The 138,144-nt window shown below is 57.5% G+C and overlaps 5 protein-coding genes and 1 long non-coding RNA gene across 14 annotated transcripts in view; 3 read left to right on the forward strand and 3 right to left on the reverse strand.

Moving 5' to 3' along the window:
* Window positions 1-12,863, reverse strand: part of CEP131 (centrosomal protein 131) — a 27,145-nt gene extending 14,282 nt beyond the window's left edge. For both annotated transcript variants that reach the window (XM_037810132.1, XM_037810131.1), the window contains exons 1-2: window positions 12,666-12,863; window positions 9,797-9,999 (exon numbers count right to left, since the gene is read on the reverse strand). In XM_037810132.1, coding sequence (XP_037666060.1) covers window positions 9,797-9,982 — 186 coding nt within the window. In that variant the 5' untranslated portion in view covers window positions 9,983-9,999; window positions 12,666-12,863. The remainder of the gene's footprint in view (window positions 1-9,796; window positions 10,000-12,665) is intronic.
* LOC119514842 (basic proline-rich protein-like) lies at window positions 10,059-12,850 on the forward strand. The gene is made up of 4 exons (XM_037810554.1): window positions 10,059-10,267; window positions 11,064-11,175; window positions 11,343-11,477; window positions 11,633-12,850. Exons 1-4 carry the CDS (start codon window positions 10,059-10,061, stop codon window positions 12,848-12,850), a joined length of 1,674 nt encoding a protein of 557 aa, XP_037666482.1.
* Window positions 12,864-13,496: 633 nt separating the features above from the next.
* On the forward strand, window positions 13,497-15,885 carry LOC119514258. Of its 2 annotated transcripts, none has more exons than XR_005212774.1 (5): window positions 13,497-13,766; window positions 14,108-14,221; window positions 14,464-14,551; window positions 14,718-15,226; window positions 15,416-15,885. It is a non-coding gene; the product is annotated as an uncharacterized LOC119514258 (long non-coding RNA). The 2 variants fall into 2 exon arrangements; XR_005212775.1 differs by having other exon boundaries at window positions 15,025-15,226.
* Window positions 15,886-36,710: 20,825 nt separating this feature from the next.
* TEPSIN (TEPSIN adaptor related protein complex 4 accessory protein) lies at window positions 36,711-46,324 on the reverse strand. 4 transcript variants are annotated; one of them, XM_037810376.1, is made up of 13 exons: window positions 46,255-46,324; window positions 45,399-45,471; window positions 44,969-45,060; window positions 44,741-44,834; window positions 41,747-41,796; window positions 41,436-41,514; window positions 41,285-41,356; window positions 40,288-40,491; window positions 39,357-39,516; window positions 38,856-38,969; window positions 38,689-38,767; window positions 38,430-38,564; window positions 36,711-37,564 (listed from the first exon to the last, which is right to left on the reverse strand). In XM_037810376.1, the coding sequence occupies exons 1-13, from the start codon at window positions 46,300-46,302 to the stop codon at window positions 36,968-36,970; spliced, it is 1,797 nt and encodes a 598-aa protein (XP_037666304.1). In that variant the 5' UTR covers window positions 46,303-46,324; the 3' UTR covers window positions 36,711-36,967. The 4 variants fall into 4 exon arrangements, with proteins under 4 accessions (XP_037666304.1, XP_037666303.1, XP_037666306.1 ...); XM_037810375.1 differs by having other exon boundaries at window positions 41,729-41,796; XM_037810378.1 differs by lacking the exons at window positions 36,711-37,564; window positions 38,430-38,564; window positions 38,689-38,767; window positions 38,856-38,969; window positions 39,357-39,516 and having other exon boundaries at window positions 40,482-41,356; window positions 44,133-44,834.
* Window positions 46,325-46,570: 246 nt separating this feature from the next.
* Window positions 46,571-49,072, forward strand: NDUFAF8 (NADH:ubiquinone oxidoreductase complex assembly factor 8). The gene is made up of 3 exons (XM_037810379.1): window positions 46,571-46,729; window positions 46,835-46,945; window positions 48,790-49,072. Exons 1-3 carry the CDS (start codon window positions 46,574-46,576, stop codon window positions 48,829-48,831), a joined length of 309 nt encoding a protein of 102 aa, XP_037666307.1. The 5' UTR covers window positions 46,571-46,573; the 3' UTR covers window positions 48,832-49,072.
* Window positions 49,073-50,945: 1,873 nt separating this feature from the next.
* SLC38A10 (solute carrier family 38 member 10) lies at window positions 50,946-93,242 on the reverse strand. 4 transcript variants are annotated; one of them, XM_037810372.1, is made up of 17 exons: window positions 92,808-93,242; window positions 90,494-90,611; window positions 85,829-85,874; window positions 84,875-84,968; window positions 83,264-83,407; window positions 81,301-81,425; window positions 78,317-78,419; window positions 77,881-78,063; window positions 74,938-75,049; window positions 73,860-73,966; window positions 63,266-63,428; window positions 57,354-57,524; window positions 56,616-57,071; window positions 55,900-56,016; window positions 54,582-54,605; window positions 52,709-52,885; window positions 50,946-52,468 (listed from the first exon to the last, which is right to left on the reverse strand). In XM_037810372.1, exons 1-17 carry the CDS (start codon window positions 92,904-92,906, stop codon window positions 51,435-51,437), a joined length of 3,273 nt encoding a protein of 1,090 aa, XP_037666300.1. In that variant the 5' UTR covers window positions 92,907-93,242; the 3' UTR covers window positions 50,946-51,434. The 4 variants fall into 4 exon arrangements, with proteins under 4 accessions (XP_037666300.1, XP_037666299.1, XP_037666302.1 ...); XM_037810371.1 differs by having other exon boundaries at window positions 63,266-63,431; XM_037810374.1 differs by lacking the exon at window positions 54,582-54,605.
* Window positions 93,243-138,144: the final 44,902 nt, after the last annotated feature.

A 138,144-nucleotide genomic window follows, 5' to 3' on the forward strand; every position in this document is an offset into this window, starting at 1 on the left:
ACAACCAGACAGAGGATCAGTAAGGATATTGAGAACCTGAACAATACGATAAGTGAATTAGAGTTAGCAGACATATATGTGAGAATTAGATTAAGTTTAGCTTTCACACAGGACAGGTGTGTCTAGCAGGGTGGGGCAGTTAAGGAATTGGTAGAAGGTTAAAAAGACAAACTGTAATCCACAGTCAGTCCCCCTGATTATCCGCCCACTATCTACTATCCTTGCAGGGTGGAGCCTCTGAAGAGAGGTTCTCAAAACAGCCTCATAACTTGTTACCAAACTAGCCCAGAGTGGCTCTAAAGAGGCCTGGGCATAACCATTATAGTCAGGGATGGAGATTTGTTCCAAGGGTTCCTAATGTTGCAAATTTGCGAGGGAAAGGTATTTCAAATGTTTCCAATTTGGGCGGGCTAGTTAGGCTTGTCGAATGTAAGCTCTGGAGTATCCAGCCAATGGAGAAACGGGAGGGACTTGCGGTGAGGTTTAGGGGAATAAATACTGCTGAATCTATTGTTCTGCGCGCCAACCCTCCACATTTGGCTGGGCGCCTGTTCTTGCAAGACCGTGAATAAATTCTTTTCTTCTCCACAATCCGGTGAGCGTTTGTTCCTTTTTAGGAACAGTGCTTGTTTCTCACATATATAGATTGCTACATCCCGAAGTACCAGGATATATATTCTTCTCTAGCACTCATGGAACATTCTGCAAGATAGATCAAACGCTGGTGCACAGAACAAGTCATAATAAATTTTAAAAGACTGAAATTATTCAAAGCACATTCTCTGACCATCATGGAATGCAACTAGAAATCAATAACCACCAAAGAACCAGATCTTTCACAAATATATGGAGATTAAACAACACACTCCTAAACAACCAGTGGGCCTAAGAAGAAATCGCAAGAGAAATAGGTAAATAACTAGAGACGAATGAAAATGAGAACACAACATATCAAAACCTATGGGATCCAGCGAAGGCAGTGCTGAGGGGGAAATTTATAGCTCTTAATGCATATATCAACAAGCAAGAAAGAAGAGGAACATTTTTTTCATGTGTTTTTTAGCCATTTGTATTTCCTCTTCAGAGAACTGTCTTTTCATATCTTTTGCCCATTTTATAATTGGGCTGTCTGTACTATTGTCGTTGAGTTGTAGGATTTCTTCATATATGCAAGAGATCAGTCTTTTGTCAGATACATGGTTTCCAAATATTTGTGCCCATTGAGTTGGCTGCCTCTTCACCTTTTTGACAAATTCGTTTGAGGTACAGAAGTTTTAAGTTTGAGGAGTTCCCATTTATTTTTAATTTTGTTGCTTGGGCTTTGGGAGTAAGGTCTAAGAAGTGACCTCCTAATACAAGGTCTTGAAGATGTTTCTCTACATTATCTTCTAGGAGTTTTACAATACTGTCTCTTATTTTGAAGTCTTTAATCCATATTAATTTTTGTGTAGGGTGGGAGGTAGGGGTCCTCTTTCATTCTTTTGGATATGGATATCCAGCTCTTCCAGCTCCACTTGTTGAATAGACTGTTATGTCCCAGTTCAGTGGATTTGGGGGCCTTATCAAAGATTAGTCAACCATAGATCTGGGGGTCTATTTCTGAATTCTCAATTCTATTCCATTGATCAATATGTCTATCTTTGTGCCAGTACTGTGCAGTTTGACTACTGTGCCTTTATAATAAGCTTCAAAGTCAGGAAGTGTAAGTCCTCCTGCTTCATTTTTCTTTTTTAGAATGTTTTTAGCAATTCAAGGCATTTTTCCCTTCCAAATAAATTTGATAACTAGCTTTTCCAAGTCTGCAAAGTAGGCTGTTTGAATTTTGATTGGAATTGTATTGAATCTGTAGATGATTTGGGGTAGAATTGACATCTTAATGACATTTAGCCTTCCTATCCATGAACACGGAATATTATTCCATCTTTTTAGGTCCCCTTCTATTTAGTAAAGTTATGTCATTTTCTGTATAAGTCTTTTACATCCTTGATTAAGTTTATTCCTAGGTAGTTGATTTTTTTTTAATTGCTACCGAGAATGGAATATTTTTATTGAGTGTCTCTTCAGTTAGATAATTTATGGTATAAAGGAAAATTACTGACTTATGTCGAGGCTGTCCTGGAGGTTATTCCTATGCAAGCTTCACCCAGATATGCCAAATGGCCATAGAATGATAAGCCCAAGTCAACAGTAGTCCTGAAAACCATAAAGAATACCGGGATCCTTATCTGAGACTCTATAAAAGTTTCACTTAATAAGTTTATTCTTCAGAAACTTAAATCCTCGAGAGCTCCTATGCCAGCTAAGTCCCCAAACCCAGAGGCAACAGCCTCTTCAAGAAGATCAACTAGATGTTTCCTCTTTGCTCATAAAGTTGACACCCCTTTTCAACAAACTAGAACACTACCTTTTTGCATATGCGTTATATCTCACAATAAGGAAATAACTGAAACTGTAACTGATAACATTCTTTGAAATTTGCTGCTTGTTAAATTGCACTTAGAAAGTTATCATTTCTATGTATATACGTTATATTCCACAATCAAAAAATGATTTAAAAAAAAAGGAAGGAGGCTCTGATGCACTCCACATCGTGGGTGAGCCCTAGGACACGATGCTGAGTGAAATAAGCCAGACACAAAAGGACCAGTGCTGTACGACTCCACTCACATGAAGCATCTACCATCCAAAAGCAGACTACAGAGGTTACCAAGGCTGGGGAGTTCCTGCGTTAACAGGGGCCACGTTTCTGTGGGAGAGGACAAAGTTTTGGGAATGGATACTGGTGATGGGAGCACCTCGTTGTAAATGTGACTAATGCCACCAAATGATGCACTTGGAAATGGTTAAAATGGCCTATTTTAGGTTATACATGTGTTTCCACACTTTAAAAAAATAATTAAATTGGGGAAAAAGAAGAGGCTAAAGCAAAAACCACCAAATGCAGCGTGTGAGCCTTGCTTGGATCCTGAGTTGAGGAAACTTGGGGGGCAGCTGGGAGAACGGCGATGCACCGTTAGCTCCTCCAGGGAAGGCTATAGGGGTGCTGGCAGGGCCCCGGTGCTCAGTAGCTGTTGCTGAGGGGTTGAGGGGTGAAGGAGCAGCACCTGCAGCTCACATTCTATGAATCCAGTGAAAAGGGGGTGAAAATGGAGAGAAGGAGCAAATGGGGCAAAACGTCAGTGACCAGAGAACCTGGGTGAAGGTTCTACCGTTCCGTAGGTTTGAGACCCTTCAAAACAAGAGGTGTGGAGGAGAGGCCCCCGTCTGGCAGGGGCCGGCCCTGGAAATGAGGACTCTGTCAGGCTGGGGGGGAGGTCCTCGGAGCGCCCCGTCAGCCCAGGGGCAGAGCCTCAGGTCCCACAAAGCTTACTAGGAAGGAGGACTTGCTGATGTATTTGTAAATCTGAATCCTTACGCTGAAAACAAACCACCCAACCCAAACAAGACAAACCTGGGGGTCAGCCGCCCTGGCGGAAGCTGGGGCTTTCCCGCTCATTCCCTGCTGGAAGCCCCCGGCCCACGTTTTAAATCTGCCTTCAGAGCGGGCGCCTGGAAGCTGTCCTCGGCCACGTGCAGCCCTCACCTGGGAGGCAGGTAGAGTGTAGGAATCCTTGGAATTCTCCATGGAAAGTTTCTCTCCTCCCTCATGTATTTATATCATTACGAACTGATGGATGTTTCCGGTTATATTCCAGTACCACTTTGTTTTGTTGCCCAAATTCTTCCAGCACTGGCCCCTGGGAGCTGTCAGTGGGCTCTGGATCTCTTGGGGACTGTCCTTTGGCTGAGGTTGGGTTATTCTGTTGGCTGTTCTGAGCACCTCCTCCCTTGCTGGCACTGTGAGGGGCTCCAGGCTCACCGTGTACACCTCTTGCCCCAGACAGGATCAGCCATTTTCCAAGGAGCCCTGGTTCCTTTTACTGGAGAACTGTCTGAGAAACCAGGACCCGGGCGCCGGCGTGCTGGGTGCTTCTGGCCCCCTCCGCTGAAGAGCAAGGAAGTCCGTGCCTGCACGCTCACGTCTCTGCAGATGCTCCTCCACGTCACCGTGTCTATTTCGAGCTGACGTGAGTGCGTACGGGTGTCTCCAGCTCTCAGCAGCACGCACGGCCCGCCGCAGCCACCCCTTGCGGCCACCCCCTGCTCGTCTGTAAATCCCCTCCCGCAGCGAGGACCTGGCCCCACTGTCTGTCCCTGCGTGGCTGGCTGTCCCACCCCAGCACATGCGTCCCAGGCGGGAAACACTCACCGAAGAGGACGGTGCTCACGCGGTTCCTTTTGGTCGGTCTTCTGGACTCTGCGCACCCATGCCTTGGCCAGCGCCTCCTCCATGCTTCTGCGTGGGCTTTTAACTTGTGATCTCTTGTGACTGCGGCTGAGCGTCTTTTCATATAGTAAGAGCCATTTATATTTTCTTTTCTATGAACCGTTCTTTCATTTGCCAATTTTTCTCCCTATTGATACGCTTCGTAGCGCAGACTGACCCTAACCTCCTCAGATGTTCTCCGACATGCTGTGGCGCTGTCCTGCAATTCTGTGACCCCTCCCCTTTCGGCCCCGCAGCGACCTTCCAGCCCTCTCCACCGGACCCCAGCCGTCGCTTGCTCTCCTGCACCTGCCGCTGTCGCTTTCCCCTTAACACAAACCTCCTCACCCTCCCGCCCACCCTGGGCTCCACCTGCTTCTTCGCTCTTCTCTGCAGCAAAGCCAAATCCTCAGAAGAGCAGCCTCTACCGGCTCCTCCTTGGAGCAAGCCCAGGGGTACTCCCTGTCACCCCTCTTCGGCTGGCCCCGACTTAAAGGTAGAGCCCGGGAAGGCAGCCTCCGCCAGGCTATTTGAAAGGCTATTTCAGTTCTCTGAAAAACAAAAGCCTCCCTTGAGCCCACTTTCCCCTCCAGCTCCGGCCCCTTTCTCAGCTCCCCTTTCACACCCAAGTTCTTGAAAGAGCTGTCCCAGGTAAGCCCCAAGCCCACTGTTCCTAGTTTGCTAATGCTGCCAGAATGCAAAACACCAGAGACAGACTGGCTGTTATAAAGGGGGTTTATTTGGTTACACAGTCACAGTCTTCAGGCCATAAAGTGTCCAAGGTAAGTCATCTACAATCAGGTACCTTCACGGGAGGATGGCCAGTGGTGTCCGGAAAACCTCTGTTAGCTGGGAAGGCACGTGGCTGGCGTCTGCTCCAAGTTCTGATTTCAAAATGGATTTCTCCCAGGACGTTCCTCTCTAGGCTTCAGCTTCTCTCCAAAATGTCACTCTCAGTTGCTCTTGGGGCATTTGTCCTCTCTTAGCTTCTCCAGAGCAAAAGTCTGCTTTCAAAGGCCGTCTCCAAAATGTCTCTGTAAGCTTCAGCTCGTCTCTCAGCTTCTGTGCATTCTTTAAAGTGTCCCTCTTGGCTGTAGCAAGCTCGCTCCTTCTGTCTGAGCTTATATAGTGCTCCAGTGAACTCATCAAGGCCCACACTGAATGGGCAGGGCCACACCTCCATGGAAATTCTCCAACGAAAGATCTTGCCCACAGTTGAGTGATCACATCTCCAAAGAAACATCCAATCAAAAGTCTCCAACCCAATCAACACCAATACATTTCCTGCCCACACAAGACTGCATCGAAGATAATGGCGTTTTGGGGGACATAATACATCCAAACCAGCACACCCACCTTCCCCAGAACCAGTCACACCCAGGCCACCAGAGCAGTCCAAGAGACCCAACACCTGAACGCCATGTGGGACCCTGGAAGGAACCTCGGAACAGGAGGAGGATGTTAGGCAGGGACTAAGGACAGCTAAGTAAAGAATAAACTTTGGTTGATATCAACATAGCAACATTGGTTCATTAATTGTGAGAAAGGTACCACAGAAATATAAGAAGTTAGTAATAGGGGAAATGGGTGTGGGGTATTTGGGAACTCTATGTCTTGTCTGCAGCTTTTCTGTAAACCTAAAACTATTCAAAATTTTAAAAATTATTTTTCAAAATAGTACAATCAAACAAGTGAAGACCAGAAGGTCTGTCGGCGTGCGGTGCTGGCGGGAGTGAGGGCTTGTTCACTCACGGGCTTAACTTGCAGGGAACCCGCCTCTGACCCGGGAACCCCACCTTAGGGCAACACCAGTGTGTTCACACACGTGGACAGCGACGCACCCAGGAGAATGCCTGCCGCGCAATGCAGGTTACAGCAAGTCCACACAATGAGCCGCTGCGCAGCTGCCAAAAAATAAAACTCGGTGCCGGACAATCACGTCAGCAGCCAACCACCATTCTCAGAATCAAAAGAACCTCTGCGCATTTACGTGTGTGCACACTCGGGGCACCTGTGGACGGGGTCAGGAGGAAGCAGCCGCCAGCTGCCCCAAGGACTGGAGGGCAGAGCGAGGGCAAGGTGTGGAGACACAGAAGGTTCCCTGGCTAGATAGATTATACAGCGGGGCCACTTCCCCAACTCTGGAAGCCTGAAGGCAGGCACCAGGCTGGGAAAAGGCCAAAGCATCTCGCGCCTGAAGGCAGGCTGCAATTTAGATACGGGCTCCTTGCCGGGCTCCTTCTGTGCTCCTGTCTCCTGCTCCTGCTGCCTCCCGTCTAGCCCCAAAGACATTGTCCCTTGAGATCAAAGACATGTAACCACACCTTATGGCTTTAGAAAAAATGTACCCTCCCTGAAATACCTGAAAACAGTCACGTAGGAAACTACCTTGTATGCTATAAAAACCTGTAGGAATGAGTAGAATAAAACCTTCTTTTGCAGGAACACAGAGACAGAGTCGGCTCCCTTCTTTCACAGCAAGGGGCCTGCCCCTCACACCCCCGGCACCTGCTGAAGTTTAAACAGGTGCATGTGGCCTGTTCAAAAGCAGATGCACAGCTTTCGACATGGTCAAGCACAGCGGAACCAGGAGTTGCATCAGGGTGATGGGACAAAGGGGCTTCATCTTTGCTCCAGTTTCCAAAGGACCTGTAACAAGGTCACGTTACTGTCACACTGAAAACGTGCTACAAGAAGCCTCGGCAGCACGTCCCCTAACTGTTCACTCTGTGGGGACGAAAGGTACTGACTTTTGTGGGTTGACGTTACCTTCTGTGACCTTCTCACTTGCCTGAGGGAGTCCACTGACCCCTGCATCGTGTCCTGCTGAGTCTCGCCCCTCTGATCCTGGCAGCCGATTCTCTTCCCTGACCACGCCGGCCGCCACCCCGGGCACCATGCGCAGACCGTGGAGACCCCAGCCACGTTCCTGCCTCAGCGGAAATGCTGTAAGCGCCCCCATTAGGTCCTATGGCTTTAGGACTAAGGGGTGCGTGTGTGCGTGCATGTGTGTGTGTGTACGTGCGTGCGTGCGTGCGTGTGTGTGTGTAATCATATTTTTTAAACTTTTCAAAAAAAAGAAAAGAGAGAAGCAGCAGCTCTGGCAAATGTGGAGCATGAGTTGACAAGGCTGGCGAGGAGGCTGTCACTTGGGAAATGAGGGGACGGCCGAGAGCTCCCTCAGGGAGGATCTGCAGGGCTGGTGAGCACCCACACACAGGAAGGAGGGAGACATGACTCACACCTGGGACACGACCCTTTAAAGCTATGAGGCCGTGGAGAACAGGCATCCCCGGGACAGACCATCGGGAAAGGAGGAGTTTTCCACTAAGTGACAGAGCCCAGGTGGAAAGGGGATGCTTGGGAGGTAAATAAAGTCACAAAAAACCTGAGAGAGGGATGGGGCACCATTGGCCCATGGAGGGGAATGGCCCAGAATGGCCCTCGTCACGTGCACACATCTGCTTCTGGTGGGCACCCAGCTGCAGCAAGGAAGGGGACCCCTGTGGTCTGGCATCAATGTTCTTTAAGCTGGAAGACAAGCGCAGCTGCCCGCAGCTCACGCCAGGTGGGGGTCTCAGGGCAGGGAGGCTCTGGACCGAGGGCGGTCCATGGGGACAAAGGGTGGAGTGGACAGACGAGGACGACCACCACCCGCTCAGCCCCCGAACAGTGGGGAAGCCCTGAAGTTGGGTGCTGGCAGGAGGGCAGCCAAGAGGAGGGGCACAGACAGAAAGAAAAACTTCCAGGCACACCGCTCTCTGGTTGATTCTCTCACCAAGTATCTCCTGAGCTCCCTCCACGTGTGGACCAGGCCCTACTCTCTTGGCGCTTTACCTACCCGTGGAGGAGGCAGGCAGCAAACGAGTAAATGCAGAAACAAATAAAGAAATTCCAGTTGGCAAGATGCTCCATGAAGACATAAAAGCAGGGAAACAGGCAGAGAACAGTATCAGACAAGCCGGTTGACTTAACCAGGTGACAGTGGATGGGGGGCCCTGCTGGCAGGGGCAGCACCCAGCGGACGGACAGTGGAGGAGCCGGGCAAGGACTAAGCTTCCTTGGGACTTGGAGCTGAGCACAAGCAGCTCTAGGTCTCCTCTGTGCAGGACGCAGGACAGTGGCTTCATGGAGACAGAGTCCCCACTGCCCCTGGGAGCCCCAGTGCTCACAGGTGCCTCTGGCTAAAACGGGGAACACAGGAGACCCTGCTTGGGGAAAATGAGCAACAAGGCCACAGAAAGGTTCCTTCTGCCTCCTTCTGGGGTAAAAGTCAGATTTACTTATTTGCTGGAAGGTGGCCGAGGAAAGCAGGGTCTGACATCATGAACGATGGCTGTCTCAGAGCTTACCTTGGATTTGGTAACATCTAGAATGTTCCTCCCGGTAGGAAGGGTTGAGATGGAAGGTAAGTGCCCAGGTCAGCCACAGACCAAGCCATCGACCCGCTGAACTTGTTTTCACAGTGGTGCCAGAAAACCCCTCTGTGCGGTGTTAGCTGCAGAGCACTGGCCGGGGGCTTCGGGGCCCACGGGGCGGGAGGGCAGGGGGCAGGATGCACAATGGCCGGTCGGATTTCCCTAATAAAACCACGTAGTGCATCTCTGGACACCAAGTGTGTCCGCCAATGACGGGTCAGGACACCCCACGTCCCCACCCTGTGGGTCTCAGAGCCTGGGAACACGTGTGGACACAGGGTCCTCCACTGGACGAACTTTCCTTGCTCTGTCGGCATCTGCCTGCCCCAGAACCCAGCCCCTTCCACCTTGCTAGCTCCACGGGGACACGGGGGTGGGCACAGAGTCTTCCTCAGGAGGCCTACCAGCCCTGGACCCCAAGTGGCTGCCGTTCGGCCCTGCCGTGAGTGGCGAAGGCGACACGCCCCACACCAGACTGGGGCAGAAGGCGAGTGTCCCCACCTGGGGCCGCATCCGAGACAAGCCCACCAGGCCTCACCCTGTTCTGGAAGCCCCCACCTCCTCCCTTCCCTTCAAGACAGGCCCCTGGCAAGGGGCAACCTCTCCCAGCCAGCCCAGCTCAGCGCCTCACCTTCCAGGCCCCCAGGCTCACACAGGGGGCAGGAAACGCAGCTCTGCTCCAGAGCGCCCACGGCTGCCCTGCCGCCCACCCACCCATCCATGTGTCCACAGGGGTTTCTCTGAGGCCACCAGGAGCCTGTCATCCTCCCCGCGGGCCAAGCCTGCTTCTGGAGGATTTAAACGAATCCCAGGGGTGGAGCAAGGGAACAGCAGCCTGGTACTGAGAGATACCAGGTTCTGCCTTAGATGGCTGACCCTGGGCCCTTGTCCTGAGATGGGTCACTGCTTGACCTGCAAGGCTGGAGGCATTCCTGCCCCTGGGACGGCTGCATGGCCCAGAGGAGACAGTGCGCATGCAATTCCTGCTTCCACATTGAGCTGGACCCGGAGTACATGCTGTCGGGACAGCAGCTCTCCAGCAGGGCCCAGGCACATCCACTCCAGCACTCACCAGCGCTTTCCTCCTGGGCTCGCTGCCTGTGGTCACGGAGACAGAGCGGGCGATGGGCTTGGCGGCCGAGGCACTGTTGGGGCGCCGGGACACAGGCGGAGGGAGGCCTGTCAGGCTCAGGTCCACACCTTCCGGGCTGCCCTCTGGAGGGCCGGAGATGCCGCTGACGGCCCGGGAGCCTTTCATTGCAGCCGAAGAGGGCCCTGATGGAGAACCAAGACAGGCAACGAGATGCCCCTGGGAACAGCAAGCCCCTGTGCTCATGCCCCCCAGGAACCTCAGCCCCCTGTGCCCACCAACCCTGGGAACCTCAGCCCCCTACGCCCAGCCCCCAACAACCTACAGCCCCCTGCACCCAACTGCCACCCCCAGGAACCTCGGGCCCTTGCACCCACCCCCAACAACCTACAGCCCCCTGTGCCCACCTCCCACCCCCCAGGAATCTCAGTTCCCTGCACCCACCACCTCCAGGTGAGAACACACTTGCTCTCTGCCGCCAGGCTTCAAGGGCCCAGGGCACCTGGCTCTGTGCCCCCACAGTCCCCAGAAACCTCACAGCTACCCACTAGCCTCCTGTCTGGGCAGTGGTCTCCTCATCAGGAAAAACCAGGGGCTGTCTGAACCAAATACCCAAGGTGCAGGTAGTACAGGCTCTGAACAGGCAGGCAAGGGCCCAGTGGGCACAGGGCAGCCCTCCCACCCAAGCATGGCCCAGACAGCAGGCCCTCGGGGTCTGTGCACCAGCTCTGTCTCTACCCGCCATGACCCTGATAAAAGTCCTCTACCTGCCGGAGCCTCGCAACCCCACCTATGAAACAAGGATCACAAAAGCTCTTCACAGTGCGACTCCTAGGCTCATTCCAAGCAGGATCTGGTCTAGGTTCTGCAGTCAAGACCGCTGAACTCTGCTCAGCCCAGGGTCCTGCTGCCCTCCTGCCCTGCGGTGCCCCCGGAGCCCCTCCGACCCCTCGGGCTGCCCTTGGCAGGGTCCCTCGCTGGCCCCTCCTTGTCCCAACCCCTAAGAGTCGGAGGGCTCCCTGGGACTCTGCCCTGGCCTCTCCTCCACCCGCAAGCTCACACGAGGGGACAGTCTCTGGCCTCCCGGCTTCGAACCCCATCTACCTGCTGACAGCTCCCTCAGGCACCTCCAGCCCAGATCCCAACTCGTCACCCTGTGCACATCTCACACCTTTGGCTTCCATCCCGGTTTTCCCAAAGACCCAGCTCACCCAGCAGTTTCTTCCTCGCTCCACCTCTGCTCTCGCAGTGAGCCCCACTGGTGCCACGTTGCACAGCCACTGACACCCACCTCCACAGCCCTGGCCCAAGCTCCCAGCTTCTCGCACCTGGACAGGCGCAACGGCCCCTCCCGCCTGCACGTAGCCCTGGGGGTGCCCCTCAGCAGCCAAAGCTGAGATTCCGTCTCTCAGACCAGGCTCCCCCCTCGCCGTGTCAGCCAAACCGGCCTCCGTGCGTTCCCGTCCCGCGAGCTCATTCCTACTGCCAGCCTGCCCCTGCCAGGCTGTGCCCTGAGCTCCTGCCCCAGGTCGTCCAAGGGCCCCTCCCTGCCAGCTCCTCCCACTCCTGTATCCTGCTTCCTGGCAACGCCAGACGATGGACGACTGGCCCCTTGAGAGGACGCGCAGGCCCGCACCCGGCGCAGAAGGCGCTCGGGTACCGCGTGCTGAGAGAGTGAGGTGCACGGGCTGGCATGGGGGGCACGGGGGTGCAAGATTTGACACAGACCGTGCTTCTCGCCATCAAGGACTCGAGATGGCTGATGGCACATGGCTGACGTAAAACCACACCGGCTCACTGGCCCCCCTTGGCCCGCAGGTGCCCCTGGCCCAGGTGCAGACACCCCAGTTCTCTAGGGTGGGCGGAGGCTGCCTCTGGCGTCAGACCTGTCCCGGGAGCTCCAGTTATGTGTGTCCAGCTCCTCCCATCCTCGGGGCACTTGCCGCACCTTGCCGGCCCCGGGGTACGAGGACCCTGCTGTCCCAGGGCCCACGGCACAGCCTCTCCATGGCAACCCCCAGGCCAGGCGGGGAGGCCCTAAAAGGCGGCCTCACCTCGCGCCAAAAGGTGTCCGGCTGGGACCCGAAGGGGCAGGGCAGGGCCCCTCCAGCACGGGGTCTAGACCCTGCGGTGGGCTGGCCCAGGACGCCGGGTATCTCCACCCGCTGGCTCCCCCTTCTCCCCACGTCCCCCCAGCCTTGGCCCAAGGAATCCGGACCTGAGACTCGAGGACCAGACTCCAGACCTCAGCCCCCTCACCTGCGCCGGCCCCGCAGGCCCCGAGCCCCCTCACCTGCGCGGACCCCGCAGGCCCCGAGCCCCCCCCACCTGCGCGGACCCCGCAGGCCCCGAGCCCCCCTCACCTGCGCCGGCCCCGCAGGCCCCGAGCCCCCCTCACCTGCGCCGGCCCCGCAGGCCCCGAGCCCCCCTCACCTGCGCGGACCCCGCAGGCCCCGAGCCCCCCTCACCTGCGCCGGCCCCGCAGGCCCCGAGCCCCCCTCACCTGCGCGGGCCCCGCAGGCCCCGAGCCCCCCTCACCTGCGCCGGCCCCGCAGGCCCCGAGCCCCCCTCACCTGCGCCGGCCCCGCAGGCCCCGAGCCCCCCCACCTGCGCCGGCCCCGCAGGCCCCGAGCCCCCCGCCCCTGCGCGGACCCCGCAGGCCCCGAGCCCCCCCCACCTGCGCCGGCCCCGCAGGCCCCGAGCCCCCCTCACCTGCGCCGGCCCCGCAGGCCCCGAGCCCCCCACACCAGCGCCGGCCCCGCAGGCCCCCAGCCCCCCCCACCTGTGCCGGCCCCGCAGGCCCCGAGCCCCCTCACCTGCGCCGGCCCCGCAGGCCCCGAGCCCCCCTCACCTGCGCGGGCCCCGGGGCGCCTCGGCGCAGCCGCGAGTGGGGCCTGGAACGTAGGGACGGCCGAGCTGGGAAGCGCCAGGCTCCTGCCTCAGGCCCACGGACCTCACGGACCTCGCGCCGCGGAACTGCCCCCGGCTCCGGGTGACAATACGGCTGCCCGGGCGAGCGGCGGCGGCGGCAGTTAGCAACCAGCCTGGCACCTCCCACCACGCCGTCACGGCGGCCCGCCTTTCCCCCCGCGCCACCTCTGGATTGGCCCTCAGGACGCCCGCTCAGAACGTCCCGGGACTTCATTGGGCCGCTCGGCCGTCATCTGGGCGGTTCCTGAGTGGGAGAAGACCCAAAGAGCTGTCGGCCACGGCGGTAGCGGGCTGCCGATTGGATGCGGCGGGAAGGAGGCGGGGCGTCCAGGGCGGGCCCTGGGCGGGGCGGACTGCTGTGGGTGGGGCCTCGAGGTGAGGCCTCGGGGCGGGGCCGGGCCGGGCCGAGGCCTGGGGGAAGGGCTCCGTGGGGCGCGGCCCGAGCGGGCGGGGCCTGAGGGAGGGCGGCTGTGGGGCGGGGCCTGGGCGGACCTACGGGACGGGGTCTCCGGAGGACTGCGGTGGGCGGGGCCTCGGGGGAAGCTCGGGGTGGGCGGGGCCTGGATGCTGTGGGCGGGGCTTGACAGGATCTGACCGGGACGGGGGCTCCGGAGGCCCGCGGTGGGCGTGGCCGGGGCGGGGCGACGGGGGCTTCGGCGGGGCACTGGGCGCTGGGGGGAAGCAGGGTCGGGGAAAGGCGGGAGGGCGGCGCCGGTCTCCATCCCGGGGCCCCTGCCAAGGCGGCGCCGCGCCCCCGGGACCGGGGAAGCCACCGCACGTGCGGGTGCGCTCGCGGCCGCTCTCCCGACACCTCAGGGCTACTTCTTGTCGTGTCTTCCTCCTTATCCTTTCTCCAGCCATGTTTTTTCTTTTTCCTCCTCCAGAGTTCTACTCCCCGTTCCCCTGGGAAGCATCTTCCTTGGGTCGTTTCCATTTGTGACTCCAGTTCCAGAGCCTCCTGAGACGCCCCTTCGCGCCCAGAAAGCCCCTAAACCGACCGCTCTCGGGAGATCCGGAGCAGGTGCCGTCTCCTCCGGGAAGCCCTCCCGGCCTCACCAACAGAAGTTTATTTCCCCGTGAAATAACGCAGCACACTGCTGGTCTTGCACCTCTCTTTAAAAAAAATGATGTTTTTCATTAACAGATTTAAAATTTACATGCAGTAAAATTCATAAGTTTGGAGTGCAGTTCCATGGGTTTTGACAGATGCATCGAGTCCTGTAACCATTAGGACAATCACCCTACAGAACACTCTCCCGCCCCCAAAATCTCCCGTGAGCTGTCTCTTCTAGTGAGACCTTCCCCCACCCTTATCCCTGGCACCCACTAATCTTCTGCATCAGCATTGTTTTCCTTTTCCAGATACTCACATAGATGGAATCCTACAGCTTTTTGAGTCCGGCTTCTTTCACTTAGCATTTTGAGATTCTTCCCCGCTGTCCCTCTGGATTGCTGACTAGATTCCACTGTATGAAGGTAAGGTATTTCTCGTATTCATCAATTGAAGGACATGTGGGTTGTTTCTGGTTTGGGGTAATTATTAACCAACATGCTATGAGCATTTGATTATAGCTTTTGTGTGAACATAAATTTTCATTTCTCTTGGGAAAATAGCTAGGAGCAGGACTTCTGGGTCATATCGTAAGTGTGTGTCTAACTCCATAAGAAACTGCCAAACTGTTTTCCAAAGAGCTTGTGCCGTCTTACACTTTCCCCAGCATTGTGCAGGAATTCCAGTGGCTTCCTGCCCTCCTCAGTACGTGGGATTGTCCACTGTTGGGTCTGGTTTGGAGGTCATTCGAACAGGTGAGCAGTGATAGTTCAGGTGGTTTTAATTTGCATTTCTCTAATGAATGGCGATGCTGAGAATTTAGTCATGTGCTCGTGTGCCATCCAGATGTCTTCTTTGGTGAAGTGTTCAAATATTTTGGCCGCTTTGAAATAAGGTTGTTTCCTTTCTTTCTTTTTCCAGATTTTTTTAATTGTGGTAACATATGTAATATAAGGTTTGCCATTTTAACCATTTTCAAGTGTATAATTCACTGGCATTAATTACTTCCGCAACATTGGGCTACCATCACCACCTTCCTTGCTAAAACTTTTTCATCACCCAAAACAGAAACTCTTTACCCATCAAGTCACCCTTTCCCCTCCCCCCAGCCCCTGGTGACCTCAAACCCCTCCCTCTATGAATTTGCTTATTCTAGATATTTCATATAACTGGAATCATACAGTGTTTGTGTTTGTGTGTCTGGCTTCATTTAGCCTAATGTCTGCAGGGTTCATCCAGGTTGTGGAGTGTATCAGCACCTCGTTCCCTTTCACTCAGTGTTCTGATGTGTGGATGCGCCACACTTTGTCTATCCATTCATCTGTTGATGGACATTTTGGTTGTTTCCACTTGGGGCTCTTGTGAATGGTGCTGCCATGAACAATACTGAGCAAGTGTCTGTTCGAATCCCTGCTCTTCAAAACTTTTGGGTATGAACCTACAAGTGGAACTTCAGTCAGATGATAATTCCATGTTCAATTTGTTTTTATCATTCAAATGAAGAAAATTTGGGGGGCAGTGGGAAAAACTTTGAGTGAAATATCACTATGTCATAAGCAAGAAATTATTAAACTTTCTACATTTAATTGTTTGAGAAACTGGCAAACTGTTTTCCACAGTGGCTGCACCATTCTATATTTTCACCAACAACGCATGAGAGTTCCAATTTCTCCACATCCTCGCCAACGGTTTTGTTATAACCTGTATTTTAAACAATAGCTATCGCAGTGGATGAGAAGTGGTATCTTGTGGTTTTGATTTGCATTTCCCTAATGGCTAATGTTGTTGAATATCTTTTCATATTGTGCTGGTTTGAAGCTGTATATATGCTAGAAAAACACGTTCCTAATTTAATCCATTCCTGTGGGTGTGAACCCATTGTAAGTAGGAACCTTTTGATGAGGCTGCTTCAGTTAAGGTGTGGCCCAGCCCAATCAGGATAAGTTTCAACCCTATTCCTGGAGGCCTGAGTAAGTGGAATGAATTCTGAAATGAGAGAAAGCCACAGGAAGTAAGAAGCTGAACTCAACAAAACCCAGCAGAGAAGGGAGAGACCAGGGCAGAGGAGCCAAGGATCGCCAGCAGCCAGCCCCAGAAATGCCAGTCTTCAGGAAGAAAGCATCACTTTGAGGACACCTTGATTTGGACTTTCTTTTAGCCTCAAAACCATAAACTAATAAATCCCCATTGTTTAAGCCAGCCCATTGTATGATATTTCCTTAAGCAGCCCAGGAAACTGAAACGATATGCTTATTGGCCATCTGTATGTATTTGTAGAAATTATTCATATCCTTTGCCCATTTTTAAATTGGGTTGTTTGCCTTTTGGTTGCTGAGTTATAGTAGTTCTTAATGCATTCTGATAATTAAAGCCTTATTGGAATATAACTTCCAAATATTTTCTCCCATTCTGTAGGTTGTCTTTTGACTCTCTTGATAATATCCTTTGATGTACAAACATTTTTAATTTTGATGAAGCCCAATTTACTTATTTTTTGTTTTGTTACTTATGGTTTTGTTGGCATGGCTAAGAATCCACAAATGCAAGGTCCTGAGAATATTCCTCTATGTTTTCTTTTTAAGAGTGCTGTGATTTTAGCTCGTATATTTAGGTGGTTGATCTGTTTTCAGTTCATTTTTTGGATGTGGTGTGAGGTAGGGGCCCAATTACATTGTTTTGTGTGTGGAGATCCAGTTTTCCCAGCACTATTTGTTGAAGAGACTATTCTTTCCTCATTGAGTGAATCTGGCACCCTTGTCAAATGTCAATTGGCCATACATGTGTGGATTTATTTCTGAATTCTCAATTCTATCCCATTGTTCGATTTTCCTGTCCCTATGCCACTACCACACTTTTTTTAATTTTTTAATTCAATTTTATTGAGCTATATCCACATACCATACAATCATCCAAAGTGTACAATCAGTTGTTCACAGTACCATCATATAATTGTGCATTCATCACCCCAATCTATTTTTTGAACATTTTCCTTGAACCAGAAAAAGTGCAAATAAGAATAAAAAATAAAAGTAAAGAACACCCAAAAATAACCCCCTCCTCCCACCCTATTTTTCATTTAGTTTTTTGTCCCCATTTTTCTACTCATCCATCCATACACTAAGTGTGATCCATAAGGCTTTCACAATCACACTGTCACCCCTTGTAAGCTACATTGTTATACAATCGTCTACAAGAGTCAAGTCCATTGGGTTGTACTTTGATAGTTTCCAGTATTTACTTCTAGCTATTCCAATGTATTAAAATAACCAGAGAGACCTCTCGACTCCATTTGGAATCTCTCAACCACTGAAACTTCATTTTGTTTAATTTCATATCCCCCTTTTGGTCAAGATATTCTCAATCCCATGATGTCAGGTCCAGATTCATCCCCAGGAGTCATATCCCATGTTGCCAGGGAGATTTACACCCCTGGGAGTCAGATCCCACGTGGTGGGGGGGGAGTAGGGCAGTGAGTTCACCAGCCTAATTGGCTTAGCTAGAGAGAGCGGGGGCCACATCCGAGCAACAAAGGGCAGTACCACACTGTTTTGATTACTGTGGCATTGTAGTGAGTTTTAAAATCAGTTAACGTGACACCACCAACTTTGTTCTTCATTTTTGAAATTGGTTTGGCTATTTGGGGTCCCTTGTAGTTCCATATGGATTTGAAGATCAGCTTTTCCATTTCTGAAAAACAACTGCTGGAATTTTGATAGGGATTGCACTGAATCTGTAGATCACTTTGGGTAACACTGACATCCTATACCAGTTTGGATGTATTATGTTCTCCAAAACACCATGTTCTTTGATACAATCTTGTGGGGCAAACGTATTAGTGTTGATTAGATTAGAATCCTTTGATTGTTTCCATGGAGATGTCACTCAAACACTGTGGGTGAAACGTTTTGATTGGATAATTTCCATGGAGGTGTTACCCTGCCCAATCAGGGTGGGTGTTAATTGGATCACTGGAGTCATACAAAGGAGCTCACAGACAGAAGGACCTCAGAGCAACTGAGAGTGACATTTTGGAGGAGCTGCTGCTTACGGAGACATTTTGAAGATGGCCGTTGAAAGCTGATACTGACATTTTGGAGACGCCATTTTGAAACACAACTTGGGGGCAAGCAGATGCCAGCCATGTGCTTTCCCAGTTAACAGAGGTTTTCCGGACACCAGTGGCCTTTTTCCAGTGAAGGTACCTGTTCTGGTTTGCTAATGATGCCAGAATGCAAAATACCAGAGATGGATTGGCTTTTATAAAGGGGGTTTATCTGGTTACACAGTTACAGTCTTAAGGCCATAAAGTGTCCAAGGTAATGCATCAACAATCGGGTACCTTCACTGGAGGGTGGCCAATGGTGTCTGGAAAACGTCTGTTAGCTGGGGAGGCATGTGCTGGTGTCTGCTCCAAAGTTCTGAATTCAAAATGGCTGTCTCCCAGGACGTTCCTCTCTAGACTGCAGTTCCTCAAAAATGTCACTCTTAGTTGCACTTGGGATATTTGTCCTCTCTCAGCTTCTCCGGAGCAAGAGTCTGCTTTCAATGGCCGTCTTCAAACTGTCTCTCATCTGCAGCTCCTGTGCTTTCTTCAAAGTGTCCCTCTAGGCTGTAGCTCCTCTTCAAAATGTCACTCTCAGCTGCACTGAGTTCCTTCTGTTTGTCAGCTCATTTATATGGCTCCACTGATCAAGGCCCACCCTGAATGGGTGGGGCCACGCCTCCATGGAAATATCTAATCAGAGTTATCACCAACAGTTGGGTGGGGCGCATTTCCATGCAAATCTAATCAGCACCAAAACGTCTGCCCCACAGGACTGCATAAAAGAATATGGCTTTTTCTGGGGGACATAATACATTCAAACCAGCACAGTACCCTATGGTTGATACCTTACCCTGGACACTTTATGGCCTTAAGACTGTAACTTTGTAACCAAACAAACCCCCTTTATAAAAGCCAATCCATTTTTTGCAAAAAGGCAGCATTAGCAAACTAGAACACATTTCAACAAAGTCTTCCAATCCATGAACAGGAGGAAATGTCTTTCCATGTATTTGGGTCCCTTTAAATTTCTTTCAGCAATGTTTTTTAGATTTCAGCATATGAATCTTTTACTCCTTGGCCTTTTTTTTTTTATGCTCAACAAATATTGATTGAATGAATATATGAATTAAAAAATTAAAAGAATGAGGGCAGGATTCTGGGAAGACGGCAGCATAGAAAGAAGTGGAAGACTTAGTCTCCCCCAGAACAATTCATAAATGAACAAAAAACCAGTAAATAACCTGGAATAACAGCGGGGAGACAAACGTGACAGTACACTCATCATCCACCAACCTGAATTGGGAGGAATGCCTGAGATCACAGCATAAAATCTGTAAGTAGAACTGCGGACCCCCGCTGAGAGCCGGGAACCTAGAGCCGAGAGCCCCTCCCTCACGGAAGCCGTGCTGTACACTCTCTCAGCCCAGCTCCAAGTGAGGTTTTAATATTAACTGCTCATAACAGACAGCGAATCCTCAACAAGCAGACAGAGGCTTTTGGTGACAACTGAACTTGGGAGAATCAGGGGACATACCTGTCTCAGGACAGAGAGCCCAGAGAATCGGGTGCTATATCTGGCTGATGGGTGGACCTGGGAGTTTTTCTGTCCCTCGCTCTCTCTCTGTGGAGAAAACCTCAGCTGCTCTCAGCCCACAAGGCGTTGCAGTAAAGACAGCCTCAGACATTCTGCATTCAGGAACGAGCTGAGAGCCCCGCGGCACAGCCCAGGGGCCCAGGGCTTCCCTTCAGGGACGGCGCACACTGGTGACGTAGCACGGCATTCCCTCAGCTGAGGGAGGATCGCGGCTGGGAGGGGGGACCTGCTCAGAGAACCCAGGGGCGTTACGCCAAGTCCGGTGATTTGTGGAGCAGTGAGAGAGAGGGTCTGGGGCTGAACCGAAATGAAGGCTTAGACTCTTGCGGTTGGCCTGGAACCTCCTGGAACCAGGGGGATTTGAACAGTAGAACTGCCCTTCCTCCCTGGCCACCCGGACACACGCCCCACATTCAGGGCAGATGGCTCCAGCAACACACCCAAACTGAGTTCTCCAGCTGAACCCCACAAGAATCATTTCCCCACACACTGCAGGAACAAGGTTGAGAACGGACTTGAGGGGTATAGATGACTCACAGACGCCATCTGCTGGTTAGTTAGAGAAAGTATAAGTCACCAAACTGTGTCTCTGAAAAATTAGATCGATATCCTTTTTTTTGATACAACTTGAAAGAACCTTATCAAGCAAAACAAATGCCAAGAGGCCAAAAACAACAGAAAATCTTAATGCATATGATAAAACCAGATGATATGGAGAATCCAGCTCCAAACACACAAATCAAGATTTCAGAAGAAACATTGTACCTCGCACAATTAATCAAAGAACTACAATCAAAGAACAAAAACATGGCAAAGGATTTAAAGGACATCAAGAGGACCATGGCCCAGGATATAAGTGCCATAAAGAAGACCCTAAAAGAGCATAAAGAAGACATTGCAAGAGTAAATAAAAAAAAATAGAAGACCTTATGGAAATAAAAGAAACTGTTGGCCAAATTAAAAAGACTCTGGATATTCACAATACAAGGCTAGAGGAAGCTGAACAACATCTCAGTGTCCGAGAAATCCACAGAACAGAAAATGAAAGAACAAAAGAAAGAATGGAGAAAAAAATCGAAAAAATAAAAACGGATCTCAGGGATACGACAGATAAAATAAAACGTCCAAACTTAAGACTCATTGGTGTCCCAGAAGGGGAAGAGAACGGTAAAGGTCTAGAAAGAGTATTCAAAGAAATTGTTGGGGAAAACTTCCCCAACCTTCTACACAATATAAACACACAAAGCATAAATGCCCAGAGAACTCCAAATAGAATAAATCCAAATAAACCCACCCCAAGACATATTCTGATCAGACTGTCAAATACTGAAGAGAAGGAGCAAGTTCTGAAAGCAGCAAGAGAAAAGCAATTTACCACATACAAAGGAAACAACGTAAGACTAAGTAGTGACTACTCAGCGGCCACTATGGAGGTGAGAAGGCAGTGGCATGACATATTTAAAATTCTGAGAGAGAAAAATTTCCAGCCAAGAATACTTTATGCAGCAAAACTCTCCTTCAAATTTGAGGGAGAGCTTAAATTTTTCACAGACAAACAAATGCTGAGAGACTTTGCCAATAAAAGACCGGCCCTACTTCAGATACTAAAGGGAGCCCTACCGACAGAGAAACAAAGAAAGGAGAAAGAGATATAGAGAATTTTAACAGACATATATAGTACCTTACATCCCAAATCACTAGGACACTCTTTTTCTCTAGTGATCACAGATCTTTCTCCAGAAGAGACCATAAACTGGGACATAAAACAAGCCTCAAGAAATTTAAAAAAAAAAAAAATTGAATATACTGAAAGAACGTTCTCCAAACACAATGGAATACAAATAGAAGTCAATAATTTTTGAACTATAACTCCACTATTTACTTCCTACATGATAAAAAATACACAAACTCTAAGGACAAATCAGTGGTTTTGAATTCAATGTAAAATATGTAATTTTAGACAACTATATAAAGGTGGGGGAATGAAGGAGTATAGGAACATAGTTTATGTGCCCTATTGAAGTGAAGGTGGTATGAAAGAAAAACAAGACTGATAGGGATTTAAGAGGTTAATTTTAAGCCCCACAGTAAACACAAAGAAATTATCAGAGAATATAACCATAGAGATGAAAAGTAGACTTTGGGTTAAGAGAAAAGGGGGAAGGGGCAATGGGGAGTTAAGAAAGGAGTGTAGGGTTGCTGTTTGAGGTGAAGGGAAATTTCTAGTAATGGATGGTGGGAAAGAGCATTACAACATTCTAAAGGGGATTAATCCCACAAATGGAAGGCTAGGGAGGGGATGGAAAGGGAAGATTTAGGCTGTATATGTTTCCACAATTGAAAAAAGGAAGAAAAAAAAAAAAGACAGTCTAACTAGATGACAATTGAATGCTAAGGATGAACTTGGATGGGATTGGAGGGTGGAGGACAGGTGGCCCGAAGGAACACAGTTGAGACCTAAGGAAAAGGAAATACAGAATGTAAGCATTATATCATTGTTGAATCTTTTATACTTCTTAGCTGTGCTTAATGGAATTACATGAAAGAATGTTCTTGTTCATGGAAAGTGTATACGTGAATTATAGTTAATGTTCAAGGATATGTGCTGCTAACTCATATGTTCAGAAGACAGAGCAATAAATGATGGATGATAGGGAGGGAGGGAGGGAAAGAAATAGTGATGTGACAGCAGGTTAAAGTTGGTGGATTGGGCTATCGGGGGAGGGGGATCAGGTATGATGGAATTCTGTGTATGGGGCTAGTATTGTTTTTGCAACTATTCATATAACTTTGAATTTATTTAAAAAAAAAAAAAAAAAAAGAATGAGGGCTCTAAAAGAAAAAAGTGCTCCAAAAACTGTTCCAAAGGCTTCACCATAAATTCTTAGTTATCTGGGGCAATAAAAGCAAGAGTTTTGAAATAGAGCTGTGTATCTTTTCTGGGACTTGTATTAGCTAATAGTTTCTATGTTTCTCCAAGAAAGGAACTGTTCTTTCTTTTCCATGTCCATGAACACAGAAATGGTTGACAGGGAGGCAGTGGTGGCATCAAGAAATCTTGAAGAACCTTGAATCTGCCTTTCCAAGAAGCAAGCAGCAGCTCTCTCATCCAGGTTGTGTAGTCCATATTTTGTTGGCAAGTACTATTATACCTGCATCCAACATTGTGGGATTGTCAGGGCGACCCATGAATCATTCTAGAATCTTCCTCTGCAAGATTCCAGAGGAGGCTAAGGAATCCTCTTCAAGTAAGATCCATATGCATGACAATGGATTGTGTCCTGAGCCTACAGGACAGGCTGAAAGACTCAGCAAACAGCAAAGTGAAGATCTAGGCGTCTATTTTCCTTGATCCTGCGTGGAACTGGCAAAACCTGCCACTGAGCTCCAGCCAAGAACCTGACAGTCTTGAAACAGGACTCCACTGTGTGTTCCTAGATGATTTTTGCTTTGACATTAGTTTGGCTTTGACATGTCAAAGGGGTTGCATAAACATATATTCTTCGTTTTGCTTTTCTCTTATAGCTCCTGTCTCCCTTGGTCTCCAGATACAGTCTCTCCTGGGCCGCTTACTTCCCAGAGTGCTCCTTCCTTCTCCGCATTCCTTTAAATGTCTCTGTCCCCCAGGCTCCTGCTCTTGCTCCTGTTGCCTTCTAACTCTACAAGCTCCCTACCCCTTGGCCTTTTACCCCCTTGGTTAAATTTATTCCTAGGCATTTTATTCTTTTACATGTTATTGTAAATAAAATTGCTTTCCTTATTTCCTTTTCAGATTGTTTATTACTGATGTCTAGGAACCCTGCTAACTTCTGTGCCTTTATCTTGTGGTTGTGTCCTCTGAACCAGCAGTAGGATCACCCTGAAAGAAGAAACAGGGGCCTGTTGAGAGTCCAAGGAAAGAGGCACTAAATGCCAGGGTGACCGGTCCTTAAGCACTGACCAGGGGAACTCAGAGAGCTATAGCTACCGCACGACAGACGGCGAGATGGCAAGAAGTTTCCTCAAGTATGCCCGCACTATGGCAACCACTCTTTAGGTTATTCAGGGCTTGGGGGCAAAGGTGGCTGAATGCCAGAGGCTTGTGTGCAAGCTTTGGGAAAACATCTGGGTGTGTGCTCTTTTCTCAAAACAAGACGCACCCAGGGCAGGTGGCTTTCAAGGTTACAGCGGTTCTGGGGAGGGATGTCTGAAAGGGAAAGGGGCGAGGTCAAGCCTCAGTCAGGTAGGAGATGCTGTGAGCATCACAGGCTTGTCTCCTAAAACTTTGCCAAATTCACTTAGTTCTAATGGCTTTCTTGAGGATTCTTTGGGATTGTCTCTATACAGGATCATGTCATCTGTGAAGAGTGTTTCACTTCTTCCTTTCCGTGGTGGGTTGAATTGTGGGGCCCAGTTTGGACATGTCCTTGCTCTTGGTTCACATTGTGGCGGGTGTGGACCCACTGTAAATAAGATCACTTCAAGATGTTACTTCTGTTAAGGTGTGGCCCCACTGCATCAGGTTGGGTGTAACTTGGGTAACTGGAGTCCTTTATAGAATGAATGAAAGCAGATGGAGAGAAGCCGGGAGAGAACACCATGTGCACTGCCACAGAAAAGTCAAGAACCAAGGATCACCAGTAGCCAGCCCCAGAATGCCAGTTTTCAGGAAGCAAGCATCGCCTTGCTGACTTCTTCATTTTTGGACTTCTCCTAGCCTCAATACTGTGAGCCAATAAATTCCTGTTGTTTAACTCAACCATTGTATGATACTTAGCAGCCAGGAAACTAAGTTTTCAATTGGAATATCTTTTCTTTTTCTTACCTAACTACTCTGTCTAGAACTTCCAGTACAATGTTGAACAGCAGAGGTGAAAGTTGGCATCCTTGTCTCGTTCCTGATCTTGGGAGGAAAGCGTCCAGTCCTCCACTGTTGAATATGTTAGCTGTTGTTTTTTTCATAAATGCTTTATCATATTGAGAAAGTTCCCTTGTATTTCTAGTTATTGAATGTTTTTATCATGAAAAGGGGTTGGATCTTGTCAAATGCTTTCTCTGCATCAACTGAAAAGAACATGAGGACTTTTTCCTCCATTCTCTTAATGTGGCATATTACATTCATTGGTGCACACAATCCTTCTAATATGCTGGTGAATTTTGTTTGCTAGTATTTTTATTGGGGATTTTTACATCTATTTTGGTCTGTAGTTTTCTTGTCTTGTAATGTCTTTGTCTGGCTTTCATATCGAATAATGCTGGTCTCGCAGAATGAACTAGGAAGTGTCCACTCAAATTTTTTGGAAGGCATTGAGAAGGACTGATGTTTCGTCTTCCTTTAGTGTTTTGGTAGAATTCAGCAGTGAAGACATGTAGTCCTGGGCTTCTCTTTGTTGGGAGGTTTTTGACTAATAAGTCAACCTCCTTAGTTGTTACAGGTATATCCAGACTTTATATATCTTCTCCCATCAGTTTAGGTAATTTGTGTGCTTCTGGGAATTTGGATTATCTAGTTTGTTGGCATGCACTTGTATTCTCTCTCTTTTTTTTTTTTAATCATCATTTTATTGAGATATATTCACATACCACGCAGTCATACAAAACAAATTGTACTTTCGATTGTTTACAGTACCATTACATAGTTGTACATTCATCACCTAAATCAATCCCTGACACCTTCATTAGCACACACACAAAAATAACAAGAATAATAATTAGAGTGAAAAAGAGCAATTGAAGTAAAAAAGAACACTGGGTACCTTTGTCTGTTTGTTTCCTTCCCCTACTTTTCTACACATCCATCCATAAACTAGACAAAGTGGAGTTTGGTCCTTATGGCTTTCCCAATCCCATTGTCACCCCTCATAAGCTACATTTTTATACAACTGTCTTCGAGATTCATGGGTTCTGGGTTGTAGTTTGATAGTTTCAGGTATCCACCACCAGCTACCCCAATTCTTTAGAACCTAAAAAGGGTTGTCTAAAGTGTGCGTAAGAGTGCCCACCAGAGTGATCTCTCGGCTCGTTTTGGAATCTCTCTGCCACTGAAGCTTATTTCATTTCCTTTCACATCCCCCTTTTGGTCAAGAAGATGTTCTCCGTCCCACGATGCCGGGTCTACATTCCTCCCCGGGAGTCATATTCCACATTGCCAGGGAGATTCACTCCCCTGGGTGTCTGATCCCACGTAGGGGGGAGGGCAGTGATTTCACCTTTCAAGTTGGCTTAGCCAGAGAGAGAGGGCCACATCTGAGCAACAAAGAGGCATTCAGGAGGAGACTCTTAGGCACAAATATAGGGAGGCCTAGCCTCTCCTTTGCAGCAACCGTCTTCCCAAGGGTAAAACTTATGGTAGAGGGCTCAACCCATCAAACCACCAGTCCCCTATGTCTGTGGTCATGTTAGCAACCATGGAGGTGGGGTAGGCGAATACCCCTGCATTCTCCACAGGCTCCTCAAGGGGGCACTACATCTTTTTTTTTTTTCCTTGTTTTTCTTTTCTTTTTTTTTTTTTTAACTTTCCCTTCTTTTTTAAATCAACTGTATGAAAAAAAAAGTTAAAAAGAAAACAAACATACAATAAAAGAACATTTCAAAGAGACCATAACAAGGGAGTAAGAAAAAGACAACTAACCTAAGATAACTGCTTAACTTCCAACATGTTCCTACTTTACCCCAAGAAAGTTACATAATATAGCAACATTTCTGTGAACTGGTTCCTACTATATCCATCAGAAATTAACAGACCATAGTCATTTCTGGGCATCCCCAGAACGTTAAATAGCTTATCTGTTCTTCTTGGATTATTGTTCCCCCTTCCTTAATTGCTCTCTACTGCTAGTTCCCCTACATTCTACATTATAAACCATTTGTTTTACATTTTTCAAAGTTCACATTAGTGGTAGCATATAATATTTCTCTTTTTGTGCCTGGCTTATTTCGCTCAGCATTATGTCTTCAAGGTTCATCCATGTTGTCATATGTTTCACGAGATCGTTCCTTCTTACTGCCGCGTAGTATTCCATCGTGTGTATATACCACATTTTATTTATCCACTCATCTGTTGAAGGACATTTGGGTTGTTTCCATCTCTTGGCAATTGTGAATAATGCTGCTATGAACATTGGCGTGCAGATATCTGTTCGTGTCACTGCTTTCCGATCTTCCGGGTATATACCGAGAAGTGCAATCGCTGGATCGAATGGTAGCTCTATATCTAGTTTTCTAAGGAACTGCCAGACTGACTTCCAGAGTGGCTGAACCATTATACAGTCCCACCAACAATGAATAAGAGTTCCAATTTCTCCACATCCCCTCCAGCATTTGTAGTTTCCTGTTTGTTTAATGGCAGCCATTCTAACCGGTGTTAGATGGTATCTCCTTGTGGTCTTAATTTGCATCTCTCTAATAGCTAGTGAAGCTGAACATTTTTTCATGTGTTTCTTGGCCATTTGTATTTCCTCTTCAGAGAACTGTCTTTTCATATCTTTTGCCCATTTTATAATTGGGCTGTCTGTACTATTGTCATTGAGTTGTAGGATTTCTTTGTATATGCAAGATATCAGTCTTTTGTCAGATACATGGTTTCCAAAAATTTTTTCCCATTGAGTTGGCTGCCTCTTTACCTTTTTGAGAAATTCCTTTGAGGTGCAGAAACTTCTAAGCTTGAGGAGTTCCCATTTATCTATTTTCTCTTTTGTTGCTTGTGCTTTGGGTGTAAAGTCTAGGAAGTGGCCGCCTAATACAAGGTCTTGAAGATGTTTTCCTACATTATCTTCTAGGAGTTTTATGGTACTTTCTTTTATATTGAGATCTTTGGTCCATTTTGAGTTAATTTTTGTGTAGGGGGTGAGGTAGGGGTCCTCTTTCATTCTTTTGGATATGGATATCCAACTCTCCCAGCCCCATTTGTTGAAAAGACCATTATGGCTCAGTTCAGTGACTTTGGGGGCCTTATCAAAGATCAGTCGGCCATAGATCTGAGGGTCTATCTCTGAATTCTCAATTCGATTCCATTGATCTATATGTCTATCTTTGTGCCAGTACCATGCTGTTTTGGCAACTGTGGCTTTATAATAAGCTTCAAAGTCAGGGAGTGTAAGTCCTCCCACTTCGTTTTTCTTTTTTAGAGTGTCTTTAGCAATTCGAGGCATCTTCCCTTTCCAAATAAATTTGATAACTAGCTTTTCCAAGTCTGCAAAGTAGGTTGTTGGAATTTTGATTGGGATTGCATTGAATCTGTAGATGAGTTTGGGTAGAATTGACATCTTAATGACATTTAGCCTTCCTATCCATGAACATGGAATATTTTTCCATCTTTTAAGGTCCCCTTCTATTTCTTTTAGTAGAGTTATGTAGTTTTCTTTGTATAGGTCTTTTACATCTTTGGTTAAGTTTATTCCTAGGTACTTGATTTTTTTAGTTGCTATTGAAAATGGTATCTTTTTCTTGAGTGTCTCTTCAGTTTGTTCATTTCTAGCATATAGAAACATTACTGACTTATGTGCATTAATCTTGTATCCCGCTACTTTGCTAAATTTGTTTATTAGCTCTAGTAGGTGTATCGTTGATTTCTCAGGGTTTTCTAGATATAAGATCATATCATCTGCAAACAATGACAGTTTTACTTCTTCTTTTCCAATTTGGATGCCTTTTATTTCTTTGTCTTGCCGGATTGCCCTGGCTAGCACTTCCAGCACAATGTTGAATAACAGTGGTGACAGCGGGCATCCTTGTCTTGTTCCTGATCTTAGAGGGAAGGCTTTCAGTCTCTCACCATTGAGTACTATGCTGGCTGTGGGTTTTTCATATATGCTCTTTATCATGTTGAGGAAGTTTCCTTCAATTCCTACCTTTTGAAGTGTTTTTATCAAAAAGGGATGTTGGATTTTGTCAAATGCTTTTTCAGCATCTATTGAGATGATCAATTGATTTTTCCCTTTCGAGTTTTTAATGTGTTGTAATACATTGATTGTTTTTCTTATGTTGAACCATCCTTGCATGCCTGGAATGAACCCCACTTGGTCATGGTGTATGATTTTTTTAATGTGTCTTTGGATTCGATTTGCAAGTATTTTGTTGAGGATTTTTGCATCTATATTCATTAGGGAGATTGGCCGGTAGTTTTCCTTTTTTGCAGCATCTTTGCCTGGTTTTGGTATTAGATTGATGTTAGCTTCATAAAATGAGTTAGGTAGTGTTCCATTTTCTTCAATGTTTTGAAAGAGTTTGAGTAAGATTGGTGTCAGTTCTTTCTGTAAAGTTTGGTAGAATTCCCCTGTGAAGCCATCTGGCCCTGGGCATTTATTTGTGGGAAGATTTTTGATGACTGATTGGATCTCTTTGCTTGTGATGGGTTGGTTGAGGTCTTCTATTTCTTCTCTGGTCAGTCTAGGTTGTTCATATGTTTCCAGGAAATTGTCCATTTCTTCTACATTATCCAGTTTGTTGCCATACAGTTGTTCATAATATCCTCTTATAATTTTTTTAATTTCTTCAGGATCTGCAGTTATGTCACCTTTTTCATTCATTATTTTGTTTATATGGGTCTTCTCTCTTTTTGATTTTGTCAGTCTAGCTAGGGGCTTGTCAATCTTGTTGATCTTCTCAAAGAACCAACTTTTGGTGATATTTATCCTCTCTATTGTTTTTTTGTTCTCTATGTCATTTATTTCTGCTTTAATCCTTGTTATTTCTTTTCTTCTACTTGGTTTAGGATTGGTTTGCTGTTCATTTTCTAGCTTCTTCAGTCGATCCATTAGTTCTTTGATTTTGGCTCTTTCTTCCTTTTTAATATATGCGTTTAGTGCTATAAATTTCCCCCTTAGCACTGCTTTTGCTGCATCCCATAGGTTTTGGTATGTTGTGTTCTCATTTTCATTCGTCTCTATATATTTAGCAATTTCTCTTGCTATTTCTTCTTTAACCCACTGATTGTTTAGGAGTGTGTTGTTTAACCTCCAGGTATTTGTGAATTTTCTAAGTCTCTGATGGTTATTGACTTCTAATTGTATTCCATTGTGGTCAGAGAATGTGCTTTGAATAATTTCAATCTTTTTAAATTTATTGAGGCTTGTTTTATGTCCCAGCATATGATCTATTCTGGAGAAAGTTCCATGAGCACTAGAAAAGTATGTGTATCCTGGTGATTTGGGATGTAATGTACCTGTATATGTCTGTTAAATCTAATTCATTTATCAGATTGTTTAGGTTTTCAATTTCCTTATTGGTCTTCTGTCTGGTTGATCTATCTATAGGAGAGAGTGATGTGTTGAAGTCTCCCACAATTATTGTGGAAACATCAATTGCTTCCTTTAGTTTTGCCAGTGTTTCTCTCATGTATTTTGTGGCACCTTGATTGGGTGCATAGACATTTACGATTGTTATTTCTTCTTGCTGAATTGCCCCTTTTATTAGTATGTAGTGGCCTTCTTTGTCTCTCAAAACATCCCTGCATTTGAAGTCTATTTTATCTGAGATTAATATTGCTACACCTGCTTTCTTTTGGCTGTAGCTTGCATGAAATATTTTTTTCCATCCTTTCACTTTCAGTTTCTTTGTGTCCCTGTGTCTAAGATGAGTCTCTTGTATGCAACATATTGATGGTTCATTTTTTTTGATCCATTCTGTGAATCTGTATCTTTTAATTGGGGAGTTTAATCCATTTACATTCAATGTTAAAACCATGAAGGCATTTCTTGAATCGGCCATCTTATACTTTAGTTTATGTTTGCCATATTTTTCCCTCTCTCTATTAATATCCTTTATTGTACCCATACCGAATCTCTTTAGTACTGAACCTTTCTCCAAGTCTCTCTGTCCTGTCTTTGTTTTTCTGTCTGTAGGGCTCCCTTTAGTATCTCCAGTAGGGCAGGTCTCTTGTTAGCAAATTCTCTCAGCATTTGTTTGTCTGTGAAAAATTTAAGCTCTCCCTCAAATTTGAAGGAGAGCTTTGCTGGATAAAGTATTCTTGGCTGGAAATTTTTCTCACTCAGAATTTTAAATATATCGTGCCACTGCCTTCTTGCCTCCATGGTGGCTGCTGAGTAGTCACTACTTAGTCTTATGCTGTTTCCTTTGTATGTGGTGAATTGCTTTTCTCTTGCTGCTTTCAGAACTTGCTCCTTCTCTTCTGTGTTTGACAGTGTGATCAGTATATGTCTCGGAGTGGGTTTATTTGGATTTATTCTATTGGAGTTCGCTGAGCATTTATGATTTGTGTATTTATGTTGTTTTGAAGATTTGGGAAGTTTTCCCCAACAATTTCTTTGAATACTCTTCCTAGACCTTTACCCTTTTCTTCCCCTTCTGGGACACCAATGAGTCTTATATTTGGACGTTTCATATTATCTATCATATCCCTGAGGTCCATTTCGATTTTTTCAATTTTTTCCCCATTCTTTCTTTTATGCTTTCATTTTCCATTCTGTCATCTTCCAGGTCACTGATTCGTTGTTCAACTTCCTCTAGTCTTGTACTATGAGTGTCCAGAATCTTTTTAATTTGGTCAACAGTTTCTTTAATTTCCATAAGATCATCCATTTTTTTATTTAGTCTTGCAATGTCTTCTTTATGCTCTTCTAGAGTCTTCTTGATTTCCTTCATATCCTGTACTATGGTCTCATTGTTCATCTTTAGTTCTTTGAGTAGCTGCTCTAGGTGCTGTGTCTCTTCTGGTCTTTTGATTTGGGTGCTTGGGCTTGGGTTATCCATATCGTCTGGTTTTTTCATATGCTTTATAATTTTCTGTTGTTTTTGGCCTCATGGCATTTGCTGAACTTGATAGGGTTCTTTTAGGGTTTGTAGACCTATTGAAGTCCTTATCTCTAATTTATCAGATCTACAGCTTCGTGGAGTACACTTTCTCTAACTAACCAGCAGGTGGCGTCCACGAGCCACCTGTTCTCCACGAGCCAGTTCTCCCCTGCTTAGCCTTTTTGGTGAGTGGGGGAGTGAGTCTTGTGGGGCCCAATTGGTGTACCAAGCTTGTGTGTGTAGTTGGTGTTGCCTGCCCTGTATGTGGGGCGTGTTTCTGGGCAGTCGGGGAGGGGGGGTGGCCCTAACAATCAAATCTCCCTGATGATCCTAGAGTTTTAAAGCTGCTGCAATAGTCTAATCCTTCAGTTCAGTCCTGCCACAGTTTGTCTCTGCCACTGACCCACAAGTCTTTGGTATTGGCGTATGGCTCCTGAGACTTGCAAGTGGGCTCCTCTTCCAGGCTGTGCACCCCGGGTCCTCTGTTGAGGGATGACTGTGCTATGTCACAGGTGAGTGCCGTCACCCCAGGGCAGTTCTGGGCTGCTGGGCTGTGTAGGGAGGCTCCCAGTCTGCTGAAATGATGGCTGAATGGGGCTTTGTTAATTCACACTGCTCCCCCTTCCCAGCTCTGGGACATTCAGCTGAGGTTGCAGGGAAGGCTAATGTCCACGCCCAGTTTTGTGGTGTGTGCCTGTTATTTGAAGCACTTCCGTCACACTGGGTTGTCTGGGGCAGCTCTGGGCTATGGGGCTGGCGATGGGCAGGAGTGTTTCCTGTCCACCAGGATGGTGGCTGTGAGCGGACACCCCCCTTTTCTTGGGAAGTTGTGGTGTTTAGTGAATTTTCTCACCCAGTGGATTATTGCCTTTTGTCTCAGAGCTCTCTTAGTTCTGCTCTTGACTTGACGTGCCCAAATTGCAATTCTTTGAAGCTTTCTATATTGGGCTTCTTAGAGTAATTGTTTTAGAAAAAGAAAAAAGGATTAAAAAAAAAAAAAAAAAAGGGCCCTCCTCAGAGATCTAATGGGTTATTGAAATGCTAATAGACAAAGCAACCAGGGCCATTAAGGAAAGGGCCACAGGGCAGAGAGATCAGCTTTTCTTCGGGATTTGCATATGAGCCTCAAGGCCTGAGCTCCGCCCTTCCCCTTTCTGTGTTCACCAGAACTCTAAAATTCCTCTGCTTTTATTTTGGAGTTTTTCGTTTTATTTGTTTTTTTCTATGCCTGTCTCCTCTCTGCTGGGCTGGCAGCTCTCAGATTCTCTGGTGTCTGGTCTCAGTCTATCTATGGTTGGAGTCTGGATCAGTAGAATGAGTTTCCGATAAGAGCAACCACTGCAGTTCTCCCTTCTCCTTCCCGGAGCTGACAGCCCCTCCTCCCACGGGACTGAGCCTGGCAGGGAGGGGCGCGGGTCCCCTGGCCGCAAAAACTTACAGATTTCGCTGATCTCAGCAGTTCGACATTTTCATGAGTGTTGTACGAAGTATGCCCAAAGACAGATTGCTCTGTGGTGTCCAGTCCACGCAGTTCCTGGCTTTTTACCTACTTTCCTGGAGGAGTAACTAAAACTTACAGCTCACCAGTCCTCCATCTTGCCCCGCCTCACCTGTATTCTCTTTTAATCCTTTCTATTTCTGTAGAGTTGGTAGTAATGTTCTTTCATTTCTGATTTTAGTGATTTGTCTTCTCTGCTTTTCCTTTAGTCAATTTAGCCAAAGGTTTGTCAATTTTGTTGTTTTCAAAGAACCAACTTTTGGTTTCCTTGATTTTTTCTATTTCATTTCTCTCTGCTCTATTTTCCTTCCTTCTGCTAGCTTTGGGTTGTCTTCTCTTCCTTTATTTAGTTCCTTAAGGAATGTGTAACCACTAAGTTTTGGGATGTTATTTTGTTCTCACGTCTTGGGGTATTTTTAAATTTTCTGTGTGATTTCTTCGTTGGCACAGTGCTTTTTAAATGTTAATTTCCTAGTATGTACTCAATTTCCAGTTTTCTTTCTGTTCTTGATTTCTAGCTCCATTCCATTGTGGATGGAGAAGATACTTGTATGATTTCAATTTTTTTAATTTATTAAGACTTATTTTTATAGCCTAAGACATAGTTCTACCTTGGAGAATGATCTATGTTTACTTTTGAAGAATGAGTATGGTGTTGTTGGATGGAGCATTTATGTCTGTTAGGTCTAATTGGTTTCCAGTGTTCAAGTCCTCTATTTCCTTACTGACCTTTTGTATGGCTACTGTATCCATTACTGAAAGTGGAGTGTTCAGGTCACCAACTATTATCATAGAACTATCTATTTCTCCCTTAAGTTCTGTCATTTTTGCTTTATACATTTTGGAGTTTGGGGGCTCTTTTGTCATGTATGTTCATAATTGTTACAACTTCTTGCTGGAATGAACATTTTATTAATATATGCCCTTTTTTGCAATTCTAACCTTTTTACTAGCTGCCCCAGCTTTGTCTTAGCTACTATTTGCATAGAACATCTTTTGCCATCTTTTCACCATCCTCTTTTTTGTCTTTATATCTAAAGTGAATCTCTTGTATACAGGTATGGATGGATCCATTTTAAAAAAATCTAATCTGTCACTCTTTCAATTAGAGTTTAATCTATTTACATTTAAAGCAATTACTGATAAGGAATTATTTACTCCTGCCATTGAGCTATCTGCTTTCTGTATGTACTATACTTGCCCCCTAAATTCTTCCATTACTATTTTTTAAAAACAAAACAAAAAAAAAAACTTTTTTGGGGGGGGTAGTGTACCATTTTGATTCCCTTATTTTTCCTTTTCTGTAGATTTGTAAACTTATTTTTTTCAGTGGTTACCTTCGGGACTACGATTAATATCTTCAACTTCTAACAACCTAATTTGAATAATACCAAGTTAGTTTCAATAGTATACACCCTGCCCTATTCCTCTCTGCTCCTCCCCTGTATTGCCAGTTGGATTACATCTGTATACACTGTGTGCCTATTAACACAGATCTATAATTATCGTTTTATGCATTTGCCTTTTAGAGTACACAGAGCAGAAAGAGGAGTTACAACCAAAATTACTATAATACTGGCTTTTATATTTACCTATGTAGTTACCTTTACCAGTGGTCTTTAATTCTTTATACAATTTCAAGTTACCGACCGGTGTCCTTTCATTTCTGCATGAGATTCCCTTTAGCACTTTTAACAAGGCAGGTCTAGCAACAAACCCCCTTAGTTTCTGTTTATCTGGGAAATAGCTTAATTTCTCCTTCATTCTTGAAGGATAGTTTTGCTAGATATAGAACTCCTCCATGATTGTTCTGTCTCTTTCAACACTATGCATTTCCCAGGAACTCCATAGTTCCTGACGAGAAATTAGTGTTAATCTTAAGGATTTCTTATAAATGACAGTCACTTCGTTCTTGTTTTCAAGACTCTGTTTTTCAGTAATTGACTACAGTACGTCTCAGTGTAGAGCTCTTTGATTTTATCCTGCTTGGAGTTTGTCTTAACTTTTTGGGCATGTATTCATGTCTTTCATCAATTTGGGAAGCTTTTGGTCACTACTGATCTCTGGAGTCTAGTCCTACTCTGCCATTTTCTGCCATGTCACTGTAATTTTTTTGGTGATTGTCCTAAAGATTACAACAGATAATGTTTAGCATTGAAAACACTGTATTAAGTGTCCATAAAATTCATCATCTTGCAATACTTCTTCAAGATATGCTATGCTTCAAGGCAGCTCAGACAACCTGTTCCTCATTTGAGGAAAACAGTCTCTAAGTGTACCCCTTCTCATTGGTATCTTCATTAAAAAAGAGGCAAGAAAGAAAATGGTTCTAGCTTTGTGCAAACACTAACCATCTGCAGGTCCCTCTGAAATGCCCTGGATACTTTCCTCAAAGGCTTTTCCTTCATGTACAACCTGCAGGAAGCAGTTGTGGCAGAGACAAGAGTGAGAACACAGAAGAGGGGCCAACAGGAAGCTGACTCTAGAAACGGCCACAAGCCAGCCATGCGGCAGCCTGAGGCAAACTCTCCCGGCCTGTGTGCACAGAGTGCACCTCGTCAGCCCCTCACCCCCACCTCCACCTCTGACGGGACAAGAAGGTGCTGGTTAGGGCTGCTTGGGACCTGCCTGAGACACAGGATTTTAGCTCAAAGACACAAAACAAAGAACCAAGTAATTACTTCCAAACCCATATGCCGAAAAAATCTGTTTTCCTGAGGCAAGGCAGGCAGGGGCTTTCCTGGGTGACAAGAGGTTTTTACACTAGTGAGTGATGCCCAGGGCCTGCCACCTGCTTCCCCACCCCTGCAGACTCAAATCCCAACAGGCTGCCGATGCAGAGGGGACACGGGAGAAGCCGAGGCCATCAGAGTCCTGCTCTCATATGTCATGCGGCTGGGACACCAGCAGCTCAGGCCGAGCCCCCCATCTTCAGGACATCTTCCCCACCCAGAGCTGGGTCCCATTCTTGGCTGTGCCAGCAGAGCCCTGTATCCCTCAGCTTGAGAGTGGGGACCCCAAGGACGAGGCCCTGGAGCTCAGGCCTGTTCTCAGGCTGCCTGGTCTCCGCCCAAGCTCCCATGGTGTGGGGGTTTGCAGCCGCGTGCCCCAGAAAAACATGTTCTTAGACTTGGTACGTTCTTGTGGCTGTGAACTCTTGAAACGGGACCTCAGGATGAGGTTACTTCAGTTGTGCAGCCGAGCTGGCTCAGAATCAATCTTAAGCCTATCACCAAAGGCCTTACAGGAGAGGTCAGACAGGGAGCAGCCAGGACCTGGAAGTAAACGAGACCCAGGAGAAAGGCTGGGAGAGGCCGCCGTGCGCACAGCCACGTGAGGCCGGCAGCCAGCCCCGGAACGCGTCTTCTGGGAGAAAGCATCTCCTTGATTTGGACTTCCAGCCTCAAAACTGTGAGCCAATGAATCCCTGCTGTTTACACCGAGCCATTACATGGTATTTGCTTGAACCATGACGAAACTAACACATGCGGCCTTGCCCCCTCCCCAGAACAAATGGGCGACTTCCCCTGCAGGTGGGCCGTGGCCATTCCTTCTGCCCAGGCCGCCCCACTCCGCCTCCCCTGGCTGTGGGGGAGGTGCTCAAGGACAGTGTGCAAAAGGGCCTGTTTCCAGGCGGGACCCAAGGGAAGTGGGTCTGCTCACCCCGAGTCAAGCCTCAATGGCCCGCTGGCTGCGAATCCAGAGCGGCTCGGCTCCCAGGTTCTGCCCAGGAAGCCAGCGTGGCACTGTGCCCCAAGGCTGCAGGGGCTGCCTGGAAAGCCCAGCTCCCCAAGATGCCCCACAGAGGCCCAAGTCCACAGCAGCAGCCCCTGCCAGCACCTCCAGCTGCCCCCTGTGCTGGGCGGGTGGGCTGTCTCCTGGCTGCCACCAGAACGAGAACCTCTGTGGATCCTGCATCTTCCCGCAGGAAAACCACAGTCCCTGTCCAGGCCCAGGCCAGGGGCCCCCATGGGCAACGACAAGGCATGAGAGCAGCCTGTCCCCCATACCACGCGTCCTGCATCTGGCTGGCCGGTGGCTCCTGCGCGCTTGTCCAGGACTTTTATTCATGACAATAACTCACTGGTTCCTGCTAGGCCACTGGAACGTGCCATCGGGGCCCACTCTGCTTGCCTGGGGCTGCCCTCGCTAACGTGCTGACGGGGAGGGGACAGACAACCAGAGGGTGTCAGGAAACAGAACAGACAATGCCAGGGAGCAGCACAGGTCAAAAGGTCCCAGTGGCCAGGACACGGGTGGTCCCTGGGGACGGGTGACCCCAGCCTCAGCTGGGCAGACAGTGGTCACGCATTCAAGAACGCAAATGCAGACAGTTCCGAACCAGGCGCTGCCCTTGGGGAAGCCCAGGGAGCTGGGGAGGGCAGAGTGGGCTTCTCTGCAGCAGCCCCGGCCCCCACCGGGCAGGGGCAGGCCACGAGCTCCATGCCGGCAAACAAGGAGCTGCTGCTGCTGCCGTCGGCCGTCGGGGTCCGCAGGCAGCCGGCGGGGCCTGGGCCGAGCTCTGGACCCCCATATGGGGGGTCCACATCCGAGGAATCCTCCCCAGATCTGGGCCCCTGCTCTCCGGAACCTGTCAGTCTGGAGCTGCCCTGGCCTGAGCGGGTGTCCCCGGGTGGTGACAGAGGCGAGGTGTCCGGGTACGGGTGGGGTGCAGGGCTGGGCTGTGGCTCCAGTGGGCGAGCGGCACCCCTGGGCACGCAGGGCAACGAGCTCAGCGGCTGGAGGAAGGCCTGGCCTCCGGCAAAAGGCTCCGTGTCTGTCAGCAGGTCAGATGGGCCAGCGCAGGCGTCGGAAGCCGCAGGGCCGAGGGGTCCAGGCCCAGCAGAGGGCCTCTGGGGAAGGGGCCGTGGTCGGCAGGAGGCTTCCAAGTGCCTCAAGATCTGGAAGACGGGAGGAAAAGAGCAGCTGGAGAGCGAGTCAGAAGACAAGACCTTGGGCCTTCCTGGGTGTCCTGCTCTGGGCCTTGGCCCCTGAGCACAGGCACTGCTGCCAGGAAGGCACAGGAGGGGCCACCCGCCTGCTCGCAGGGGAGCCCCCTAACTGCCTCCCCAGAGCTCACAGCACGCCTCCTCAACACCCAGGGCCACGGCGTCTACACTGTGAATGTAACCGTGAGCCCCAATTTCTGCCTGTTACACAACTGAACTAGGCTCTGAGACGGGAAATGTCTGCCCCACTGGGAAACCTTCAGGTGCAGTAAGTGAAGCTCTCTGCACAGAAGCAGGCAGCACCCAGCAAGCTGATGGGACATGGATGGAGCAGGCATGGAGGGCTTCTCTGAAGAGGCGAATCTGAGCCCAGACGCAAATAACCCGCCTCCAGCTGCCCCCGGTGCTCAGCAGGTGGGCTGTCCCCTGGCCGCCACCAGGACCACGAGTAACTGTGGATCCTGCGTCTTCCCGCGGGAAAACAGCAGTCCCTGCCCGTGCCCAGGCCAGAGGCCCCCATGGGCAATGAGAAGGCACGAGGGCAGCCCGCCCCCCACACTGCACGTCCTGGTGATTGTCAGCCGGTTACCGTCAGCCAAGCAGGGAGGGAGTGCCCAGGAGGGAAGCCAGGTGAGCCCCGTGGGCTCAAGGATCAGGAAAGGCCTAAGAAAGGGCCCCAGATATCGGTGGGGGGTTTGGGAAGGAGGCTGGGGAGGGAGTGGGGCTCCCCTGCAGCTCTCCTGGGTGTGCCCTGGGTCCAGTCCCACCCCCACCCCCACCCGGCCATGGGTGGCTTGGCCGGTGCACGGTGGCCCACCTTGGTGGCCTTGCTGGTCACGGGCCCAGGGCTGCCCATGCTGAGCTCCTGCAGCCGTGGCCGGGCCCGGAGGAGGATGTGCTCCTGGGCGAGCAGGTCAGTGGTGCCGAGGGAAGAGACGGCGCCCAGGGCTCTCTGTGGGGAGATGCGCATCAGCACACACTCCCCACCCCCCGCCTGCCCAGGGGTGCAGGAGGGTGGCGAGGGCACAGGGCAGCGACCCCTGCCCCCATGCTGGCAGCCAGGACCCTGCACTCACCATCTGCACGCGTTCCCCAGTGCCGCTCAGGTGGAGCAGCAGCAGCTCCAGCACGGCCTCGCAGTTGAGCAGTCCACACCTGCGCACAGGAGACACCTGGGTGGGGGGCTCCGGGGTGCAGGGGGCCACCCACCTCCCTCCTGGGGCTGGGCCGGCCGGGGGCTCACTCTCGGACGAAGTGCTGCGCCTCCTCCCGCGTCAGGAAGGCGCGTGGACCCCGCAGCACGGCCCTCACCAGGCTGGCCTCACCCCGGCAGTCACTCAGGGACACGGCCTTGACCCTAGGGGACAGGACAGCCCGGTTGGGGGGTGAACAAGGCCCCAGCTCACCCTGGACAGAAGGCACGGAGCCAGCCCCACTCTTGACCTCGGACTATGCCTCCTTCCCGGGGAAACCCCAGGAGGGGCACCAAGTAGGCGCCCAGGGTCCGCAGGGCCTTGGCAGGACTTGAGGGGACCAGGGTGATGGGGGGGACTGGAGGAAGACCAAGGCATGGCGGAGGGGACTGGGAGGAGCTGAGGGACCAGGGGTGGGGCCCAGCAGGAGAGTGGGGAGAGCGGAGCTGCTCTGCGAGGGAAGTGTGTGGCGTGGCCTGCGCCCCACCGTCCCCAGTGGAGTCCCCTGGGGGTCAGGCCCAAACACTCCATGACAACCTGGCAGCCCTCACCATTCTGCCAAGTCACCCAGCTCCCGGCTGGCTCCCGAGGGGCTGTCGCTGCCGGACCGACTGCCGGTGTCCCCGTTGCCCTGGGAGGAGCTCTGCGAGCCGGGGCTGCTGTCTGCCTCCTCCCAGCCGCCCCCGGCCTGCCCTGGCCGGTGCCTGAGTGCTGCAAGGAGCAGGGACAGCTGAGCCCGTGGGAGCCTCGGCCTCGGGCCCCAGGATGCCAGGCACGGAGGGCCCACGTGGTCAGGGGCCAGCAATGCTGGCTCCAGGACGAGCTGGGTGTGAGGTCCACCGGCCCCGGCCCCAGCTCCCCTGGTGCCCCAGTGTGAGGAGGAAGGAGCAGGGGCTGCAGAGCACCAGGAGGGCAGGCGGCCCCTCAAGGCCGACACCCTGCTTGGATCTTTTCTGGCCAGAGAAGGGGTGCAGGCCCGGAACCTGCTCCCTCGGGGCCACACACACCCGTCTTCCTCGCGGCACAGTCCACTTCCTAACAGACCTGCTCCCCTAGCCAGAGTGCCAGCTCCAGGAAGGCTGGGCCAGTGCCCATCAGCACTAGACGCTCAGGCTGAATGAATGAATAAGTGGATGGATGAATGAAAGAACAAAAGACCCAGACTGGCAGGCCTGAGCTCCGTCCAGGGCTAGGGGGAGAAGGCAGGGACGGGCGTGCGGTGGGGTCTACATGGAGCCGCCAGCCAAGACGCACTGGACAGGCGCTGCGAGCCGGGGTCTCCTGCACCAACCGAGGACCTGGAGAGGGGACAGCCTGGGACCGGCGGAGGGGTCACCAGCCTCCGGGGCCCACAGAGCTACAGGGATGAGCGTCCCAGATCCTAGGGCTGCAGGTCCCCGGAAACCCCTCACCCAGGGAAGGGGTGATCCTGGGGGAGCCAGGGAGGGGAAGACCAGACCCCCAGAGGATCCCGGCTGGTACCTCGGGCGGTCGGGGCGGCCCCGGGGTGCGCCTTCCCAGGTGCAGGGGGACCATGGCTGGCCGCAGGGGTTGCGGCAGGCTGGTAGGTGTCATCTCTCAGGGCAGGCAGCGGCGTGCTGGGACCCTCAGGCCTCGGGCGCATGGCGCTGGCCACCACCTCGGCGGCCTTCTGGATGGTGGAGAGCAGGGCTCCACCTGCAGAGCCTGTGCCAGAGGAGAGGCACGGTGGCCCCGGCCCCTCCCCGCCGGCCCCTGCCTGTTTTCCTGGGATGGAGGTGTCCTCAGGGCTTGGGGAGGCGGGGTACACTGCAGTTACAGGCAGAGGCCCCATGGCGGGAACCCGGGCCCTCCCGGAAGGTTCTCCAGTGCGTCCCACTCCTCGCCAGGCCAGCTGGACCCGGGGGTGCCCAGCTATCCCTCGGCCTGCAGCTGACCCGCGCCCCCAGGCCCCCACCTGAAGCACGGGGTGTCCTGGGATGCTGGTCTGAGAGCTCAAAGCCCACCCCGCTGACGTGTCACCCTCAGCCGGGAGAGGGCTCGCGCCTGGCATGTGGAGGGTGGGGACAAGCCCTTTCCCACGTGAGCCCCTCCAGAGAGCGCTGGGGCCCTTCTCTCCAAATTAGAGGTGCTGCGGAGACCCCCGCCCAGAGCCAGCCCCTTGGGGATGAGGCCGGGGTGAGGGCAGCGTCTCCGGTGAGGGGTGCGGGAGGAGAGCACCCCCAGGAGCCAGGCCAGCTGAGGCGCCCACAAGGCGGCACAGACATGCTGTCTCACGGTGCCACGGGGCCCGGCCACCCGAGAACCGGCTCCCGGCTGTCCCCACGGAGCACTCGCCCAGGCCTGCCCCAACCTCTGCGGGCAGGACAGAGTGGCCGCGCCAAGCAGAGCCCGGGAAGGGGCTGGAGGGGAATTCCCGCTGGGCAGCCAGGGGCTGGGCCCCCCACACCAGGCCCCTGGGCGACCCCTCACGCCCCAGGGGGCAGAGGACAGAGCTCACCCAAGCGGCCCCTCTCCTTGCTGTAGCCGAAGCCTTGGAGGGCGCTCTGAGGTCGGGCCTGGGGGCCCATGCCTACGGTGGGGGGTCCTCAGGGTTAGGGGCCGGGCTGCCGCCTCACCCCACCACTCACCCCCCAGGGTGGAGACCGTACCTGCGGGTGGCAGGGCCCGGGGCGGCCGGCCGGAGGGCGGCAGAGACAGGGTGTCAGAGAACAAGGCGCTCCCCAGATCCTGAGCGAGGCAGCGAGAGGCGAGTGTCATATGCACCGGCACCAGCCCCCTACCCAGCCCCCAGCTCTGCAGGGCCCGGCCCCCAGGGACCCTCCTCCTGAGAAAGGGGGTCTGGGACCCAAGCCAGGCCGAGCTGGGGGCTGCAGGGGAGAGAGACGGAGCACCTGATGGCCTGAGGCTCGGGCCGAGGTGGGGCCCCTGGCCCCGGACTCACCTGGGCAGCCACACGCACCTTCTGGTACAAGCTGTTGCCATGAAGAGGATCCGGGGGCCCCGCAAAGCCTGCAGAACACGGAGGGCAGAGACGGGAGGTGGAGCCTGAGCCGGGCACCCAGCTGCTGGGCAGGGTCTCAGAGCCACCCCCGCCGCTGCAAGACGGGGTTGCGACCTCACTCAGCCTCAGACCCCCCACCTCATGACTTCCAGCTACCAGAGCCCGGAGCAGCTCCTGAGGCTACCAGGACATTTTGGGGAGAGGCTCAGCTCGGCCCTGGCCAGCTAGGGAGGCCCCCACCCCACTCCTGGGAGCTCCACGCCCCAAACCCAGCCGCCAGCCTCTGACTCCACCTCCAGGCCTGGCCCCAGCGCCCTCATGACGCACCCGGCCCACCCACCCACTCCCCATGCACCACGCAGTGGCAAGTCCCGCGAGCCAACTACCCACTGCACCCAGGGCGCTCGCCGAGTTGGTGGATGGCCACCTGACTGCCCCCCCGGCCCGTCCTCCACCCAGAGGCAACGGAAACAGGGTCACCTCCAGCTTACACCCACAGCTCCCAAGGACTCGGTAAACTCCCGTTTCTGACTCGGTCTGGAAGGCCCCTGGCTAGGCCCCACCCCTGCCTCATCCGCGAGGCTCTCCCAGCACGGAGGGCCTTGGTCGGGCAACTGCGGCTCCTCCCGGAGATCCGAGAACCCCAGGCTGTCTGCCGCAAGGCCTCTGCACCCCGCGCCCCCCACTACACACACGTCACTCCCACTCACGTTTCCAGAACTCCCTGTGAGAACCATCTACTCAGGGAAGCCCTTGGTAGCCCCAGTCTAAAGCAGGTACCCCCGTTTCCTCCTCCACACGCACACACATCGCCTCCGCCTGCTCTGCCGTTCGCCCCACCGAGGAAGGCAGAGGCGATGGCCTCCTGCCCCCATGCTCAGCCCAGGGCTAATGCCCAGGAGGCTGGATCAGCAGAGGGGACGTGGCGCCCGAAGGGCACCCACTGCCCTCTGCCCATCTGCACGGCCGTCCTGTCGTCCTCCCGGCTGCCGCAACAGCCCCGTGTGAGCCTGTGGCGAGCGCTGAGCACCCTGGGGCCCGGGACGCTGCCTTAGTCCCCAGACCCCGCAGAGCGCCCGGGGCACGGCGGGCACGCGAGAGGCGCTGCAACGACAGGGAATACTCGCTGGCCTCCAGGGCTCCCAGCCGCGCGGGCCCCTCCGCCACCCCCACCCGACCCCCAGGTCTGCCGGCTCTGACCACAGCACTACCCGGCCCAGCCCCTCCATGCTGACCCCTCCCCAACACGTGAGTCAGAGCCTCTCACGCCACCCGGCGTCCACTCACCCCACAGTGACCCTTGCCACGTACCAGGAGAGAGCGGGGCAGTGCCGTACCCCGACCAGCCCAGGCCCCGCTGCTCCCCACCCAGCCCCCCAGGCTCTGGCGCCAAACACACCCCACTCGCCAGCCTGGGCCTTCACGGGAAACAGGTCTGTCTCCATCAGCTTCTGCTTGTCTGAATCCCACCCGCGTCCTGACGCCACCCCTTGGAGCGGCCTTTCCTGTCCTCCGGCCTCTGACCCCTGACCTGCGGCAAAAGACTGTGCTCTGGGGTCCTCCCTCTTATGCAGGCCCCTCCCCCAACCACGTGACTTCCTTGGACCAATAGGACTCCAGCAAACACGCCACCCACAAAGCTTCCGGAACCCTCCGGGAATGGGCTGCCCCAGGCAGATCGTGCAGCTGGCCAGGAGCCGCCACACGAGGAGAAGCGGGTGGCTCGGTGACAGCCTGCACCACCACCAGCTGCAGCTGCCAGAGCCGGCGTGGTGAGACCAGCCCATTCTGTCCCACGCGGCGGCGAGGAAGACTCAACAGCGGTTGCTCCAGCCCAGCAGCCCGGGGGTGGCCTGCTGGGGTAACGCACGTAGCCCCCCAACCCCTCCACCCCTCTTGGGGTTCCGGGCACTCAGAACTGGGTCACGATCATGCTTGTATCTGTGTGTGCTTCTCCCGGGCCTCAGGGTCAAACACACCTCAGGGTCACCTCTGCATTTGGGGCACTGGTGGGGCAGTGAAGGCACACAGCTGTGGCCCCTGGCGTGGGGCCAGCTGATTAGTCCGTCGCTCCGAGCCTTGGCTCTCCTGCCATAAGGGGGCTGGTGGGCAGTGGAGCCCCATGCTGACAGAGGGGGACACTAACGGTGGCCTCAGGAAGACCGGGTGGGTCCCCGCCTGGGGACAGCATGCCCTGAGACCGTCTCCTGCCAGGACTCCCGCACCCTGAGGAGAAGATCTCAGGCCACGTTCCCACAAGCCTGTTGGCGAGAGACAACTGACCGCTGCGGCCTGGGCAGGGGGAGGGAAAGGGGCAAGGGAAGGGGGCTCCGTCCAGACCCACCTGTTGCTCGGATCGAGACAGGCCAGGAGCCCCCTCTCCTGACGGCCTCCCTGGCTCGTCCTCCCACAGCCCTTCAGGGGGCACTCCCTCTGTCTGGGGCTCTGAGGAACAGCCCTGGGGAGAAGAGAAAGCCCACGGCAGGGAGGAGGGGTGGCGCACGGGGCGTGTCCTGGCCACCCTGGGCCTGGCCCTGGGAACCAGGGAAGTCCAGTGCTTCCCATGGCCCAGCAGGGCACAAACGGGGGGAAGGAGTAACTCTGCCACGGTGAGGGAAGGCACAGACAAGTGCAAGCAAAAGAAGCAGCAACCCCATGGGTAAAGCAGGCCGGGCAGGAGTAGAAAGCTTAGGAGGAGACCCAAGCTGGCTGCAGGAATGGATAAGTCCAGCAGAAACATCCGTGCAGGGCACAGCATGAGGAACGGCACGCAGGCTCGAGGCCGGGCACTGGTGACGCAGGAGCAGTGGGCGAGGCCGGAGGGGGTGGGGGCGGAATGGGCCCCGATGAAGAGAACTGGCTGAAATCTTCCCCAAGACGAGAGTGACTCAACGTCCCTGCCCACACCCGAGGCCCACGGCGCTCCCCAAGAGGGCATGTGGAGCCCACTACCTGCGGCCTCCTGGATGAGGGCAGAGTTGCACTGGAGGATAAGCAGGAAGGAAGAGGAGCCGTGGCTGCACAGATAGCGCAGGATCTTCAGCACCTGGGGGTCGGGACACGCAGGGGTGGGGAGGGGCCCGGCAGCCAGCCCCGCCCTGCCACAGCCTGTATGCCTCTTCCACCCTGAGGAGGGTCTGGGGCAGTTCTGGACCCACCCGCCGGCCACGATCCACTCACCTTGAGCTTCACGTGGCCAGAGCCGCTCTGCAGCCGGCTCAGCAGGTACTCCAGGAGGCACTGGCTGCTGCCCAGGGACTCATGGGAGATTTCTGGGGCACTTGGTTAGGGAAGAAGCAAGCCGACACTGGGCTGCGCTGACCGAGGAGAGGAAACAGGATTTCCCCACCTTCTGCTCAGCGTTTCCCTCGCGTGTGCCCAGGAACCTACCACAGGCCCTGGCTTCTGCTGAAAGATGCCGTCTGGGCTTCCAGTGTCTCCCGGGCCCCGCGTCATTCATGACGCAGCGTTTAGACCATGCCTGCACTTGGTTGCTAAGCAAAACGAGCCCATGGACCCACCTGGGGAGAGGAGACCCCGCAGCACCCCTGGGCCTCTCAGCACCCCACCACCTGCTCCTCCATCCCCTGAGGGTGCCAAGAAAGGATACTCGCAATCTCCTCGAATAGGTAGCCAGGACACGGAGCTTCATCATCCGACGTCCCTTTCAAGAGAACTGGGAGCTGTAAGGGAACAAGAGTCCCCGGCCCTGGTGAACAGCCACGGTCACAGGGGTGAGCCCACGGCCTCCCAGGGGATGGAACCGCCGAGGCGACGGTCTGCAGTGCAGCCTCGAGAACTCTAGGGACCCGGGTTTCTGGGCGTCTCGCTGCTGACCCCAGTGGGTGAGGGGACCCGGGAGGGGCAGGAACCGCCCCGCTGACCACAGGGAGCCTGCCGGAGGGGCCCTGCTGGGTGGTCAGGGGGGGTGGCCCCGGGGACAGGCTCTGCTCCCTACGCTGGGACGGGTGGCCCGCCTCGCGACTGGCTTTAACGCAGCGCTCTGTCGGACTACAAAGCGCAGCAGCGCGGAGAGCCCCTTTCCCAGGACGGAAAACGCACGCGACTCCACCTCGCCAGAGCCGGCGCGGGCAGGGCGAGTGACTGACCGGAGGGACCGCCGGGACGGGCCCCGCGGAGACAGCCCCGGAGCAGGACTGCTTTACGCCGGGCGCCTATCTACCGGCGCTCTTAGGCGCTCAACCCCTGGCACGAGAACGCACCGTCTGGGGGAAGGAGGTGCGCACCCGCGAGCCCGAGCACAGACGCCGACCAGGGGCGCGCGGCGGCCCTTCCCGTGACAGAGCGGACACCGGGGTCCACGGCTCACTCCGCCAACCGAGGCCCTCCGGAAGGGGCCCGACTCGCCCCCCGGGAGAACGAGGCCCGCGCTCGGGCGCCCTGCGCACCCGAGGGCCCGAGGGCGGCGGGGAGGCTGGGCCGGGGCTCGAGACGCCCTCACTCACCCGGTGCAGGAAGCTCAAGCGGTCGCGCAGCAGCGGCCCCGCCGCCATGATCCCGGCCACCTTCCGACCCGCCCCCGCTTCCGCCAGGCTCCAGGTCCCCACCAATCACCGCGCGGGCTCTGCCACCGCGGGCCAATCGTCGCGGCGGGCCGGGCCCTAAGGTCGACTTCGGGAAACATTTGACTCTCAACCAATCCACAGTCCCAGAGTAGAAACTGACAGCTATGGGAGCCAATTGTAAGACTCTAGGAGGCCGGGGGGGAGGGGGGGCTTGCCAATTAGAAAGCGCCGGAGACGTTATGGGTGTAAGCCCGGACCTATGACGCTCTTGGGCGCCGGAAGAGGACGGACCCAACATGGCGGCGCCCCTAAATGCCGGAAGGAGCCGCTCATGTCAACTAACAGAGCGCTGTGGGGTCGCGTACGGAGCCGCCTCCGCGCCTTCCCCGAGCACCTGGCGGTCTGCGGGGCCGAGGTGAGGAGCCGGAGAACTGGGGGACCGGGCACCGGGAGGGCCGCGGAAGGCGGCGGGGCGGGGGACCCGAGGGCCGCCGCGACCTGCGCCCGTCCCCTCCCGCAGGCCACCGCGTACGGCCGGTGCGTGCAGGCCTCCACCGCCCCGGGCGGCCGCCTGAGGAAGGACCTCTGCGCCCAGGAGTTCGAGGCCCTACGGAGCTGCTTCGCCGCCGCGGTAGGTGGGCGCCGAATTGGGGGTGCGGGCGGGGTCCCGGTCCCCGCTCCAGATCGTTTCCCTGTCCGCGTGCTCCCCGGCCTCCACGGGAGTGAACTTTTGGCAAGGGGTCCGCTTTACCTTTTCTGTTCGTTATCTGGGCGCCTATTGAGTGCTTTAGGCGCCGGGCATAGCAACCAACCAGAAAGCCCACGAACACTCTGCTCTCCTAGAGCCACCTTTACCTGTTTCTAAAGCGGGCGTGACACCAGCCTCAGAAGACACGGAGGAGGGCTGATACGGTGATGTCCGTGAAAATACTTCATAAATCCCAAAACGCTAGCATAAACCCTAGTGTCCATGCTGCCACAGCAGGGGCCGCTGCCGAAGTGAACCCCAGCTGGCACATTTGTAGCCCAAGCTCTCCAGCACTGTGTTTTAATTCAGTGCTCTCGCAGATCATTGCATCCTAGTTTTGTCATCGTAGCAAGGCCGCAGCAGGTGGAGAGGCCCTCCACCAGCCGAGTAGCGATAGCCCGATTCTTACCAGAAGGAATGGCAGCCAGCTGAGGTGGGAAGAGTTCATTTTCTTGATTGTGGACTCAGTTATGATTCTGATCCACTGAACTGTCAACTCCCTTCCTTTTCCAAGCCTTGGTATTTTTCTGATTACTGTCTGATGAAATGCTATGCCAGGAAAAGCCTCCTGAAAATTGCCAGTACTGTATGTAGTAAAGGATTACAGCATTATGTATGCGTATTTGCATAAAGTCCGAGGGGACTGGCAAATGAGGCTCTAACCAGGGCCTTAGGCAGTGGTCCGGGCTACTTCCCAAGTCAGTATCACTGAGCCACCTCAGGGCCCCCGATTCAGTGTGGGGCGGGCTGTGATGCCCATGATCAGCTCTGTTCGCTGGGAGCTGCTGGTCCAGAGAATTGGCCCAAGACGTACTTGGATAAGAGCTCGGCAGTTTGCTAAGTCCGAGGCAGCCTTTCTTGATGTCCCAGGACCTGCAGACCGGAATGGGCTGGGGGAAGGCAGCCTCGCCTTTCCTTTAGCTCAAGTAAAAGACCCACAGCCCTCTGTCTCGGATACTCCACCTACACACGTTCCAGAAGGCTTAGAACTCACACCTTTCTGGCAATGAATATGTCCCAGGTGCACCAACCCCACCTCCCCCAACTGTCCTCATTACCAGGCCGGGGTTATTGGGCACGGGTTGCACCTCCTTGTGACCTGCTTCCTGCCCTGTGCAGCCTCTGCTGAAGGGCGCTGGGGTGAGCCTGTGCTCCGCGTGAGCAGTGGCTCTCATGGGAGAGCCCACATGCCAGCCACAGGTCCCACGCAGGTGCTTGTCTCCACCACACTCTCTGTGGCGAATTGGGAACTAACTGTCCCCACAGTGTGGTCATCTGCACCCCAGCCCCCTCCCCCGCCTCGCCCTGCACTGTTCATTAGTTCTTGGACTGCTGGCCTGTGGCCTAGAGAAGCCCTTCTGCTTCACCCACAGAGGTGCCGCCTTGCACCTGCAAAGACCTGCCTGCAGGCTCAGATCCAGGAGGGGTGCTGGGGTTTGCTGACAAGGAAACGTGCTGCTGAGCCATCCCTGTGCCTGTTTTCCCTGTAATTGCGCCCGAGGGGAGCTGCATGAGGAGGGTGGCAAGGGAGCCACGCCCTCTGCGCGCATCATCTCAGCGGAACGGACACAGTGCACGAACCCGAGACCCAGTCACAGAGCACTGCCCTCCGGCCACTGAGCCACAGCCAAATGGCCCGGGCGTCTGTATCGGTGTGGCAGCTTCTTCCCGTTGAGCCGTGTCTGACTTGAAAACAACCCACTCATAAAAAACCCTTCATCTTCCAGGTCAAGAAGAGCCTGGAGGGCAGCCGGCAGGGAGGCCCCTGAGCCACTGGACGTAGCCGCTGAGCAGGCTCAAGTGCCCTGATGGCACCAGGGGCAAACACCAAAAGCTCTTGGGACTGAAGAGGCCACGGGGGACAAAGGTGCTGTGTGTTCAGGCGGTTTCTTACTCTCAATGCAGTAGACCGTGGCTGGGGCGGGACGCGTTTGCCAGCTTTGTGTATTTAAGAACTTGGGTTGGGATAAAATGTGACTGAGCTAAAAATAAAGACTAGGCTACGGCCCACGAGGTTACTCTCCTGTCTGCGGAGGGCGTGGGATATGTGGTCTCTTGGGAACACTGGCCAAGGGCCAGGGCCATGGGAACACGCCACCTCAGGGGCCTCTTTTCCAAAGTTCTGAGACTCTTCCATTGGGATCAAATGAAGCCCCCAGACCTGACTACCAGAGATAAAATGACAAGCGACACCCTGGGGAGAACTGACAAATCCCTGCTCCAGGGAATCCTAGAGGTGGACCTACTTGGGGGTCACCCCCATGTGGCACCAGGAGCCCCAAGTTCCTGACCACTGTCTCAGGACCCCTCTTCCCCACCTGCTCACCCGTGTATGAAGGAGAAACCGGGAAGTGCCCCCCCACCTCCAACAGAGACTGCCAGACCCCAGGGAGGGCCCCAGGTGCCACCTGCTGGGCACCGCGGGGACTGCGCCAAGGGTCTGGACACTGAGCGTGGAGGTCACACTGTGCTTGGTGGCCGGCACTTGGGGTGAGCCTGAGAGGGAGCTGGGGCAGCCCCTGCTAGCCCATCCTCTCTTACGAGTCCTCTCCCGGTCAGCTTGATGCTTTCTCCCAGGCACTAGAAACTCATTTCCCTGGTGGGCCAGACATGGAGTCTCCAGACCCAGAACCTCCCAGGGCACTTCAGAGCAGACGCTGATCACTGCTGAGAGGCTCGGGCCCCAGTGGGTTCTGTCCGTTTCACAGGAACCAAGACCTACAGGAGTGTGACGTGCCCTGGGGGTGGTGCCAGCAGCATGGGACACTAAGGGGCCCCCAGGGCCCAGAGGGGAGGCCAGGCAAGGGGACGCACCTCAACCCCTGCCACCCAGGCTGAGATACTCTTCCCACGGCTCAACTGCACCAACTGGTTTGCAACGTTGCTTTCTTTAGTTTGCCCCAGACCTCGCCTTTCATGGCCAGGGATCACCGCAAGCCCCCACACCCTCTCCTGCATCCTCCAACGAGCTCACAGGGGCTTCAGGTATCTCCTCCCTGGAGATTTCCAAGTCTGGGCCCAGCAGGACTTTCAAACGTATCTCCTTACCAGGTCTCCCCACTGCTGTCCTTTCACGCCCCAGCCTGTGGCCGCACACCCGTTTCCTCCAGACCCTCCCCGGCCTCTCTCCTCTGGCCCACCCCAAACCCACTCCATCTCTAAGGTGGCACTTACTCGAGAGGCAGCCCGGTGCTGTCCACACTGTCCATCGTGAGGCGAAGACCGAGCTGGCGGCCAGAGCAGGCCGTAAACTCCAGGAGCGCTTGGCTCTGGAGCCACATCTGCGGGTCTCTGAAGGCTAAGCCCCATTATATCCTTGCCCCGGAGGTCACTGGATGCGCTCCCGCGGCTGAGATGGACTGTGCTGCTTCTCTGGCCCAGCTCGGTCTCCCCTGCCGCGCTCTGGGCTGGGTGGGAGCAGGCACCCTGCCCCCGGCTCCCCTCCCCGGGCAGGCAAAGCGTGCCCCAGGCATCACCCTTGCTTGCAGCTCACTTAACTACAAGCCTCTCCCGGCCGCCCGCCGAGGTCCGGATGGCGCGCCACAGGCCTGCCCCTTTACAGGGGCTCTTCCGGGGACCTGTTGGCTTAGTCTTCACTCGTGGTCAACAACAAAGCTGCTTCACAGCCGCCCCTCGCTGTTTTTATGTTGTATGGACTCCTGAACCATTTTCTTTTAGGTAATTCACCTCAATGCCAATTTCACTAATTAAATGTCTCTGGTGTTCTTGAATTTTTTTTAAAAAACAATCTCAGAGTAACTTGGTTTGGAAACACACACAGACCATGGCAAGAAGTGCAGATGACTAAAGCACAGGGGCGTCCTCCAAGCCCACTGACGGACCCACACTGTCCACACCACACCCTGGAGACACGAGCCGGCACTCACTGTGGGAAGCAACAGGGAGGCAGCAGCGTTTACTTACGATTTCTACAATGCTCACAGAGAATGCGAGACAAAGCATCCCGACTCTGAGTGACGGGAGATCTGTGGTCCAAAGGCTGAGCCCCATGCGGGGACTGAGGCATCTGGACCCAAATCATAACCCAGCTTGTCTACCAGCCCGCCAAGCCCGGAGGCTGTACGTTTGGTCTGTCTTGGAAAAAGTGACCAAAGACCCGAAGACGATGAAAGTGGCTGGTCCCAAAGCTCCGGGCCTCAGCAAGTGGAGGTGGCTCCTCTCCCCGCCTGGAAGGTCTACTGGAACCTTCTATTGGTGCCTGGAGGTCAAGGGGTAGTGGCAGGCAAGGGACGACCGCCCTGCGGGGAGACCTTCAGGCTCGGAGCACGCAGCAGCCGAGAGGCTTCTCCCCACAAACCACCCGTGAACCCCGAAACCCGGTGGGAGGAACGAGTGCCACCGGGCCGCCCGCTCACGCCTCGGGCCCCGAAGGGCCGGGCAGCTGTTCGATCTGCCGGCTCTGGACCACCTGCAGGGCCCCACCCGCGGCCTGGCGGAGTCGGGCGTCCAGGGCGCTGCGAAGGTCGCTGGCCGGCACGTGCGGCAGGGGGTGGAAGCCCATGATCACCCCGTCCCCGGGGGTAAGACCCCGGCGGCGTCTCCGGAGGTCCGACTCAGCTGGCGCCTTCCGGTCGTGGCTGGGCTTCTGCACCCCTGGGGCGGCCGGCTGGGGCCCCGGCTTCGGCTCCTGCTCGGCGGCGGCGCCCAGCGGCTCGTGGGGAGCGGGTCCGTCGGCGCCAGCGGGCACTTCCTTCCCTGCCTCCAGGTGCCCGGCGCGGTCCAGCTGGCTGCCCTGAGCCCGGGTGGTGGCACCCAGGGGTGCAGCCTGGTGCAGCGCAGCCTGGGGCTGGGGGGCCGCTTCCCTCAACCTGCTGGGCAGATCCACGGCCTGGCCCCGGTCCCGGCTGGTCTGTTTGGCCTTAACATGGGGGTCCTCAATCTCCACTCCTGCCCCCGTCTCAAGTGCACCTGCCGCTTTTCGAATGTCACCGTCGGTCACTGCCGCCTCCTTTCCAGGGTCCCTCCTTTCTGGGGAACCCCCTCTGAGTAGATCCTGGCTTTGCTGGGGGGGTTCCACAGCACCATGTCTCTCGGGGCTCCCAGGCGCCCCCGTGGGGTCCTTTGCCTGGGCTGCGGGGTTCGCAGCGCCAGCGGCTTCGTTTGCAGTGCCCTTCTGGGCTTCTCGTGGCTTGGCCTGAGCTGCCCGGGCCTCTGTGTCGGCCCCGCCAGCAGGAGGGCCGGGAGCACCTCTGACTGCGGCCCCCTCTGCAGCCCCCACAGCTCGCTGGCCATGTTCTTCTGGGGGCTCCGGGTGATCTCCAGGACCTCCGAGAACGTGCTCCAGAGACTGGGGAGAATTCCCACCGGGCTCCCCGGCTCTCCCCTGCTGGGCCTTGTCCTCCTTCTCCCCGGGTCTGGCTGCCACCAGCTCAGGCTGCATTTCCACTGCAAGTGAAGGTGGGCACCAGTTTAGCTGTGGGCACAGGCCAAGCCCAGAGATGGGGGACTAAGGATCATGAAGCAAAGCTTGAATTACTTCAGGTGACTGAGCCTCGGGCCCACCCACCCGTGACCCCCGCAGACACTGGGCATTTATGAGCTAGGTAGTGCCCCCTACCGCTGCCCCCACCTTGACTGCCAGCTCCCTCCCCTCCGCTCAGCTCCCCTCCCAGACGTCCGCCCTACCCGGCCTGGGCTCGGCCTCCTCGCCCTCCTGCCTCTGCTGGTGGATCTCCTTGTGCTGCTCCTCAATCACGGCGAGCAGCTTCTCTTGTTGGTCGAGCAGGCGCTTCTGCTGCACCTGCTGCTCTTTAATCACCTGCAGCAGGACAGCGTGGTCGAGCATCTCCGCCTTGCCAGCCTCTGGCATTAGAAACAACACACGACATCAGAGATTGCCGGAGGCTGCAAAAATCACTGTCCAAGCGGAAGGTGGAGGCTGTGTGTGTGGCAAGGGGCTCGCAATGATCTGTGGAGATTCTTTCCTTGGGGACACCCCATGCTGACAACTTCTTTCTTATTTTACCCATCTCCCGTGAGCCTGTCTGGCTTAGGAGCCCGATGAGCTGGAGGCCCCTGAACCACAAGCCAGAGGCCCAGGATGCAGCCACTCTCTCCCAAGGGGACTGTAGCTCCCAACGCTGGCGTGTGCCCGGGACACAGCCAATGGCCCCCCAAGCAGCCTCATCGCTGCCCGCTGAATCAGCACCGAGGCAAGCACGCCCGCGGCGGTTAGCCGGGAGGGGCGGCTTTTTTATTCTATGCATTCGGTTCCATAACAAGCATGTACGAAAGAAATACACTATAAGCTACTTAAATAAAAGAATGTTGATACTTTAAGAGATCTCCCCCCAAGGTGAGAACGTGAAATACAAATTAAAGCCGTGTTGTGCATCTTCCTTATAAGTAGGATGTACAAGTTGAAATGTTAGGAACACCAGCTATCAACACACAGCTACGGACCTCCTGCTTCAGACATTGGGGGGCACCTCTAGCTCGGAGAGGGGGCCCCCAGACATGGAGTAGGAAAGGCTGGCTGCGGGTGGTCTGCAGAGAGGGCCCTTCCGGCTTTGCCAGCTGGCTCCCCCTGCTGCTCTCTGCAGCCCCAGCTCACACCTCAGCCCAGGGCCAGCCCCTGCACAGGCAGCCTGGCTTCTGTGGTCTCCACCTCCCGGACCTGAGGTCAGGAGGTCAGGGCAGACGGTGGGGAAGGGCGCCCTGTGGGAGAGCACAGATCAGCCAGGAGGCCACGGGTGGGCTCACATGCCACGCCCCCCATGGCACGCAGGGGCCCGCACCCCCACGGGGCCAGCTGAGGCCAGCGACACAGCCGAGCCTCACTTGGAGTGGTAGCAGGTGTGGGCATGTGGGTGAGCAGCAAAATGGAGCTGCACGAGGCTGGGGAGAGTGGCCCCCCGCCCTGCGGGCCCCAGCCGGGTCCAGGACGCCCATCAGGGAAGGCCAGCTACAGGGTCTGGTCCCAAGGCCCCTTCATGCATGGGGTGCACAAGGCTGTGCCACGCCCCACCCTGGTGGCTCCATCCTGACGTGATGCAAGTACACGGACCCCACATGCTGCTAACACCCCCGCTGCCTCCCACGGCCCCTGGAGGACTGACCCGGGACCTAGGCGGGGGGGGCCCCATCCAGCTGAAACGACACACGACAGGTGTGACACAGATGAGATGACAAGCTGTTCCCAGAGCAGAGCCAGGGCGCGTGGCTCAGGACCAGGAGGACCCAGATTGCTGGTGGCCCGAGAGCCACACACGTGTGCCAGTGTCCAGGCAGGGCGCTGGCACCCTGTGCTCACAACTCCTGCCCACCTGCCCTCCGGCGACACAGAGCCCTGCCCGGCTGCGGCTGAGGAGGCATCTGTACAGGAGGGGCCGGCTGGGTGGGTGTGGGCACTCAGCCGGCTCTGACACATGTTCTCAGGCTAGGCCACTTCTATGACAGGGCCTGCCTGGGGCCCCTTTGGGCACCGGATGTGGGTTTTATGTTTTTCCATCCTCCCCAAACACACTTTTTACTTTAACACAACCTTTTCAATCCATACCTGCGACTATCTTTTTAATTTCAGCTGTTCAGTCCCATTGAAAGGCAGAAGGAAGAAAGGCAGATTAGGAAACTCTGAAAAGTCTCTTTTCCAGAAAGAAAAAAAATCAAAGCATCAAACAGATTTAGATAACAGATCATAAGAATTAGAATCAATAACCTAGCCAGATTAAAACCAGGGACAAAAATATGTGCACACAAATCTGTAAAGCAACTGCTGACCTCGAGACCCCCACGTGCCCCTAGGGCTCTGCACTGAGAGTCTCAGGCACTAACGGGGCGACCGAGACCACCACGGTGGCGTGCAAGGCCAAAGCCCAGAGCAGACGGGCCCTGTCGGGGGTGCTGCTGCCCAGAGGGGCTGCTCGCGTCTTGGCTTCCAGCTGAGCTGGCATCCTTTGGGCCGGCTGTCCCGAGGCCAGTTCCACGGGAGGGAGATGCTCCTGTGTCTTATACCTGCAGGTGGCAGCCAGCCAGCTCTTGTGGGCCTGCCCCAAGGCACGTGGCAAGTCAGGTACAGAGGCTGGGCTGCTGCGGACGGGCTCCAGGCATGCACCCAGAGAGGCGGCACTTCACCCCGCGGCAAGGGAGGTGACCTCTGCGGCCCAGACAGGCCCGGCCCAGAGAGCAGGCCCTGGCCCAGGTTAAAGCCCCATGCAAATGCTCTGCAGGCCGAGACCGGCAGGGAGCCCTGCCCTGAGAGGAAGGCTCTGTGCCTCCCCAGAGCTGCTGGTTCAGCCAGGGCCGGAGGCAACTGAGGCAAACAGGAAGGGGGAGAGAGCAGTCGGAGAGAGGAGGCGCCGGGAGCGTGCATCTCAGAGCCGGGCGCGGGTGGAGGTGGCAGGACGAGCCCCCGCAGGGCGGCGCCGAGGGCAATGGTGAAGATCACCCACCTTGCCAGCTGGGTCACCGGTGGGGCCCAGCCTGAAAGTAAGGCTCCCGCATTCGGGTGCCAGCCTCTCCCATACCTGGTCTGCTTTAAATACCAGGAGTACCAGAAAACGTTAACGTCTTGGTTTTAAAATAAAGTAAAAACAGTAATTAAAAGCCATGTGACAGAACGACAGATTTTTTTTTAAAGGGGAGAAAGGAAGATAAAGAACATTCCCAGAGAAGTGCTGGAGAAGCAGCTGTTGTGGGGAAGGGGCAGGGGGACTACGCAGGGGGCTTCCTCAGCAGGAAAACCTACAGGAGCAGAAGCCGGGGGCCTCCTGGGCTCCTGCCCGGTCCCAGCTCTGGGTCCAGGAAAGGGGCAGAGGGGCCACAAGGGGACGTGAGGAGCCGGGCCCTCCGGAGATGGCGAGAAAGCCAAGCCTTACCCTCCAACTTGCCGCCGTTGTCCTCGCCCTGTCCCTCGGTGTCCCTCTGCTCCCGCGGCTCCGGCTGCAGCCTGGCCACAGGCACTGGCTTATCCCCTGGGGGCAGCGCCTTCCCACCTGCAGGCACACGGCAGACACTCAGCTTCCAAACATCAGGGGGAAGAGGGAAGGAAAGTGCAGAAGAGGGTAGAGGAGAGACAAAAGGAGGTGGCAGATGTTTGCTAAAATGACTCTCCACATCTGCCCCTCCCTTCCCCGCCAGCACAGTTTATATTCAACCTGATGACTACCAGGAAGGTAATAAAAAAATATTTCACCGTCTTATAGATGTGTGGCAGTGAGCCAACGCTAACTACCTTTGCCAATTAAGATGCAAGCGCCGTCCTAGGCAGCGCTCAGATGGGCACTTAACAATGTGTTACCTGTCAGGCGGGCCCTGTGCAGTCCCCGCGCTCCCTGGCATGCGAGAACAGCATGGCCATGACATTTAGCGGCCTCACTGATGAGCTCGTGACAGTTATCAGAGTGGCTGTCAAGCCGCCAGCCTCCCCACCTCCCCGACAGCTGCCTGAGGGGCTGCCACATTCACACGCTAATCCCATGGCCTGAGAAGGGAGCCCGAACAGAAGTGAGCCGCCCTGTTCCTTCTGCGCCCCACCCCCACCCGCCCAACCCCCCACCCCAGCCACTGCCACCAGCCCCAGGCAGGCCCTTACCGAGGTCGCTCTGCCCGGCGGCAGGGCCGGGCAGTAGGATGCTGTCACCCTTCTCCCTTCCACCGTCCTCCTCAGAGGGCACCTCCTGGGGCCCCGGCTGGGGACCCCGGTTGCCTGGCCCCAGGTTCTTGTTTGCAGGCTGGCCGGCAAGCTGGCCATTTGCCTCTGGAACCTTCTGGAGACCATCAGGAGCACCGCCCGCTCCCTGTGCGGCGTGGGCCTCTCCCGGCCTCCTCCCAGGGGCGGCCGCCCCCTCAGGCTCCTGCTTCTCTCTTTCGAAATCCGGCACAGGATGCGCCATCTGCCCCTGGCCCCCTGGCGCTTTTCTGTCTGTGTTTCTGGGTGGCTGCCGATTCTCTTCTGGCCCTTCTCGGTCTTGACCTTCGTCTACCACCACCTGATCATGGGGGATGGGGGGCTCGTGGCGGTGGGCCTCCCCCACGGGCACTGCAACACCTGTGAGGACACCGAGGGCGTGCTGGGGGCTCTGGCTGAGGCGGAGCACCCCCACCCATCCCTTCCCCAAGGGGCGCAGGCTGACCACAGCTCTGCCTAGTCGGGGACAGACCCGAATTCTAGAAAATTACAAGGAGCTGCTGCAGGCAAGGGGTGTTGGCCAGAGACAGGAGGTTAATCTGGAACAAGAGAGAAAGGAGGTGGAAAGGCCCAGAACTTAAGAGTGAGGTGAGGGGAGAAGAGAGAACCCCTTCTGGGGATGGCAGAGCCCCCGCGCCCCACCTTGAGCGGGCCGGTGCAGCTGCGCCTCTTCCTGCTTCTCCCGGGCATCGCCCTCCGGCTGCGGCACGTCCACGGGCCCTTTGATCTGAGCCTGCGCCACCTCCTCCTTCCCGCCTGGCAGCTTCGGCTTCTCACGGCCGTCCCCGGCCTCCTCCACAGCGGGCTTCCGGACTGAAGCACGGCACAGTTAACCGAGCAGTTCCCACACGGCTACCCCGTCAGTCAGCACGAGGAGCCGGGGCAATTCTTCCTGGATTGTAATCACACTTTGCCAGCCGAATGGCAGAGCCCAGGCAGTTATTTTTTTTCCTCTTCAATCATTAGCAGCTAAGTAGCACAGAAAACTATCATTTTTCATGTGTATTCATAACAAAAATAGGTCAAAATGCAATTTACACCTAACTGGGTATAGGGAGAGCAAACCCCATGTAAGAGCAGGCCTTGGCCAGCAGAGGGCAGCAGGGGCCCGCCGCTGCACCCTGAGCCCCCCGGAGCCCCCCGGGAACACCCCGGCTCGGCTGGGACCCGCTGGCTCTGTGGCCGGGCAGACCTCCAGTGCAGCTGAATCTCTCGATCCTGCTCTTTTCTCACGGGGGACACCATCCTGCCAGACTCCTGGCCACGAGGCCTGGGGCGGGGGAAATGCTTTAAGGAAACATCAGCAACGCCGACTCGCAGTCCTGCCAGCTCCTGACTGCGGACGGCAGAAAGTAACACCGAGAGGAAGACAAGGAAGAAGGCAGAGCCTGGCAAAGCTGCATCCTTGCTGCCGGTGACACGGGTCCCCAGGAAGGCACAGGGTGGCGCTCAGAACGGGGCCGCGTGGCGACTACCAGAGAGCGCTCTCGTTCCTCTGCGAACCCCGCTGTGCGGTGAGGTGGCCGCGGCAGAGCAGCAGGCCTGACCAGGAGGGAAGCGAGTAACCTGGCCCTGGAGGTCCAGAGCAGCTCATCCTCCACCTCAGGGACGTCACTGCTCGGAAAAGGGCAAGTGAGCATCCCAGGGGACCCCAACAGGCAGGTCTCAGGGAGACAGGCCACATGCCGTCCTGCTCCCGGGGCCTCCGAGGAGTGGCCCGGTCTCGGGAGCAGCAGCTAGGCGTGGAGGCTGTCGCCCCAGCAGGTGAGCATCTGCTCATGACAGAGACCCCAGTTCTAACAAGAACCAGCTGGAAATCGAGGGAGGTCTAGTGGATTAGAGTGAAGAAAGGAGGCCGGGGAGGGGAGGAAACCCTCCGTTCTGTTAGCAAGGCGAGGCTGCCTCCCAGCCGCCATTGTCCCAGCAGGACACAAAATGAGGTTCCTCATCAGGGCGACATGCATGGTCTCTCAAGCTGTGTGGGAATCCACGGGGGCCTCGTGCAGTTTGCCGAGCGCGGTTCTGCACGGGGTGCGTGACGGGCACTGCGGCACGGGGCTGCCCTGAGGCCTGAGGAGAGCGGTGCAGGAATGCCATGCCTCCAGGGCCAGGAGGGACCCTGGTCTAGGTGCACGGGCCGGGCTGCGGGGGCACAGGCTCCCGAGTCGGCCTTGGGGCCCCTGCAGCTGCTCAGCTGCTGCCCACAGGCAATGCCGCACAGTTCCAAAATGGAAGCAACGCCCTACTGTGGCCATTGGGCGAGCAACGCCTCTTGGCTGCAGAAAGACCAACATAAAACTCCACAATTAGTAACTGAAACACCCCCTGTGCCCTGCCCACCAGCATCCGCCCGGGATGTGACCGCTGGTCGTGCAGAGCAGGAAACCGGCCTGGTGTGGCTGGCAGCGCTCACGCCACCGAGTTGGCACAGGCACAGGCACAGGCTGAGCTCCGCAGGGGGGAGTCCTGGCTTGGCAGGCCGCTGACAGAACAGGGCCCCACGGGCTGGGAAATGATGGGAGGTGACACACAGGATGGAGGGGCCCTAAGTGAGCGCAGAGGGGGGTCGGCGTTCTTGCCCACTCGCCTTTTAGAAGACGTTTATGGTGGTGCCATGTACACATCATCACGTTTCCCGTTTTAACTTCTTTCAAGGGTAGAAGTCAGTGGCTCGAATTCTCTTGTTGGAGTTTTCCCATCAACACCGAGCAATTATAGCTCCATGCAGGACACCGCGAGCTGGGAGCTCAGAGCCACACAGACACCCCGAGGGCCCCCTTCTCTTGGGATGTCACTCACCACCAGCTCGCCTTCCTGCTTCGCCCTCAGGAGCGACGCTTCTGCCTACGAAGCAGCGACTCGCAAGCAGTTATGGGGGCGCCTGGGACACAGGAAGCCCCACGCCACGTGGCTCTGCTGCCTGCTTCCGGTGAGAGCAGCCTCCCACCCAGGTCACCTGGGACCGCCCGGCGTGGCTCTCGCACGGCCGCCTCACCCTCAGAAATGCTCTGCCCCAGGGATGGTTACACGCTCACTCCTCGGAGTGCTTCAGGCCAGATGCTTCCTTGAGCACCAAACGCAAGGCGGATGACGCACACACGACGGGGAGGTAATTACACCCCGAGTTTCCTTTCTTTTCAGGTGTCAAGTTCAGGGATCAAGTAATTCTGGTTCAGTGAGAGGGAAGCCCCCAAAGCAACGGAGACCCCCATCTCCGGGCTGTGTCTTTGGAGTCAGGGTGCATGGGGATTTGGGGGTGGCAATGCCGTGTCTCACATCATCGGCAGAAGGGCAGGGGAAAGGAAGAGGGGAATTTAATGTAACCCCTTGTCGACTTTAACGAGGGAAGCTGCGTTCCAAGCTGCTTTCAGCTCCAGAAGGAGGAGCGAGGAGGCCTGGGAACCGAGGGAGGGTCCTCCCTCAACTCCCCTCCCACCCCGGCGCCTGTGCATCTGCAGCGTCTGCTAACTCCTGGCACCCAGCGACTGCACTGTTCTATCTTCTGATCAGTGAACACAGCCTCGCGCCAAAATCAAGTTTTCAGAAAGGCCACCGTACCCCACAACCCAAGGACGACAGCAGGTCTGGGAAACTCCCTGCACACCAGAGACTCCACACTCGGAAGGCAGGAAGGAGCCGCCCGACCTTCAATCTGAAGCAGCAGTGCCTGCTTCCCAGCGTCTCCCCGGTGGCCGGCCCCACCTTGCCATGGAAGTGCCCTCAGCGCTGGGCTGGGGACAGTGCTCATCACGGCTTGCTTTCCAAACCCAACCTACCCGACTCGGCTGGTGGGGAAACCGTGACTACTTGACCATCTTTTCAGATTAGGGGAAAGCCCAAATGGCTTAGAAAACCTGGCATCCTGTGGCAGGAATGTTTGGGCCAGGCAGCCGGCAGGGTGGGACGCAGGGACACTGGCCTGGCCTGCAAGACCCCCTCGCTGGTCACTGCTCTGCCAAAGGCAGTAGGGGGGGCGGCATCACCGTCCACCACAGACCACCTGGGCCAGCCAGAGGCCCCTGGGGGGCAGCGCCCCACAACAGAGACCCCACCACCTGGGGGCCTTCTGAGTTCCGCTGCCGGGCAGCTGACGCAGTCACCTCTGATGGCACCAGGGAAGTCAGCTCACTACCGTCTCCTGCACACCAGCAGAAAGGCTGAACAGAGATGACAGCAGGAGGGCGCTTGTGACACAGAAAAGGAGCTATTAAAAGCTCCTCAGCACCCATGGGGGAGCGTGGCAGCAGGGGCAGGGAGGGCTGTATGGAGCCCCTGCCTTTCTCACACATCCCGCTGCTCTGTGGGGGCGTCTGAGCCGTCCCCACCCCATGCACACGGCACAGCGGAGGGGAGTGGAGAGAAGCTGTGCAGCTGGAAGAGGCACCCAGCCCCGCTGACTCGGCCTGGGTGAGCGGGCAGGGGGCATCCTTGAGGGCTGGGGCCTGCCCATCTTCCTGTCCACGCCAAGGTGAGGCAGGGCTCCTTCTCCACATGGCCCAGCAAGGGGACACTGCAAGAGCCGGGGACGATGGAAGAAAATGAACACAGAGAGTCTGAGAAGAGACCCAGAAAATATGACCAAATCTGAGCCTGCCCCTCGAGACCCTCTCAGGTACTGCCAAGCGTGGAGACGACTCGCCTAATTAGCTTCTTTTAAAGGCTAATCGCCTTCACGAGCCTGCACAGGCGGCCTAGCAACCTCCTCACACCCATGCTCGCCGAACCCCACACCGTGCATCTCGGGGTGACGTCCACGAGGAGCCCCGAAACTGGGCTGCGCATGTTTCTCGCGGTCACCCAAGGGGTCATCTGACCTCAGTGTTCGCTCGGGCCATGTGGGGGACACTGGGCACAGGCCGGCCCCATCCCCGAGGGCGGCGCCTCCAGTCCCTGGCCTGGGGCCCAGAGCAGTCTCCACCACGTTGGCACGGTTTGGGCCTTGGCTCCCACGGCACCCAACTGCCAACTGGCACGGGGCAGACAGGAATGCAGAGCAGCACAGCCCACCCGTCCAGACCCTGCCACAAGGAAGAGCCCATCCAGGAAGGGTGGGCAGGGCCGAGAGAAGCGGAGACCCTGCCAAGAACAAGCCGGAAACAAAGCACACGTCATGGGTTTTCATCAAAGCCTCGTGGAAGAGACTAAAACCTGAGTGGCCACAGAGGATGCCCAGGTGAGCTGGGCACAGCCTCACATGCCTGGAGTGACAGGACGCAGTGGCAGCTCGCAGACCATGGAGCAGGAGGGCTGCGGGCTCACGGGGCTGCAGGGTGGGGTCGGTGGGGCTGGGGGACACACGAGGCTGCGACGACCTCGCCAACCAGGGGAGCACTGACCCTACTCATCCTCCTCGGAGGGCTCCAGGCAGAGCCGGCCCATTCTGTCCCCAGCTGCCTGGACGCTGTGTCAGGCCCCGGCCTCACTGGATGCAGGGGAGACGCCTAGGCAGAGCCCGGGCTGTCCACGGGAGCCAGGTGCGTGGGAGCCCTGCGAGTGGGCTGTTTCCAACCCAAAGTTCTGAGTCTGACACAGGGCTCTGCACTTCCGGACACCCCACTTCACGTCTCTTGGGTGAACCCCAGCCAGTCCCAAGGTGCTGTCTCTGCAGCCTCACCTGATGCCTGGCCCGTTTGTTGAAGGGTCTGGAACAGGGGATCCCCTTCCTGTCCCCCTCTCAGCCACCCCAGGAAGACAGAAGAAAGAATCCCCGACTACTGTGGCCCCCAGTGGCCCCAGAAAAAAAAACCTCCTCAGAGAGATCATTTTCCTTTAGAGAATTTTCAGGAGGCACTAAGCCGGGGAAGGGGCTTCCCGGACATAGGGACACTAACCCAGAAGCGAAGACGCAGCCCCCCAAGAGCCAGTGGCCAAGACCGAGCCTCCCTGCTGTGCCGGCAGGGCCCACAGCCTCAGGAGCTGCTCCTCTCCTCCTCCCCTCGCCAAAACATCCACCACCCCCAGAAACAAAAGGAGCCCCTGTCGAACCTCAGAAAACACTCCCTGCACTCCACCAAGATGCAGCCACAGATGGGGCAAAGGCGTCCCGGCACCCGGAGCCCTCTCCACGGCAGGCCTGCAGCCTGATTCTACCAACAGGGCTGGTAAACAAACACCAAATAACTGACAAAGTGAACAAAGTAGAAGCATAACTGCTCGCTTGGACTATGCAAAGGAAAACTGGCTTGAAATTTACATCCTCAAAATAGAACAAACAAATGTAAGCAAGGGCCTCACGCCTGTGTACCTGTTAGTGCTGGACGTGGCCGCGCTGGCAGAGCCTCGAGGCAGCCAGCCCCGGAGCCAGTCCTGCACGCCTGGCCTGTCCGGAACAAGGCTGGAGGGTCCCAAGTGCGGCCGCTGGGGGCCTCGAAGCCTCCAGCCAGCTCCCTCGCCCAGTCGGGGGGGGGCAGTGGCCGGGCAGATGAGGGAAGTCCTGGGAATCAGCCCAGGAGCTGCTCTGGAAAGGGCCAGCGGCATCCACACGACCAGAAGCAAAGCTGTGGCACCCATGGAAAAGGCCGAGGGGCAGGGGCGGGAGGCCTGGCCACACCTACCTGAGAGCCGGGCCACCTCGGCCTCCCCAATGTGCTCGGCCTCCCCGGGCCGGCTGTCGGGCACGTCCTCTCCCAGTCCCAGGTCCACGGGCGGCTCCCGGCTCACGGACAAGGTGGTGACGGTGCTGAGAACCAGGACGCCCAGGCCGACCCAGAGCACCACCTGCTGAGACAAAGGCCCCGAGGGCAGGGGTCACAGCAGTCTGGCCACCACCCAGCACGATGACCACCTGAGGGGGACCACAGGAAGAGGTGGGGGTTGGAGCCAGAGCAGCCCTCGGGGGCGGCACATGGGCAGAGGGGATGCCCACACAGGCCACGCGGCTGCTTCAGGACAACGGCCCCTCCCACAAGGGGGACGGGGTGTGGCCACACTGACCACCACGGGGCGTCATCAGGCCTGATGTGTGTGGCCCCGAACTGATTGACGGGAGCACCACCGGCAGCCTCCTCACTGGGCCCAGTCTGTGGCCTGTGCTGCCTTTGATTCATTGGCTAAAGCTGCCCGAGTGGCGGCAAGGGGGCTGGGGGGGGGGAGGGGCTGGGGGTTTCAGGAGCTGCAGGAGAAAGGAAGCCTGAAAAGAGAAGGGCCGCTGTGTAGGAAATGGAGAGGCCTGCTGGCCAGGAGAGGCTGGAACCCACCTTGCCAGCCTCTGAGAGCCTGGCGCCAGACAGGCCCACTCCCGCTCCTGCAGGAGTCAGGCCCCTGAACCCCTCTGGCAAAAGGGATAAGAATCTGGGGGCAGCCGCAGCACATGAAGGGAGGACCCCTGCCCACACCCTCCCCAAGCGTGTGCCTCTGCGGGACACTCACCGAGGAAACACGTCGCACCAGCCCCCAAATGTCCCCCAGACCCGGCTCCCCAGTGGCCTGGACGTGCCCAGACATGGAGAGGGCCGGGGAAGGAGGCAGCTCTCCACCTCTCCTTAGCTGTGGGGCGGGTGCAGCTGAATTCAGACTCCGCTGGCTTCCAAGGGGCGTCCTTGCTGCCCCCACTTGTGTTAGACCCTCCTCCACCACAACTGCTGCCTCAGGTCACGGGACCCCATGCTGCAGCAGCTCTCCTCCACAGCATTTACACGGTGGTGGCCGGCTGTGTGCTCGGCCTGGTCCTCTCGTCTCCCTGGCGCCCACAGAACTTGGTGGGAGAGGGGCTGTCACCCTGTCCTGCCCTCGAGCCCAGGGAGGCCACTGCCACTTCATTGCCACATGGCCTCAGGGCCAGGATTCAAGACCCTTCTCAGAGAATATTCCTGTTTGCTAATGCTGCCATTTCGCAAAATACCAAAAATGGATTGGTTTTTATAAAGGGGGTTTATTCGGTTACAAAGTTACATACAGTCTTAAGGCCATAAAGTGTCCAGGGTAAGGCATCGACGATAGGCACCATCACTGGAGAAAGGCCATCGGCGTCCGAAAACCTCTGCTAGCTGGGAAGGCACATGGCTGGCACCCACTTGCTCCCAGGTTGCGTTTCAAAATGGCATTCTCCAAAATGTTGCTCTTGAGGCGTTTTGTCCTCTGAGCTGCAGCTCCTCTTCAAAATGTCACTCTCAGTTGCTCTCCAAAACGTCACTCACAGCTGCTCTGTGTCTGGGCCTGTGTGGCTCTTTTTAAAGGACTCCAGTGATCCAATAAAGACCCACCCTGAATGGGCGGGGCCACACCTCCATAGAAATAATCCAATGAAAGGTCTCACCCACAGTTGATTGAGTCACATCTCCATGGAAACACTGAACCAATAGGTTCCAACCTAATCAACACTAATACGTCTGCCCCACAAGATTCATCAAAGACAATGCCTTTTCCTGGAGGACATAAAATATACAAACTGGTACAGTGCTTTCTTGTCACCCGTCCTACAGCTGTGGCAGCTAGAAGTGTGACGGTAACCAGCCGAGTGCCTTTACCTTTGTGTCAGAGGCATTTTAGGGGCTGCTCACACGGGGGGCCAGGCGGGACTGGGATTCTGCGGCAGGCTCCTGGAGGTCTCAGGCGGGAGCAGGGACCCCCAGAGCTCGTGCAGTTCCGGTGAGGCAGCTGCCCCTGTTGTCATTTCAGAACTGTCTTCCTTCCCTGACCAGCTGCTGAGACTCGGGCAGAATCATGTTTTCATTCAAGGGCCCTTCCTAAGATCTTGTAATTACCCCTGGTGTTCCGGGAGGTCCAAGTGGGGAGGTAAGTGTTTTTGGTCACTTCTCAGCAAGCTCATTTCTGCTGTCGCCCGGAGAAGTGGGAGATGCAGCCAGGGGCCGCCACCCTGAGGGTGCAGTTTAAGAAAGTTAGCCCCAGAAGCTGGCACTGCTGCTTCCTGCAGGGTGGGTCCCCGTCGAGGGCCTGGATTTGGGGTGGGTGACAAGGGTGGAGCAGGGACGGGCCATAGCGCCTAGTTCTGGCTTCAAGCCTTGGGGCCGTGGGTGACCCCCTGTGGGTTTCCCTGACTGCCACCCCCTACCAGGAAGTGGTGGCCGCCTCAGGGGATTGAAAAGGCCTTTTTATATAATTTTTAATCTATTTTGGTTGCCTCTGGGTACCACCGCGTTCTGAATTTTTTCTGAATGCTAAGAATGAGGTCACTCACTGATCCCTTGGTGCATGGCTGAAGCTGAACACCCGGATGTTTCCAAGAAACTGGGTGGGGAGGGGGCCGTTGAACTCTCGCCCCTGAGCTCTGCGTAGTGTGGAGTCTGCAGATTCCGCTCAGACAGCGAGGGACACACACTGGATGGTGTCCCCAAGTCCACCGTGGGGACCTGTGGCACCTGCTGCTCTGTGGGCTGGCTGGGGGTCACTGTGAGGGGCCCAGCAGCCATGTGGTGTCCCACAGGTGTGCAAGGCGCACTGTCCAGAGGGGCCGGGCGGGCAGCAGGGGCCAGCAGACTTTCTTCCCAGAGGTCCTCCCGGGTCCGTGTCCCCGGGAGAGCACCAGTCCTTCCTGTGGAAGCCCACCTTCTCTAGTTGTTGCCAACCCTGGAAAGTCTCACCACTTCTTTTCAAAGGATACTTTAAAAGGAATCAACATAACTCTCTGTGCTGGTTTGTATATATTATGTCCCCCAGAAAAAGCCATATTCTTTGCTTTAATCTTATGGGGGCAGACATGTTAGTATAGATTAGCTTGGAACCTACTGATTGAGTGTTTCCATGGAGATGTGACCCACCCAACTGAGTGACACCTTTGATTAGGATGTGATCTCTTGATTGAATGTTTCCATGGATACGTGTCCCCGTCCATTCAGTGTGGGTCTTCATTAGTTTACTGGAGTCCTAAAAAAAGAGCTCACAAACAGAGGGACCTCAGAGCAACTGAGAGTGACATTTTGAATGAAAGCTGCAGCTAAGAGAAGACAAAATGCCCCCAGAGCAACATTTTGGAGAAAGCCATTTTGAAACACAACCTGGGAGCAAGCAGACACCAGCCACGTGCCTTCCCAGCTAACAGAGGTTTTCTGGATGCAAGTGGCCTTTCTCCAGAGAAGGTACCCTGCTGTTGACGTGTTACCTTGTACACCTTATGGCCTTAAGACTGTAAGTGTGTAAACAAAAAACCCCCTTTACAAAAGCCAATCCATGTCTGCGTTTTGCAAGATGGCAGCGTTAGCGAACCGGAGCAAGCAACTACCTGAGAGAGGACGTCAGACCACAAGGTGCCCCGAAAGATGATCAGGGATGGGGTGCCCCCAAACCACACACCTCCCTGCACCCCATCCTGCCCTTCCAGCCTGACTGAAGCAGCCTCTCCCAGCAAGAAGGGGCGCCGTGCCCTTTGTACTGGGAAAACTAACGCCCCCAGAGTCCGGGAACATGACAAGATGTGTCCATGGAGAAAGCAGCCAACCAGGGCCAACTTACGGAGGAGGATGTGGGTCGAGTTGTGTGACTGGGACATGCACAGAAGGAAGCTGCAGGCTCAGGGGCCAACCCTGACTCCACAGGCCCCTGCAGGCCCCACACCTCCCTACAGGGAGTTCAGCCCAAGTGCTGCACAAATCCCTCGGGGGTTGGGAGGCTGCCCCCCTCCCCTTTTTGGGGGCACCCACTCAGCTTTCTGAGGCACCTCACCGCCCCCTGGCCCACCTGGAGCCGTCCTAACCGACCAGGTAGCACCACTCCAGGCTCTCACGGCTTTGCTTTGAAGAAACACCGTGGGCCTGTTAACCCCCAGGCGGGGAGACGAGCAGCCCCCAGCTGGTGGGGTGCCATGGGAATGGTGCGCAACAGGTCCATCTGGACCAGGGGTGACGGCTGCCAGGTGGCCCACACGCACATCTTGCTTTGGTGCCAGAACCAGGACAAGCACCCAAGCCCCCCCACACGTGAGTGCTTGAGGCTCCTGCAAGGAAACGGCACAGCGCCAGCACCCACAGCCACGAGGACAACGCGAGGGACAGTGTTCGGGCCACATGCCTCTGACGAGGCTGGCATCTGAAGGCCACCTGTGGAATGTCTGCGAACGGGAATCGGACGTCAGTTCAAAGACCCTGATCCTGGAAGACGGTGGCGAGTGCATGGGACGGAGCCCAGGAAAAAGCACACTGAGCACAGGGTGGCTGCAGCCTCTGCTTGGGGGGTGGGGAGGCTGCTGCAGGGCCCACCCTCACCTCTGGAGCCCCGACTCTTCAGTGCCTACACCTTCCAGGTACAACTCTGTGCATGAGAAACCAGTGCACAGGTGGGTTAGAGGCACACCTGGCGGCCAGGTGTCAGCTTGCCATCACCCCTGCTGACTCCAGCCCAGCCCAAGCCTCCATGAGGAAAAGGTGAGTCTGCTCCGCACGTCTCAGCCGAGGCCCAGGGAGGCACGGGGCAGGGCCGGGGCCCCTTTAGGAGCGATCTGCGGTCTCCAGACAACTTCCAAGGATGTCTCCATGACACACAAGTATAAATTTGGCACATAAATCATAAACCAAAAAGCTGGCAGCACGGGAGCCCGGGCAGGTGGGCAGGCGTGGGCCTTGACCCTGCGTTGGCTGCTGGCCTCTGCACTGACATCTGCGTGGCGTCGTCCCGACCCCTGGAGGGCACAGATGCTGCTCTCTGGCCGTGGTCAGACACCCCCTGCCTGGCGGGTCGCTGTCACAGCTCTGCAGGCAGAGACGTGCGTTTAGTTATTTATGTACCTAGGAGCACGGGGGTCCGCTTTCCTGGCCCACGCTCAGCTCTGGGAACCTCCAAGCGTCCTGCTCTAGGGAGTGGCCTCACGTGAGCCGAATGACTCGCATCCTCCACGACGGCTGCCCTCCACCTTCCCAGGACATCCGACGTCCCTTCCCGTCTGAATACGGCTGACGCCTGCCCGCGAGCCGCCTTTAGGTGGGCAAGCGCCCTCTCCCCAGGCCGTGACGGCACGGCCATGTAGACTTTTCGCCACCACTTGCCCCATTGTTGGCTTTGGCATGGCAGCGTGTCAGCTCCGGACCGCCGCCCACGTGTCCACCCAGGCCCAGGGTCAGAGCCCAGCGGACTCGCCAATGGTCAGGGCAAAGCTTCGCCTTAGCCCGCGAGGGGCCAGCTGGGCTTCCGGGCCTCTCGATGACCCCTCTGAGGTGACTTCCCAGACACACCTTCAGAGGCACAGCCCTGAGCCGCCCTCACACATGGGCTCCCCGTTTGGGCCCTTCTTGGGGTCCCTGGGCCAGGAACAAGTTCTATACCGTGGGGGAGGGTGAGCGCAGGCCCCGGGCCAGGGCTGCTGTGAGCTGCTCAGGCCTCGGCCACGTCCCCAGGGCGCAAACCTCAAACCCTAACTGTTGCATGTGGGCGGCAGGTGCGGCGGCACACGAGGGAGCGCATGCCGTGGCCACACCGCCCGACGTCTCTGCGGGAGCCCGCGGGAAGCAGGATGCTGTGTGGAGACCGTGCTGCCTTCTCCCCACGGCCAACGAGCCCTCAGGAAGCTGCGTGCACTTGCTGGGTTTAAGGAGCAGAGAAAATGGGCCAGGCTGACACCCCCAAATGCGAGTGCACATATGCTGTGTCCGTACACACATGGAAGTGTGCGAGGAGGCACGTCCTGTCCTACACGTCAGGCCACTGTCAGCATCAGAGCAAACGTCGCTCGACCCCGTCCCGGCACCCCACCGTCAGGAAGGCGGCATCCGGCCTTCACAGCGCAGCACCATGGCTGGGGGCAGATGGCACAACGGACGAGGGGACGGAAGAGCAGTCACGGCTGCACGAGAGGCGGTGACCTTATTGTCCACTGCAGGCGACGTCACCGATGGGGAGCCCAAGAGGAGCAGGGAGACATATGGAGGTGCCAACGCGGAGCAGCCCATGGCCTCAGCCCCGGGCGGAAGGGACAGAAGGAGGGGGACGCCAGGCCAGCAGGAGCGGAGGCAGAGCCACAGAGACGGTGACCTGGCGCCAGGCCCTCTCCTGGACAGGGGAGCTCACTCATCACAGAAGACTCCGAAGATGCCCTCCGAAGACACCAATGCTTCCTAAATTAATCTACAGCCTCAGTGCAATCTCAACTGGACGAAAAAAGATTTAATTTCATTAGAATCAGATCAGCTGATTCCAACACTCATATAGAAAATAAATAACCAAGAAAAGCCAGAAAAGTCAGTAAGGGCGAGAAGAGGAATTAGAATTAAAATGTCACACAGCGCTACTTCGCGGTGCAGTGTGTGCCACTACAAAGCTGTGGGAACTGAAGCAGTACAGGAGGGCAGGACCGACAGACCTACCAATAAATTAAACAGAAGCCTCAAACTAGGCCTGAGCGTGTTCAAGAATTTAATATATGAGGCTATCCACTGGGTGTCTCACAGCAAAATAAAATACAGATGGAGCCAAGATTTAAGCGAAAAAATGAAGCTGTGAAAACATTAGAAGAAATGAAGGAAGACTTTTTTAAAAATAGTATTAAAGTGGGGAAGATCTTTCTAATTATGACTTTTCTTCCCTTTAAGTCTGATGGACTTAAAAAACCGGGACTTGACAAATGGGGAGAATATCTGCCCTATGAGAGAGAATGGGCTGATTTCCCCAGTATAAGTAGCCCTAAAGCCTCCAGTTACAGCGGAAGAGCTGGTATCAGACTTGTGTTCCTGTCTGAAACAGCAATGGCGGCTGGACACAAACATGGAAGGTGCCTGACAGAAGCCGCAGCAGATATCCTGGAGAGCTGAGGCACGGGGGCGAGCCAAGCGCTGTGGCCCGGGAAGTCAGGCTGCTTTCCCCACAGGGCACTTACCAGCTGGTGGTGCTGAGCAGAGGGGGACAGGGCCATGGCCTGGGGTATGTGCAGACTCCCGGGGCTGGGGACCAAGAATTAGGAGTGAAGGCTTGCTCCCCATCAGCCTTGGGGCACTGAGCCCCACGTTCGGCAAACCCTGCCACCACCGTTGAGGCGGTGCCAGCTCCCAGCTGTGTGGAAACCTGAGCAGAGCGCAGCTGCAGGGGGAGTGGGGGTGGGGGAGAGCTGGCAGGGACTCCCACACCCTCATGGCAATGGCCTTCAGCAGGGACCTGGGAGGGCTAGGCCTGGGGTAAGGGCAAACTGGAAGCTGACCTGCTTCGGCTGGAGTTGGGAGCCCGGCCCACACACTCCCCTCGGGGTGGAAGATGACATTACCCAGAGGAGCAACGATGTTTCCTGCACAACGTCCACAAACCACCAAACACACCAGGAGACAAGACCAAATGGAAAACCAAGGGCCATGAAGGACAGATGTGGCCTGATAAATGTAAGTACTGACTGTTGGGACTAATAGTAAGTTGTCTTGTCTGGGAGATGATAAGGAAAAAAAACTAATATAAGGTGGCCTCCAATGAGTCAAGGACTCATGTCATGATACTGCATGGAACCACTAAAAGAACAGAAAAGAATAGATAACCAACAAGATAATGGCGGGAAAATGAATAAATATTAAAAACACTTAATTTATCCAGAAAATGGCAAGAAAAAGAACAGATTCCAGCCATATGCTACTTACAAGAGGCACATCTTAAATATAAGAGCATAGACAGATCTCAAGAAAAAGGATGAATAAACTATACTGTAAAACTACTAACCCAAGAGAGAGCTGGGTTAGCCACACTGTTATCAGACAAGGAAGACACGAAGGCAAGAAGCATTTCCATAAAGGGTTGAAGCGACAGGAAGCTACACCAGTCCTAAACCTGCATGCTCCGAACAACATCGCTTCAAAATAAGCAGCAAAAATCCAAACATAGCTTCAAAACAAGCAACAAAAATGGACAGAACTGAAAGGAGAAATAAGCAAATCTACAAGCACATAATATAAGTGTTACCAGAACTTTCCCATAGCTGCTGAACTGCAAAAAATCAAAATCGTGGTAGCAACTTTAACCTAACCAGCGCATACAGGTCCTGCAGACCAGAGCCCACTGGGCCTTTGTCAAAACAGACCAAACACCGGACCCAAAACAAGTCTCAAAGAATTGCAAAGTACTGAAATTCTTCAGTGTGTATTCTCCAATACAATGGAATTAAAATTCAAATAAACAAAAGAGATTACTAGGAAATGCCCAAATGTTTGAAAATCAAGCAACACACTTCTCGAGAATCCATGGTCAAAGAAGAAATCACAATGGAAATGAGGAAATGTTGTGAACAGGATAACGTCAGTTCTTCCGAATCGGATCTACAGAGGTGATGGATCCCAATCAAAACCCCAACATGCTATTTGGAGGAAGTTGACGAGCCAAGGTGAATTTTAGTTGGAAATGCAAGGGGCCAGTGATGGGAAAGACTGTCTTGAAGAAGAAAGCTGGAGGACTTTTGCTAGCTGACACTGGGACTCATCATAAAGCTACAGCAATTAAGGCAGAACAGAGTGGCCCAAGGGGAGACAGGCCCAACAGATGCACCCACACACTGGCTAGATGGCCTGCAAGCACGGTGCCACTGCAATGCCACGGGGAAAGGACGGCACTGGACCAACCAGAAGGCCAGAGAGGGAAAGGCACAATAAAAGAGCTTCTGGAGTATAACACAGGAGATTATCTTCATGACCTGGGGGTAGGTAAAAATCTCTTAGAAAGATTGCAGCACTGGGCTGCATTAAAATTAAGAACTTCTATTCATCAAAAGGAAGCAAAAATGCAGCCAAAAGTGAAAGAAAAGATTTGCAATACATATTTCTGAAAAAGAGCTAGTATCTAGGATCGATTAGAAACTCCCACAAGACAATATGAAGAAGACAGACAACCTAAAAGGAAGAATAGGCCAAAGACTCGAAAGGCTTTCAACACACAAGCCACGCACACAGCTAGTCTGCGTAGGAAAGATGTGCGAGTGTGCGAGCGTCCATCCCAGCCAACCGCAGGCCCCACAAGGTTGGTCAGACAGGCTGCGGTGGCCACGAGGGATGAGCGCATGATGAGCACCCGGGGCTCTCTCGCAGTGCCGGAGGGACCGGGCGGTGCATGGCTGGGAAGGGCCGCTGGCGCTGAGCATCCACGCCCTCCTGGCCCAGCACCCTCTCCCGGCGAGTGACCTACAAAAGGAAGGTTCCAAGCAGGGCCCCGGACAGCTCCACGTCGGAGACAGCTGCTCGGCCCCAGAAGAAGGGATAAGCGGTAAATTCACGACCCGGAAGAGCCTACAGCAGTGAGAAGGAACAAAGTGCCAGAAGCCGTGCGTGATGAGAACACACTGTGGCACCTGTTTTCATAAACTTGAAGGACAGGCAAAATGTCTCTGAGGAGTCAGAAGGCGGCAGAGCAGTAACCGGGGGTGGGACGGGTGGGGGAGCCCTGGGAGGCGGCGGGGATGCCCTTTGTAAAAAGTGCCGTAAGCTGTGCTGGTCGGAATCACGTGCTCCCCTGCTTACGTGTATGCCAGACACTTTGGAAACTGCTACAATGCATCAACAAGAAAAAGCACCCAAGCCGCGTAACAAAATGAGTGAAGACATGGCCAGTCCCAGAAACTGCAATGCAAGTGGCTTTCAGACCCCTGGCAAGATGCTCGGGTCATCCCAGGAGGCCGGAGCGCCTCTCCCCTCAGCCCAGTCGCCTGACAGGCGCGTGGCAGTGGAAGAGACAGCCGGCTGAGCTCGGGAAGTCTGGGGCAGATGCCTCCACGGGGATTCCACTTCCAGCACCTTCCTTTCCTGCAGATACATTCTCAGACACACAGGTACTCGCTCTAGCTGTGTCCGTCACAGCCAGAGATCAGAGGTGCAACGCCATCGGGGACTCGAGTTATGGCATATTCCTTCAGGGAAACCCTCTAAAGCAGATGAAAATAACAAGGCAGCTCTGCAGGTACAATGTGGGACAAAATGTAAGGGGTTGAAGCAAAAGAAGCAGGAAGCTGTGCTACCATTTAATTTTTTAAAAAGTGCAAGCACGCACACATGGACACGCTCCCCTTGTGCATGCAGACGTCTCTCCAGGGACGCACCCGGAGGGGTGGGAGACATGACGTCAGGAGCATGGACACGCACCGTCCACTCACAAATGGACACACGTCTGGGGGGAAGCTCTGAGAATGCGACACTCAGCTCAGCAGGTGCAACACGGAGGCCCCAGCGCACATGAGCTCAGCCCGATCCTCGCGACCTGAGGCCCGGGCAAAGGAGCTGCTCCCTCCCGCCCCACCCGCCTGGCACTCACCTGGGAGGCGAGGGTGCTTCTGTGGGTCTTCCTGTAGATCAAGGCCGGGCAGATGAAGCAGATGAGGCTGCCTGTGGTTGCGCCCGTGAGGCCGAGGACGGTCTCCACTAGGGGCAAGAGGGGTGGCTGATGTGGAGGCACCTCAAGGACTTGGGGGTCCGACCATCAGGCACCAGTGGCGGCTGGAGAGGTACCTCCACGTCCACAGGGACCCACAGGGGTGCGGCACTTGGCCTCCGGTTCTGGGCAAGCAGCCACCATGAGAGCCCTGGGGCCAGCGCAGCAGCTGTGGGGTCCTGGGCGAGTCCTGCCTTGTCGGGAGGGGGCAGCACCCCTCCTGGGTGCCCTGGGGTCTAAGCGAGGGGGTAGGAGCAGTGTCTTCTCAGCGTCCCGCACACAGCAGGCTCAGCGCCCAGCCGCCCTCCTTCACCAGGGGCGTCTGTTGCTCAGACTCATCATCCTGAGAGTGGGATGGGCGTTTCCTGCCCACGCCAGGGGCCAGATCCTCAGCGTGGCCACACGTCACTCTCCTGCCTGTCACTCGGTAAATGCTCCGGCAGGACGTTTGCCACACGTGTAAAAGCCAGGGGCGAGAGGGGCAGGGTATGGAAGGGGATCTCTGGCTCGTTCTCTGAAGAGGGCACATGTCTCGTCCTCTCAGTATCTGATGACAGTGAGCTTTGTGCTGTCTGCCAGGGACCAGGTATGTTTGACAAAACAAATCTTGCTTCGGGCCTCCCACTTTTCCCTTGGTAACGTATCAACAAAATGAGGAGTTACCAGTACAGACTTGCATCACAACCGTTAACTACATGCTGGGCCTGCGTGTGTGGGCTTCCACCGAGCAGCTGGATTTTATTCCCTGCCCTTCTCTGTGGGCCAAAGGGAAAACTCACCTGGAGTCTCCACCGACTATTTTAGGAGACCCGAGGGTAACGACAGGGTGAGGCTCTGGGGTCCCTGGCTGAATGCTGAAACACGAGGCAGGGGTGCGAGGCCCAGGGGTCCTGACGTGTCAAAGCAAGAGCAGAGAAGCAGGGGAGAGGAGCAGCCGGCGGGAGGCGGTGCTGAGCCTTACCGTTGGGGATCATGATCCCGCCAACCATGGTTCCGAACACAATTGAGAGGGTGAGCGCCTTAAACCGGAGTGGGGGCATGTACCCCCCAGCGGCAAAGGTCCCGTCTTTCTGCTGCATGAAAGAAAATAAAAACGGGTTGGGAAATGACTAGTTCCTTCTAACGTGCTCCCACAAAGCAGCACTGTGCAGGGCCCTGCTGAGCCCACTGGACAGTCCTGCATTGGGGCGGGAGGGGCGAGTCCACCTGCCGGCTCCACAGGACGATCAGGGAGGTGTCACTGGCACAATCAGATCTGGTTGTGCGCCTTTAACGTGACCCTGCAAACGGCACAGAGGCAGGGGCTGCTTTCCACACCACGGATGGAACGTAAATTTTACAACTTCGTTGTGAAATGTTAACAGCAAGTCGTTCCATTTTCTTGTCTGCTTTTAGAGCCACCCACGCCACGGGAGAAGCTGACAGGTGCCACGTGGTCTGAGGAAGCCAGCAGTTCTCAGTCTGGCCTCAGGAAGCAGCTTGACTGCGGGTGTCAGAGCAAGGCTGAGCCACACACACACACACTCAGCTGCAGGTGTCAGGGCGAGGCTGAGCCACACACATACGCACACACGCTCGGCTGCGGGTGTCAGAGCAAGGCTGAGCCACACACACACTCAGCTGCAGGTGTCAGGGCGAGGCTGAGCCACACACATACACACACACGCTCAGCTGCGGGTGTCGGGGCAAGGCTGAATCACACACACACACACTTGGCTGCGGGTGTCTGGGTGAGGCTGTGTTATCACTGCCTCCAACAGATGCGTGACTAGCAGTTAATCAACTTCAAAGTCCAGGAAGAAGAAAAGGGAAGAAAGATGAGGTACCACAGAACTAAAGCAAAAGGACCCTGGTTTTACCTCCAGGAAGCAGCAACAGTTTCTGTCATTCCTCTACACGGAGAGACACAAGGAACGTGCACTCTCAAGGAAGTAGCAGAGCCACAGGCAGGCGGCCTCGGGCTTCACACACCCAGGAGCTCCCAGGGCAGCTCAGTGTGTGTACGCGGGGCCACTCGCCAGCCCCAGCTGTGCCCTCGCGCACGCTCCGTAACCTCTGGGGCCCTCCACAGGGACATGGAAATAGCAGCAGTCCCTCTCCTCGAGTAGCAGTGAGAGCTAAACAGCTCAAGACAAGTCAGGCACCTACAATGCTGTCAGGGCTCGGTGAAAACGGCAGAACCTTCCAGAACACCCCATTTTCAGAACAGACTTTTACACAGGCAGCTTTCTTAGGACAGACTGAAGGAGGCTGGAGCCAGAATTTCTGCTCACCCTGAGGATAATTTTAATCTGGTCTAGTGAGGACAGACGTCAGGTCTACAAACCCTTTAACCAAGGAATCTCAGAACTGGAAATTACCTAAGAGATGCTCTGAGAGCAGAAGCAGAAGGACAAGACACCCCACATGCATAAAGACGGCCACGGCAGCATTAGCCACAGGAAGGCAGGCCCAGAGCCCCGGCACAGCCACTGAGAGGGGGAAGAGTAAGAGGAGAGACGCAGCGTGCGGCACAGGGAGGTGAGATGAGACGCTTCGGACATGGTAGCAGACAGAGAAGAGCAGCCCAGTGAGCTCCGGGCAGCTCTGAGGACAGAGCAAAACCAAGCACACCTGTGCAGGAAGACGTCCTATAGGTGAGTTTTCTTTCCTGATTGGGCATTTCCTTTAATGCTGCTGCTGATTCTTAATTTTCAAAAAGATTAAATTGTGATGAACAGAAAAAACACATAAAGGCTTCTCAGGTACAAAGCACATGATTGCACACAATGGTAGAGAAGGTCAGCCGGTCACAGGGTGGGCCAAGCCCGGCGACCACCGGCCCCACGGCCACCCGAGTTGGCCCCGCCTTCTCCTCTCTGGTGACCCAGGCACTGGGCAGCTGCTGGGGGGCATGTGTGGCACGAGCACGTGTGAGGGGAGGCAGTCCTGCACTGCCGGTGCCGTGGCCACGCCGCAGGGAGAGTGAGCGAGCCAGCCTGCTGCCCCAGCGGCCCGGACGTCCCACCCTCCCCAGGCTGCACCCTGAACCCCCGTGGTAGAAGCAGTTCACACAGACCTTCTGCCATTTGCATCCAATAGTCCTAAGGTATCCAAGGAGACTCAAACACCACACAGGGACAACCAGACACCGGCCACGGGAAAAGCAGCCACCACTCCGTGCAACTCACAAGGTGGGTTGGTTTCATCAGCTCCCAGGGGAGCCCGGCTGGGTGGCGCCCTCAGACAGAACAGAGGCCCGGCTGCCCACCTTCCCGGGCACAAGGTACTAGGGTGCTTTGGCTGCTACTTGGCAACAACTGGAGAACCAGGGAAGCCTCTTTACCCCCGTCGCAAGGCCACGCCCCATCCTCTGACACGGCAGACGCAGCTCAGCCCCTTATATTCAGAACCCTTCGGTTCCATTACTAAAAACTTCAAGGTCACACGAAAGCCAAGACAACAGTACATGAAACGCCCGTACCTCCTCCCCACCCCAGCCATCGTCACCTCACGCCCATCAGTCCGGAGGGCCACTCCAGCTTCTCTGCACCCAGCCCTGGGGGCCACTCTGAAGCAAGCCCCTGAGTCCTGCTATTTCTTCGATTTGGTGACAATGGTCTCACTGCTGGGAAGACAACAGAGACGGAGCCCAAGCGTGTGGACCTGGGCCACGGCCCCCAAAGCACCCTGTTGAATCAATCATTTGTTCACTACCAGCTCTCCTTTCCAAAGTTAAGGGAAAAAATATTCCTATTAGAAGATTTCTTTTTAATTGGAGCTCTTTTGTACTAGGAAAAACTCCATCTACCACTTCTCAGGAAAATGAAGAAGAACCAGCAAACGCCAAAGGAGATTAAGTAATTGAACTCAGGAAAATACCTCTGGAGCAAAAAGGGCGCCCTCCAGGCCGTGGCAGCCTTACCTGCTGCTCAAAAAGCAGCGTGCTCAAGGCCTGTCTGCACGGCAGGATCATCATGGGGAAGCCGACGGCCACTGACATCAGGAAGCCCACGCGGATCACCTCTGTCACCAGGTTGGAGGGGAAGTGCACCAGCACATTGCCGGCAATGGCCTCGGTGAAGCTGACGTAACCGAAGAACCCCACCTGGATGCAGGACGAGACGGGGCCCTGGCTGGCGTCTGCCGCGGAGCAGATGGGCTGATGGACAGGGCTGCCCGCAGGCACTGCACCTGTGCAGGACAGCCACCCCTTCCAGGCACTGCGGTCAGAAAGCAGGAAGGATCGGAACGGCCAGACACACAGAGCATGCAGGGCCCTGGGGAGAGAAGCTCCACATGGGGTCCCCACGCCTCCCGTGCTGACACGGCCCTCCGGGGAGAGGGCACAGGGCACCTACCGTGATGTAGAAGGCAGTGACCACGTGGAGGGAGGAGGCGAAGATGGAGCTCATGGCCTTCACCGACGGCTCGTCCAGGCTGTCGTAGGTGGGCAGGACCTGGCTGCGGGGACACGCGTGACCCTCACAGCAAGTCCGAATGGGACATGCTGCCTCTCAGGAGCTCTTCTGCAGCATCCATCCTTCCTGCAACCCTCAACACTGTACAAATTCCACCAAAACCCCCTCCCCTTGGGACCCTGCAGAAGTGCTGACAACTGCTACAAGATGAGAGGCCATTTGTTCCCCGGAACAGAAAAGCGGCAGCTGTGGGGAGTGCAGGTGACGCCCTCCATGGGGTGCATAGGGCTGCAGGGGAGCAGAAGCAGCTCAGAGCCTTGCCTTCCAAGAAACGTGGAGCTAAACACACAGCCCCTGGCTCGAAGGGCCTGCCCATCTCAGCACCGAGCAGAGCACATTCGGGGGGTCCCAGGCCTCAGATGGACGGAGGCCAGGGCAGGCAGACCCCCCAGTCACCTAGTCACGGGCCTCCTGCTTCTGTGGAAGGAGGGAGCAATGGCCGGAGCTCGGAGCCGGAAATCACCAGCTCCTTAGGGAACATGATGCTCTTTGCACACAGGAAAACCGTGGCTTTGCTGAAGACACACGTGGGGCCCTGGGCATGCATGCGAAGGGAGGGCAGGGCACGGGGGCAGCCAGGGAGGGGGTGCTGTGCTTTGGGGGCTCAGGTGAGAGGGGACCTGAGAGAATGGAGGAGCAAATGGCGGATAGTGTTCCGTGTGGGGTTGAAGGACAACCTTCTGAAGAGGAAGTGGCTGTGGGCAGTCCTTCCCAGCATGCCCTTGGCCACCGTGGCCGCTGCCAGCGGGGAGCACAGACAAGGCCAAAAGGTGCCCGAGGCCAGCGGTCAGGACCGTGGTGCGGTCCGTAGCGCTGGGGAGGGGCGCATCACGATGCAGAATATCAGGCCATAAACAGGCACACACCTAAGAATCAACATGACCAAATCCCAAAATTGTCTCTGAAAAGTGCAAGAAAAAAGAAAGAAGACACCCTAACTTCATTTAAAAAGCAAGCCAACAAAACGGTGAGGTCCCAGGGAATGGCAGCGGGCAGCCCCTCACCCCCGGCCTGAGCCTCGGCGACCCACCCAGGAAGCAGCTCCTTCCTCGCCTCGTCTGCAAGGAAATGAGGCAGCCACGTGCCAGGTCCACCCCAGGGAGGCGGCCCAGGACCCCGAGAAGCAGCCTGAGCAGTCGCTGAGGGCCCAGGACCCACCGTTCCGGAGAAGACCGTGTCCTCCAGCTGGAGCCGAGCCCATACCAAGAAGCCCTGGTGTGGGGGGTCGGCAGCCAGATCAGATGACACACAGATCAGCCCTACCCCCCAACACCCCCAATTTAGGAGCCTGTGCCAGGGGCTGTGTCCCCAGGAAGGGGTAGAATGGCATCGGGTCTCATGCTGCTCTGCAATCCCGGCCCAGACCCCAGGCATCCTGACCGAGCCCAGGAGAGAAAAGATGGCCGAGCCACAAACCCCACAAACCCCACGGCCCCTGCAGGGAGCTCGTTTCTGGCCAGAGCAGCCACCTCTGAAACCAGCAGGAGGAAGACACGTGCCCCAGAGCTTCGCTCAGCGCCCCAACAGCACCTTCCCATCTGAGCCTGGGGAGCCCCTCAGCACATCCCTCACATTCCTCCCGTCACAGAGGACTGGAGATGCGGGGCCCGGCTGGCCATCCCCTCGGGGCTGAGTGGCTGCCCCCGGCCATGGCCACGCTGCCAGTGCCTCACAGGAAGCAGCTCCCTGCCCCTGCGACTGGCAACGTGAATGCTCGGAAAGGACCGGGAGGTCAGCCAAGTGGGGTGCACCCTCCTCGGAGCCAGCAGGTGGTACTCTTCCAAGCGGGGGGAGCCTGGGACATACCTCCGGGCCTGGACGCCCCTCTGTGGGGGCCCTTCCGGAACCAACCCCAACAACCATGCACTGGTCACGACAGGGCCACCGCCAAGGAAAGCCCAAGTGGGGGGTTATTTTCATTACAAAGCAGACATGCAGACAAAAAGGACAAGTGGCAACTGGGCGAGGGGAGAAAGCACGTGGCCGCTGCTGCCGGGATAATGGGGATGCCAGCAGCCAGGCATGTCTGGTGGGGATGGAGCTGCCAGGAGAGGCAGGAAGTGGGGAGCAGTGGTTTGGAGCCTGCGTGTGGGTGTAAACACAGCAGAGCGAACAAGTTCTATCCGCCACGTTTGTCTACGTTTGGCACCGCACACGCTCACTAAAACGGCGGGGGGAGCGGCGCTGCCAGCTGCCATGCCCATGGGCCTTTTTCTGTCCACCCTGGATCTACGCCTCTCGGAGGAGCCGCCTGCCGTTCCGACCGAGCAGGAACTGCTGCTCCTGTCCTTTTAGTGGAGATGCTAACGCTGACGGGATTACGGAAATGTCCTGCTCTGCGTTCGCAGGGCTCCACGTGCCAGAGGGAAAGCACGCCCGCACGTGCATGCACACACACAGACACACACGGCCTCCAAAAGCACCCAGCAGCAGGCTGATGTCAGTGTTTGTGTGATTTCCTTCTAAGTGTTCTCAGACGAGCAGCTAAACTCTGGCAAAACACTATGGCCCTGCCAGATCAGACGGCTCCGGGCTGCCACCGAAGCCCCCACAGTCTTCCTCTCATGGGGAGCCCGGCAAACCAGCCCCTCGCCCACGAGCCTCAGCCACGTGCCTCACGAACAGAGCCAACTTGTCTCCCAACTAAGATACAACCTTCTCCCTCATCTTGGGGGACAAGTCACCATTGGACATGACACCACCCTTCGGTGGCTGGTAACATGCAGCTAAAGAAAAGAGAGAATGTAAATATATCTCAACTAAATCGCACTTTAAAAAAGGAAGAAAGAAAGACAAGAGAGAGACAGCTGGTTCCGCTTCCCAGGATGCCTGACGCCACCACTCAGTCAGTGAGAGATACTTACGACTGACACGCAAAGGACATGCCGAAGATCGGAATGCAGCGGAAGATGCCCTCCCAGCGGACGTAGCTGACCCGCTCCAGCCACTGCCCGCCGAAAAGGCCGTGCTTGAGTGAGGAGAGCAGGATCTGTGGGCAAGAAGGGCGAAGACGTTAAGGCAGAAGCACCAAGGCTCGGCTCACCCCCTCATGACATGCCGACGTTGCCGGCGCCAGGGGAGCCAGGAGCTCCGTCCCTCCCGCTGCCAGTCTCTGTTCTCTGCGGAGCATGGCCTGGTGCAGCATGTGGGGAGCTGGGGGCTTGCACCCTCCCACGCCCCTGCCACTCTGCCCAGGAGCACTCACCCCCGGCTGGGGGCTGCCACAAGGCACACTTGTCAGCCAGACACTTTCTAGACGTGTCCCAGCAGCTGTCTGTGCTTGACACAGACAGGAGCAGGCCCCACGCACCAGCCCCAGCCCCACTATCCTGAGGGGAGATGGAGGAAGGCCCCCCAGGGAGCAGGGTCTCTGTGCCAGTTTGAATGTATTCTGTCCCCTAAAATGCCATTATCTTTGATGCAATCTTGTGTAGGCAGACGAACTAGTGTTGATTAGATTGCAATTCTTTGATTGGGTGTTTCCATGGAGATGTGACCCACCCAACTGTGGGTGATAACTCTAATTGGATGGTTTCCATGGAGGTGTGGCCCTGTCCATTCAGCGAGGGCCTTGACTTGTTCACTGGGACGCTATATAAGCTCAGACAGAAGGAGTGAGCTTGCTACAGCCAAGAGGGACACTTTGAAGAATGCACAGGAGCTGACAGAGGATATGCAGATGAGAGACATTTTTGAAACAGCCTTTGAAAGCAGACTCTTGCTCCAGAGAAGCTAAGAGAGGACAAACACCCCAAGAGCAACTGAGAGTGACATTTTTGAGGAGCTGCAGCCTAGAGAGGAACGTCCTGGGAGAAAGCCATTTTGAAACCAGAACTCTAGAGCAGACGCCAGCCACGTGCCTTCCCAGCTAACAGAAATTTTCCGGATGCCACTGGCCATCCTCCAGTGAAGGTACCCAATTGCTGATGTGTTACCTTGGACACTTTATGGCCTTAAGACTGTAACTTTGTAACTAAATAAACCCCCTTTATAAAAGCCAATCCATTTCTGGTACTTTGCTTAACAGCAGCATCAGCAAACCAGAATAGTCTCCCAGGTCTTGAGGCACCAGAGGCAGCTCTGAAAGAGCTCAGCAAGCACACAGCCAGGTGGGCGGCAAGGCTGGCCTCCCAGGGTGCACCGAGGGACGCTGGAAGGCAGGCACCTTCGAGACATCTGCCTCAGACGCCAGCTGACAACCTGCAGGCTGCTCTACAGACACCCGTTTCAAGAGCTGGGCAGGTTCCACACACGCAGGGAGGACTGTGTCCTTACCAGGGACAGGGCAGGACCCTGCGGCTCACACCAGGAGGGGCCCAGAGAGCCCAGGGTGCCCTGCGCCCACAGGGGAGAGCGACTGTGTGGGGTCTGTCCACCAGCATCTAACAAGGGCTGTCCTGGCCCAACTCAGGGCCTTGCCCTCGGTAAGAAATAAGGGTCTGTGCTCTAACCCCACCCTTTACACTGAGCCTCTCCCACAATGAGTGTTCACTAGAAAAACAGGAACCTGTCCCTTGGGACAAAAAGCCAGCCCAGTGGCTATGCTCACAAACCCCACGCGTGACTCCTTCCTGTAAAACAAGTCGAGCTGATGTTCCTGCCTCCCGGAACCATGATGGCAGGAACCTGGCAGCAGAATCTTCTCCTGCAGCTCATGCAGCCAAGCCCACGGCAGCTGTGCCCGCACCCAGCACAGGAGGACGACAACCTTTGAGCCACAGTCTGGTGGCTCTGACATCGTTTGCCATCTTTTCAAACGGGTGGACACCACGGTCCTCGGGAGAGGTGGCGCCAGGGCCGAGCCCCCGGGCAGTGCCCAGCACTCACCACGAACATGAAGAGCGCGTAGAAGAGGAGGGCCATGGCGCTGAAGGACTGCACGGAGGCCATCACGTTCCGCTGCAGGCTGAGCGGCAGCACGATGCACAAGGAGACAGAGAAGAGCAGGAGCACGCGCAGCGGCCCGGTCATCTGCAAGCGGGGGTGGGAGGGCAGCTGGGTGCCAGCAGCCCCTGTGCTCCAGGTCAGGGCGCTGCAGCCCAGAGCCGAAGGCGAACGCGAGTGCAGGGCCTCCCTGGCCCTGGCCAGGCCGGCCGGAGGCAGCTCTCCAGTGCGCTGCCCATTCTGACATCAGTAGGGTCTGCCCAGAGCCAAGGCTGGCCGCCCCCGCACCAGGAGAGGGCAGGACACGGGCAGGGCTGGTGCGCTGCTCCCCAGTGGCCTGCCGAGGACACCCTGCAAGCAGAGCGCCTGGCATGGGGCGGGAAGGCGGGAGACCCAAGCCCATCAGGAGGCACCTCTGATGCCCCCAGTGTGAACCCAATGCTGGCCTCGTGGGAGGCGGCCTCGGCTCTGAGCAGGAGGCAGCTCAAGAGTCCTGCCGAGGCCCTTCCGAGACCCCCCATGCCCTCGCTGCCCCCACGGGGGGACACAGGCCTTGCACCTCTCAGGGCACCCAGCGCAGACCCGAGCCCTGCCTGGGGCCAGTTCTGCTATGGACCCGACGTCCTGCTCTCTCAGGGTAGGCTGCCTGGAAGCTCAGCCGGGCAGGGGCCGCCGGCACGTCCCCCACACCTCACAAGGAACCGCAGGAGGAATCTGGCTGCAGGGCCCACGCCAGCAGGTGCAGGGAAGGGACGGAAGGCTTCTGTTTCACAGTAAAACACAGGAAACGAGGTCGGGGAAGGAGGACCCTCTCAGGATTTATGATCAGAGGCCCCTTTCCCAGGACACTCGTCAGCATCTGTCTTTTGAACTGCAAATCCGGCACCTTCCACACATGAAGAGAAGAGCTGCCCTGCGACTCGCCAGCCATGGCCTCTTCTCCATCAGCTCCTCCACTGTTAGTGTCCAAAGCGCCAAGGGGCCAGCTCGCGGAGCAGGAGCCTTCGGTGCCCGATGCTCACCCCCCACAGGCAGCACGGAGTCCCCAGCCTCTCAGCCCGCTCACAGCAGGGAGGGCAGAAGGAAGGAGTCCCAGGCGTGGCCAGGGGCGGCAGGCCCGAGGCGCCATGGATGTCCCCACACACACAAACAGGTGCCGCCCCCGAGGGACCCCGACATGGTGTCTTCGATCACCACCACGCCGGCCCGAGGGAGGGAGCAAGGGCCAGCAGGGTGGGCACACACAGCGGCCACCCCCACCCGCTGGAAGCCGGGGCCGCACCAGGCTGGGGGGCTCCTCGCACCCCTCCTCTCCCAGGCCTCAGCCCTGCACGGGGCCTGAGGTCTCTGCCAACTCCCACTCCCTCTCCCCATCATCGTTCACAGAGCTGCCCGCAATCAACCTCCCGAACCTCCGACTGCATCTGGTCAGCTGCTCCCCACAGGATGAGCTGCCCTGAGGACCCCCAGACGCAGATGGATGAGGCGCCACGTGCAGCCGCCACCTGCACAACCACCAGCTGGCGGCTGAGGATGCTGGGAAACTATCCTCACCTGAAACCCAAACAACCGCGTGAAGAAGTTGGAGCCCAGGTCACCGATCACGACGTAGAAGGCGATGCAGGTCCCCAGCATGAGCCCGATCATGCTGTGGAGACAGAGGTCAGGGTTCTAAGCGGCTTTGGAAAAGGAGCCCACTGTCCTGCCCAACCCCAGCCGCATGCCCCTGGGAAACTTGGGCTCAGACCGCAGGGACACACCTGGGAGGGGCGGTGACCGTCGAGCCCGTCGCCACCCCCCGCCACCACGTGCCCCTTCAGAGCTCGGACTGAATCAAAGATGCGATTCAGAGCCTTCCACAGTCTTCAGGACTGCTGGATGTTTTGCGGAGTTCACTGCTTTACGCGGAATGAATACTGAATAACACTAAGCTTCTTTACATGATATTATATTTTCTTCTCTGCAGGAGGTTCTAATAGCTCTTTCAGGTGCTATGAGAATGTACTGCCACGTTAGACAAGTCAAAAGAACTATCAATTGCTTCCGAAAAAGGTTTTTATTGTTTACAATTCCCTAATTTAGAAAGCTAAAAGTGCAATTTTCCAGCAATTCTTTAATCTCATAAAATTTTACTCCAAAGGAACAAAATATGACCTTTTCGATTTAATGCCACTTTTATGCAGCAGGGTTTTGAGGAGCTGCACAGTTTAAGGATCAGAGAGAGAGGAACTACAACTGGGAGAGAGCAATTTTGCATGTTCCACAGGTTTTCCATTTTTATGTTTTTCTTAGTACGACTTAAGGCTTTCAACCTCGACGCTAACCATTTTAAGGGTATGATAAATTGGGCTCCCAACTCTTTAGTGACACTTTGGAAACCTACTGTAAGTTCTAAACCCACCCATGTGGGAGATGATTGCCCATCTGGTCCCATCCTCAAGCCGCTGCTTGGCCCAGGCCGAGGGCAGGAACGGAGAGAATCGTCTCGAGCAGCACTGCACCACCTACCTGGTCTCCACCAGCATCTTCCCCGCTTTTCCGTAGGCATGGAATGCTGGCACAGAAGGAGAGAGAAGTGATGTGTGAGAAGCACATCAGTCAGAAACTTACAACTCACTGGTGAAAGTTGTGAAGGGCAAGTTGACAAAAATCCACTGGTCTAGACTGCCATGGGCTTGGGGGATATTTTTAAATTTTGGCCCCCATGGCTTTTTCGGCTCTTCCATCCACAAATAGCACCCAAGACAAGAGCGAAGCAAGGGAAAGATGCAAGGCAGTTTCTTCACCTCATTTCAAAAAGAAGAGTCGCCGCCAAGCCGCAGCTTCCCACACACGGCAGCAGAGGAGGCACAGGCCCCGAGCCATGCAAACACCCCTCCGCTGACCGGCCCTGCCCAGCACAACTGGGCACCAAGGTGGGTCGGGCAAAGCCAGGAGAGGCCCAGGAGGCTCCGAAGGGACTTGACTTGAGGGCTTTCATTTTCGCTCTGTGGTCACGACATACAGAAGATGACCAAGAGACCGCGTCGCAGCGGCGCGTGGGAGGGAGTTCCGCTCGGTCACACCGCCCCACCCCGTGGCCCTGCAGCTGTGCCCCAGGCACCGAGGGCGGCTTGCAGTCTTCCTGGCTCAGTCAAGCCACTCCCGCGCCGACCTTAACCATGATCCGGTAACCCCAACATTTCCCCACAGGGTGCAGCCGGACGAGGGGAGGGGGAAGTCCTGCTCTAAGGAGAAACCAGAAAGGGGCGCGTGTGACAGGATGGCCAATAACAGGGACCAGCAGCTCTGGCCACGGTCGCAGCCCAGCTTCCTGCCTGCTCTTCCTTCCTTCACACAGAGGGCCAGAGGCCCTCAGAGAAGATTCCAAAAGCAGGAAACAAACAGGCCAGTTTGGTGTGAATGAGTCCAAAAAACAGTTCTTGTTATTTTTAAATCACTTAGGAAGGGCCCAGTGCTGCCAAAAACAAGGGAGTTTGGCATCCGAAACTGGCTAAAAAGGAGAAAACCCCGCCTGTGCGGAGGCTTCTGCCCCCCCAGGACCACCCGGGCTTTTCCCGGAAAAGGCTGCGTGTCCCCAAGACACATGACCCCCCAGATCCGTTCCTAAAGCCTTCTGGCACCACACGGCAACCCAGATCCAGAAGCAGACGGCTCCACGGAATGTCGATTGAGGTCTGCGTGGACTCCACAAACTAAGAATCCACAAGTCCCGTGAGCAGGGCATGCCACGCACAGAGCCCGAGGCTGTCCTGTCCCCAGGACGAAGCCCTCCGACCCCAGCCTCATGGTGACGGCCACCAAGCAGCGACTGCTCGGACATGGCACCAAACCCACCGCCCCAAATGCAGCAGAGGTGCCAGGCTGCAACAGAGAGCCGTTCCTTTTCCTTCTCCAAAAGGAAGATGAGATCCTGCAGCATACTGCATACACTTAGAGTGCCCCACCCAAGAAAGTTCTAGAACCCCACCTGCATCCAGGAGAGAGAGAGAACATGAGGTCCTCCAGGGCATCAGAGGACTGAATAGGGAGGCGGGACTTCCTTCACACAGGAAGAGTAAACTGGTTCCAGAATAAACCCTCAAGGGCCGCCCTGCCCGATGCTGCCCTTTGGGGGTGGGGGGTCCTCTCCCCTTTCTTCACCTGGGGCCCCACCCACCCACTCACCCGCACACACACGCATGTGCCATTTCCAATATTAAGCCCTCAGGAACCTCAAAGCCTAGGTCAACTCCAAAGGCCCTTAGTGCCCTGCCCAGTTTCGGGGACGAACGGCTGGAGCTCTGGGTTCCCGTCTCCACCGAGCACATGCACACGCCCCAGGTCCGGGTGAGCTTGGCCCAGCTCTGGGTGCTCTGGGCAGGCACAGTGCCGGGCGGCAACTCAGTCTCCCTCCCGGGGAGGCGGCCCAGGGCAACACATTAGTGTCTCCTGCCTCGGGCCTCGGCCACCCCCTGCACTTTGCCACATGAAGTTGCTCAGCGTGCCGACATTGAGCAGCAGCAGGGCGGGGCCAGCAGGGGTGTACACCCGGAAAAGGGCTGCTGGTGATGGGGGGGCACATTCAGGGAGAGGGGACAGGACAGCTCCATGACATCCAACTCGCCACTGCTGCACCCCTGCACACAGCTCAGAGTGCGAAGCCCGATGACGATCGGTGGAAGTGGCAATGAGTGGCAAGGGTGAAGGCCCTGGGCGCAAGATTTTGTTCCACTGGTGCTTTCCCCACACCGAGATTCTGTGTGTGACAGTCGCAGCTCCCAGGGGACAAGAAGGGAGGAAACAGCTCTGGGCCAAGCCCCTGCAAGCCCATGCAGGCCAGGAGGACTGGGCATACCCTCACCAGGGGCCACAGACCCCCGAGGCAGTCCCGGGGTGGGGACCACGACTGCTCCCAGACGCAGCGTCACTGTGCACAACTGGGGATGCAGAGGCCCCACAAGGGCCTAATGCCCCACTGCTGGGAGAGGCGGCTGCGGCCCAGGCGTGGGCAAGGTCAGAGCTCAGGATGGGCCAGGGCGGGAGGGGACTGACACATCCAAAGGTGCTCGTACATCATTCTTCTTCCTTCTGAAAATGGGATTTAGAAAAGTCAAGTGGGTTACAGGTGAGTTTTTAAAAATTACAAAGCCCACAATGAGCAAAAGAAAATGACAAATAAACACCCAAACAACAACAAAAAACCTGCTGTTACTAGAATTCTGCAAACTGGGAAAGTGAGTTCGCTGTCCGGCAAAGGCCTCCGCGGTGCCCGGGGAACGCAGTGACCACACCATTACCAACGGGACAGAGGGACCAGCGTAAATGCAGACGCATCTCAGGAGACGCCTGGCAGGAAACAGCCACCCACACACTCCATGGCACACCTCCGTTTAAACACACTCCTTGCCTAGAGACGTCAGCACTCCAGAAATCTCCGCACCCAGGCCTGGGCACCACCCCCTGATCTGGACAAAGGCATCACGTTCCATCTCCTCACCCTCCACAGCCGCCCGACGCCCACGCGGCCAAGCATCTGCTGACAGAGGCCGTCTGTCAAGGCCTGCGGCCCCCGGAGGCGGGTGGGGGCTCTCCCTTCAGGCCGGCCTCTCCACTGCTGCACAGGCCCATGGCGGCCTCTGTCCCAGGAGGAAGCGGAGACAGGGGACAGGGTCCTTTCAGTCAGGCATTGTGAGCACACCAGGAAGAGACCCCCAACTTCCTGAAGGGCAGGAATCTGGAAGCGCTGTGAATCCAGCCTGTCCTGGAACCCCGGCTGCAACAGCCAGGGTCCCCGCCTCTTCCCCTCCAGGGATGCCTCCCCGAGGGGCAGGGACCCCAGGTCTGAGAGATGGTGCCTAGAATGAGCCAAGAACCAGGGCAGCCGATGCCAAGATGGGGAACTTGATCTGGGCGTTCAGACAGTTGAGCCCTCTTGTCTGGCATCAAGGACCTGCCCTGAGACTCTGGTGCTTTCTCCAGCGGGCACAGTGAGGCTGTGGTCACCCTGAGCAGTCACTGGCTGGAGTGCAGAGGGGTGTCACCTGTCAGTTCTCATACCCAGCCACGCCAGGCGGCCTTTTCAGTGACCATCTAAGGAGGATCAGAGAGTTGGCCACCAAACACCATGGCCCACCCCACCTGGGGCCACCTGTCTTCCATCCGGCAGTTCACGCAGCCCCAGCTACAGGACCCTGATGGGGAGGGAAGGGTCATCTCCCTGGCCGCAGCCCTGCAGGTGGAGGGGGGCCACCCCAGCACCTCATCTTGCAGCTTTTGCCGCATCACATTTCTTCCTAAATTAGACTGTGTCATCCCACCGTGGGTCCCACTGTGGGTAAATTTCACTTCCTCAAGTGACTCTAACAATAAAAGATGCTGACAGCACCATCCTTGTCAGAAAAGAAAAGAGAGAAAAGGTGCCCCTCGGTTCTGAGGTCAGAGACGGGTGCTAGCAGCTCAGCAGCAAGGCCAGGAGGCCATGTCTGAGGCGGCCCACACCTCCCCTCTGCTAGGCCCCTGGGACTCCGCACGGCATCTCCTCCCACCACCTCCCTGTCCTGCCAGGGACCTGGACACCCACCGTGTCCACCCCACACACCCCCAAGATGGAGGCAGAGATGAAAGGCTCAGTGCCGGGCTGGGGCAGCTGGGGGAGAAAGGGTCCCACACAGCCTAAAGGGGGCTCCCCAGAGAACATTCCCAGTGAAACCAAGTAGGGAGAGCAGCTTTTCCTCCTTTCAGCTGAAGTCGGGATAAAGAAGGGGAGAAAGCACTAAAGGAAATGAGATTGCAACCAGCAGTCTCAGGAAAAGGTGAGGGCTCTGGCAGGGTTACCTGATCTGCCGGCCAGCTGGGGCCAAGGACGGTTCCCCGGGGGGAGTTCAGAGGAGTGGGGAAAGGAGGGGCTCTTGGTCATGAAGGGGGGGCCGCGGCCCTCGTTTAGGAGGGGAGGGGCCCCAGGAGCACGCCCGCCCGAGTGGGAGGCGGGAGCACAGGGCCAGCTTCACCTCCCGCCCCTGCGCATGACCCCAGTTTGGAAGCACACGAGCACGCTAACAAGTCACAGGACGGCACCAAGGTTTACAATAAAAACAAACTGCTGTTCAAGGAACTCTAAGAGCAGGGCGGAAGGAAAATAAACAGTGAGTGGCCCGGCCCCCACTCGGCGCCCACGCCCCCGCAGACGCTCACCGAGGCCCGCGTAGGTCCTCCGCTTGCTGAGGCTGGCGGACTTCACCAGGAACATACAGGACTGGTGCGTCATCCACGAGCAGAAGGCCAGGAGCAGGGCTCCCAGGACGATGCCACACTGCAGGGGCGAGAGAAGGTGCGGTCACTAGAAGGTGCTGCCCGGGCCTCCTTCCCGCCCGTGAGAGAGGCCCCTGCCCACGCAGTCGCCCGTGTGGGGGCCCCACGCTGCCCGGAGACTGAAGCTGTGCACCCTTCCAAGCACCCCTGCCCGTCTCCATGGGGCTGGGTGTACTTTAAACAAGCAGCTTCCTCACCCCACAGACGCCCCACAGCACATCCCCTTTCAGCCACTCGGATAAAAAGAGCCCTGAGTGGTGGCCCCAGTGGGACAGGAAGAGATTTAAAAGGACACTTTCCTAGAAAGCTGAACACACACTCACCTTGCGGCCCAGCAATGACGCTCCCAGCTATTTACCCAAGAGAAACAAAAACACGCGTTCACACAACACCTGCATGGCAGGCTTCAGAACAAGTTCATCAATAATCTCCCAACCTGCCAAAACAACCCGGACACCCTCACCCGGCGCCCAGACAGACCAACTGTGGTCCACCCACGATGGAGTATTATTCAACCATAAACAAGGATGGCCTGCCCACACTCTCGACCCCTGGCATCCTGGAAGAGGCAGAACTGGGGGGCCAGAGGCTGGGGGTAGGGAGGGGTGCTGGCTGCAGAGAAGCCCCGGAGAACTCGGGGGCATGGGACTTTTTACTCCGGATTGTGGTGATGTCATAACTGTATGCTACATCAAAAGGGTGAATTTATTGCGTGCAAACTATACCTCAAAAAAACTGACTTAAAAAAAATACCAAGACTACTAAAGAAAACTCTTCTAAAACCAAAATTTAAAAAAAAAAAAAAGGATGACAGGGCCACCAAATACTGTAAAAGTACATCCCAAACTGCCTGTTTGCCTCCCACTGTGCTCCCGTTGGGAGGACACAGGCCCTCCTGGGACCATTTTGCCGCCGGAGCTCTCTCTGGCCCCGGGGTCTCTCCAACTGGGTCGAGCCCTCCCGGGGCAGGTCTGTGTCTTGCGCATGTACATCCCCGGGCAGCCGCTCGGTGACCACACTGCAGCTTTCAAGGCCTATGGATGACCGGCTCGTCTGGGCCCCATGACACACTTTCACAGCCGTCCCCAGGAAGGCATGAGGAGGGTAGTGTTGGACGTGCAGGTGCACAACCAGCCCAGCTACGCATCCCAGAAGCAGTTATGCCATGAAAGAAAAGGCAGCCACACTCTGGGACACGTAGTAATTCCAGGAGCACTCAGCAGTGGCCAACGCAAGGCTGGAAGGCACCAGGACCAGTACGGACGGTGCCCGGGGCTCTAGAAGTTCCCGGCACAGCCTTCCACAAACCCCGTCCTCACACTGACCACTCACCACCCACGTCCCACGTCCAACTTCCACGGGACAGGGTGGACAGCTGTATTTGGGATACTGACCAGTCTCAGATTTAAAAAAAAACGTTTTTTGCTGTTTTGTCCAAAAGATGCAAAATATGATAGACTCATAGTGTCTGTAAATCTAAAACTAAGCTATTGGTGCCCACTTTCAGTTCCAAAACCGCCCACCTAGTTTTCGTGTTTCTGGGCCCTGCCTGCCCCTCCCCAGCGGCCCTGGCCCCCTCTCGCCCTCCCAGGAGCCACTCCAGTGGGAAGCACAGCGCTGCCCATGTCATCCCTGAAGCCGAAGGGAAATCCACTTTTAAGACACAGTCCAGCTGACCGCAAAGAAGTAAAGGACTTGTCTAATGTTTCCACCAGATTCCCTCTCCTAAGTAGAATGCCTGTTTGTGAATTATTTTAACAGAAGCCAAAGAAACTCACATCTCAGAAACGGCCACTTTCACGTGGTATTCAATGTTGGAACAACACCAATTTTTTGGGGGGTACATTACATTTTTTTTAATTGTGGTAAAACTGGCATCCAGTGAAATACACACAGATCGTAAGCGGGCGATCTAGTGAATGTCGGCAACTGTGAGCACCTGGCAGCCAACACCCCAGTCTAGTTCTAAGGCTGTGTGCTCTGGAAGACAAGTGCAGTGGGTCAGTTTAAACACACGTGTGCACCACATGCGGAATCCTCCAGTTACTCCCCACTGCTGAACTTCACTTTACCCTGTTACACTTTGGTGCAACATGCGCAGCTATCAGGCCTTGCGGGCAGGGTCCCAGCCCCGACACCGTGGGAGTTTCCTGCCAGACCCCCGGCCCCGGCCCCCCGGCGCCCAGGGACGACTCACCTGCTTGAAGCAGAAGGGCATGGTGAGCACGCTGACCCCCACGATGCTGTTCACTATGTTCGTGATCAGCCCCCAGTTGGAGGCGGCGGCCGCGGTCATCGTGGGGGGCCTGGGGGTCCGCTCCTGGACCCCGAGTGCCCGCAACAGCGCCCGGGTCACGGCTCTCGGGGCGCCGGAGGCCGGCGGGGCGCAGACCCCGAGCGGCGCGCGGGCGGCACGCGCGAGGGGCCGGGGGCTGCCTGGAGGAGGGGGCGTCGCGGGGACGCGGCGGGGCGTCAGCCTCCGGAGGCCGCCAGACCGCGCGGCCGTCTCCTGGCCCCCCGCCTCAAGAAGGTGTCCCCGAGCCCCGACCCGGAAGAGCCGCCCGCGCCAGCTTGGGCCACCTCAGCCCGGCTCCGCGGCCGCCGCGGCACACACACTTCCGCCTTGGGCGGGCTCTCCTCCCGGAAGTGACGACCCGGGGCTGGGCGGTGGGCGGGACGCGAACCAATGAGAACTGGGCCTGGGCGGGGGCGGGGCGCAGCTGGTCCCTCCCGGGTCCGCGAGCCGTGGGTACCCGGGCGCGCCCCGCGGGACCTCCGAGGGCGGGGGATGAGGGGAGGCGCCGCGCCCCGGGGGGAGCGGGGTTCGGGGTCTCCTTTCACGTGACTCCTTGGACCCACATCGGGGCGTGCGCCCTGTGCAAGGTCGAGCCCTGCGCGGGGGGCCTTAGCGCTCTATTGGCCAGATGACCGGGGACGCCGAGGCCCAGAGAGGGTGGGCGACAGGGCTGAGGTCACACAGCCGGTAGGGGGTTCCCGGGGTCCGATTCTGGGCGGGAGAGGGAATCTGACCTGCTTAGAGGCTCATATGACCAGACAAATCTAGGAGGGCTTCAAGAAGGCGGTGACTCTAGGCTGGGCCTTACGAGACAAGTGGAAATTCTTCAGATAGAAATGGAGGGTGGGGAGGGGGACGGACCCTGGGACCTGGCACGTGCTCCCTCTGCACGGTGGAGTGAAGGATTAAAAATGAGGAAGTTGGGAAGGGCCTCTCAGGAAGAAGCAAGTAAAGCAAAGTGGAACGGAACCACAGGATCTAGGCGGCAGCAGGCACGTGAAACATCTTTTGTCTTTGGGCAGAGGCTGACTCCACAGGCGCCAGGCAGTGCCAGCCCTAGGGAAGGCTCTGTCCCACCCTCAGGCACAAGAGGAAGAGGACGACTTTCCCAGAATAAAGAGTAAGTAGCTACAAAGCCAAAATAATCAATGCCTGCATTCATTTATTTTTATAAAATGAAATCATGCATAATTCTGTAACTTGTTTTTATTGATGATATGATCTTTAGGAAGTATTATCCATGCAGATAGGTTATGTAACATAAATGTACATTTTAACAAATAATAAATGCCCACAAACCTGCCATTCAGCTTTAAAAACAGATTACCAGAAACTTAGATATTTCCTGGGGGTCCCTCCCCAATTCCACCCCTCTCCCTGCTCTTTCCCGCCACCCGTATGTAAGCGCTATCTGGATTTTTATCAATTCATCATTTTTCTTCAAAGGTTTGTCTCATCTGGCTATATCCCTAAACAATCATGGGGAAGACTGCTATTTATCTTTTAATATTCATTTTCCAAAACAATAGGCTTTGCCGGCTTGGCTGCCTAGAATAAGGAATACGCTTCCCAGCCTCCTTTGTGGCTAGGAGCGGCCACGTGTCTAAGTTCTGGCCAAAGAGACCTGAGCAGAAATAACGGGCAACCTCTGGGTCAGTCCTTAAAGCTGGCCCCTTCCTCACCCTCCTTCATCGTCCTGCTTGAACACAGAATTGGATGGGGAAAAAGCCATCGCTGACGAGGAGGGCAAGGCAGCTGGAAGGAGCCGGGGCGCCTGGGCGACCCTGGAGCAGAGTCACCCCTCCAGCCCCAGACCACCTCCTCCCTGCCACAGAGAGAACCGCCTTGTGCCAGCCTCTCTGACTTTGGACTCTGTTTCATGCAGCCAGAGCTGGAGCCCGTGTAATACGATAGTGTATTGGGTGGGGCGTTGTTACATTTTTTACTTTAGACTAATGGAATTATACCAGACGTCTTCTTCTGCAACTTCCTTCATCACTCAACTTTTATGCTTCCAAGATTCGCCCTCGGATGGTACATGCTGTGAGTCATTCATTCGCCCTGTGTTACGGAATTTGTTGTTCCAATAGCCAAGAATATATGTATCCATTCTCCTGCTGAGGACACCTGCGTCGTTTCCAATTATTGGCCATTGTAAATGGTGATGAGTGAGCATTATCGTACATGTCCACTTAATACATATACGTTAGACCTTCTCTAGGGCAAATATCCATCCATGGAATTGCAGATTCAAGCACACGTGTACCTTCAACTTCACCAAGTATTGCCAAATTGCTCTTCAAAGCAGTTAGAGGAGTTCTTGCTGCTTTACATCAGAAATTGGCAAATTTTTCTGCCAAGTCAGTAAATATTTTCTGCTTTGCAGGCCAGTTTCTGTCACAATTACTGAATGCTGCCGTTGTAGTTCAAAAACAATCATAGGCAATACAGAAATAAATGCGTCTGTGTTCAGTAAAACTTTATTTACAAAAACAGAACCCGAGGGCCAGATTTGGCCCAAGGCCATTTGTGAGGACCCCTGCTCTACAGTGTTAGCGATATTTAGTCTTATCGGTTTAGCTGAGCTGGTGAATAAAATGGAATCTCACTGTGGTTTTAATTTGTTCTCCCTAACTACTAACGAGATTAACTGTCTCGTCATATTTATATTGCCCATTCATATTTCTTCTGTAAAATGCTTATTCAATTTTGCCCATTTTTCTATTGCTCTGTTCTTAAGAATTTTGAGGAGTTCGTTATATGTTCTGGATAACTAATCTTTTTTTTTTCTTTTTTTTTAATGTGTGGTTCATATCTCCTCCAAGTTTGTGGCTTGGATTTTGCTTCCTTTTGGGTGTTTTTTGATAAGCACACTTTCATGAAAATAAATAAATCAAGCATTTATAGATTCTCTTTAAAGTGATGAATGGGGACAAAATGAAAAAGCCCATGGAGGAGCCACTGGCCTGTTTTGAAGGAAGCACAGGGAAGGGGGCCTGGGTTCCAGAACAGCCGTGAGCCAGCCTGGCCCAGGTTACCTGGGCAGGTAAGCCTGTCAGAGCCTGGAGTAAAGTGGGGCTGCGTTGAAGCCAAGCACACTCTGGGCTGGCCCCCTTCTCTTTCCTGGCTTTTCCATCTGGGCCTCCAGCTGCTGATCCAGCGTCGCGAGCAGGGGCCAGGACGGCCCCTTTGCACCAAGCACGGGGGTCCCGGTGGGCTGGGGGCGATGTGGGCATCAGGGTGCCGGCTCCTGCCTGGTGGAGCGCCTCTCCTCTGCCCGGAGTCCCCCAGAGAGCCTCAGGGCTGGGAGGGTTCCATCTCCCCAGTGAGCAGGATTCAGGGTTCCCTCCAGCTCAGTCGCTGGACTTTCTGGAACCTGAGTCTCCTCTGCTCCCTGCAGGCCCCTCACCTTGGGACTTCCTGCCTCAGAGCCAGGTCTCCGGGCCCCGCCAGCCCCCATGGTCCAGCTGGCCCAGGGCGCTGTCAGCTGGCAGGACGGGCGAGACTGGGTGCCAGCCCTCTTCTCCCCCGTTTATGTAACCCCAGAGCCATAAAACTGACAACACCTGGCGAACGGGGATGGATCTAATTTAGCAGCTGCAGCCCTTCTCCCAGCACAGCTGGGTCACACGCTGGGGGGCCCCGCTAACGCCGGCCACCCCAAGAGCAGGCTGTGCGCCCGTTGCTGGAGGCCACGTCCGAGGCAAGGGCAACCTCCTGGGGTCAGGTCTCCCACTCCCGCCCGCAGGCTCCGGCCTGGGGTGTCTGGTGGGGGCAGCCTTGCCAAGGTGTGAGGAGACGACGGGGTGGGCCCTGCCTCCCGCCAGCCTGGGGTCTTGGTGTGCTCCCAGCCCAGTCCATGTTATCCACGCCTCTGTGGAGATGGAGGACAGGAAAGCCGGGGTGGGCCGGGCCCAGCATGGCCCTGGCTGGGTGGACCAGGTCTCTGCCTCGTCTCTCGGGGCTCCCCCTGCCCAGCTGGAGAGGTCCAGGGGGACAGCCCAGGTGCAGAGCAGCAGAGCCAGGAGTGGCCACCCACAGGCCCCTGCAGAGGGCCTGAGTTTTGGAAGCTGCTGGCTGAGGTTTCCTCTCCAAGTTCGGGCCTGGTCATGTCCTGGAGGAGGGCTTCAGGGAAAGCCTCAGGTGAGCCAAGCAGCCTGGGTGCCCGGGAGTTGCCCGGTATGGGGGGAGGGCTGCATGGGCACATCTGGGCTGAGCCAGCCTGGCAGAGCCACCCTGGGGCAGGCAGGGGCTGCCAGGCCAGCCCTGCCTCTTGCACCCTTGCGGCTGCCCTGCTCCAGCCACTTGCAGCCCAGGCACCCAGAGGGCAGGGAGGGTCCAGGCAAAGCAAAGGCCAGGCTGACCCAGCCCGCAGGGAGCCCAGGGGCCGGCAGCTGGGGGGAGGATGGGGGACAGCTCTCCTCCCAGATGGCTCTGCTCCCCAAGCCCACCTCACCCTCTCCTGGAAGGCAGGAAGGAGAATGGGGTGCTGGGGAGGGGCATCCACATCTCCCAGCCTGCAGCCCAACCCAGATGCCCCCTCCAACCATCCCCTAACCTGGGGAGACCCACCCCAGGCTGCCTGGCAGGGCGGGGAGGGTCGGGGTGTTTTCCACAATAAATTCAGGATGGCCGTTAGCAGAGCCGTCTGTGCAGCCCACCCTGTACCCCGCAGCTGCCAGGACCCTCAACCCACATCCCCACAACTCCCCAAAGTTACAGCTGCTGCTGAGGAAACGCCAGGTTCACACTGCACACTCCGGACACACTCTCAGGCCCAGGCCACTCTCTGCCAGTCCTGGCCAGTCCCGGGAAAGTGGGGCAGCCATGGAGGCCTCCCGTGCCAGGGGCTCATCCCTACAGAGCAGAGGCCCCAAAGCCGGCGGGCCCTGCTCTGGGAGAGTCGGGTCAGTTGGGGGTTTCAGGAATCCTCCTTCACCAGCCCGTAGGTGACTCAGGTGCAGCCAGGTGGAGGCAGCCAGCCGCCTCTAGCCAGCCGGCCTCTGACGGCGGGAGTCACGCAGGGCGCTGTCGGACCGAGTTCTAGGCCTTCGGGCTGGTGGACTGGGGGTGTCCACCTTGCGCCCCGCTGCCCCCCATGATTAGGCACTTTCTCACCTGTGTCACTTGCTCCCAGGGCCCTGGTGGCCTGGGACCCCTGCACAGCCTCTGCCCTAGCAGTTGGGCACAAAGCAGGGTCTGGATAAGGGGCGTGACACCACTGCATACCCAGTGACATGGTGTGCGCTTGCCCTCCAGACTGCTCGGGGGCCTGGGCCACCATCCCAGCATGCTCCCCTCCCCAAACATCCCTCTTATGGGGAGGGGAGACCAAGCAGAGGCTGGGAGAGACACACAGCACCCTGCTCACCTTCCTTCTTCATGTCCCTCTCAGCCTGCCGGAGAAGCAAAGCTCTCCACCCCATGTCCCCAGAGCCTCTCATTCCTCCATGGGCCTCAAGAGTGGAAATGACACTGTCCCCAGTTGGGGACCTTGGTTCTAAAGTGGCCTTCAATGGTGGAGGGGCAGAGGGTAGTTCACACCCCCTCACCTGGCCTCGGTTTCCCCACTGTCAGAAGGCAGGTTGGACGTGCAGTTCCACGTAAACGGCAGCTGCCCATGACTGCGGCCCCAGAGCCAGTGGTACAGTGTCCGTATGTCTGTCTCCGGTGTGTCAGCTGCTAGGGTGGCTTTCGAGACAAGCCCACAGCCCTGATCCTGTGACCCTCCCTTCCCTCTGAGAGGTGAGTGCTGCACATCCTGGCCCTCTCCAGGAACCCTGCCCATTGGAAATGTCACCTCACCCCACTAGTGAGCACAACTCACTACTGTCACCAAGGCCCACTGGGAGCTGACCCTGGGCTAAGGAGCTGTCATGCAGCATCTCGACCTTCCTGCGACTTCCAGCCAAGATTCTTTCCCGTCCTCCCTTGCAGTCAGGGGTGGTCACAGGACTAAGATCTGAACACTGTGAGCAGACTGGGAAGGCTTTTCAATTGTCCTTTATACCTTCCCCCCTTTCTCCTTCTGCTGCCTGGAATGTAGATGTGATGGCTGGAGCTCCTGCAGTCGTCATGACCCCTTCCTCAATCTCTTTCAGTCATACCCCTCACCCAATCTGCCAGGAAACCTTGTCGAGTCCATGTTCTGATACCCATGATTCTGAACATTCCTTGCCTCTTCCGCTGCTTCCACTTGTCACTCTCCTGGATGGCTGCAGTGCCCTTCTCACGGGCCTGCCTGCCGCCTTCTGGCCTCGGGTCAGATCATATGGTCCTCTGCCCAAACCCTCTGTTGGCCCCCACCCCACTCACGGTAAAGCCCAGGCCTGCCAGTCTGCCCTGGCAGCTTCCCCGTCCTGATCCCACGCCTCACTGGGCCCTCCTCCAGGCCTGGGTGCTGGGTGACCCCTCTGCCTGCAACACAGGCCCAGGACAGTGGCGGGGCCAAGCCACTCCCATCCTTCACACCTCTGCCCACCACTCACCTCTCCAGAGAGAGGTTGAGTTGTGTCCCCCAAAAAGGTGTCAAAGTCCTAATCCCCAGACCCCAGGATGTGCCCTTCTTTAAAAAAATGTCCCTGGCAGATGTCTTAGTTAGGGTGATGTCAAACTGCTGCAGGGTGGGCCCTCAATCTGATGTAACCAAAACGACTGGTTGCAAGACGAGGAGAGACTTGGAGACAGACACATAGGGAGAGGCGGCTGTGACAAGGAGCCAGGGATTGGGGAGCTGCAGCTGCCAGCCCAGAGCGCCAGGATGGACACCATCAGCAGCCTGAAAAGGCCGGGAAGCATCTGCCCCTGCAGAGGGTGTGCAGCTGGGCAACACTGGGCCTCGGACTCCCAGCCTCCAGGTGGTGAGGGAACAGATGTCTGCTGCCCGGACCCATCTAGTTCGTGGCACTTTGTCCCAGGGGCCCCAGACACCGTCCTGTTGCAGATGGCACCCCCACCCCTCACTCCCAACCCTCCACCCTGCACTGGGCTTTCCCGTAGACCACTGCCCTCTAACATACCCTTCACGTGTTTCCAGCCATTATGGCGAGGGTTTGCTGTCCCTCTCTCCACTAAAAGGCCACTTTGTCTCTGCCGAGGCCTGAATGGATCTCGGGCTGAGAGGATGGAGACCACCGTGATGGGGGGGACCCCAACCCAGTAAGAGGGCCGCTGCGAGAGGGAAAACCCCTGGGGTTCAAGCCACTGTTGCTTGGGGTTTCCTGGTAGAGGCAGCCAATACCTAGCTGCATTTTACAGATGGGGAAACTGAGGCTCGGGGAAGCAAGGTGATTTGCTCAAGGCCGCAAAACCCATGAGTGTTGAGCCAAGATGTGAAGGGGGTTGTTCTGACTTCACAGCCCATTACCCCACCGAGCCCCGTGCACCCAGGCCCCTGGTCCCTGCGTCTGTCAGCTGGTGGCTGAGTCCAGGACAGGGCCCTGGTGGGCAGGGCCCAGGGGGACGCTTCAGGCCAGCCTGGGGGAAAGAGGGCAAGGGTACTCCGAAACCTGCGCCACTCCAGGTCTGACTCCCGGCTCGCCTGCCCGCAAAGCCGCGGGGGTCTCTGGTGCCAACTCTGTAGAACTCACAGGGAGAAGCATCAGCTGGCCGCCATCTGGGGGGTCTCTGTGTCTGGAACCCCAGGCCGGGCCCCATCCGGTGGCAGGTGCCGGGGAAGGGACGGTCCAGCCACGAGTCCTGGCAGGTGCCAGGGAATGTTGCCCCCACCCTGACGCGCGGCCGGGAGCAAGGGAAGGGGCGTCTGCATCACCAGCCGAGCTGGGGGGGCCGCGGGACCCCTGTGGACGTCCTTCACACACGTCCCTGTCCCTGGGCTCCGGCAAAGGCTGCAGATTGTAATCTTGGCCGGCAGGCTGCGTCCTGCAAACCCTCTATTGTGATCTTGTCACTAGAGCGGATGCCTGAGAGTTCGACGAGATGGAAAACTGCTTTCATCTACATTTTTCCCCCTTTTCTAAAAATTCCAGGCGCAAGGGGAGAGCTGCCTGGACACATAGATCTGGAATCTCACACCCGGGCCTGGAGTGGCAGGGGACATGTAGCCCGGGGCACCACACTTGCCTCCAACCCAGCCACAGGCATTGAGGCTGGACAGCGTCCCCCCAAATGCATGTCCACCCAAACCCTCAGGATGTGGCCTTGTTTGGAAGAGTCCTTGCAGATGGGGTTGGTTACGTCATGGTCACTGGGGAGCGGGGGGACCGATCCTCTGGGGCTAGGGAGAGGCTCGGAGGGGGCAGCCGTGTGAAGGGGGACACGGTGGAGTGGCGTCCACTGGCCCAGGAGCCCCAGGGCGCCGGCGAACCACAGAATCTGGAAGAGGCCAGTTCCCCAGCACCTCAGGGGAACGCGGCCCCCACACCTGGATTCCGGACGTCCCCCTCCAGAACCGTGAACAAATACACGTCTGCGTTTTAAGCCTCCCGGTTTGTGGTGCTTGTTACAGCAGCTCTGGGGGGCCCCGACGGGTGCGGTCTACGAGGGTCCTTCTCCCTGGTCAGGGCCCAGGGCAGGGGCAGGGGCAGCCGAGAGGCAGCAGCCACGTCGAGCACGCCATCCGTCTCCTCACCTGTCCCCGCCTGGCCACACCACTCGTACCTGCCGCTGCAGAGACGCGAGGGCTCCCCCATTGCTGTTCCCGGCCCTGGCTGGCAGCCCACCCTTGCTCCTTCGCCGCCTGGGTAGCCTCTGCCCCCGGACCTCAGGCTGCACCTCCAGTCCCCAGGTGCCCCTTGGCGCCCCTGCAAGGGGGGTGGTGGGCATCCGTGGGGCAAATGAGGCCCAGGGCGGGCACGGCCGTGAGGTCCCTGGCCGCCCTCCTCCAGGCCCACTCTGCCTCTCGCTCGCCCCGGCTCCAGAGGCCTTGCCCGTGTCCCACAAGCTGTGCGTCCCCCCGGGCCGGTCTAGACACCTGCCCTGCTCGCGCTCCATAGAGGGCTGGGACCAGGGGGCGGGGTCCACTCCAGGGTCCAGTGGTCTCGCCTGAATGGGGCCTGGAGATGTGGGTGGCGGGACTTTCCTCTGCTCTCCCCGCACCCCCCTCACGGCTGTCCCGTGGGTCCCAGGATACCTCGGGGATGAGTTCCTGACTCTTTACTAACCTTGGGGAAAGGCCACGGTGGGGAGAGGAGGCAGGAGAGACACAGCTGGTGTCCTGGGCCCAGGGCCCCCGCCCCGCCCTGCAGCTGCAGCCCGGCTCCCTGCACCCCAGCTGCCCACACCGGGCAGGCCAGCAGCCGCAGGGAGGTACGCAGGAATGTGACGTGCCCGGGCGGGGGCCTCTCAGCTGCGAGGCCAGGCAGATGGAGGGGGCAATTAACGCCGTGACAGCTGGTGAGTGATGGAGATGGGGCGTGGGGGACAGGCTCTCCTGGGAGACACAGGCCCCCCTGCTCCAGGGAGAGGCACAGAGCTGGGCCCTGGGGAGATGGCAGCCTCCTTGGAGACAGGGGCCCCAGGAAGGAAGTGACAGCTACGGGGGCAGAGGCAGGGGGCGGACAGGGTCCTGGACACCGGGAGAAGCAGGTCTGAGGCCACGAATGGCCAGCCCCTACCCTCCAGGGGCACACCTCTTTTCCCCTCCCCAGCCCCCCTCATGTGGGGGGACTAGTGCCTGCCTCTGACAGGTGAGGACACCTGGGGCTGTGCTCTCCTGGCGGGAGGGCAGCCGAGCCCCAGGCCTGACAAGGTTCTAAGCCTCAGTTTCTCCAGGTCTCATTGAGCCAAGTTGCTGCTGAAAGGACAGTTGGCTCCAGCCCAGGCTCACGTCCTCGTCCCACCTGCCGGCCAGGTGACTAGACCACTGTCCATACCCAGCCCCCAGTGCTCAGCTGAAAGATGGCACTAACCACACCCACCAGTGCCGGGAAATTGGGGACACAGCAGGTGCTTAATCAGTGGGAGGGAGGGATGCCCCTCCCAGCACCCGCCTGCCCTTTCCTCTGGGAAGCAGCCACAGCGGCCTTACTGCCGCCACTGCCTCCTCTTCACTGTCATCAGCCACACTCGTGAAAGACCCACATCTGCTCATCACCTGGGAAGTGAGGCGGGTCCCCAGGGCCTGAGCAGGAGGGGCAGCTTGCTGTGCCCGGGCCCCACGGCTGCCGGCTGATACTGCTACTCACGGTGCCGGGACACACAGATGTATCAGAGACAGCGGGACGCAGGGTTTGGGTGAAGTTCTGTGATGAAACAGGATGTTTCAATTCCATGCCAGTGGGGTGCTGGACCCCAAGCCCAGGGCAGCCACCCCCGAGCCAGGGCCCAGCGGCCCAGGCCCAGGTCCCCCGGCTGTCTCCAACCCTCCCGGTGGCAGGTTGCCCGCCTCGAGAGAGGGCCTGGGGTGGGCCTGGGACAGGGAGGGCTTCCAAGATGAAGGTGGGCTGCAGCCCGGCCTGAGAGCAGGGACCCCCCCACCTCTGGCAGGGACGGGGGGACCCAGGACAGCTCCTGGGCTGGGGCCTCCACCCAGCCACCACTCCGTGCCCTCCAGGCCAGCTGGCCCTTTGGTGCTGCCAGCTGCGGGCTGTGGCAGGGGAAAGAGGACCCCCTTCCTTCTTCCCGGGCGGAGAGCAGGGTGGCCGTCGGCCAGGTGTTGGCAGGTCACGGCTCCGAGACTACCGGCCCTGGCCCAGCCCTTCTCCCAGCCTCTCCGCCCAGCCTCAGCGCCCGACCCCCTGCTTCCTCCCTTTCCCAAGCTCCCCCGGACAAATCTCCTGCCCCCACACCTGGGAGCTGGAGGTGAGGCCTGGGGGGAGGCACGTGAGCCAGAAGCCTGGGTTTCCCGCTCCCGGCCCTAGCTCCTGGGGCAGCTGTGCCCCCTTCCCAGAGGGCCCCAGCCCCCAGCCTGGCAGCCTAGAAAGCTCCTGCGGGTGGACGAGTGCCCTGGGGTTGGAGCCGCCCGGCCGGCCAGTGGATTCCGAGAGGTTCCTGGGCCCGGCTCTGCTAACGCTGCTCCCCTAAGCCCGCAGGGAAGGGGGCCCCTGCTCCCTGGCTGCTGGACCGCCATTACAGGTGCCAGAACAGAAAGCCTGTCCCTCTCTTCCGTGGCGTTTCACTTGCTACTTAAGGCCGTTCTGAGTAAAGAAAAATTAAAATTGTAAATTTATTAGCATGAACCTTACCATTTGTCTTTATGTTGGGCAATGATAGTTTCATACGCAACTGTAAGAGCATTTGACTCTAATGCAGAATCACTGAGAACAGACGATTCGCGTTTTGCGGCGTGTACACGCGTGTGTGTCCTGTCCTTACCAGGACGGGACAAACGGACACAGAACAACCTCAGCCGCTTTCATCTCACGTCTCAGGCCGTGCACACTCCCAGCTCCCCCAGCCCCGGCTGGAAGGAAGAGGGGCCCCGTCGCCTTCCTTTCCCCTTTCCTTCCACGTCAGGTTTCCAGCGGTGGCTCACGCAGGGAGAAAGGCCTTGGTGCGGCGGGGTCCGGGGTGGTTCGGCTCCCTTAGAGCCCTGCTGCTCTCTCCCTGTGCTCAAAGCAAGACGGTTCCCGCGGAAAGCGCCCCCCGCCCCCAGGCTTCCTCGCACACACCCGCTCACCTTGTCCTCGCTTGGAGTCTCGCTGAGCTCCCACGTGCCCTGGGACCACTAGAATCCCGGGCTCACACGGCATCGCGGGGGCCACATGCACGTTCTGCTCGCAGCATTCTGGCACCCGCTGGAGTCACTTACAAACACAACTCCAAAAACAGAACGATGAAGAATTTCAAGATGGCAACAGCAGGGCGTTAAACCACGGGCCTTCTGAGTGGGGGGCCCTGTGCCACTGGCCTGGAAGGGGGATGGTGGATAATGGATGGATGGGTGGGTGGGTGGGTAGATGGAGGGGTGAGTAAACAGATAGGTGGATGTGTTAGGAAGTGAGTGGAGAAGGGTAAGGATAGGAAAAGGTGGATGGGTAGATGGTAGTTGGATCAGTGAGTAGATGGATGGATGGATGGATGGAAGGATGGGTGAGTAGATGGAAAGGGATGAGTTGGTAGATCAGTGGGTGGGTACATGAAGGAGTAGGTGGGAATATAGATGGATGGATGGATAGGAGGGTGGGTGTGTAAATGGCTAGGAGATGGAAAGATGGTGGATGAATTGGTAGGTGAGTAAACAGATGGGTAGATAGATGAATGGACATATGGGGGGATAGATGGACGGATGGGTGGGTAGATGGAAGGGATGGGTTGCTATATCAGTGGGTGAGTATATGCATGAGTGGATGGATACATGGATGGATGGATGGATGGAAGGAAGGGGGCAAGTTGGATGGGTAGGTGGGTAAATGCATGAGAGGGTGGGAGGGTGGGTTAGCGGATGGGTAAACAGATGGGTGGGTAGACAGGTGAACATATGGGTGAACCAACGGCTGGATGTCTGGATGCATGAATGGATGGAGATTGGCAGGTGCGTAGGTGGACAGAGGGATGGACAGGTGGGTGGGTGGATGAATGGGTGGGTAATCTAGATGAGGGTCCCCTCGGGGTGGGACCTCAAGTCCCAAGGCTGTTGGTTTCACTCCGCCGGGTCTTGTATCAGCCAGAGGCTTTCAGTCGGTTTCTGAGCGTGTTCTCCCCACCGAGAAGGGCGTCGGTGGGAAGCCGATGGGCTCTCCTGGTTGAAGTGGGCGGCTGGAAGACGGGGCTTGGAAAACAGAGGAACTTGTGGGAAGGGAGGAGCAGGAAGAGCAGGTGGCAAGTAGGACGATGCCAGGTGCGTCTGCTTCTCCAGGAGAGTCAGACTTCCCTGCGTGCAGGACACCAGGCCGGGCTTCCCGTCCCCATTTCACAGAGCCCAGCGCAGGCTCAGGGCCCAGCCCCCCCCCCAGCCCCGCCCCAGTGCCCTGAGGGTGGGACCCCGCAGACCCCGGCCTGGACGCTCCGGGTGGGGGGAGCCAGAGCCAAGCTTGTGAAGAAAGCCAGGTGAGACCGTAAATCAGCGGCCCCATCACATTTCCTGCTCCGAAAGGTCCTGTAAAACATGGGAGAAAATTGACCTGTCAGGGGGATAGATGGGCAGTGACCGCAGCCGCCCTGCTGCAGGCACAGGCTGCCCACCCGTGGGTCCCACAGAACAGAGTGGACCCCGCCTCGCCGGGCTTGGGCCCCCACGGCCTGGGCGGCCCCCCAAGGGGAAGCCGAGCAGGGGAGGGGCTGCTTGGCCTGGGGAGGGGCTGGCCCCCGGCCCCCTCCCCTGCACCCACCCACCCCCACTGGGGCTGCCGCCCAGGCCTGTCAGGCCATAAAATGGATGGAGACCAGAGACAATGTCAGCAGACAGCTAGAGGACCTTTTAAAAAATGTAATCTCTTTTTCTTTCCCCTCCCCTGCCCTCCCTCCTCCCGCCAGACCATAACCTTCTGGGCAGCCCTTCCTCTTGCTGGGCAGTGCCTGGGCTGGAGGTGACCTTGAGACCCAGATCTCGGCCAGGGGCGCCCCGGGCTTTCAAGGTCACCCTCCTCACCTTGGGAAGCCCGGGGCGCCGGGAGTGGGCAGGGAGGAGGCCGTGGCCCGATGGGACCAATGTGTGTAAGGAAGGAGGCGGGGGCACAACCCCACGCTGGAGCAACTGTTACCCCTGGCATGGCTGAGGCAACGGAGGCTGGCAGTTTGGGGGCTGCCTGGTGTCCAGCTGGCCGTGGGCAGCCGAGCTGGGCCTGGAACCACCGGGCCTCTCTGCCTGCCTAGCCCTGGCCCCAGGGTATGACCGAGCCCTGTCCCCCGGCAGAGACGGCTCCCAGTGGACACCGCCAGGGACATCAGAAGGCCTCACCCCAGGAGCTGGGCCCTGGGTCCCCCGAGCCAACGCCCACGCCTCTGACAAGCTCATGGGGATGCCGCACTCACCCTGCTTTGGGGTGCCCGTCTGGCCCCTTCCACCAGCTTGTGCCATCGGTCTTGGGGGCTGGGCTACTGCTCTCTGGGGGAAAAGCAAAGAGAAATAGACTCCTGGGGGCCCTGCAGCCTCCACAGATCTGGGAGAGACTCAGGGCAAAGCCACCCAGAGCTGCCTAGGGACCACGCTGGGAAAGGTGCAGACGGCCCCACCTGCCCCGGAGCCCGGGGCCAGGGGAGTGGAGGGGGCACGAGGAAGACTGTCTGGAGCCATGCTGGGGAGGAGCGAGCCGCAGGCCCGGCCTCAGCCGCGTGTTGGGCACTGCTGGGTGGGCACGGGGGCCTGCGCGCCTTCAGAGCGGCCTGTGGCCCCGGGACGGGAGGCAGGAAACCTGGGAGCTGCAGCAGGCCATGCCCCCGGGACTCCTCCTCGGCCACAGCCATGGACCGGAGAAGAAGGATACCAGCGTGAACCCCGGGTGCTCGGAACTCCCCGGGCCAGCGCCCACCGCAGGCGGCCCCCGGGGGAGCTCCCTCGTGGGTGGGATGGCGGCGCCCGCGTGGTGCGCGGAGAATCTGCGAGCCCAGAGCGACGGCCTCCGTGACACGCCTCTTGGAGAGGCCGGCGGCAGCCCTGGGCCCGGTCGCCTCCAGGGGCTCCCGGAAGGGGCCCGGTTAGCGGAGGCTCCGGGGTGAGGCGCCCCGCGGACGTCAGCGCAGCCCGCTGCCCGGGGTTCCGAGAACGCGAGCTGACGCCGGCCGGTTCCAGCGGCGATGGCCCAGGCCACCGGCAGGAGCGTCTCCCAGGTCCTCCACGGTCACGACGCAGCTGCCGCCGCCTCTCCTTCAGAGGACGTCCTGCCCCACGTGGAAGCCACCGCCGGTGCCACCCAAATGCGTTCCGCTGCTGGCACCTGAGGACACGCCCTCCGGCCACCACAGCCCTCAGGCCTCAGACACCCTGAGAGTTCCCTTTAGGACAGGCCAGGACAACACTCTGGGCGGCAAGGAAAGGATCGTTTTTACAGAAATACAACTTGATTTTTCCTTTTCTCTACAAAATTAAGCTACCTTTTGTAATTCTAACAAAGGAGAAAACCCCGTGAGGCCGACACGAGGCCAGGGCCCGAATGGACCAGCATGTGCGGGGCCAGCATGCTCGGTGTGGGGTGCAGACCGTGAGTCACTTGGCGATGGAAATGGGGGTGCACAGGGCTGCTCGCCGTGGCTGGACCTGCCAGGGCCCGGATGGTCTGCAGCCCCCACCTTCAGGGCCCTGCACGGGGGGAAGCCCCGTCCCTGCCTCTCGTCGCCTGGAAACAGCCGGGGCCCGCCTCCCGGGGAACCACCTGCCAGGCTCCCCACTGCCTGCTCACCCCCAAGCCCACTTCCCCAAAGAAGGCCAGGCCGGCTGGGGCTGCAGCTCCTTCTTCCCCAAAACACCCCTTTCTCCCCTATAATAATTTAATGCAACTTAATGGCTTGACAGCGATGTAAAAATTGCAGGAGTGTGGAGGTGGGGGGGGCACGTAAGAAATCCTTTTGAAAATATAATTGAGTTAATGGAGCCATAACTATGCCTCGTTTTGGGGGGAAATTGGCCCGCTTTTTGTCACTCTGTCCATTTACATACTTCTGTTTTCTTTTTGTGATTGCTTTTTTCTTTATAAAGTGGGCCTCTTTGCTGCCGTTTTTAAAGCCCCAGTGATGAATAAAACCTCATCTTCCCACTCATTAAGGCAGGAATCAGCTGGGCTCGGGGCCCCGCCAGTCAATTTGCTGAGCACTCCCAGGCTGGCGGTGATTTGGTCGCGGCCCAGGAACTGGCAGCTAATCACATCCGGGCGCCGGTGCCTGCCGAGGCCTGGCTGGGGCACCCCGCGGGGGGAGCTGCCCAGGAACTCGGGACCCCCGCCTCCCCACCCAAAGCCTCAGCCTTGGCCTCCTTGCAGGTGTACATGCACCTGCCCCAGCGTGGGCGAAACCCAGGGGCCCTGCCCACCCCCCCACCTCCAGCTGCAAAGCAGGGTCATGCTTCCTTTGGAAATATTTATTATTATAAAATTAATCAAATGTCACCATGAGTTACAGAGTAACAGTAGCCTGTCCCCACACCCCAGTCTCAGAGGCACCCCACGAATGGCTCCTCGTCCGGCCCCTAGGCCTCCCCGACTTGCGTTCCTGTTTGTTTTACTCAATCTCTCTTGGGCATCTTTCATGCTAGGGCCCGTGGACCCACACCTTGTTTCTCGTAAATTCACAGCAAGCCCTCTTAGGTCTCTCGGCACTCAGGGCAGCCAGCCGTCCCGGTGAGGGGGCCTGAGGGCCGGGGGTGGTCCTGGCCAAAACAGGAGGGTGGTCTGCTGTCGGCACACAGCTGAGCGGCTGCGAGCTGCGGAGCATTACACACACTGCTGCGGAGCCACCCCGGTTCCCGCATATGGGTATACCCGGAAGATAAATTTCCTGAAAGGAAAATCACTAGGTTAAAAGGCATGCAAATTTCCTATTGTGATTGATGTTGCCAAATCACACAACAGAAGTCTGCCAACACATACCTCGGCCGTGTGTGAGCTTTGTTTCACTGCACCCTGGGCCAGACTGGTTGATAGCGATCATTTTAACCTTTGTCATCTTTGAGGTGTCCAGTGATATCTTGTTGGACTTTTTTTTCAATCAACTTTATTGAGGTACCACATGCATACAATAAAATAACGCACCCATTTTAAGCACACAGTTTGATGAGTTTGGGCAAACTTATACAGTTATGTAACCACCATCACAATCGGGATACAGAACATTTCCATCGCCCAAGAAGTTCCTCAGGGCCCTTACTGACCACACCCCAACCTGATCCTGGGTCCCAGGCAACCACTGATCTGCTTTCTGTCACTAGCACTTAGCTTTGCTTTTCTAGTTTCGTGCACATGGAATCACGTGGGATGCACTGGCTTCTTTCGCTGGCCTGATGATGTTGAGATTCATCACGTGCATCAATAGTTCATTCCTTTTGTTGCATCATGTTTGCACCAGTCACTTGTTGGACGTTTGGCTGGTTTCCAGATCGAGGCTCCTGATGAACTAAGCTGCTGTGCACATCTGAGTGTGAGTCTTTACGTGAACATATGTTTTCATTTCTCCTGGGTAAATACCTAGGTGTGGAGTGGCTGGGACGTATGGGGCCGGTGCTTAATTTTTTGATACTGCCAGACCTTTCCAACGGAGGTGCACCGTTTGGCATTCCCCCATCTTCACCAATACCTGATAACATCATCTTTTTAACTTTAATCATTCTGGTGGGTTTATAGTGGTATTGCATTGTGTTTTTAATTTGCATTTATGTGATCAGTCTGTTCTTTTTTTATCCCTGCTGAGATTTTTTTTGAATGTGGTAAAATACATAACACAGCAAGTTCGTCTTTTTAACCATTTCCAAGCATACAATTCCGTGGCATGACTTACATTCCAATGCTGTGCAACCATCACCACTATTTCCAAAACCTAGTCATCACCTCAAACAGAAACCCTGCACCCGTTCTGTTGTGCTTTGACATCTGCTAATAGTGGTGTTTTCAATCAACCGGAAATGCCAAACATTTTGTGTAATAAATTTCTCAGTTTATGGCTTGGGGGTTCATCACAGTTCCCTTTTATTCCCCCAATCATGATGGCTTAAGGCCTAAAGTCAGCCCCCTCAGGCGGACGCCCACTTCTTTTTAGGAGTTTCCAAAGCAATAGAGCCCATGCACACTCTCGAGCCCCTGTCTCCCCTGTCTCAAGCCTCAGCTGTCTTCAGGGGCTCGTGGACATCTCTGCTGCCCACCGGGGCTACTGGCATCTGCGCTGGGGCCCTGTCCGGGAGCTACAAGGGCTCCGTCCCTCAGATGCCAGAACACACTCATTTTGTCACCCGGGGCCACTGTGCCTGTGTCCTCCAAAGAGACACAAGATGCACCCCATGTGCGCTACGGGTGAGCCCACACACCTGCAGCCAACTCGGGATGGGGTTCGGGGCGGGGGAGGTGGAGGTGGGGGACAGACAACTCCAGCACCGACCAGTGCCCCGAAGTTGCTGCCCGGCAGGGCACAGGGACCCCCAAACCTGCTGCCCCTTCCTCCCAGCGCATGGCTGTGCTCCCCAGCACCCCTGTACCCCCGATACTGCCTGCGTTACGGGTGGTATGCTGTGAGAAGTGGCGGGATGGGACACGGAGCCCTGTGGGAGCCGGGTGTTGCGTTGCCCAGTCGCCCCACTAGCCTGGCCCCTGACCCTTGGTGAGACGTGTGGCAGAGCCCCCTCCCCACTGTTATCTGAGCGCCGCGCCCCCTGGGCCCCATCAGCTCCTGGGCCCCTTCCCGGACCCTGCTGCCCACCGCCCCTCCCGGCCCCTCTCTCCCCTCCAGCACTCACCATCCTTCCTTCCCCCTATTGCTTCTCACTCAGTCTCACACTGGACTCAGTCGATCCTCACCTCGGAGATTCTCAGGTAGAGAAACCACAGTTACATCCCCCCGAGAGCTCCTGCCCCGCAAGCACAGTTGACGGGCTGCGGGCTGTGGGCTGCGGAAGGCAGGCTTCTGTGCACTATCAGGTCACAGAGACGGGCCCGGTGCAGACCGTGGCTTGGCTGACACCCAGGGGAAGTGCCAGCCTGAGCAGGGTCCTTTCACCTGGGCAAGGGTCTGCTTTTATGGCTTTACTGAAAGCAAAGGGCACTTGGACGGCACGTTCCCATCAAAGAAGAGGGCTTCAGGATGAAGCAGGGGAGGACAGCAAGGAGGACCCAGATGTAAGAAGTGAGCAAGGTAGTGTTAGTCAGCAAAGGGGGTTGTGGCACCTTCTTTCTTGACCCAGGGCCCATCTCTAGGGTCAAAGCAGCCCCCCGGGCACACTCGGGAAAGCCCAAGCCTTAGATGGACAAGCTGTGAGAAGCAAGCACTATTCCCAAAAAGGAATAAACGCTCACCCGATTGTGGAGAAGAAAAGAATTGTTCATGATCTTGCAAGAACAGGCACCCAACCAAAATGTGGGGGGTTAGCACACAAAACAAGAGACCCAGCAGAATTTATTCCCTACGCCTAACCGCAAGTCCCTCCCCTGTTTCTCCAGTGGCTGGATACTCCAGGGGTTACATTCTATTGGACAACCCTAACTAGCGGCAAATTTGAAACATGCAGTGCCTAAATTAGAAACATTTGAAAAAAGTCTCACAAACTTGAAACAAGTCTCCACTCCTCTTTCCTTTGATCCTTAACTGCAGAGCCCTCTGAGCTAGTTTGGTAACAACTTATGAAGCTATTTTAGGAATCTCTACCCCCAGTCCCCAGTCTCCACCTTGCAAGGATGGTGGATGGATAAACAGGAGGACTGGACACTGATTACAGCTTGGCTTCTTGACCCTCTGCCATTCCCCTGAGCTGCCCCCACCCTGTGCAAAAGCTAAACTTAATCTAATTCTCACAAGGCCGATCCTGTCGAGCCCTGGGGGCACTCTCCACCCATATCACGGTGCCGGCCTTGTATAGATCTGCTGATTTAATCCTCACAGTAAACCCAGGTAGTGGTGCTAGCATTATTATGCCCATTTGCAAGAGAGGAAACTGAGGCTCAGAGAGGGTGAGCAACTGGCCCAGGGATGCACGGCGGACCAGGCCAGCATGCTTCACCAGGGCAGACGGTGCCAGGGCGTCCCCAGCACACCCTCCACACCCATCCAGGACCCCAGGATCCAGGACCCAGGACCCCCAGTTCTCAGAAGAATCACCTTCTCTAACACCTTGACTGCATTTCAATTCCCCAGCCCTATGTCTGTTTTCACAAAAATACATGTTGTCCAGGCAGGGTCACTTGTGTGAGAATGAGATTGAGTTTAGTAGTTCAGGAATTGGCAGAAGGTTAAGAAGCCAAGCTGTAATCAGTGGCCAGTCCCCCTGTTTATCCACCCACTATCCTTGCAAGGTGGAGACTGGGGGGTAGAGGTTCCGAAAATAGCTTCATAACTTGTTACCAAACTAGCTCAGACTGGCTCTGCACTTAAAGAACAACAGAAAGAGGACTGGACATAACCATTATAGTCAGGGGTGGAGACTTGTTTCAAATGTTTCAAGTTCACAAGGAAGATTTATTTTAAATGTTTCAAATTTGCAGCGGGCCTGTTAGGCCTGTCCAATAGAAGGTAACCCCTGAAGTATCCAGTCCTTCCAAGGGGAGGGACTTGCCGTTAGGCATAGGGAATAAATAGTGCTGGGTCTATAGCTCTGGGCACCAACCTCCCACATTTTGGTTGCCCACCAGTTCTTACAAGATCGTAAATAAATTCTTTTCTTCTCCACAATCCAGTGAGCATTTATTCCTTTTTAGCTATTGTTCTAGTTTGCTAATGCTGCCCGAATGCAAAACACCAGAGATGGATTAGCTTTTATAAAAGGGGGTTTATTTGGTTACACAGTTACAGTCTTCAGGCCATAAAGTGTCCAAGGTAACACATCAGCAGTCGGGTACCTTCACTGGAGGATGGACAATGGTGTCCAGAAAACCTCTGTCAGCTGGGAAGACCCCTGGCTGGCGTCTGTGCCAAAATTCTGGGTTCAAAATGGCTTTCTCCCAGGACGTTCCTCTCTAGGCTGCAGTTCCTCAAAAATGTCACTCTTAGTTGCACTTGGGGTGTTTGTCCTTTCTTAGCTTCTCCGGAGCAAGAGTCTGCTTTCAATGGCCATCTCCAAAATGTCTCTGTAAGCTGAGGCTTCTCTCTCAGTTCCAGTGCATTCTTCAAAGTGTCCCTCTTGGCTGTAGCTCCTCTTGAAAATGTCACTCACAGCTGCACTGAGTCCCTCTGTTTGTCAACTCATTTACATGGCTCCAGTGATTTAATTTAGACCCACCCTGAATGGGTGGGGTAACACCTAATCAACACTGATACATCTGCCCACACAAGATTACATCAAAGATAATGGCTTTCCGGGGACATAATACACTCAAACCGGCACAGGTATAGTGCTGTTTCTCATACTTGGGCCCCAGAGTCCCCAAACCTACTCCTGAAAGAACTTTCTTGGCCAGTGCCCCACCGCCCCTCAGCTTCAAGAACTGCCTTCATCACCCACCCCTGTGGTCCTCAAACTCGGGCGGGCCTCGGAACCCCCAGGGCACCTGGCCAAGCAGGCCCGAGTCCGGCGGCAGCAGGCCTGGCTTAAGGCGGGAAGGGCCGCAGGGCCGCCCCGCCCTCCCTCGGAGCCGCCAGCGCCTGCTCCGGGGGCGCCTCGCACTCTCATCCCTGGGCCGCTGGGGAGGCCTCTGGGGGCGCCCCCACAAATCCAGGACAACTGGCAGGAGGACGGGAAATTCAGGTGCCCCGGCAAAGGCGCGTCTCGGCAGGACCCGCCCCACCGCTGCCCGCTGCTGGGGCCTCGTCTGGGAGTCGCAAAGGGGGAGCCGGGAGCCGGGAGCCGGGACCCCCCACCCCAGCCCGGAAGCCCCGGGAGCCAACGAGGAGGCGGGGCCAGACCCGGGCAGCCGTGTGGGTCACGTGACCAAGCCTGGCCTGCTCTGATTGGCCAGCTGAGCCAGGTGCCTGACTGGGCGGGGCACTGTGATTGACAGCCTGGCCGGGGGCGGGGCGATCGCTAGCGCCCGCGGTTGCTCCTTCTCCGCGTGCGCCCTGTAGGAGCGGGGACCCCATCTTTGCCGCCCCCAGATCCCACTTATCCTTTCGAGAAATGCGATTCCCCAAGTGGCAGGTGGAGGGTGAAGGGGACCCAAGCAGGCGCCGAGACTGTCCCGAGCAGCCCTGGGCGTGGTCCCGCACCTGCCCCGTGTGGGCTCTTCCCGCCAGGGTGGGGGGTCCCGAGTCCCAGGGGCCCCCACAATGGTAGTGGAGACTGGTGGCACCTGGGAGGTGTCAGCTGGCCGAGGGCCTCTGTCTGCTGGAGTCAACATGGTGACCCTGGGAGAGGCAGAGAATGAGCTGTGTGTGCCCCCACGTTCAAGGCACCCCTGGGGAACGAGGGGGCTGGTGAGGCTGGGGATCCTCAGGCCACAGGGGACCCCAGCCCCCCTGCAGTCTCCGTCAGGACCCCCGCCTCTGTCTGAGAGGGGCAGGCGGGTGAGAGACGCGGCGCTGCCCGTGCTGGGGACGGACATGGCTGGGCTTTTGGGCTGGCCCAGGGAGGGGCAGTGCTGGCCTGGGAGTCAGGACCCCCCCAGGCATGGCTGGGGGTCCCGGTCCGGTCCCCTCAGCTCGTCAGTGTGCTCCACACGCAGCTTCTGACCCTGCCTCCGCGGCAGAGTGCGTGTCCTCCCGGGCGGCGTGGGCCTTGGAGGCTGCGGGCCTGGCCCTGGCGGGTCCGTGCCCTTTGGGAATCAGCGTGGGTTTGTGTTTGACTGTGACCCTGCCTCCAGGGCCCAGCCTGGGCCTCAGTGTCTTCCTGGAGAAAGGGGGATGGGGAGGGTGTTTGTCATGAGGCCATGGAGAGGGCTCTGGGAGGGCAGACGTGCAGCAGCTGAGCACAGGGCACAAGGACGGTCGCTGTGTCCCCCAGCAGCAGAGAAGCCCCTCCCTGGCCCTGACCCTGCAGAGCAGCTTGGCCTCCCCCTTGTCTCCCCGCTTCACCGCAGGGGACGGAGGTCTCAGTACCGCCGCACACCGTCCTTCCTCCCTGAGAGGCAGGCACGACCGGGACGGCCCAGAGAGCCGAGCGGCCTCCCGGGACAGAGCAGGCAGGCGGCAGCGAAGGTGCAGGGAAGACGGGGCTCCCACCACCCATCGGCCACCACCACTTTCTGGGCCCCACCGGGCATCCTCCCTGTGTCGGCCCCCCCGGGGTTCAGACCCTGCCGCTGAAATTCCCCATCTGTCAGGGGGCCGTTGCAGAGCCCCTCGGAGCTCAGAGCTGGGGAGGGTCGTCTGCCTGCAGTGGGGACGACGGCAGAGAGCCAGGCCCAGGGGAAGGAGAATCCCAGGAAGGGCCTGCTCGGAAAGATTCCCTTCAGGGTCTCAGAAAGCAGCAGAAACACCGCAGCTGCTAAGGAGCATTGTTAGAATTAAATCAGAAACCAAAAAATCCTGGAATATTGTTGCAAAAAGTAAATTCTCCACTTAGGACAGTTCCCCCATGACAGGGGTGCCCTAGACCCTCCCATCATGGTGGGGCCCCCTGTCCTGAAGATCCTGGGAAGGGGGTCCGGCAGGTGGGGAGGGGGCGGCCCAGGGGCAGGGCCAAGGTCCGATCCCAGAAACCTCTCAGGCAAGGCTGGGGCAGTTCCGGGCATCCCCAAGGCAGGACAGGAGTGGGTGGGGGTCAGCTCCCAGGCACCCTCAAAGGCAGGGCAGGGTCGAGCTCCCGGGCGCCCCCAGGCAGGACTGCACCCGGCTGGGAAGACTCAGTACCCCCTGGAGTCAGCACCTGCCTGAGAGGCATGGGGAGGGGGTGTGTGTGCAGAGTGAGTGAGGTGGGGCCAGCAGCCCCTCATCCACCCACCTGCCTCTTGGCATCACGCCTGACCCCCACCCCCATCCTAAGGGCCGACTCAGAATGCAGTGGGCCTGGGTGCCAGAAGGGGGACCTCCAGAAAGTAGGGGTGTGGCCTGAGCCCCTGAGCTTCCCCCGGGACGGTACAATGCCCCACACACCATCTCTCCCATCCGGCCCAAGTCCACAGACTGTAAAATCCCCCTCGGTGGTCAGCCAGGGGTGCCGGCCCGACCCAGGGGTGCTGCTGGCTGCTGTGGGGGTCCCACTCTGGTCCCTTCTCCTCAGGCTTTGACAGCTGCCCCCTCCCCGGAGCATTGCCAACTGCCAAGCCCCCAAACCAGGGACAGACGTGGCTCTTCCTGCCTGGGCCAGGCAGGGGGGCAGGACCCCCAGGGAGACCCCGTGCCCCCACCCCGGGCCATGCCGGCCTTTCTCCATTTCTCCCGGCAGCGAGGGGGACACTCCCGAGTAAGGTGGGGTGCAGCCTGCCCAGGGTGAGCCTCCGGCCGGCAGACAGGCTGGACCCGGACACCAGGCCTTGGCTGCCCCCTCCCACCCTGGGTCACTGGGTCACTGGGCTGGGGCCGCTGGTCCTGGAGGATGCCATCTGGGCTGGGGGGCTGTCGGCCGGGGGTGTGTGTGCTTGGCGGCCGTCCTCCACCAGAGAAGGGGCAGGGAAGTGCCAGGATGAAGTGGGGGTGTCAGCCTGCACCTCGCCATGGAACCCCCCCCCCACTGGCCCAGCAGCTGTTGGCCGAGGTCAGCGGGAGGCCAGTGGGAGAGGGAAGGGGGAGCAGGAGGCTCTGCAGCCCGGGGGGGTGGGGTGAGGGGGGTGGACAGGCCGCGCCCCTCCCCCTCGCGGCCCCCCAGGCGGGTGCGTGGCCAGCCCGGGAGCGACGGAGGGCACGGCGAGTGCAGCGCCCTGGCAGCCGCTGCGGGGCCGCGAACAATGTGGTTTCAATCTAATTGTCCCAAAATATTGTTACAGCGCACACCACGTGCGAGCCGCTCACCTGCAACTAATCAGCAGCAAAGCTACCGAATAAATCGGTTCCACACCCACGGGGCCAGGCGGCCGGAGCACAAATCGGGCACCCAACCCCGGGCCCAGGCCAGCCCTGTTTCCTGTCGGGGCGAGAACCGTGGGACAAGTTGGGGGTCACGCAGGGGACGCCTCCTCTCTCCCTGGGGGCCAGCAGGAAGGGCCAGCTTCTCCGTCCACAGCCGGCAGGGGCCACGCAGGGCCGAGCCTGGCTCTGCTGAGGCCTGGCCAGGGCTCCACGGCCCAGAGGGTCCCCAGCATCCTTCCCCACGCCGACCATCCCGAAGCATGGGCCTCCGGGGCCTCAGCCCCCCCAGGAAGCATCCCAGGCCCATCCCAAACAACAGGGTGCCACTCGAGGCCGCCAGAGCCTCCTGGTGAATGCGATCGTGTGATTCCCATGACACCCTCCCCCCTATTTAGGCAACAAGGAAACCGAACCTCAAGACATCCCCCCAACCCTGCCAGGGGCCAGTGACAGTGGGCAGAGGCGTCAGTGGTCCGTGCTATCGTCCTGCCCCGCTGCCCACTTCAGGGATGGGAGCTCGGCAGCCCCCCGCCCTGCCCTCCAGGGGAAGGGGCTATGCTGAATGAAACAAGGCCTAGAAGGACCCCAGGGCAGGCCCCAAGCTGGGCCTCCAGGGCAGACACTCTGCTCTCAGGCAGAGAAGATGGCGAGAGGCTGGCACGGCCTCAGCTGGGGTGCCCAGGGTGGGCCCAGCCCCTTGCAGCCCCCCAGGGTCTTCCCAAAGGAGAGAGCACCCCATAATGAGATGCAAGAACACCCAGGTGCCCAGCTCCTTGGGGCAGCAGGCTGGTGGCCACTGCTGGGGATGGCCTGTGTCCCGGGTGCTGAGTGCGAGTCTACCTCCTGCTCTGTCTGGATCGTGGCCTCACCCCAGACCATGCCTCCTCGCTGGAGATAGGGTCTTTGCAAATCTGATCACATTCGATGGGGTCATATGGAGAAGGGGGACCAGCCCAATGCCTGGAGTCCCCTGAGAAGGAGATTTGGGGACACAGAGATGCGCTGGGGTGAAGGCCGTGTGAAGACGGAAGCAGGAATTGGAGGGAGCGCCTGGCGCCACCAGAAACTGGAAGAGGCCGGGAAGGGCCTCCCCTTGAGCCTTCGGAGCAGTGTGGCCGGCACACAGCTCCCGGACTTCCTGTGCCCAGAATGTGGGGGATATGTTTCTGTTGATGGAAGGCCCCCGGTTTGTGGCAGTTTGTTACGGTAGCCCCAGAAAACCAGTACCCCACCCTTCCCTCTCCGGTGCCCGCTGTCCGGGGTCTGGGGGGCAGTGCTGACAACGACAGTGCCCAGAGCCTCACCTGCCCCTGCCTCGGGCATGTGTTCCGTGCTCGGGGCCGTGTGAGGCGAGCACCTGGGCCACGTTGCTTTTACAGCATTCCTGGGGTGGAGGGTCACCTCCTAATTTAAAGATGAAGAAAAAGAGCTCAGAGAAGTTAAGTGGGCTGCCCAAGGACACACAGCCAGGGACGGCAGAGCCCAGAGTCGCACATGCCCTTCCCACATGCCCCCGCCTTCCTTCAGGCCGTGAAGCATCATCCGAGAGCCACGTTGTGCCTGGTTACAGCAGATGCGGGGTACACGGGCGTCCAGAGGCCAGCAGGGAGGACGGTGACTTCGTGGAGTGCCACTGTGAGCCAGGGCCTCGGGCACGCAAGCGGCGATTCATCAGTCCTCACACAGATGCCGTGGGCTGATTCTGTGGGAGACTCAGTGGCCCAGAGAGGTTGGGGGTCTCCCCAACGCCCACAGCTGGCAGTGGCAGATGAGATTCCAGCTCAGGCCCCCCCACAGTCTGGGGTCAGTGCCAGCCTGGAGCCCCAGCCCCGGGCAGGCCACCCCCACGGCACTGCGGTGACCAAGGTCAGCTGGACGGTTTCCCACCGTGAGCCACGCGGAGGGGGAGGCAACAGAGGGGATGGAAGGTAGCGGCCGTCAGAGGAGATGACGCCGGATGGTGGGCCAGCCACGGCCACCGACCGCCCGCCCACTGCAGGCCAAGCACAGCCCCCGGAGCCAAGCTGAGGCGGGCAACAACGCGCCACCACCTCTCAATTCCCCCCTAACGGGGTACAGGAGGCCCCGGCAGGAGAAGCCGCAGAGAACCCCAGCCCCTACTCGAGCCAACGCTCTCACCTTCTCGCCCACCCACCCGCTGGATGAGACACGAAGTGGCCGGAGCTGCCTTCCGCCTCCTGTCTGAGCTGCACCTGCCCAGCTGGGAGCAGCCGAGGAGGGCTAGGGACCCCGGCTCTGGGAGGGATGCGGGAGCAGCGGGGTGGGGCAGGGGGTCCCCAGGGGGCCACGCCACGCCTCTCCCCGGGCCACCTTCCTTTTTCAACCCAGACTTCAGTATTTGAAAAGGAAGTGATTTTGTCTCCATTCCCTCCACTGGGCCAGAAGGGCAGAGGCAGGTGGGTGGGTGTGTGGAGACCCAAAATGCCCAGGGAGCTGCTGCAGGGGTGAGGGGCACTGAGGGCTGTGCCACAGGACACCGCAGCCCAGGTGGGGTGCTCTGGGGGGCTTGGCCCGCCCCCTCCCCAGCCGTGTGGCCTTGAGCAGGTGGCTCTGTTGTTCTGTGCCTCAGTTTCTTCACCTGTCAAGTGAGGTCAAACAGCATGTACCTCCTGGGGGGCTGTGAGCCCGGGGCAGGGATGGCATCAAGCCCAGCACTGGTATGTAGTGAGCGCTCAGTGTGTGTCAGCCTCATGCCCACAGCCTCCCTCCGGGGGAGGACGGCACGCAGGTGGGCAAGCCCTGGCCCTTCCCACTGGCCAGGTGGGTCTCAGGGACCCTCTCAGGCTTTGTCCCACTTCATCGTCCACCCCCAAACTAGGCTCCGAGGCCCCCCCCACCCAGGGCCCCTGCAGGGTTGGAGCTCATGGCCTGGGCTCTGTGAAGGACCAATGGGCAGGCTCGGGGGCCGCCCTGGCTGGGCTGTCGGGCCAAGGCCAGCTCCTGTGCTCTGTGCACGGATGGCGGCGGCCAAGGCTGGCTCAGGGCTCCATCTGCCTGCCCACGTGCCCCTCTCAGGACAGGAGGCCAGAGGGTGGGTGGGTACTGTCCAGCAAGGGGCACCCCCTGATCTCAGCCTGGCTCCCACTTTTCCCCCGGGGGCTGCTGAAGCCCTTTCTTGGGCCAGCCGATGGCAGTTGGCTCGGGGCACTGGACCGGGAGGGGTGTCCCCCTGGATCTGCAGAGCCCAGGACGAGGATGGTCACCATGGCCACACGGGGCTCTCCCCACCAATGTGTTCTCAGGGAATGAGGCAGGGGGCAGCCGGGGGCTCCCAAAAGCTGGGGGAGTTTACACAGACAGGAGCCCTGCAGGACTTGGGGAAACCAAGGCACAGAGCAAGGAAGGGGCCCGTCCAAGTTCACCTGGGAGTGGTCACCCTGCAGAGAGCTTACGATGGGGGTGGGGTGGGGGCGCGGTGGGGTGGGGTGCTGGGGTCCCCCTTGCCTTGCATGCTGTTCCTGGGGGTGGGGACCCCAGGCTGCCTGTCAAAGGCAGGGGTTGGCGGCTTTGAAGGGTGCGGTTTGGGGCTCTGTTCTGCCCGGGGGCTACCCCTCGGGGAGCCTCTTTCCGGATGACCCCGGCTGTGGGGCCTCCCCGGGATCTGCAGTCGCAGAGCAGGGGGTGCCTCCTACCAGGCCAGGGGCTCCCCAGATGATTTGCAGACGGCCCCGACAAAGTTTTTAAGTATGCCTGATTTATTTTCACACGTGTTAGAAAAAACAAAACCAACACATCAAGCCTGTGACTTCACAGATATTAACACTTCAGACGAGACCAGGTAAAAAGAAGCCGGTGGGATTACAGAAGGCGACTGAATAAACATGGTCAGGAGCTGGGGGTGGCGGCACCCTTCCCCCCACCTTTCCTCCAGGGCCCGAGCCCGCAGGTGCCAGGTGAGGGGAAGGGGGCAGAGGGGTCAGAGGGGCACCCTGGCAGGCTCTGCTGGGAAAGGCCACCCCCGTGGGCCCCGAGTGGCCCACTGAGAGTGCTCCCAGTCCCGAGTGGGTGCTCCTGGACCATGAGGGTGCTCTCAGCCCGGCTCCCCCGGGCTGGTTATTCACGTTTGCCAGGCAGGCTGGCTGCCGGGCCACGCAGGTGACTCATCACTGGCCCAGGCCCATGTCCCTGCCCCCTGCCCCAGGCCGAGGCGGGAAACCTGGTGGGCTCCAGCCCTGATGGGAACCCCCACCCCAGGGCCTCCCTCCCACACCCTCGCCCAGCTCGGCCCTCTCCCGGGCCTTGGCACCCAGCTGCCTCTCCCTGCCCCGGAGCCAGGTCCTCCTCTCAGGTGAGCTGACGGCTGCCAGGGACTCGCAGGTGAAGGGGTGCCCGCTGGCTGGGGTGGGCGACCAGGTCCGTGCTGTGGGGGAGGCGTGCCCAGGAGGGGGCAGGTGAGGAGGGTTGTCCCGACCCGGGAGGGGCCCGAGGAGGCCGGAGGGTCAGCACTCACCTTGGCCACCTCCCGGGGCGAGCCTGACAGAAATGGGGCCTGGGGCGGCCACCCAGCCTGGAGCTCTGGGCAGGGGCCCCTCACCTACCTGTCCTCGTCCCCCTGCCCAGGGAAGGGGCACTGGGGAGGGTTTCTGAGCTGCCCCCACAGCCCCAACCTGGAGCCCCAGACCCTCAGGGAAAGCTGGTGAAGGAGGCACTTGAGGGAGCCAGGACCCCCAGCCCATCCTAGGACCTCTCCCCAGCTCCCACTCCACTCTAGCCCTCCTACACCCCCAGAACGTCCCCTCACCTTCCTGGTGGTGCCCAGGTCTCCTCCATGCATTTGAAAAGCAAAGTAATGGTGGGGGAAAGCAACCATGGTGGGCTGGGGCCTCCTGGGCCTGCTGGAGCCGGCGGGGAGGCTGAGGGGGTCTGCAGGCTGCCCACCCCACCGCCTCCCGGGAGCTCGGGGAGAAGGACAGAGGCCCCAGCCAGTGGCGCGGCCATCGCTCTGATGAGGAAAGGTGGCTGCGGGCAGCTGCAAGCTGCGGGGACCCCAGAGGCGCCCAATCCACGGGGTGGCTGATTGCGCCTTGGCCCGGGGGCGTTCCGGAGCCTTTGAGAGTGGTGGGCAGCGGTCCTCATGCCCCTCGCCAGCTGTGGGCCTCGGGCAGTCAGGGGAGCTCCTCTGCACTTGCTTCCTCGACAGGTCTGGGTTTGGCCAGCTGAGGTGGGTGATGCCAGCAAGTCACCGTCCAGGCAGTGTAGCCCGCAGGCTCGGTCTTTTACAAGGGGGTGGCATTTTTGAGGGGGTGCCGGGGCCTGTGGTGCTGACATCCGGGAGTGTTCTCCTGCCCAGGGCATGGCTCGGGCCCAGGGAGCGTGGGGGTGCCGTGCTCCACGGAAGCCAGCGGGCTCTGAGCTCGGAGTCCTGGGCCTGCTCTGGACGTCCGGAAGCCATCCCCCTGGGCACACAGTCCGGGCTGCCTCCTGCAGGGGTTTTCCATGTTGGGAGGCTGCCGCCCCCGTCTCCCAGCTCCCATGGCACCTCTGCCAGCTCAGGGGCAGAGCTAGAAGGGACTTGTGGGTGGAGATTTCCTGGGGGTGGCTCACCCCACCAACCCCCTCGCTGGCTGGGGACCCCTGAGAATGGGTTTTCCTTCTCTGCCTCTCATGTGTCCCGGGAGAAGGGACGTTACCCTGACCGTCCCTGCCCTCCCTCAAGGAGAAGTAGGGAGAAGGCGTGGATGTCCCCTGGGAGAGCCCACCAGGCTGGAGGGGGCTGAGTGGGGGACCCAGAGGGCCTGGATTGGGGGGGACCTGGGTGTGGCTCCCGCCCTGTCCCTCCCCAGAGGCTGCCGTGCTCTGGAGAACACAGGCAGGCTCAGGCCTCTGCCCACCAGGCCAGGCCCAGCTCCCACCCCCCACTGGCGCCTCTGCACCCCAGATTTCTCATCTGTGGAGTGGGGGTCGTTGCAGCAGCGCTGTCCTCACCGGTGGCCGGGAGGGTGAGACACGGTGGTGGTCGGTGCAGGTGGGAGTGGGCGGTGGCGAGAGGGCCAGGGGTGAGGGCGGGCACCCAGGAAGCTGTGAGCACTCCTGAGGAGTTACGGGGAGCACGGCGTCTGCCCCCCCACTTCTCACAGGCTGTAGAATGTGGGTGAGGGGCCAGCCCTGCCTGGGCCCGGGGCTCCGGGGTGACTCAGAGAAGCTCCGTCCCAGGGCTGTTGCCATGGAGAACTGCCCGGCACCCCCCATCGGCCCTTCCACCCGTGAGCACCCCAAATGCCTGCTCTGGTTTAATACACCGAGAGTCCACTTTTACTGCTTGCTACCAAAAACTATTTTTACCCTATATACAAATAAAATTTATTTTCAGATGTCAACTTTGAACCCAGCAGCTTTCTTCTAAAAAGATTTTGCCACATGTGCTTTCTCACTTCTCTCTGTTTTTATAAGATCTCTGACCGTCCAAGACACCACGACACCTCACCCTAAATTTCTGTAGCATCTCACGCCCAGAACAAGGCCCCCCTTCCATCAGCACGCTCAGGAGTGAAACCCTGACACGGACTCCCAGTCCACCCCCATCCAGACTCGGAACCCCCAGGTGGCCCGAGGACCCCGGGGCCGCCCGTGCCGCCCCAGCCCGGTCCAGAATCCCATCCGGGGTCTCACCGAGATGCATCGTCACGTCCCCTTCGTCTCTTTCCCGTGGAACAGATGCCCCCTTTCCCCTTTCCCCTCATCACCATCCTGAAGCTTCCGAGCGGTGGTTTTGCAGAATGTCTTGGGCAGGAGTGCCACCCGGGTGACACTGCGCACCACCCGGGGGAAGTGAGGCCTGGGGAGGTGGGGGCTGCCCCCCGCTGCTGGGCCGGGGGCTCCTGGCTGGGACGGACCCTGGCAAGACCCTGTCCTGCCCACTGCTGCATGAGGCTCAGCGGTTCCGGAAGTTTCCAGCCCGGTGGCCTCCCAGCCCCGGCTTGTCTGGACAGCAGGGCTCCTCCCCCGTGTGCCTCCTGCAGGCTGCTTAGGGGGCCCCCACCTTCTCCTTCACCCCTGAGCTGGCCTGGTGGTTTGAAAGGAGGGCGGGAGTACGGGCGCGAGTACAGCCGAGACGCTGGGCGTGCGGTCTGCACCGCGATCCCCAGACCCGGGTGTCGAGGCGCGGCCGCTGGCTGGGGCCGAAGAGGGGGACTGGTGCACGCCCCCCTCTTCTTCCCCCCGGCCCAGGCCTCCCACAGACCCAACCCGCCCAGCGGCCGAGGCCAGGGAGGGGGGCTGCGGGCCATGGTCAGCCCCCGGGACAGAGCTGGGGGACAGCGGGGTCAGAGCCTAGGTGCGAGGGCAGGCACCGGGAGGCCGGGAGCCGTCCTGGGCGGGGAGCAAGCCGCTGCCCGTGGCCTCACACCGGAGAGGCCCCTCAGCCCCGGTCGATCAACGAGCATCGAACAAATTCCAGCTCAGTGCGAGCAGCCCCGGCGGGGGAGACACCAGCCCGTCGCCAGGGCCCGGAGAACCAGGGCTGCGGCTGGGGGCTCACGTGCCAGGAAGGGGGGAGCCGCGGAAGGGGAGAGCTGCGTGCCCTCTGCTGTCCACCCCGGTCCCCGCATCCCCCTGCCAGGCGCTGGGCGGGGTGGGGGTGTGACCTCGCTGAGCTGGTGACCTTGAGCTACAGGGGAGACATGGGGGGCGGGGGCGGGCAGGACGTGGCAGGTGAGGAGGGGGTGAGCCCACCCTGACAGGGAGAGCTCCCCAAGGTCACCGCCCACGGCTTCCATACCCCCGCTGTGCCCCAGCCACAGGATTCTCCCTGCCCCTCGGGGTCCAGGGCCCCTGGGGATGGCTGCATGTGCCAGATACCCCAAGCCCACCCCTCCCAGCAAGCTTCCCCAGGCCTGTCCCTGCAGGGACGAGCAGGACAGGGGCTGGCTGGGGGTGTGCTGAGGCCGGTCACTGGGGTGGTGTCAGTGGCAGAGCAGGGGTCCGAAGCCCGCAGCCACCTCAGGTTGGAGCTGCCTGGCTTTGAACCGCAGGGTCTTTGAAACTTAGAAAGCAAAGGCAGGAGTTAGGCTGCGTGTCTGATTCTGGAAAGAGGAATCAGTTGTGTGGGACCCCCCTGTGCTGATCTAACCAGGCACCCAGGGGGACCTGCCAGGCTCCAACCCTGCTGTGTGGCCTTGGGAACATTACTGACCCTTTCTTGGCACCAACATCTTTGTCTTTCACATTATTCACACGGCAGAGCAGCTGTGGGCACAAGATCTCATGCTCTAAGTGGACCCAGTGCAGGTGCCCAGCCGGTGCCCCCAGCTGATCTTCACCCTCCTCAGCTTGCGCCCACCCACCCAGGTTCATTTCGGTGATACTCCACCAGTATGGAGGGGCTGGGTCAGGCCGGGAAGCAGGGGTCTGTTGTGTGCCCCTGGTGCTCCCATCGCTTCAGGGAAGAAGCCAGGACCCAGCCCCCCATCTCCCCTCTCCGGGCCTGCCGTGACCCCTGGCTCTCCCGAGGGACACTGGGTGGAGCTGGAGGGTCTGGGGCGGGTCTGGGCAGCTTTGCAGCAGCAAGCAGTGTGGCCGCAGAGCCGCGGAAGAAACCATCTGCACCTGGGGAAACCTCGTCATTCATTCATTCATTCATTCACTCATTCAGCAAACTCCTCCTGCGTGGAAGCCCCACCCTTGCGCACGGCGTGGGCCCCGTGGCCTGGCCTGGGTGGACGGTCAGTGGGCCTCTGGGTGACAACGTCTGGGGTACTCGCTGGTCCCACACCCCCCAACTCTCAGGGCTGGGGCCCAGGCGACGGATTTTCAACCAGGGCCTGGGAAGCCACTTCCTTCTGAAGGCCCTGAAGACCCAGGCGGACCTCCCGATGGCAGGACCGGCCAGTGGGCACGTGCCCTCCTCTGCCCGGGCCCAGAGACGCAGTGCGGGTCAGCCAGGCCCTGCCTCCCCTGCATTTTCTGCTGCCCTGAAAGAGGATCCAACAAGACGAGAGCTCTAGAAGGTGGAGGATTTGGGGTCCCCCTCCTTATAGGACAGGGGAGGTGGGACTGTGGTTGTTCTGGTGCAAGACCCCCAAGCCCTGTGACTTGGGTGGGTCAGCGAGCTACTTGTCCAAAATGACAGTGCCAAGGTGGGGGGCAGAGATGGGGCGATGGGGGTGCCAGGGCCCCCCACCATCTCTGAGCTGAGAAATTGCATGGGGAGCCCCTAGCCTCTGGAAGCCCTTGTTCGTGCTAATGGCTTTTGAGGGGCCCCCTGGTGCCCCCGAGCCCTTCCCCCCAGCCGGCCTGATTAACAAGTGCAACGCCGGGAAAATTATTAATTTCCATCCCTCAAAGTTTACTTCTGGGAAAGTTTGCCAATTAACTCGACAAGCTGCACTTCAGAATAAAAAGGAAAGGAGTGGCCCCCGGGACCGTCCTTTGGGGGAGGGTGGCAGGAGCCTGCGGGGCCGCAGAGGGGTGAAGGCCCCTGGCCAGGGGTGGTCTCGTGAGGGGGCAGCCAGCAGGCGACAGGAAGGTCAAGGTCAGCTGCAGCTGCATCTTGGTAAGACTCGGGGACGCGGGGTGACATCGGGCCCACCTGCTCGCCCGGGCTGACAGCGTCCCTGGGGGTGAGGGAGCCCACATCACAGCCCCGGGTGGAAGTGGCCAGAGCTTCCTGTCTGGGAGTCCTCAGGGGCCATCACAGCCAGGGTGTCTCTGGGTTCCCCTCCCTGCACGGCGCCAGGGGACAGTGTGTGCCCGTGGCTTGCCACCGCGTGGTCATTTGGGTTGCAGTGTGGCCGCTCACTTCCCGGCCTGGCCTTGCCCCTCCGTCTGTGTGTGGGTTGGGTGGTGGCCGAGGGCAAAGCCCCCTCCTCGCCACAGGGTTCAGTGACTTGGGCTCTGCCCAGCGGGGGTGGTACCAGGGAGGGGGCACGGGGCGTGAAAGGAGAGCAAAGAGGCGTGTCGCGTGCCAGGAGGGGGTGGCTGGGAAGAGGGGGGATCCGGTCCACGGCAGGGGGACATTGAAGGACCTGGTGCAAGGGGGCTGCTTCCTCTGGGGTCAGATCCAACGCGGGGCTCCTGGTGGGCGAGGGGTCTTGGGGCGCCTGGGGTCCTCTCCAAAGGCAACGGGGCTGCCTGCCTCCGGTCCTGGGGGACGGGGCCCACTGCCCACGGGTGGGCTGGGAGGGGCCGCTGTGTCCGGAGGCCCTGGGGTCCCCCGGGACAGCCCTGTCCAGCAGGCTTCAGGACATCCGGCTCAGGAATGCTGCCGCAACTATGCCACAGTGGCCCGGTGACAGAGCAGCCACCAGAGTGACATTTTGCCACTTTTTAAAAGCTGCCCAGAATGCTCACCTCTCGCCAGGCAAAGGCCACAGCCCTCTCCCGCAGTGTCCTCGCGTTTCCTGCCACCCCAGTTTGCTTTCACCTTAGCCATTCCTCATCCCACCCCAAATGAAGGGGGCTGTGGCTCCATCCCCAACCAAAGGTGCCCCAGCCGTCCCCACCAAACACCAGAAGTACTTAGAAACGTAAATTAAAACAAATTGCATTTTTACATCGCAAATAAGAGCCGTCTTATCGTTTTTATTGCATAACAACCATTAATGAAGTATAGGCCCTGCCGCCGTAATTGCTCAGGGACTAAAGTTCAATTCCTGCCGTCCATGCAGACCGGGGGACGCCATGTGTCATGTCCAGTACTTGGTGCAACGAAAGTGTAAATAAATTTATGGGCAGGACTGGGGGGATGGGAGAGGGGCCAGCCGGTGGCAGCGGCAGGGAAAGTCTCAGAAGCCACGCCACGGAGCACGGCCCCTGGGGACCGGGACACGAGGAGGCCACTTCCACGGGGGAGGATGGGGTCAGCGGTCTGCAGCTGGCCTCGGCCCCGCCCCTTCCTGACCAAGGAGGGCGTCAGGCGGGCAGGGGGGCGGCAGGGAGGCGTGGGCCCCAGGAGCCCATCCACAGGCCCCACACCCCACACCCGGCATAGGAAAGCACAATGGCACGACCCTGGCGAGGCCAGCTCCTGGGGACGCAGGGTGGCCCCACGCTGCTCGGGGGGCGGGCAGGGGCCAGGGGGCCTGCTTTCCTCTCCATGTGGCCGAGTTCGCAGTGGTGAAGCGAACCAGAAGCCAGGGTCAGGCTGTGAACGCCCCTCTCCTGTGGGACCCACTGCTCAGCACAGGTGGGGGGCCCACCAGCTCGGCTCGGGGGTGGGTGGGCTGCACAGGGCCAGCCAGCCCCCACTCAGCCGCCCCTCCTGCCCGGCTCCAGGGCCCAAGCCCATTAATCTTTAACTGCCTCGGGGCCACGCTGACCCCAAAACCACACAGCAAGGGGATGCCTCTTCCAGGTGCCACAGCCACTTGTCAGGAGGGGGCTGGGGTGGGGGAGTGGAATCTTAACAGGGGACCCGCTGAGGGTGCACCTGGGGGAGACCACCAACTTCTCCCCCGTTCAAGAAGCTGCAGCCTCCCCGGGGGAGTGGGCCAGGTGCAGGGGAGGGAGGCAGAGGTGGGCACGGTGGGCAGGACCCCAAGGTGGGGGAGATCTAGGAGCTAGACGTGGGGGGTTCCGAAGGCTGGGAGGGGACAGGGCCCACCTCCCCCCACCTCCCCCAGGCCCAGCGCAGAGAGTCCCCGAGAAAGCAGGGGAGGGGGTGCTTCCTCCAGAAATCCGCCGGTCTATTGTTATCCTTTCCAAGGCCAGGGAATTTTTCCAGGAGGCCGTGACAACCAAAAATAATAATAACGCCCCTCCCCCAGCAGCGGGAATTCTGGAAAAACAGCTGCTGCCGCTATCGCGCCCGAGGAAAAAACAAGGTCAGGCGCCGCGGCGATTCAATTTCGGGCGCGCACCCGAGGCCGCCAGGCACGCGCGCGCCGCCCCCGCCCCAGCCGCGCCGGCCACGCGGGGCTCCGGGGTCGCGGTCGGGGGTCTCCGACCCGGCTGCCCAGGGGTGGGGGCTGTCGCAGCGAGTGGGGCCTCTGCCTGGGCCGCGGGGAAGGGGGCGCTGCGCTCGGGCTGCCTTCCGCCCCCTGCCCCTCGGGGGGCCAAATCCGGCTTCAACAAACCACCCATAAACGGGGGGATGGGAGCGCGGGGGTGCCGCTGCCGCGGCCGGGAGAATAGAGCCGGCTTTAATCAGAAGTGACAGATTGGGCCGCGGGAGCTGGCGGGCCAGGGCCGCCAACCCCCTCCCCCGTCCTCCGCTGGCCTGGGGGCCCGGCCCTTCCACTGCGGGGAGGGGTCCCCGGGCTTGGCGCAGAGAGGACGGCTCTCGGGCGCTGTGTGTGTGAGGTGAGGGGGGCTGACAGAGTCTGGAAAGTTCCTCCACCGTCACCCCCACCGCGGCCGGGAGGGGTCCGGGTGTGAGGACCGAGTGGGTGCTGGACCCAACTCTTCCCGCGCTCCCGGGACAGGTTGCCGCAGGCCTTGGGGTGCGCACACTTGTTATGCACAAAGTAGCCCGAAGAGCCCGCTCGCTTCCCATGGGTGTCTCGGCCCGGGTATCTGCGGGGTGGCTTTCAGGGGGCGCCCACTCTGCACCCACACGCCTCGCCAGGGCAGCCGGCGATCGCCAGGGAGCGGGCAGGAGGATTCGGCCCCCATGGGTGCTCCGAGGGCCGCAGGGCGGGGGACCCCGGGGCCTGCGCTGGGAGTTTCCACGTTTCCAAGGAGCCGGAGGCACGGGTACGAGCCCGGGCCGTCGGGAGCCTTCCGGGGAGAAGCCAGGCCGGCCCCTGTCCCGGCACCCACTCCCTGAGCCCCGCTTCCCTACCGGGCGGGAGGGCCTGCGTCTCCAGGAGAAATCGCAAACGCAGATAATTTCTGGTATTTCCCAAACTGCGGAATCGGGGACGGGGGGTGGGTGAGGACGTGGGAGGATGGAGAGAGGAGGGGACAGGGTCGGACCTGCTGGCTTTTTACTTTTAAAAATTATATATCTTCACGTCACAATCGCTTTTCCTTAAGAGCACAAACATCCAATTTGGCTTGGCGTAATAAAATCAGTCGGAGCTCCCTTAAACGGAGCCATTCCGGAGAATTAAGTTGTGAAATCTAATCTATTATATCCATAAAGGAGAATGCTTTCATTGTAAATTCAGGTTATAAAGAAACTATACCTGGGCCGCCAGTCTCCCTCTCGGATTTGCTACTTGAAGGCTTATCAAATTACCTCAAAATGTTGGGCTACCCTCTCCATTTCTCATGGCAACAAAAACTAAACGTGGCAACATTTCTTTTACTAGCACGGAAAGGCCAGAAACCGCCACCACAAGGGAGTGTAATTAAAAAAAGCACCCCCCCCAGCCTCTTGTCTGCTTTGGGAAGCGCAGTTATTATTTTCCCAGTTAATTCAAGCACCCCCCCCAATCAAAACGGACCGCGACTTCCGGCGACCCTCCCCGGGCCCGGCCGCAGCTCCAGGACGAGCGCACGCGGGGCCCCCCGACCGCAGATCCCCGGGCCTCGGGCCGCGCGCTCGAGCGGGGCTCCCCAGAGCCGCGGACATCCCGGCGCGTAGGGGCCGCCCTGGGAAGCCTCGCGCGCGCCGCTAGACAGCCGTGCCCAGCCCCGGCCCGGCTCAGGCCCGGCCGGCCGCGCCAGACAAAGGAGTCGCCATCAGGGGTTAACCGCGCGCCCACCTCCCCACGGCCGCCCCACGCGCCCCTGCCGAGGGAACTTGGAGAGGAGGAGAGGCAGCAGGCTAACATGTATTTGGTTCGCAAACTGGCGGGTGGGATGTACTGCCCTTCTTCGGATGAGGGGCGCAGGGACCCCCCCCCCCTTTCGTCCACATCTGAGATTTCATTAACTCCAGGCTTGAGCTGGGGAGCTTCGGGCACTAGCCAGAAATCGGGGGCGCCCTCGTTCCTGAAAACGAGGGGGTCGTTGAGGAGGAGAACGGTAAATTTGGAAATCCCAGGGAACTGGAGGAAGTGGCCTTTGTCAGGCCTGAGAAAAAGATTTACGAGGCGCAGCGGAGTGTGGGCCTGGCCTGGGCCTCCAGCGCGCGGCTCCTCTTCCATTTCCATCTGATTTTTCTTAGGTCACTTCCAACTCACTGTCCGGAGAGGCGAACAAAGCGGTGGTGGGGGGGTGGGGGGGCAGGAGGGGTCTCCCCCCGCACCCGCACAGTGGGGACCCCTCAACGCCGGGAGCTCCTGCCCTACATAGAGGGCAGGGACTGGGACATGGGGGGCCGCAGCCGCTGGGCCAGGAGGGGGGGCCGCGACCCCCGAGTGCGCCGGCTCGGAGGCCCGCATGGCCCGCATCGCTCCCGGCGCGCAACCGGCAGGGCTGGGGGGGGGGGGTGGGGGGGACGACGCAGAACACCCCCTCCCCTCCCTTAAAAAGGAGGAGGTCGCGCAGGGGAGAGGACGAACCCAGGTGGCCCCCGGGCCAGCGGCCCGGTCCTCTGCAGAGAAGGCCGGGAGGGGCCTGGTCTCCTTCTCCCCGCACGGAAAAGGAGCCGCCCAAGCGGATCAGAGACGAACGAAGGTTGCACTTTTTGTGTTTACAAAAATAAAATCCTAAACGGAAAGAGTCCTGTGGTCTCCACCCATAATTCAACGAAAAGCAGGGACGTTTGGAGTGTGGGCCATTCGGGGCCATAAACCCGCGGCGCCCTTTCCACGGAGCCGGGAGCCTTCACGGCGAAAGGCCTCGCTTTGTGGGACGCGGGTCTGCGCCGTGAGCGCCGCGCCAGCAGGGCGAGCGGGGACGCGCTCAGTGAGGATGCACGGCTCCGGGGCTCCGTCCCCGAAGCTGCGCGCCGTGCCCCCAGAGGGGCCTTTCCCGCCCTTGGGACCCCTCTCGCCCCAGCCCGATGGCCGCGCTGCTTGGAAAGAACCCGAACCTGGGCTGGGGACTCGCTTTCTTTTCCACTCCGACTTGGACGAAAATCCTTGGGATGCACGGGACTCGGAGCCGAGGACTTTTTAAATCGTACGCCCTCGGACTCGGGCGCTTCGGCGTCCCCACCCCATCCAGACCCCTGCGCCTCCGCCCTTTGTTCTGACTGCTGGGGGTGGGGGAACAAGATCACACTCACCCCTTAACCATCGAACCCCTTGATTTGCAAGGGATTCTACACAACCGGCAAGGAATACATTTCACTCCACAGGGGTTTCCCGCCACCGGGTGGAGGCCAAATTTCCAATTTTCCAGGTAACTAGGACTCTTACTTTTCTAAAAGTCTTCAGACAAAAGCACCCCAAAGGCAAACGTGCAAAGGAGTCGTTGAAAACCCCACGAACCAGGTAGCTGAATGAGGAGGCCTCTGGCTTGGCAGCCTGTAATTTAGGGGGTGGGGTGGGATGGGGTGGGGGCCGGCGGGAAGAAACGGCAAATTCGCTCCTGAAGAACCCCCGAATCAACTACCCCTCCTAACTTCAACTACCCTCCTAACCCCATCTTTGTTGCCAAGACCCCATCCCTTCCTCCGACCCGGGCGGGAGCACTCTAGATTCGCATTCAGAGGCGCTCCCCACCCCGACAGCCCTCCGAGGGCTTCTTTTGTTTGGAGTGGGCAGGGGGAGGGGACGGGGCCCGCTCCGGGCCGGCTCCCAGGGCTGCAAGCCGCGGCCTCTGGTACTAGGAGGGGGAACCTCCCGAGGGAGGGGGCTGCCCGCCCAGCAGAGGGCCAAGATCGCACCCCCCCGAAAAAAAAAAAGCCCTGAGCGTCCCCGCTCATAAAGAACCCAAGGTCTCCCGCCGAATTCCGCGCAGCTGGGAGGAAAGGGAAGGGCTCCCCAAAGGGCAGCGCCACGAATCCCGAGGTGGGGGTACAGAAGGGGGCGCGGGCCGCGGCTGCGGGGACCCGGATGCGGCTCCCCGCGCCCGGCAGAAAGACACGCTGACAGCGAGAGGCTCGTACACAGGAACCGGGCTTTATTCGCTCCCTCCCCGGAGTGCGCTCCGCGCGCGAAAGAAGGAAAACGCACATACCTGGCGACGCTCCGAGGGAGGCTCGCGGCCGCCACCTGCGAGGGCGCCCCCAGAAGGAACGCCCCGCCCGCTCGGCCACCCCCAGGCCTGCCCTCCCACCCCCGCCGCGCTCCCCGCCGGGCCGGCTCGCCTTCCCCGGGGCGCGGGGCCCCTCTTCCAGGGCGCCCGCGTCTGCGCCCAGGTCCCGCCCTGGGGACCCCCGGCCCGACAGGCCCGGAGCGGGGACCGGCGAGGATCCGGCTGCGGGATCCGTGCTCGGGTCTGGGGCGCGCCCCCCTAGGTTCCCGGCAGAGCTGCGGAGCCCGCGGCGCCGCCTCCCGCCCCGGTTTCGCCCTCAGGGAGCTCCAGGCGGCGGCGGCGGGCGCGGGACCTGGCGGAGCCCGGGGCGGGAGGGCGTGGGGCGGGCGCTGCGGCTCCGCCCACCCGGGCCCGCCCCGGCCCCGCGCGAGGGGAGCCGGGGCCCGGCGTGGCCTGCGGACCCCGGAGCCCCGGCGGGAGCAGCCCCCGAGCGCAACCCGCCCCAGCCCTGCGCCCGCCACCTTAAAGCCCGCGCCCTCCACCTTAAAGTCCGCGCCCGCGCCCGCGCCCGCCCCCCTCCGCCTTGACGCCCCGCCCCCGTCCGCGTGCCGCCCAATCGCTGGCCGCAGCCTCCGCTTCCTTTGTTTGTGCCGCGGTCGTGGACCAATTGGGTGGCGCGTAGCGCGGGAAGTGCGCGCCGCGACCAATGGACGGAGGGCTAGCTCGGGAGGCGGAGCTGCGGGCCAGGCTCGGGGCGTGGGGAGGGGGGGGTCCGCGCGGGGCGGGGCCTGCGCAGGCGCCCTGCGTCCGAGCGGGCTCCGGGTGCCCAGCGCTTCTCCCGGGAGGTGGGGAGGCCGCCCCGGAGCCCTCGCCGTGGCCGGAGGGAGCAGGCCGGGCGGGAAGTCCTCAGCGCGGGCAGTACCGGGCCAGCGCTCCCGGGCAGGCTGCGCCCAGGGCCGGGGGGTCGTGGGCTGGGTGGCCCCGAGCGGGGATGTTGGAGGGAAACCGCGGCCCCCAGAGCCGACGCCCGGATCCCGCGCCTCTCCCTCCTCCTTGAAGGACGGGGCTGCGTGGCCGGCTCTGCTCGCAGCCCCCGGAGCAGGCCTGGAGCCCGGAGCCCGGAGCTGACGCAGCTCGCTCACCGGACGGCCGGGGCCAAAGAAAGGCTCTGCCGTCTGCCCTCAGCCGAGCCCCGGGGAGCAGGGAGAGGCGGGGAGGGTCCCGGCCTCCTTCCCCAGGGAAGATTCAAGCCCTCCTTGGGGTGCCCAGGAGCTGGCTGGTGTCTTCTGGTTCTCCTAGAAAGGAACGGAAAGCCAGTCGGCACCCTTCCAGAGGGGGTCCCGGACCCTGGCCCTGCTAACGGCAGATGCGGGTCCGTCTGTGAACTCCACAGCCCCGTGGAGGTATTTTTCCAACTTTCCTTGGTTTCCAAATCTTGGCTCAAAATGAAATCACCAATAAACCCAAATAGAAATGGAGCAGAGCAGACTGAATGGCTCAGTTGGAAGCCACGGTGGCTGGAGATGGCCCTGCCCTGGTGCAAACGAGGTGCCGCCTGGCAGGGAGCCTTGTCACCAGCCCAGACATCCGGGGCCAGCGGGATCACCCTGCGCGTCCTCAACCCCATGCCGCTGGCCCTGCTCACGCCACATGACCAAGCAATGCGCTGTTAAACCCACTGGACAGTGACCTCTGAGACTGACCCCGGGCTCCTCTGAGGGCTGAGGGGATCCCAAACCAGGCAGGAGCTGGGCCTCTGGAGGCAGCAGCAGCCCCCAGCCTTCGTCCAGCCCTGGGTGCAGCCCACCGGCCCCAGCCTGATGGCCGTGGGAGGGTGGCTTCCTGGGATGCGACGTCCAAGGCTTGAGAACCCAGCAGTTTAGAGGCCACGAGGGGATGGACTCAGATGGCAGCTCAGACCCTGCCCACAGCCTCCCCTCCCACCCTCAGTCCCTGGAGATGTCTGGAAAAAAATGAAACATCTGTTATGGCCAGGAGAACAAGAAGGGGTAATCTCAGCGGATCAGAAACCCCACGAGGCCTTGGGAGATGGGAGAGCCTAGGTCTGGCTGGAGGGGAAAACAACAACCCTAATAACGATGGAAGCAAAGACTGCTGCTGGGTGACAGGTGCCGAGGGACCCTGGGACAACTCAAGGGTGACTGGCTGGGTGCCTGTGGGGGCCTAGCCCACCCCAGCCTGCCCAATTGGCAGGTGGGGCCAGGGAAGATCTCCCCTTGGCAAATAGCACCGTGAGGGCACCGATTCTCCCTGCAGCCTGCTGGACGCTTGCCGACAGACACAGGGACACTGAGACCCAAAGGAGCAGCCACCTGGGACCACCCACCCCAAGAGGGGGCCCCCCACCATGCACGGGAACAGGGCATGCATGGGCCGGGGGCTCCTTTCCTTCCCATTTCCCAGGCTCCTTGCCCGTGTGTGACCACAGCTGTGAGTTTCCTGCGGGTACTCTAACATGACCACACACAGGCAGCTTAACAAGACAGAAATTTACTCTCTCGCAGCTCTGGAGGCCGGAAGTCCCCAACATCCAGGTGTCAGGAGGGCCAGGCTGTCCCCGAAGGCTCGAGGGGATGGTCCTCTCTCCCATGGCCATCTCGGCCCCGCGGCCCCTCACTCCAGCCTCTGTCGTTGCACGGCCTCTCTTGCAAGAACACCTGTTGCCAGGTTGGGGCCACCCTCAATCTGGGATGGTCTCATCTCGAGACTTTTAACCAATGACGTGTGCAAAGACCTTTCCTTGTCAAGTGAGGCCCCATTCACGGGTCCTGAGTGGACGTATGTTTTGGGGGCCACTGTTCAACCTGCCCCACCACGTGACCAGCCCCTCTCCCGGGAGCTGAGCAGAAGTGACGTGTGCTGCTTCCGTGCCTGGCCCCACCTTGCCCCGTTCTTACCAACAGGGACCCCCAGAGGGGCCTGGGAAGCTCCAAGTTGAGGGCACCAGACTCGCCGTCATCCTGGGGCCCTGGTGACCGCAGGGGTAGAGGCCACTGGCCCCCTTAGCCCTCGCCCTGGGTTCTCTTTTGTTTGGGCGATTACATCCGGGGTCTGTCTATCAGTAATCCCGGCTCCTCGGTCTCTTGGAGTGGAATTGTACCCCTCCCTCCTTGGCCCCTTGGTGGGTGGGGTGCAGATTGTGGGCCGATGGGTGGCCGCTGGTCCAGGGAGGGTGTGGGAGATCCCGAGCAAACCCAAACCCAAACTGCATCCCGGAAACAGGTCCAGCCTGGCTCCGCGGAGCTGCAGCCACCCCTGCCCCCCCGCCTGTGGGTGACAATCAGTGATTGTTGTTTTAAGCCACCGAACTTTGGAGTTTGTTGTGCAGCATCGTCATGACAGGAGCTGACAGATACATGGGACGACTGCAGAAATTGATGCACGGGGTGCTGCTGGGACAGGACCCCAAAGTCCATGGCGTTGGCTTAGTGGTTGGACTGTGGCCAGCAGGGAGACGGCTATGGAGCTGGAAGGCTGGGTGCCTGGCGGGTTGAAACAAAACATTTGGTAAAACTGGGGCAGTAGGAAGGAGCCGGGCTGCTGCCCACGGGCTGGCTGTGCTTGATGCCTTAACCTGCTGTTACAAGAAAGTGACGGCCAGGTTGTGGCCAGAGAAAGGATTAACGGAGAGTCTGGAAGGTGGGGCCCGCAGGTTGGAAAAGCCGGCTGTGCATGCCTCCAACGGTGGTGATGGGTCACCCCTGCTCAGAGGACCCCTTAAAACTGCTCGGTCACATGAAAGCATTTGGGCCTGTGGCCAAAATTGGGTTAAGGACAAGGTTGGGGGGTGCAGATAACTCGATAACTGGTCTTGCAGTTTGCCCTGACAAAGCACTTCTGGACCCAATGAGGGGGCTCGCGTACCCCCCGAGCATGGGAAGAGGGCAGCTCAGGGACACCTGGGGGCCCCCTGGCCGGGCCAGCTGCGCTGGGTTTCCCAGATGCCCTCAGTGGGTGTGACCAGGGGACTGGGTCTCTCCTCCGAGCTGGCAGAAGCCCCCCATTGTCGAGCCCCCTCCCACTCTGCAGGGTGACAGTTGGAGCAGTCCTGGAGCCCCGGGTTGACGGTTGACAGCAGCGGAACATCAGTTTTATCTTCAGAGAGAAAAGAGAGGGGATTTTCTCCTTAAAAACTACCTGGGGAGGTGAGCTGTCAGGTGATTTTTGTTTTCTTCTTTATAATTTTATGTGTTATTCAAAATTATACGAGAACATACTGTTTATATATTCAGGGAGGGGGACAAAACTGTTTTCATGTGAAGAAATAAAAATTTTAAAGGTGCTATCCAAAAGTCAACTAGATATCTTAGGAAATTAAAAAATTTGGGTACAAGTGAAAAATACTCAATAGATGTAAATAGGTACGGCTGAGCTATGAATTAGTGAGCTCGGAAGCTGAAGCTGAAGAATTCTCTAGAACACAGAACAAAAGGACCAAGAGGTGTGACGTATGAAGGAGAAGTTAAGAAACATGGAAAATAGATCCATTTGTCTTTACATCCACTGCAAAGGAATTCCAGAAGAGAAGGAAAGGAAATGGAGAGAAATAACCTAAGAAATCTGCCCTAGTCAGAGAACAGCGTGTTAGAACATAGAGGAGAGAGAGAGAAAAGTTCCCCGTGCACGAAAATAAAACAGGTTACCTTTTTTTAAAAAAAGAATAAATCTCACTTCATACTTCCCACTGGCAGCTCTGGATTCCGAAATGACGGAGTCACCTTCACGGCACCGATGAAGGTGACTTTGAGCCTAGAATCCGATGCCAGCCTCCCGGCCGGTCAGCCCAAAATTGAACAAGAATTTGGTGTTGGTTATGCAAGTGTTTGGGGGAGTTTTTTTCCAACAAGCACCGTGTGAAGTAATTACTAGATTCTGTAATATGGCC

The sequence above is a fragment of the Choloepus didactylus genome, chromosome 18 (genome assembly GCF_015220235.1).
Source record: "Choloepus didactylus isolate mChoDid1 chromosome 18, mChoDid1.pri, whole genome shotgun sequence".
NCBI classification, from domain to species: Eukaryota; Metazoa; Chordata; class Mammalia; order Pilosa; family Megalonychidae; genus Choloepus; species Choloepus didactylus.

Bases quoted from the DNA above. Each gene is read 5' to 3' on its own strand.
- LOC119514842 (XM_037810554.1), top strand. From the start codon at position 10,059: ATGCCCCCCAGGAACCTCAGCCCCCTGTGCCCACCAACCCTGGGAACC. The intron at 10,268-11,063 runs GTGAGAACACAC...CTGCTCTCGCAG, and splicing joins CCTGCACCCACCACCTCCAG to TGAGCCCCACTGGTGCCACG. The intron at 11,176-11,342 runs GTAGCCCTGGGG...CTCCTGCCCCAG, and splicing joins ACGGCCCCTCCCGCCTGCAC to GTCGTCCAAGGGCCCCTCCC.
- TEPSIN (XM_037810375.1), bottom strand. From the start codon at position 46,302: ATGGCGGCGGGGCCGCTGCTGCGCGACCGCTTGAGCTTCCTGCACCGG. The intron at 45,061-45,398 runs GTATCCTTTCTT...CAAGTGCCCCAG, and splicing joins CCTATTCGAGGAGATTGCGA to AAATCTCCCATGAGTCCCTG. The intron at 39,517-40,287 runs GTACCAGCCGGG...TGCTCCTTGCAG, and splicing joins GGCCGCCCCGACCGCCCGAG to CACTCAGGCACCGGCCAGGG.
- NDUFAF8 (XM_037810379.1), top strand. From the start codon at position 46,574: ATGACGCTCTTGGGCGCCGGAAGAGGACGGACCCAACATGGCGGCGCC. The intron at 46,730-46,834 runs GTGAGGAGCCGG...CCCCTCCCGCAG, and splicing joins TGGCGGTCTGCGGGGCCGAG to GCCACCGCGTACGGCCGGTG. The intron at 46,946-48,789 runs GTAGGTGGGCGC...TTCATCTTCCAG, and splicing joins GGAGCTGCTTCGCCGCCGCG to GTCAAGAAGAGCCTGGAGGG.
- SLC38A10 (XM_037810371.1), bottom strand. From the start codon at position 92,906: ATGACCGCGGCCGCCGCCTCCAACTGGGGGCTGATCACGAACATAGTG. The intron at 81,426-83,263 runs GTGAGTGCTGGG...TCTTGCCCACAG, and splicing joins ACGCGCTCTTCATGTTCGTG to ATCCTGCTCTCCTCACTCAA. The intron at 54,606-55,899 runs GTAAGGCTTGGC...GGGACTGAACAG, and splicing joins CAACGGCGGCAAGTTGGAGG to CTGAAATTAAAAAGATAGTC.